Here is a 144,179-nt window from a genome sequence, read left to right on the forward strand (position 1 = left end):
CCTTTTATGCTTAGTTGTGGTTCTTTTCGGGTTTAGTCATAACTAAATCTAAAGGTTAGCCTTTTGCTCTTCTAGCACGTATTTGATTTTAATAATACTTCTGACCTTAACTATATCTTCATTAAGATTTAGATTTTTTGTTCAATAATGCCATCTTTTAAATCTGAACCATTATAGAAGGTTAATCTATAATAGAAATTCTAATTGCATGAGTTAAGTATAAGGTAACTAAAAATACATGAAAGTTCTCTACATAGCCTATATCTAACCAATTAATATAGTTTTCACATTAGATTTCGATTAAAAAATGAGACTAAATGAGGCTCAAATTACCCTTTATACTATAATGTTCGACCTAAGTACCCTTTCATTTCAAATCCTAATGTAAACCAAGCTTTGATTTATTTCAATGTAATTTCAAGCTATAAGAATGCTATCAACATATAATGATAAGATGACATATTTACTTCCAAAGCTATTTTATAGACATAATGTCCTACTTCGATCACTTTGAAGCCATTCGATAAAATCTCATTATGAAATCAAATAAATCATTGTCCAGAAGACTGTTTAAGGCCATAATTTGATATTTTCAATTTGCAAACCTTTTGTTTGCTGCCTTGTTCAATGAAACCTACAAGTCATTCCATGTAGATTTCTTCGCCCAATTCTCCATTAAGAAAAGTAGTCTTTACATCCATTTGATGTAGTTCTAGGTTTAAACTTGCCACTAACGCTAAAATTAATATAATGGATATGAACCGCATAATATGTGCGAAATTTTACTCAAAATCTATCCCTTCATGTTGAATATAGCCCCTAACAAATATGGAGCCTTGTACCTTTTGATACTACCATCATCCTTTCGCTTTACCTTAAGAATCCACTTGTTCCCAATTTCGCTTCGTCCCTTTGGAAGATCAACAGTTCTCAAACTTCATCTGATCTTATTGAAGCCATTTATTCTTCCATTGATTTTGCAAAAACTTCGATCAAGAGTGGGTGGCGCTAGGGTAGAAGGCCTGAGCAAGGAGCGGTCCTAAGGGATGGCGATAGGGATAGTAATGAACTAAATCCCACATAAAAAATGGAGAAAGAGTGACTGAGGATTATTAAGATATGTATTCAATACATGCAAATGCTTTTTAAAGCAAGTCGTGAGGCCCAAGGTGTTGGGTTTGGACCAAAAAGCACAATATCTACATGGTATTAGACCGAATTGTTACAATTGGTATCTGAGCTGACTCTCCATATATGATGTGTGGTTCAAAGATGAACCAGATGGAAGCTAGTGGGCCTATAACGACCCGGTCTAGAGTGGATGGTGCCGAGGTAGAGGGCTCGAGCAAGGATTGACCCTAAAAGATGGTTACGGGGGCAGTAATGAACCAATTCCCACATCATAAATAGAGAGAGAGTTATTAGGCCGTATTAGTAAGGTGTGTATTCAATAGATGTAGACGTGTTTTAAAGTCGTGAGGCCCAATGTGTTGGATTTGGGCCAAAGGGGATAATATGTACATGATATTGGATCAAGTTGTTACAACTTTAGTCCATTCGCCTTCTATGGGGCATGATATAGTCTCTTTGATGTTCTTTGGCTCTTCATCATCTTGTGGGGTCACTAAAGAGTCGTGCTTCGATATTGAATCGACGATGTTCACATTTTATCTTTTAGTATGATATAGTTCTGAATCCTAATAAACATATCTCATATATTTGTCATAAGTCATAATGGTCCCACTTGGACCATGTTCCATACTCCCATTAGGGTTCAGAATTACACTCCCACTAAATATAGGATCTAGATCTTTCAGACCATTTTGAGGTACTGGAACATCTTCTTGTACCTCAAAATTTGTCCCTCTCGAATGGAGATATCCGTTCATTTCTATTTCCTAATATAAAGTGAGATCATGGTAAACATTGTCAATCTTCGGGAACTCATTCTGTAAGAAGATAGTGATTTGAATTCTGTCACTTTCCCTTCATTTATTTTCACCCACTAGGACATATCTCTTTGATACAGAGTATATTATAAAGCTACTATTTTTACCTCTCAAGTCTAGCTTTTCGAACCTACTCGAGTTATCGTGAGCAAAAATGGTGCAACCCCATGGTTTAAAATAACTTAAACCAATTTTATGATATGTCCATAACTTAGATGGATTAGAATTGAAAAACTTAGAAGGCACTTGGTTAAGAACAAAAGTAAACATAAGCAAAAAATCTCCCCAATATGAGATTGGTAAATTTGCTTCAGCCATCATGGACCTAACCATTTAGAGAAGAGTTCTATTTCTCCTTTCGACAACACCTTTTCGTACATCATGGAAAGTCTTGATACTTTTTTGGTGTGGATTAAGTGCATGTTCATATACTCCCAAGTAGGGGTGTTCATCGGTCGGTTCGGTCTAAAACCCGAACCGAAATAACTAAATACAGAATAAGACCTAAAATTAACATTGAACCTAACCGAATAATATTACAAACCGAACCTAACTCAGTTCGGTTTTCGGTTATAGCATTTGTTAAATAATTTTTTTTGTTAGTTTCTTACTTTATATATTTTTTTTTGTTTCTTACTTATTTTATATGTTAATTTAAATATGAAAATGTTGATATATATGCTGATGTTTTGTACATTTAATGTGCATATACGTAGCACATACAATTAGAACATCATTAACATTGTAACTTACAGATCCTTCAATTCAATTAATTCAATAAAATTAAAATTATAACTTTATAATCCAATATATATATATATATATATATATATATATATATCAAATTAAAAGTAATTTTTTTTTATCATATTAATAATAGTTATGTTTTAATTTTAAGAAGGAACTAAACAGTTCGCTATTTAAAAATTAAAAACCTAAACTTAATTAGATAATTAATAGATAACCAATATATAATAAATTTAATTAATCTAAGTTCGATTCAGTTATTTTGTCAAAAAACCAAACTGACTGATATTATCGATATGTTTCAATATTACAAATCGAAACCGAACCTATTAGAACGAAAATCGAACCAAAAAATTGAAATTCATCGATTCGGTCGGTTATTTCAGACGGTTCGATTTTTTAGCACAACCACTCATAGCTGCTAAGTAAAGAATGGATAACAACTTAGACCTACTAGTCTTTAGTCAACTTACAACCAATATCATTAAGTTCAGTGATCATATTCACAATCTCCCTTAGATATGTTTCTTCATATTGTGATCATGACGTTTCTACTAAGTATCGAACTTGATTATTAGAGAATAAAGCTTTGTCGAAGACGCACCTCCAAGCTTGTCTTTCAAAGTGGTCCACAAATATTTTTTTCTCATGCGTATAAAAAGGCTTAGTGATGTCATGTATGATCTATCACATGAGAAAGAGAATATACAAGCTATGTAATTCTTTCTTCTAGACCACAAAGCCTTTTGGTCCCTTCTATGTTGAGGCATAGCTCCTTTCCTTTGAGTTCAACATAGTCTCCAATTGTTCAAGAGCCTTTTTTTCTCTTCTAATAAATATTGGATTTTCAAACTAATACATGCAAGTTTTCTAGCTAACTAATAGAATTTTACACTAGAATTCAAATCGAAAAAAACCCCTTAAAGGCTCTAATGTTTAACTTTCTTAATTAGATATATATGCACACTTCAACTAGATTATTGGGTAATAACTTCTCATAATTTATTACAAGAATAGGGTGCCATCATATCTGGGATGTTCGCCGCTTATCCTTCCTCGCTAATCAATCTTTAATAAAAAAAAATTATTACAAAAATATTAATCCTTGCTCATTAAGGTGCATGTGAAAATTCCTTATGTTGATTATGAGTTATTATCCCATTTTAATAACATTATTTAATAGAATTAAAATTCAAGTAAATAAATTATTTACAAATTTATTTAATAATAAATCAAATAAATATTGTTAAATGTTTATAAATTCAACACAATAATAATTTTCAATAATAAAAAAAAGATAAATAATTTATTAGTCCCCTTAATTTTACCTAACACACTGTTTAGTCCACATATTTTGAAAAACACATTATAATGTCCCTATCTTTTATCAATATTAACCATTCGGTCCTTATGTCTATTTATTTTTAGATTTTTAACTGTTATAGTTGGCATAAATAGACAGATAGAAAATAACAGAGTAACATGACCATTTCGTATAGTACTATGACTATTATGAAAACTAAGATATGTTCGGTTAGAAATCTAAAAAACATATACAAAAAAAACCAAATGGTTAATATTGATAAAATATGGACCTTGTAATGTGTTTTTGAAAATAAGGGAACTAAACAGTGTATTATGTAAAAAGGCAGGGACTAATAAATTAATTGCCCAAAAAAAATTAACTAATTAATTTCTTAATTTCTGAACTAACTGAAATGTTCATTAATTGCTACATTAAAAGAATAAATAAAAAGATGTCATTATTGATCATTAATTTTTTTTTTTGACTAATTGATCATTAATCATTTCTTTTGACTAATTAATCATTAATCATTTTTCTTACTAATTGATCACTAATTATTCTATTTTATTCCCACCATAACGTCCCATTCCCTCTATTTTCTATTCCCACCATTTCATCTTCCCTTAGAAATTTTATAATTTTAATTGAAAGATCAAATAAAGTGGTTATTAATTCAATAGAAAAAAAGATAATAAATTATAAAAGAGTAAATAAACTTGAGTTTCTCATCATCCCATTTCATCTTCCGTCAAGAAAAAAATCTCATTCCCTCCATAATATTTCCCACTATTTCACATTCCTTTTGAGATTTTGTTCTTTCAATTGCTGCAGTTTTTTTTCCCTTTCAATTTCTGAAGATAAAATGGTGGGAATAGAAAATAGTGGGAATGAGATGTTATGGTGGGAATAAAATAGAGTAATTAATGATCAATTAGTAAAAAAAACGATTAATGATTAATTAGTAAAAAAAAAGATTAATGATCAATAATGACATTCTTTTATTTATTCTTTAAATATAGTAATTAATGACAATTATTTTTCTTATCTAGCGTCCCGGGGGCGCTCGTTAGCTTTTGCCTAATACTATTAACTAATAATAATATTTTATAATCTTAAGAAACTAACTAATTAATCATTTAACTCATAATGAATTAACTAAAAATTAACTAAAAAGTTCATAACTAATATTATTAACTAATAATAACATTTTATGTTTATCGAGGCTGTTATAATAATCTCATATTATGAACTCTTTAGAAAAACAAAAATTATCGTTTGTAACATAGTGCAAATAGAAGTTTTCCATATCTTAATTGCAAGGCAACCATAAGCCTCCCACAAGTCACTATACGCACTCGTGCTGATGTTTAATCTGGTGGTATATTATCTTTTGATATTTCGGATCAAATTGAAAAATCACCAATAAGAATTTGTCTTAAAACCTACACTAGGAAAATGTCTAGACCATTAGTGGAGTCATAAACGGTCTCTCATGAGTTTTGCCCCAAATGGTAACTTTGGTATCCAAATCTCCAATTTTCCATTTTTCCCAAACTTCAAATTACAACGGTCTTCTCCCTCACGCCAGAAACGATGACGTTTTCTTTTACTGTGAGTCATCAGTACCCGATCTTATCTTCTATCATCACTCACTGTTCATCATGCTTCGTACAAGTCCTCATCATCAATTCCTGGATTACCGTTGATTGCAGTCCAATGCATCATTCTGATATCCTTATTGTTACAACCACTTTTGTTGTTTTGTCTTTTTCCTTAGCGGTAAACGTTGCACTTGTCTTCTTTATATTTGTGACAAGTTCCTCTTTTGTTTGCAATGAGAAATTAATACAGAATTGAAGCAATTCTAACTCATTCCATTATTAGTCTCACTTAAGTATCAACTTTCAAAGGCGATTATTGCCTTATGACAAAATTATCCTATGCATTTAAAGTCCCGCTTGTTTGTCGAAAAATATTTTTCTGATTTTCGGTGTTTATTTGCTTAGAAAAATAAGTTAACAGAAAATTTTAGGTTAGTTAGTGAAAATTTATTTGAAAAAAAGTGTGGAAAATATTTTACCGATCATACATATATAAATCATAGTAAATAAAAAGGGTAATCGTATTACCTCTTATAGCGCAGATTAATCACGTGTTATGCGGAGAAAGAAATCGAATCAAGATCTTGTATTAACGATCACATAACTTCTACGCCAAACTACTTCAAAAGGAGATGCGATAGATTCACAAACTAAATGCTAATATATTATGAATGTCTGTAAGTTAATTAGCATTGAAGAGTATTTATAGATGAATTAACATAATCCTAAAAGATAATATTGGATTTGCAATTTGATTAACAACCACAAAATTGGATTTCCAAATAAATTATGATTATATTATAGGTAGGGTAAGGATATTTTGGTTTTTATAAAAATATCTTAAATTTTACTCGATTCGTAATTCGATCACCTAAAAAATTTACCCAATCTATTTTAGTCACGGATGTATACTAATTCTCTGAATATAATTCCAACATTAATAAAAATCTAAACGATAAGGAAATAAGTGTTTTTTTTAATGATGATAACACTGGAGAAACTTCTTGATCGGATCCCGTCCATGTGAGGCGCCGCTGGGATCGGCCGGGGACACTCCGATGCCAAAGTCAGTAGAATATATGAAGAGTAAATCGTATTGACAAAGCTTAGAGAATGTAAAAGTAAGTGTACCTTGATAGCCTAGAAAGGTAGGCTATATATATTTGAGGAATTCGTAACCCCTAGGTAACTAGAAAGCCTCCATTAATGCTCATTTAATGGCGGTTACAAGTTACTCTTAATTTGGCGGTTTGAGACTATTAATGATTCATTTAATAATCATTTATGGCCGAGACGGCGGCCAGCCGTTATCTAGGTAAATGGAGAGATTCGCCTAAGAGATCCGCCAGCGGATCTCTTAGAGCTGATATAGGGTGATCCGCCAGGCGGCTTCCTTTGCTACGTGGCATATCTTAAGGTAATTATCCCTTTTGGTCCTCATGATAATATCCTAATATTATTAGAAGCCCCCCTAAAATGCCCTTAAAGTCCTTTAGGGCTTTTGGACTTCTGCGCGCCGTCTTATGCTTCCGCATTTAATGTGCACTCTGTCCAACGTCCTTTGATGGCCGACACGTGTAATAGCACACTGCCCTAGAAACGTTTCAAAAACCATCTTCATCTTTCAGAGTTTCTCTTTCTTCCTCATTTTCCATCTTCTCCCGTTTTCGAAGCCTTTCCTCAGAAACTTCAAAGATCCTACTCAGGCTTCTGCATTTCCATGTAAGTGCTTTTTATTTTACTCTGAATGTTTAGAAGTTCATCTTCATCCTTTGGGTCAACTTCCGAACTCTTTAATTCGACGTCTTCCCCTAAGATTGAAGTAGATTTTAGTTGGACCACATACTCTTCGGAAAATTCCCAATCTTCTGTTGGCGAGATTAATTCTGGTCCAACTGAGTTCAATAACTCGGTGCGTAACCCTTACCAGACTCGTTCCATCGGAAACCCTTCTTTCTTTTCCGGTTTTACTCCGGCCGGTGCCCGTAACCGGCTTCTAGGTTTAATGGCTTCTTCTTCTGTTCCTGTTAGAAAAAAGAATCCTCGAGCGGAGTCTACTTCGTCTCGTATGAGTGTCGCGGATTTGGCGAGTCTATCGGATCGCTTTCCGTGGATCAAAAATTATGAAACCCAACTCCCAGCTTCTCATCAACGCCCCTCCAATCCGCCGAAGGGCTTTTTTACTGTATTTTGTAGTCATATTGAGAGAGGGTTTTGCCTTCCTCTTCCCCAGATGTTGGCGAATATCCTCTCATATTTTGACATCGTCGTCAGCCAGCTACACCCCAACGGCTGGCTTGACATGGCGTTAGATTGTTATCTTGCGTCAAATTTAGGCGTAGTGTATAATGGCCGAATCTTTAGAGCCTTTCACAAACCTTCCAAGAGGAAGTCGGAGTCTTATCTTACATTCACCAAATTTGGTGTCTATTCGCCCTTTTACGACAAAATGTCCAACGTTCATAGCTGGGATGAGAGTTTCTTCTACGTGAAGATAAAGGAGGATGAACCGTTAGGTTTTCCTTCCGTCTGGAACTCTCTTCCGCTACATATGGCGGGTGACATGCGAATCTTAACACACAGTGATGAAGAGGTGGCGGATCTCATGAAGCAGATTAAGGCGGATGCATGGACGTATGCGGATGCCTTAGCCTTCATGATGAGTGACATTCCTCTGATCCGCCGAGTGGAGGATCAATTCATTTATTCAAAAATTACTCAGTTTGATCAAGGTACTTTGTATAATTCAGGAGCTTTAATTATTCTGATATCTTCTTTGGCAGGGGTGTGTCTAAGGCAAATCGTGCTCTTGCAGAGACGCGCAGGATGTTTCAAGAAGAGGAAGCCCGCAAGAAGAATCAGGCGGCTAACCCTCAACCTGATACGGGCAAACGCCCTATGGAGATGGCTGTCGATCCGCCGCTGAAGAAGAGGCGGCCCAATACTATTGGGAGTACCAAGATAATGGCGGACGCGATTAAATCCGCCAAACCTACTGAGAAAGTGGTTCAGGTAATTCGTCTCTTGATTTTGTTTCCTGCTTATCTGATTTTAAAGCGGCGTATGGTTTTTCCTGTTTGCGCAGATGGCGAAGCCTGATATCGGTGGATATTGGTCCGCCAAGTTTGGGGTTCAAGGAACTTTTGAGAATGAATCTCTTTTGAATGACCTGGACGAAGCTTTAGGACAGGTGGGAGAAGTACAAAAGGATTACGACCAAATCCCCGAATCGATCCACGTCCATAAGGGAAAGTCTGAGCTTCTTTCGGTGAGTATTAAAAGAATATGATGATTTGTTTTGCTCTCGGACTAAATCCTTTTGTTTTCCTCAGCTGTATGCCCGCTTGCGCACTTTGGAGAATGGAGTCCTTCAGAATGTGGCGAATAGGGCGACTATTGAAAAGTTAGAGAAAGAGATAGCGAATGCCAATTCCACTATTGCCACCGCCAACGCGAACCTAGCTTCCGCCACAGCTGCTTTAGTTCTCCGAGACGGGGAGATACAAAATCTGAAGGCAAAAATAGCTTCTGATGCTAAAAGCCATGAAGATGCTCTCGGGGAAGCGGAATACACGGCGGGCGAACAGGCATTCTTTTATGGAGAGATGCTTATGGCGTACTTCTCTTTAGCCCATCCTGAAATTGATTTCACAGATCCTGAGTTCGCTGTCCCCGAACCGGAAGATGTGGCAAGGTTCAAGAAGATGCCCAATGCCAAGGAGTACCTTCGCAACTATGTGCGAAAATGGATGAAGGGAACCTTGCCGGATGCCAAACCTTCTGCCATAGTTGTGATGGATGACCTCCAGGAGATACCGTCCAAAGCTGATCCTGAACAAAAAGAGGATAAGGAAGTATCTCTTGAAGGCGGATCCCTGACTGTGGAGAAGAAGGACCCTCAAGCGAGTGTCGAGGGCGAAGGAAGCACAAAAGAAGATGCTCCTATTATCATTTAGTTAGCAATTTTTGTAAAAACTTTTTCAAGTATAATTCCAAACATTGCTATGTATAAACATTATTTTACTTTTACCCTTGCGCAAGACAGTGTTTTCAATGTGAGTATGTTTAGGATTTTTGTTTGAAGTAGGTGGCCAGCCATACTTCATTGTATGAACATTTGTGAAGGTTTGAAGCTGTTCTATTCCTTCTTTAGAGGAAGTAAAGCTGCCCAGGGATTCAATTTTCTACCTATCTTTGAGGTGAAATAACCCACCCGTAGGACTTGTGAATTCCTTTTTTGAAAAGGATAAGAGAGTGTAAAGACCTTACGTCCAAGGATCGTTTTAACTCTTATTGGAGATTGGGATCCGCCCGGAGACGGATCCGCCCATAAGATTGATCCTCTTATGTGCTTTAGGATGGCGATATATTGCGAATGTGGAGAGCGTTGGGTGCCTCCCCTTCTTTTTAAGACTGGAATATTGATATTGCAGCAGTAAACTATAAAAAGAACATGAATAATAAAACCAACGATATTTATTAATGGGATGAACACCTTATTACAGCGGACAGGTCTTTATAGATGAGCCTCATCAAAACCTTTAACAAGAAAAACCCCATGGGAAAAAGCTTGTTAAAGGAAAAAGAGTACTCAAGACCGTACTTTATTTTCTAACAAAGTATTTGCGGAGATTTTGGAGATTCCACGTGCGTGGCAGCGTGTTGCCCTCCGTATCTTGTATTTTGAATGTGGCTGGTCCCACCTTCTCCACTATCTGGTATGGACCTATCCAATTGATCCCCAACTTGCCTTTGCCTTCTCGAGATTGGACTTTATCAGCCTTACGAAGCACAAGATCTCCCATCTTTAGATCCACAATCTTGGCATTTTTATCATGATAGGATGCAATCCGCTGTTTATATGCTGCCATGCGTACATAGGATTGATCCCTGCGATCCTCGACCTGATCTAGACGTTCCCTCAGTCGTTTATCATTGTCTTCTTCACAATAAAAGGCCACTCGATCACTGGGGACTCGTATTTCCACGGGGATTACGGCCTCCACTCCATGAGAAAGGGCGAACGGCGTGTCTCCCGTAGCGGTTCTTGGGGTTGTGCGATAAGCCCATAAAACACTTGTAAGCTGATCCGCCCATTTTTTATCATGTTCTCCCAACCTCTTTTTTATCCCCTTTACAATCGTCCGATTGGTTACTTCGGTCATTCCATTGGACTGAGGATAATAAACGGAGGCGAATCTGTTCATGATGCCCAATCCCTCACAAAAAGCCTTGAATTTCCCACAGTTAAACTGTGTCCCGTTGTCAGTGATGATGGTGTGTGGAATGCCATATCTTCCCACGATGTTGTTTTTGACAAACTCTACTATCTGCTCTGCTGTAATGGAGGAAACAGCCTCGGCTTCTACCCATTTGGTGAAATGGTCCACCGCTACTATTACATACTTCTTTTGCCGGCGAGTTGGAGGAAATGGTCCAACGATGTCTATTCCCCAAAGGGCGAACGGACGGCCTTCAATGATTGGCCTTTGAATGTGCTTGGTAGTGTGTGACTCATTTGCGTGAATCTGGCAACTATGACAAGATTCTACCAACCTCTGGGCATCTAACTCGGCTGAGGGCCAGTAGAACCCTGCTATCCTTGATTTCTTCAAGATCGCGGCGGATGCCTCATGTGACCCGCAAGACCCCTCATGTAGCTCTTTGAGGATCTGTTGCCCTTCTTCTGGTAGAATGCATTTCATCCAAGGATGACTAAAAGACCTTCTATAAAGACCATTATTGATCAAGGAGAAGTAAGCCGATCTCCTGACAATCTTCCTCGCCTCTTCCTTATCTTCAGGTAATGTTCCATTCAGTAGGTATTGGCGAATGACTGTCCTCCAATCATCCTCCATTGTTGTAAGTACGGATACTTCTTCAGCAGCAAATGCTGGATCCATTTTTACTTCGAAGGGACAATCTGGATCCGCCCAGTTTACTTCACTAGAAGCCATTTTGGCCAATTGATCAGCCTCTGTATTGGATTCCCTTGGTATGTGAACCAATTCCCACTTAGTTTCTTTAGCTTCAAGGTTATCCAGAATCTTTTTGACTTCTGCTACATACTTGGCCAGAACCTCGTCCTTCACCTCGTAATTCTTGATTACTTGGTTGACCATTAGTTTAGAATCGTTGTAGATCACGATCTGCTCCGGGGTGATTTCTTGGAGTAGACGTAAGCCCAGTATCAGAGCTTCGTACTCAGCAGCATTATTAGTAGCATGGAAATTTAACTTTGCGGCGTATCGCAGCCTTATATAGTGGGGACCTTTGATCACAACTCCCACACCAGCTCCATCTGCAGAAGAAGCTCCATCTGTATACATTGACCATTCTTCTAACGGAGGCTTGGGATGAGATATCCCCTCGTCAGTGAATTCATTCACGAAGTTCGCCAGGACCTGACTTTTTAAAGATGACCTGCTCTCGTATCTTACATCAAATTCACCCAAGCGAATCGCCCATTCCATCAACCTTCCCGAAGTGTCCGGCTTCTGCAATACCTTTCTCATCGGTATATGGGTTCGAACTATCACGGTATGCGCCTGAAAACTATCACGGTATATGGGTCCGTGGTCACTACAGCCAGTGCCATTTTGTCCAACTTCGAATATCTGGTTTCGGCATCTTTTAAAACTTTGCTCACGTAATAAATGGGGAATTGTTGGGCATTTTCTTCTCGCACCATGACTGTGCATACAACTTTATCCGTAACTGACACATACATGTATAGATCCTCCCCCTTCATAGGTCGACTCATCATGGGTGGCTCTGTAAGGAACCGCTTGATTCCTTCGAATGCATTTTAGCAATCTTCATTCCACTCAAACGCCTTTTGTCCCTTGATAACTTCGAAAAAAGACTGACATCTACGAGCTGAGCAAGAGATAAACCTGCCCAAGGCTATAATACGCCCATTGAGGCGTTGTACTTCTCTGATATTCCGAGGAGGTTGCATTTCTAGGACTGCTTTGACTTTGTCAGGATTTGGGCTAATTCCTCTTTCACTAATCATGAATCCTAGAAATTTGCCATATGTTGCCCCGAAAGTACATTTCTCTGGATTTAGCTTGATGTTGTGATGGCGAAGTATGTCCAGTACCTCCTTTACATCCTCTGCATGCTTTTCCGCAGTTGCGCTTTTAATGATCATATCATCTACATAGACAGAATAATTATCATTCTTACTGTTCGAGAATATCTTGTTCATCATCCTCTGATAGGTAGCACCTGCGTTCTTGAGCCCGAAGGGCATAACTTTAAAACAATAAGTAGCTTGATGTGTCACGAACGAGGTCTTGATTCTATCTGAGGGCTCCATAGGGATTTGATGATAACTTGATTTCACGTCAGTAAAGGAATACATTGCATGACCGGCAGTTCCATCTACAAGCATGTCTATGCATGGCAAAGGATAGTTATCCTTGGGGCAAGCTTTATTAAGATCTGTGAAGTCAATGCACATGCGGTAGGATCCGCCAGCTTTCTTGACTAGCACGACGTTCGCCAACCACTGAGTGTAAAATACTTCCTCAATGGCATCCGCCTTCTGGAGCTTGGCAATTTCCTCCTCTATCACTTTTTGTCTTTCTAGACCATGATTCCTCCGCTTCTGGGCCACAAGAACCGCATCTTTGTCAATGTTGAGTTTGTGGGTGATTACGTCCGGACTGATTCCAGGCAGAATTTCATCCTTCCATGCGAAGACATCTTGGGCCTCACAGAGTACCTTGGAGATTGCATCTCTGATATTGCCCTGTAGTCCTTTAGCTATCCGTACCTGCTTTTCTTCTGTCATCAGGTACATTTCGGTTTCGCCTAAGGCCATTGTGACACGTTCTTCTTCATCTTCCTCCTTAGATTGAGGGCGAATCATTAAGGAAGCCGAATATGTCTCTTGGGCCACTTTTTGACAACCTCTAACCATCACGCCCCCCTTGACCGTGGGGATGTAAAGCGTTAAATGGCGAATAGAGATAAGAGCTGTAGCTTCGGAGATGAAAGGTCGCCCGAGGATAATATTGTAGGCTAATTGTCCATCCAAGACCGAAAACTCCAAATCTCCTTGCCAAACTTGATCATCATCAGTAAGCTCGCAATTCAGAGTAACTTGGCCTTTCATCTGGATGGTATGACCTGTCACTCCCAAAATGTCCACCACAGTTGGTTCTACCTGGACAGGATCAATCTTGAGTTTGGCGAATGCTCCTCGGGTAATGACATTACATGAACTTCCTGTATCAATCATTACCCTCTTCATCTCCCAACCCTCAACCATCATAGTGACGACCAATGCGTCCGCATGGGGTGGAATTTCAGGACCTGCGTCTGAGAAAGGGCGATTTAGTGATGTCCTGTCAAGGGTGGTCGTCTTCAACTTTTTCAATGTTGGCTGATAGCCAGGCCCACCTGCTATGACGTTGATGGTACCCTTTCCTTTCTTCTTCGGGTCCTCTTTGGATTTGTCATCTTCCTTTCCTTCCGTTTGGATGAACCGATCCAACTTTCCTCTCTCAATGAGTCGCTCAATTTCTCGAGCCAACTCCCAGCAAGCACCCGTATCATGACCATTCTTCCTGTGATACTTGCAATAATTTTTAGGATTCTTTCCTTTATTGGTGTACTCCCCCCCTTTTGGCTCGGGGTATGAAATGCTTCGTTTGTGCTGGCTGTTCTCGATCCACATAAGAACTTCACTTTTAGAAGCATTGAGAGGTGTGAAGGAGGTGACAAACGTTGATTTGTTCCTAGAATCCATTCGTTTGTTTCGAGAAGAAGAATCTTGACGTTTGTCTCTGTCCCGGTCCCGAGGGCGGGACTCGCCTCTATCCTTCTTTGGCGATGATGGGGTACCTCGGCGAATATCATCAACCTCTATAAAGTCTTTACAGCGCTCCATCAACTCTGCCATGCTGGTGGGCTTTTTACGAATGAGGTCTTCTTGCAAACTTTTACAAGTAGTGTTTCTTACAAAGCACTCCACAGCTACGGAGATATCTACATCAACGATTTGTATACACAACTGGTTGAAAGTGTCTACATAATCTCGAAGTGGTTCATTCGTCTTCTGTTTTAGCTCAAAAAGCTTTCCAGATTTCACCACTGCAGGGATGCAGCCAACAAATTTTGCACAAAATTCCCTGCTTAATTGATCGAAGCTATTTATAGAGCCTGGAGGTAGGGATTGGAACCATAAATAGGCTGGACCTCCCAAAGTGGTGACAAACATCTTGCAAAGTACAGGTTCGGTGGCTCGATTGAGTCTGGCCAAGATTCTATATTTTCGAACATGAGCCTCCAGATTGTCTTTGCCTGTGTAAATTGCAAGATTAGGGATTTTAAACGCCCTTTCAGTTTCCTCTGCTTCAATCCAGGCCGCAAAAGGCGAATCTCTATTGGCGAATGGATTATGCCTAGCATTTTTCTCATTCATTTGGAGCACTAGGGCCCTTACTCTATCATCAAAATTCTCCGGATCCGCCCTGGGATGATCTCTTCGTGGCGATCTGCTTGGAGAGGAAGAAGAACTTGATTCTGACGATGAATCCGATGGCGAATGTCTGCCTCGTCCGCCTCCCCTTTTTCCTCAGTCGCCTCCCCCTCCACTTCCTCTATTTGGAGGAATTGGACCGTTTCCTCCTTGCTGGCCTTCTGGCAGAGTGTGTCCAACAGTTCCTGAAGATGGATGGGGTGGTGGTCCACCTAAATGAGACGTTTTTTCCGGTCTCTTGCTCCTTTAACGACCAGTAGATGGAGCTGATCTGCCACGGCGTGGAGATTTTGTTCGCCTCGGCGAAGGAGATCTTGCCTGCTTATCTTTGTTCTTTTTACGCTTTTTACGAATGGGCTCTTTAAATCCGCCATGGGACGAATTCGTCCGCGGGCGCCTGGGTACATTCGGCCCATCACGATTAAACCTTGGAACTTCTGATCCACCAGGAGGGACCATATTGTTCCCGTGGCTTCCTCCACCAGGAAACAGCTCCCTGATAACCGGTCGCGCTCCACCTGACGCCGTGGTAGTTACCGTAGAGTCAACGTTGTGAGCTTGAAGGAATGAAGAGTTACGAGCCCCAGGTCCCAGACCGAAGTTTAACGGAGGTAGAGATGAGACAACTGATGTAGGTACCGTACTACTATGAGGAGGAATAGTCATGAACGCCCGAAGGCGGTTTCCAATTTCAAGCCCATATCGCGCCTCGATATCTTGAGCACACATATCAAGGAAGGATGCCGTGGGCATATTTCCATCAATATTCATTGTAGGGGCGATTGTGCTTGTGCATCCAACGCTAGATGGTGTAATTATTGGCGATTCGATCCCTGAGGAGGGATTTAGTATTTCATCATTCATGATGTTTCAACGTGAACGAAAAATCCTTTATTTGGTCAAGGACTCCACCTTCACCGCACCAATTGATAACACTGGAGAAACTTCTTGATCGGATCCCGTCCCTGTGAGGCGCCGCTGGGATCGGTCGGGGACACTCGGATGCCAAAGTCAGTAGAATATATGAAGAGTAAATCGTATTGACAAAACTTAGAGAATGTAAAAGTAAGTGTACCTTGATAGCCTAGAAAGGTAGGCTATATATAGTTGAGGAATTCGTAACCCCTAGGTAACTAGAAAGCCTCCATTAATGTTCATTTAATGGCGGTTACAAGTTACTCTTAATTTGGCGGTTTGAGACTATTAATGATTCATTTAATAATCATTTATGGCCGAGACGGCGGCCAGCCGTTATCTAGGTAAATGGAGAGATTCGCCTAAGAGATCCGCCAGCGGATCTAGGGTGATCCGCCAGGCGGCTTCCTTTGCTACGTGGCATATCTTAAGGTAATTATCCCTTTTGGTCCTCATGATAATATCCTAATGTTATCAAATGATAATAACAATGTTATCCACATTTTTTTTCCAAAAAGAATGCATTTAATAAGCCTCTACCGGACAATCAATATTAAGTACAGATTGCAAGAAAGACGGAACAACATCAAAAAACATGGGACAAAAATAAGAACGAGAGGACTTCGCTAAAGAGTAAGTCACCCCGTTCGCTTGTCGTCTTGCAAAACAAACAGAATAATCGTTGTTAAGAAGAAGAGAACGACAACATGACACTAACGAACCAAACTCCGATACATCGTCAGCTTTGGAATTAATAGCATCGACCACAGATTTCCCATCTGACTCACAAACCACCTGGCTAAAACCCTCCTCCATCACCCATTTCAATACCGAAAGAAGTACCAACGCCTCACACTTATTAGAAATGATACCGAGTGTTAATTTCATGGATACTCAATTTTAATATGACTACTCAAAGGGTTTGGGAAGGCAACAAAAACTGAAAATTACTCATAACAAATATATATGTAGTTTAACGATCTCTTCGGGTATGCTTCACATGACAAATTTGATTACAAATTTAATTAATGTACTCGTGACTAAATTATATATTAGAAGTGTTTTAACTTTGGATTTGTTTGTTAAATAAAGGAAATCATCTTTAAGATCATTATATTAAAATATTTTCTTGATTTATTTATTTTTTTTTTAAAAAATTTGCGCAATGCGCTTACATTAAAGAAGAAAGAAAAATCCCCACCAGACCCGAATGTGATTCGAACCCATGACCTCCCAAGGCATAGGTAAGCTCTCAACCACTAGGCTAAGAGTTTCACCACGATTTATTTATTTATTTATAATATAGTTTTTTTATCACTGTTCAAAACGAAAACCGCCTCAACTGCCTAGGCATTCGAAACTGAGAATCCACCCCGATTTTTTCAATTAGTCCCTTTAGACGTTTTTTAGCCGCTTAGGCTCCGCCTAGACGCCACCTAATTGACGATGGAGAAAATCATTTTATATTGTGAATTTATTTTTTTCTTTATTATAATTTATTTTTTAGTTGTTTCAATGATATTGTTATTAAAATATTGATATTTGCACATTTTTAAAAATATATGTTCCAAATATATGTGTTTTTCTATACTAAATAATTTTATAATATTGTTTTTCAATAGTATAATACATATTTTAATTGAATTTATATAATAATTTGTTGATTAATAAATAAAAAATACAAAAATAAAAATCCGATTAATCCCCAACTAATTACCGATTCTCGAAGACCTGTCCACCCGACTAGCGCGTAGCGCATTTTACAACCTTGGTTTTTATATTTAAACATATAATTTTAGTTGGTGAGGGCGAGCCTTGGCGCAACGGTAAACGTTGTTGTCGTGTGACTAAGAGGTCACGGGTTCGAGTCTTAGGAGCGGCCTCTTGCTAAATAAATTGATAGGGGAAGACTTGCCCTCAGTACACCCTTGTGGTGGGACCCCTCCCCGGACCCTCGTTCAGCGAGGACGCGTAGTGCGATCGGGTCGCCCTTTTATAATTTTAGTGGGTGGAGTGAAATTAAAGTAAGTGGTACTAGAATGGAAGTAAATTAGATACCACCATTGATATTGGGTCCATTAAGCAATAAGAATAAGAAAAAGAAGATAAGATATTATATTAGTAACATTTAATCACAAGGTTGAGCAATTAGTTTAGTTGGTTGGACAGTGAACACCCACATTGCAATTTACAGTAATACCCAACACTCAACTACCTTAAATCTAAACTAGACAACTACCCGTGAACCATAACTCTTCACTTTCAAGCTATCCTCAACTCTACTCTTCCACTACTGGATAATCAACCTATTCATATGCTTCTTTTAACTACTATAATTAATTACTCTATTCATTCTAAAATATAAGTAATTCTATTAATTTTAAACTGTTTCACACAAATTAAAAAATAATATAGAATAAAATTAATGAATTTATATCGATTAATTAAAATAATTTTTCTCTCATACAATGGTTGATAAATAAATCTTGTAATTATGAAAAACACATGGACCAAGACAAAACGTTCAATACTTGGACCGGAAAACGATACTAAAAGTTCTTGAAAAGTTAGCAAGACTTATATTTTGAAAAAAAAACTCAATTGCTAAAATGACTTATATAAAGGAATGGAAGGAGTAATACATTGACCATGTTTGGTAAAGAGCGTTTTGGGATAAAAAGAGCGGTTTTGACTAATTTTAGAGGTTTGACCACTAAAACTGCTGATTGGAGTGTTTGGTGGAGAGAGGTTTGGGAGAGAGTTTTGGGATGAAAACGCTAATTTAGAAAAAGCTCTTAAAAGGAGCTTTTTCAATTAGCGTTTTGGAATATTAAAATTAATGGACTTCTTTAACCCTAATAGATAGACTCTCTCTTCTCCTGCGCCAAAATTAATGCCCTTATTCGTCTTTTTGCACAAACCGCTATTATCAATCAACTAATTTTTACCAAACAGGTCTACACAAACAGCTAGTCAAATAAGCTAATGTAATAAGCTAACAGCTAACAGCTAATGTAATCAGCTAACATCTAACAGCTAATTCCCAAACAGGGCCATTAAAAATATGCAAAAAAAGCTGATTAGATTTTTAAATGGATTAATACATCATTTGTCTCTGAACTTGTTTAAAAAGTTTGATTGGTTTCTAAAATTTTAAAGTGTCCCGATAACCCCTCAACTTGCATAAAATGTTCAGTTAACCCCATAAACTTGCACAAAATGTAATCAATTATCACTCGATTGCAAAAAAGTAAGTTAAATATGGAAGTTGTATTGTACGAGTCTTAGAAAAAGTAAAACAACCAAAATCGGGGTATATGATTCTAATTTTAGAGAAAGCAAGTTGAATAGTTGACCAAACAATAACTTTATTTTTAATCTATTTTTGAATTATGTAATAACATTCTAAAACACATTTTCTGCATTTAATTTACTTTTTTACGATCTAGTAATCAATTGATTATATTTTACGCACATTCAGAAAACTAACTGAATATTTTATATAAATTGAGGAAGTTATCGGAATACCTACCAATCAATCTTTTGGACAAATTTATAAAATGTTTTATTAACTTCTTACCTTAAATAAGAGTGAGATAATTAATTTCCTAAGTACAGGTGTCTGAATAAGTGTGCTGGAGTCAATCAATTTTTTCAACGAAATTCAAATTCATAAATCTTACGCGTATTAAGCCTATAATTAGCTTGAAATTTTAATCTCCTAATTAATTAAGGGTGTTGTTAAACCCAGCCCCATTTTTCCACCCCTAGCCCCGTGAAAAGACGAAAATACCCTTTCATAGGTTTTGGGAGGAGAAAAAGCTATTTTTTTGCTCTCCCGACACGCGGGCGTGTGACTATCACGCCTCACCGTGTGGTCGGGCGTGATAGCCCCACGCCTCACCGTGTGGTCGGGCGTGTAGCGATCACGCCCGATCACACGGTGAGGCGTGGGGCTATCACGTCCGACCACACGGTGAGGCGTGATAGTCACACGCCCGCGTGTCGGGAGAGCAAAAAAAAATAGCTAGTCCGCTATTGAATTAAATCCGTAAATACCTGTTACGTAAAAAAAAATAGTCCGTTGTTGAATTAAACCCGTAAAAAAATTAGTCCGCTAGTCCATATCTAGACGACGAGCAGGTGACGGGACGATTTCCCCCCGATAGTAGGCCGCTCCGTCTACAAAATTACACTAAATTAATCTAAAAATTTAACATATAAATTATAATCGAATTAATATCAAAATTTCATATATAAATTAAACCCCAAATTAATGTAAACATTTAACAATTTAATTAAAACGTAAATATAATTTTTTTTTTTAAAAAACATTTCAAAAACCCCTCGGACGTATGAACATCACGCCCGCACCATAGGTCGGGCGTATGAACATCACGCCCGACCTATGGTGAGGGCGTATGAATATCACGTCCGACCTATGGTGCGGGCGTGATAGCCTCACGCCCGAACCACAGGTCGGGCGTGATATTCATACGCCGGAACCGTAGGTCAGGCGCGATGTTCATACGCCCGACTGCGATTCCGCCGTTTTAAAAAAATCACCCACAGATTCAATTTTTAACTTAAATCAAAAAAACAAAAACGGTAAATCTTATTATTTTCGCTTTCTCTTTACGGTTGTTGTTACACTCCATGTTTTGGTTCACAAATTAGTCCGGATTTGATCAAAAAGTGTGTAGGGTATTTGAGAAGTTTTGTGTTTTTTCAAATTTTAGGTAAAGGGTAGTTTAGTCTTTTTACATGGCTAAGGGTGAGAATTCATGGCTGGGTTTAGTAATCCACTTAATTAACCTCAAATTATAGAGCTGTATCACTCACTCTCATGGATAATTAATGTGCAAGTACTCGTATTTCATCTGTTTTTGCTAAAAGATAAAATGAGATAAATGTTATAGAAAACGACAGATTCAGATTACGAAAGAAGTAAAATCTGGAGAAGCATGGGACAAAAGCTGCTGCAATACACGTGACCAAAGCTCCATCCTTCATTACAAAATTACAATAATTCTCAAGTAAGCACTCATTTTTCTTTTATTTCCTTTTTCCTCCCTTATTCTTCTTCTGTTCACATTTCACTCCACTTTTCTGTTCAAACAAACAGCAATCATTCATACATACCGACACAAACTCACCCTCTTCTTCTTTATAAAATCATACTCTCGCCTCTCATTATTTCCATCTCCTCCTCTTTCCATAGCTCAGAGACCAAAATCATGAAGATGAAGCTTCTCTTTCTGTGTTTTTGTTACGTGTCCATGGTGGCTATGGCTATGGCGAAGACGGAGATGAAAACTTACATAGTTCACATGTCTAAATCCGAGATGCCGCCGAGTTTCCAACACCATACTCACTGGTATGACTCGTCACTCAAATCGGTCTCTGGTTCTGCTCAAATGCTTTACACTTATGAGCATGCTATTCACGGATTTTCTGCTCGGTTAACTGAAGAAGAAGCTGAGTCACTCAAAAGCCAACCCGGAATTCTCTCCGTGTTGCCCGAGTTGAGATACGACTTACACACGACTCGTACGCCTGAGTTTCTCGGACTCGACAAAAATGCTGATATGTCCCCTCAGTCCGACTCCGGCAGCGATGTGATTATTGGCGTTTTGGATACCGGTGTTTGGCCGGAGAGTAAGAGCTTCGTCGATACCGGAATGGGACCGGTGCCGAGTAGCTGGAAAGGCCAATGCGAAACGGGAACGAACTTCACAGCGGCGAATTGTAACCGCAAATTAATCGGTGCTAGATTCTTCGCCAACGGCTACGAGGCCACATTAGGCCCTATCGACGAATCGAAGGAGTCGAAATCGCCGAGAGACGATGACGGCCATGGGACTCACACCTCAACAACCACCGGCGGATCTGTTGTGCAAGACGCGAGTCTTTTCGGTTATGCTGCCGGATCGGCGCGTGGGATGGCTCCACGCGCGAGAGTGGCTGTGTACAAGGTATGTTGGATTGGCGGTTGCTTTAGCTCTGATATTTTGGGAGCCATGGATAAAGCAATTGAAGACGGTGTAAATGTTCTTTCAATGTCTCTCGGCGGAGGTATGTCAGATTATTATAAAGATAGTGTAGCAATTGGGGCTTTTGCAGCTATGGAGAAAGGAATTCTAGTCTCTTGTTCAGCTGGAAATGCTGGACCGACGTCGTATAGCTTATCAAATGTAGCACCATGGATTACTACTGTCGGTGCCGGAACATTAGATCGTGATTTCCCTGCTTTTGTTAGTTTGGGGAATGGTCAGAATTACTCCGGAGTTTCTTTATTTAGAGGAAGTTCTTTACCGGGAAAGCTTTTACCCTTTGTTTATGCTGGTAATGCTAGTAATTCAAGTAGTGGGAATTTATGTATGATGGATTCATTGATACCGGAAAAAGTAGCCGGAAAAATCGTGTTCTGCGACCGTGGGGTTAATGCTAGAGCTCAAAAGGGAGCTGTGGTGAAAGCTGCCGGTGGATTAGGGATGGTTTTGGCTAACACTCCGGCGAACGGAGAAGAATTAGTAGCTGATGCTCATTTACTTCCAGCTACATCAGTCGGTGAAAAAAATGGGAATTTAATTAAGAATTACTTGTTTTCAGATCCAAACCCAACTGTTACAATTCTCTTTGAAGGCACCAAAGTTGGGATTCAACCATCTCCAATTGTTGCAGCATTCAGCTCAAGAGGCCCCAATTCAATCACACCAGACATCTTAAAACCAGACCTGATAGCACCTGGTGTGAACATTTTAGCCGGATGGACTGGTTCAGTTGGTCCAACGGGGCTATCAACTGATACCCGGCGCGTGGAATTCAACATCATTTCAGGCACATCAATGTCATGCCCACACGTTAGCGGCCTAGCTGCGTTACTCAAGGGCGCTCACCCAGATTGGAGTCCAGCAGCAATCAGATCAGCCCTTATGACTACATCTTATGTAGTTTATAAAACAGGGAGGAAATTACAAGACAGTGCTACTGGAAAAGAATCAACCCCATTTGATCATGGATCAGGACATGTAGACCCAGTTTCAGCTCTTAATCCAGGGCTTGTTTATGATTTAACAGCTGAAGACTACTTAGATTTCCTCTGCGCCTTGAATTACACCGCGGCGGAGATTACTAGTCTTGCTAGAAGAAGATATGCTTGTGATTCCAAGAAGAAATACAGCACAAATGATCTGAATTACCCTTCATTTGCAGTCAATTTCGATTCTATGCAATCAAATCGCGGTGCTAACGTGGTTAAACATACACGAACTCTGACTAATGTGGGTGCAGCAGGGACTTATAAGGCAGTGATTTCAGGCCAATTTCAGGGTGTGAAAATCTCAGTAGAGCCTGAAAGTTTGAGTTTCAGTCAAGCTAAGGAGAAAAAGAGCTATACTGTTACATTTATAGGCAGTTCAATGCCGGTAAATTCTAATGCTTTTGCTCGCCTGGAATGGTCTGATGGGAAACACATTGTGGGGAGTCCTATTGCTGTTAGTTGGACTTAGAATTGGGGAGAATGGGAATTAAAATAGGTGAAATTTGGGGCATTTGGGGGCTGTTTTTGCTGCCTCTCGAAGAGAGGAGAGCAATTTTAATGTTAATTAGTAGTTTTAAAGTCTGCAACTTTTGTATTGCCAGCAAGTAATGGATTGCTGGGTTAGTGTTTGATTTGTGTTCTGAGGGAGAAAACATTGAACAAACTTGTTTGTAGAAAGAACATAAGAAATGGGTGGGGATGTTGTTCTTTCTCAGTGTACAGTCTTATATGACAATTCATATATATATATATATTGCTCAATGCTGTGCTGAATGTTGGTGTGGCAACTTCGGATTGCGTGTCAAAATTGTATTATGATGTGTATATGTTTTGAATGGTTATATATATATATATATATATATATATATATATATAAATGCTAGAATAATGATAAGTATATCGATCGTGTTCGGTTAGTTTGATATATTATGTTTCGCCAGGGTTGTAATCGGGTCAAGCTATAGTCTGTTCATCCTTGTGTTATCTGATCGTGAGCAGTTCCTCTATTTGCTCACGAGCTTTGTTTGTAACTAACTTGTTAGTTTTGTTCATACTGTACTTGTGAATAGATCATTAGAGTTTCAATTTCATTTAAACTTTATTTAATACAAAATTACATAACTTTCAAATTTATAAAATAAAGTTCCACGGGTAATGTATTATTGGTCACTCAACTTTCAAGTTATCTTAAAATGGTATCAACTTCTATTTATCTCAATAAAACCATTCAACTTTTGAATTTTGTCTTAATAAAATCATTCTAGAAACTTGAAAAGCAAAAAAAATACTAGAAAAGTGACATGACTACACATCAACAATAGTCAACTTTCACTACTAATTGAAATGACATATGATTGACACTTACCTGACTTGACTGAAGTGTCAGCTAGGTGGCAGTCACATATCATCTATGTGGTAGCCGCATGTCGTTTCGATCAAGTGAAAATTGACTGGTGCTGACGTGGAATCTCATCATATTTCTAGTGATTCTTGCTCTTTAAGTTGTCAGAGTAACTTTATTGAGAGAAAATTTGTTAAGGATAAAGAGGGGCCCAAGGTCATTATACTAGAAAGAAGAAAAGGTTACCTGGTCACGTGTAAGGGAGGTGGTGCTATTTTGTCTGTAGTTAGCTAACCTATTTAATAATGCTAGAAGGAACTAGAAGATGTATCTTTATTTGTGTTAGTTGTTTTGGGGGAATATCCACCTTTTGGGGATTTCCAGGGGCCTGTCCTTGTGGGTGTTCATACCTTGTTATCAGTGAAGGTAGAGGAGACAGACACTGTAACTTGATATACCCATATTATAATATAACAAATAGTCTCTGTTTCTTAAAGTCTTCTTCTTTGGATCTGTGTTATTGTTGAGTTTCTATCATTTGGTCTGACCTGCCGGATGCCTAATACTGGCGACGACATGGATCCTGCGGTCCGGGAACGAATCGACGCTTTGGAGACTAGGGTTGCGGGAGTGGATGGAAGGTTTGCTAATGTGGAGAGGCAACTTTCTGCAATGGGAAATCAAGGTACACGCTTAACCCACAACATTACTACTCTACAAACTTCATTGGAAGAGTTGCGAGTTCAACTTATAGAATGGATGCGGCAGCCGGAGAAGCGGCCCATCGGAGAAGAAGAGTCGGCGTCAAGAGGCCGTGCCCTAAGGATTGAGAACACCGAGGTTAGTGTAGGAGATCGAGTGCAAGTGGTCCAGACTATCACCCCAGATGCAAGACGCTTCCTGGAGTTAACCGGAAGTGCTAGGGGAACTACCCCCGAAACTGGAGCTCCACCACCATTACTAGCCGGAAGACGTGTCAAGCTTCCGATGTTCGAATGCACAGACCCGAAGGGCTGGATAACACGCGCTGAGACATATTTCCGGATCAATGAGACACCAAGGGAGTTATGGATAGATAATGCTGAAATTTGTATGAGTTGCTCAGCTGTTAACTGGTTTACCATTTTGAAAGAATCCAATCTGATCTTGATGTGGGAGGAATTCAAGGTGGAACTTTTACAACGTTTCAGCCATCTAGAAGTTCAGAACCCATACGAAGAATTAGCCGGAATACAGCAAGTGGGAACAGTGGCAGAATACATTGAGCAATTTGAGTCGGTGGCCTCCGTGTTACCCCGGCAACCAGAAATGCAATATGTAGGTTACTTCGTGAAAGGATTGAACCCAGAAATCCGCTATCAAGTTCATATGCATAATCTGACCACGAGACTCGAGGCCATGAGATTGGCTAGAACTGCTGAAACTCCTCATAACAGAACTAGGGTTGGCGGCTCAAATCACAGGGGAAACAGTTGGGAGACAAAAGAGAAGGGGGTTGCCAGTCACGTGCCACTTAATTCTTGGAGAGGATTTAGCCTAGCTGGAGTCTCAACGGGCCGATACCAGCCTAAATGGGCTAGTTCAGTGGGTAAAAGCCCACCCCAATTTTCTTCTCAATCTAATCAGGGGTACCCAGCCCAGCCCAATATTAAAGGGGATAGGTCCACAGCTTCATCAGGGGCACAAAGTGCAAATGGGCGTAATAGGGGAACCAAGCATCTGACTCAACGGGAATGGGAAGATCGGAAAAAAAGGGGGCTTTGTTTCCGTTGCGGAAGTCCATACTCACCGAACCACCGCTGCACAGAGGGCAAGCTGCGTATTCTCCTTTTAGCCGATGATGAAGATGTGAATGCGGAGGGAGAAATTGTACTTGCGAAAGCTACTGAAGATGGGGACGACGGCGAAACCGCAAACCAGGGTGGTGAGTGCCAAGTTCTTGAATTGAATGTTTTCTCCAGGGCACAAGAGGTAAGACTTAAAACTTGTAAATTTAATGGGGAAATTAAAGGAATACCGGTGTCAATTCTTGTGGATAGCGGAGTGATCCACAATTTCATCTCAAAAAAATTGGTTGATGCTTTGGGAATGGATAGGGTGACAGGGAGAGATTGGCGCATACGGTTGGGAGACGGGTTTCAAGTAATAGTCAGACAATATTGCCCGAAAGTCGAGTTTACAGTGGGAAGTTTCCAATGTCAAATTAGGGCCTTAATTTTGGAAAGTGGTAGCCTGGATTTGATTTTGGGTATAGAATGGCTGCAGACACTGGGTGAAGTGTACCACGATTGGAACGCAGGGAGAATGCGTTTTAAATAGGGATAAAAAGAAGTCGAATTACAGGGAGCACGATCAGAACTTAATTGCACCCCTTCGCTGCAACTTTGGTTAGACGAAGGTGGAAAGAAAATAGTAGCGGTACGGCCGATTCAGGCGAGTTCTTTCGGTGAGCTAAAAAAGGGGCAACAACAGCAATTGCACCAACTGTTAGACTGTTTTACTGCTGTTTTTCAGGAACCTAGGGGTTTACCACCTCCGAGACGGATAACACACGACATTAATCTCATTCCGGGCAGCAATCCAGTGTGTGTGAGACCGTACAGATATCCCCATTGCCACAAAGATGAGATACAACGACAAGTAACCGATATGCTTGCACAAGGGATAATCCGTGAAAGCACAAACGCCTACTCCAGCCCCGTGCTTTTAGTTAAGAAAAAGGATAGCTCATGGAGGTTATGTGTGGATTACCGAGCTCTTAATAAGGCAACGGTACCGGATAAATACCTTATCCCTGTGGTAGACGAGCTATTGGATGAGCTTCATGGTTCGCGATACTTCTCGAAGATCGACTTGAAATCCGGATACCATCAAATTCTGATGAAGTGGGAAGATGTGGAGAAAACCGCGTTTCGGACGCACAGTGGTCATTATGAGTATTTGGTGATGCCATTTGGTTTGATGAATGCCCCGGCAACATTTCAAGCAACCATGAATGATATATTTCGGCCCATGCTACGAAAGTTCGTATTAGTTTTCTTTGATGACATATTGATTTTTAGTCCGGATTGGGACTCCCATTTGGGGCATGTTGAGGATGTTTTGCAAGTTCTATTGGAGCACCAATTTGTAGCAAACTTCAAGAAATGTCATTTCGGAGGACAATCAGTGGAATATTTGGGGCATACGGTTTCGGGAGATGGGGTGCAAATGGATGTGGCTAAAGTAGAGGCAGTTTTGGCTTGGCCGGCCCCAAAGATGGTCAAAGGAGTTCGGGGATTTCTTGGGTTAACAGGGTACTATCGGAAGTTCATTGAAGGATATGGGAAGATTGCTCAGCCACTGACGTCCCTCACCAAGAAAGATAACTTTTCATGGACAGCAGAGGCACAATCAGCGTTTGATGCTTTAAAACTCGCACTCACTTCAGCCCCAGTGCTTGCTCTTCCAAACTTTGCAGAAACGTTCGACATTGAGTGTGATACGTCCGGGAATGGTGTGGGGGCTGTCCTAATGCAAAGAGGGAGGCCAATTGCATTTTTTTAGTAAGGCGTTATCAGCCCAAAACCTTGTAAAATCAGCATATGACAAAGAAATAATGGGGTTAGCTCTTGCGAGTCAGCATTGGCGCACTTATTTGTTGGGCAGATCATTCTGTGTGTTCATAGATCAGAAAAGTCTGAAGCATTTGCTTGATCAATGGATTACTACTTGTGATCAGCAGAACTGGGTAGCTAAACTCCTTGGCTACAAGTTTGAGATTTTTTACAAACCGGGTAAACTAAACACCGCTGCGGATTCACTGTCCCGTCGGGGAGAAGGAGAATTAGTACTTTTGAACTCTTTCCCTCAATGGGAAAATGGCAGCCAGCTTCTCCAAGAGGTTGATAAGGATCCCTATTTAGCCAAGATAAAGACTGACCTGTTACTGGATCCGGAATCAATGTCCAAATTTCGGTTGAAGGACAGGGTTCTTTTGTACCGCAATAGGCTAGTCATTTCTGCCAAGTCTCCATTAATCCCATCTATTCTCCATGAATTTCACTCCTCTGCAGTTGGGGGACATTCGGGATTCTACAGGACATATCGCAGAATTGCAGCGAGTCTGTATTGGGTGGGAATGATTAAAGTGGTGCAGGATTTTGTGAAGAAGTGTGACATATGCCAACGCTATAAAGCGTCTAATCTCGCCCCAGCAAGCTTATTACAACCATTACTGTCACGACCGTGTCTAAATTTCTAGAAATTATATTTTGATATTAATATATATTATTAATTATTGGGTGTGTGAAGTTAATTTGGTGTTATAGGAAAAGTTTGGAGTTAATATGATGAGTTTATGTGTAAATTAAAAGTATAGGGTAATTTTAAAATATTATATAAAGATAAAGGATTAAATGTGATATTTGGCGAATTTGGAATATAAATCCCAAATTCATGCGTCTTCCATCATCTTCTTTCTGTTTCTTTTATTTTCTTTTCTGCTTCTTTTGTTTTCCTTTGCCACTTCGTCGTTCTTCGACCGTTTCTCCACCGTTTCTTTGATTTACGAAGATTCGACCGTCCGAATCACTCGAAAATTAAAACATAGTATCCTTATACATAGATCTAAGTCCTAGCCGAAGAGTTTTTGAGTTTCGGTAGTGTTTGGAGGGAAATGGCTTAGACAGAGTTTAGAGGCGAATTGAACGGGTTTGTGGTCTTGAATTAGTAGCCAAGGTAAGTAACTATCGACTATATTTTGAGTTTTATGTATATAGATATATTTATAATCAAAGAGGTTTCAGAAATTGATATTTAAGGATTATAGGGGTATTTTGTAAATTGGGATTTTTCACGATTTTGTTTTTTATTGTGAAATTATGGTTCAAATGAAGCTATTGACTATGTTTGTATGTGAATTTCAGATTTTACTTGATTATGTTGATTTAAGGCTTCATTTGGTTGATTTACATATATACATATATGTTTTGGGTTTCAATGTATATATATATATATATATATATATATATATATATATATATATATATATATTGAATAAAAAGAATTTGATGATTTCTTAAGAAGTGTTTTTGGATTGAGAAATCTGTTGCGGTTATTGTTGTTATTATTTTGGATTGAAGTCCAAATATGATTTTTATGAGTTGTGATATTTCGAAAGATTAAATGGTTTTGTCCATCTAGGATTGTCCGGGGTAGGAGTTGTATTTGTAAGACCATACCTAATGGCGGTATGACCAGAGTGCACGGCTGGTAGTCCTAACTGTTAGGCAAGGAACGAGATATAAATGAGATATCTCGATATTGTTCTGATTGATGTTATGATCTACACGGGTGGAATTCGAGGATGGATACAATATTATATATTTTATATGTTTTTGGTTTACTACTCGGACTATATTATGAACTTAAGTTTTGAGTATATTTTATAAGATTTGATGATTATATTATAAACTTAAGTTTTGAGTATATTTATAAGGTTTTGATTAAATCCCTTTCTAAAGGTATATATGTAGCTATGTTAAATAAAGTTGGTTTTTATGGCTGATAGTTTCTTACTGAGATTTTTGTCTCACGTTTTAAAATGTTTTAATGTTTTTAGGTGAGAAAGTACATGATAGAGAGAGAAGGTTACCGCCCGATTAGGCGAGGTTTGGAAGTTGGATGCTTATTGTCAGAATTATGGTTAGAACGTTGGTATTGCAATTGTAATATAATGATATGTGGATAAATTGGAGACTCCTAAGTATTGATTATTATCTTTCCATTTCACGCCCGATGCCGATTGAGGTCATTTAGGGTCGGGTGTGACAATTACACATTCCGGAGGTAGTATGGTCGGAGATTTCAATGGATTTTATTACGGGGCTGCCTCGTTCTAAAGGGTTCGATTCCATTCTCGTGGTGGTCGACCGCTTAAGTAAGTACTCACATTTTATTATCTTGAAACATCCATACACTGCTCGTTCTATTGCCGATATATTTGTGAGGGAAATTGTCCGCCTTCATGGCATCCCGACGGCAATCGTGAGTGATCGGGATCCGATTTTTATGAACAAATTTTGGTCGGAGCTTTTTAAACTTCAAGGGACTCAGCTGAGCTATTCCTCCGCCTATCACCCGGAGACTGACGGCCAAACTGACGTTACTAATCGCTGTGTTGAGGCATACTTACGTTGTTTCTCGGTGGAACAACCTCGCTCGTGGGTACAATGGTTACCGTGGGCAGAATTTTGGTTTAACACTACTTTTCGCGTATCATCCGGTTGACGCCATTTGAAGTAGTATATGGCAGGAAACCACCCACTCATGTTCAGTTTGTACCGGGGGAAATCCGTGTTGAATGTGTAGCACGTGAGCTAGCAGATCGCCAAGAGGTACTACGCTAGTTGCAACATAACCTGGGAAAGGCATAACAACAAATGAAAGTTCAGGCTGATAAGGGCAGACGAGACGTGAATTTTGTTGTGGGTGATTGGGTTTATCTGAAATTGAGGCCTCACAAACAACAGTCTGTAGCACGGAGGGTTAATCAGAAATTGGCAGCTCGTTTTTATGGCCCGTTTCAAATCCAATGCCGCATTGTCCCAGTTGCGTACGACTGAAACTGCCCGAAGGCGCCAAGGTCCACCCGGTCTTTCATGTTTCAATGCTGAAGTCGGCGAACCACCCAACCCAAGCTGATCCTACTTTACCAGAAGGTTTGGAGCCGCCCCAAGATGATGGGCATCAACCACAACAGGTATTAGGCACATGCCTTCATGATCAACATGGACAACATGTCACGCAATGGCTGGTTCAGTGGCACGGTAAATCGATTGATGAAGCCACATGGGAGGATGAGATCACTATGCGTTTCCAATTCCCTTCTCTGAGTCTTGAGGACAAGACTCCACTTCAAGAGGGTGGTAGTGTTAAGGATAAAGAGGGGCCCAAGGTTTTAAGGGTCTATACTAGAAAGAAGAAAAGGTTACCTGGTCACGTGTAAGGGAGGTGGTGCTATTTTGTCTGTAGTTAACTAACCTATTTAATAATGCTGGAAGGAACTAGAAGAGGTATCTTTATTTGTGTTAGTTGTTTTGGGGGAATATCCACCTTTTGGGGATTTCCAGGGGCCTGTCCCTGTGGGTGTTCATACCTTGTTATCAGTGAAGGTAGAGAAGACAAACACTGTAACTTAATATACCCATATTATAATATAACAAATAGTCTTTGTTTCTTAAAGTCTTCTTCTTTGGATCTGTGTTATTGTTGAGTTTCTATCAAAATTCGAAGTTGATTGATTTTATTAAGACACGTTGAAATTGAATGACCATTTCAAAACAATCATAAAAATTCATTGAACAATGATGCATTTAATCCAAAGTTTGACACAAAGTTATGTGCTTCTACATTTTTTTCTTTTATAAAAATATTATTATGAAAAAAATAATTGAATCGAGTTTGCTCACAAAATTATAACTAAACATGCGTTTATTCATGAACATATAACCGAGTATACTCACAAACTTTTGAATCGAGTTTTTCTATGCTCAAACTAGGCTTAGTTTGATTCATTTATAAATCGGATCGAACATGGTCGAAGAGTTCGACTAATTTACACATGTAGTTATTGTGTTAGAAATTACATAGGTAAATGAAGATTTGTTTCCTCTCTTTTATACAAAAACTCTCTTGGCCATCCAAGAAGTTGAATATCTTCAAGTAGAAGTAGAACAGAAACTATTATCATATTGGAGGGTTTGGGTGTAAAAATACATTCTACGTTAAGAGTTCGAAAGCAATTTTACATTTACTGTAATAAATAGTGTAATTATACCTTTAACTATAATTATACTCTATACAATCATGAATTTTCGTTATCTCCATTTTATTTGTCCATCATGTTATCACTTTACAAGAGGTTTCAAAATTTATTTCAAGTTCTCTCTTAACAATAATAGAGATGCGTTAAAAAAATTTAGTAATATGGTTATTGGGGGAAAGCAACTTTAGTAGTTTAACTTTAAGCCTAAGATTCAGTAGACGATATTATTTCAACGTCATTAACGGATAATGAGTTTTTTTCGGTAGCAGAAAACTCTTATTAGATGGTCAAAATGTTAAAGATAGAGGATAGCCAAAACATAAAATTACATTTGAAACAAAAACTCATTTTTCATCAACGAGACTTGAAATTGAATTGTTTCATTCTCTTCAAATTGCCAAAAAATTTGATCTTTTTTGAGAAAGGAAAAAAAATTTTTGATCTTCTTATTGAATCAATAATTAATTATATTTCATATATATTAAATTTTAATTATATTTCTCGTTAACCAGCCTTCAATAAAAAAACTTACTAAGTCCTTTAAAATACTAGAACCGTCACTGAAAGGATGGATTCGAATCCACAACCTTTCACCTTCCATTTCAAATGTATTTTGATTTTTTTTTTTGAAACTCAAATGTATTTTGATTTGATATTCAAATTTTGATATGCAGTTAATAAATATTAAATTTAAAACTAGTTTATTTAGGTCCAAAACATAACTGTAACTAACCCTAATTTCTTCATAATCTCTTCGGATGGATTCGGCGAAGCCCAACCCACGTCAATGTTATGAATAATTCATTTAATTTGATAAAATTCCACTCCAATCTCTCCAATTTCCAAACATGGTATGTAACGATATCTTTTTATATACAACTACAAATATATTCTTTTTAATCTTCACAAGTTTCATCTTAATTTTTTTTTTAATGAAAAGAGTGATGAATTAATGAGCTAAATCATGGTAAAATTGTAATAATAAATTAGAAACAGAATTCGGTAATAAATTAAAAAAAGAAGGGCAAGTGGATAACGAGAAGACTGTGCTAACATATGTGTCATCCCATTCGCTTGCCGCCGTATCCATTTGACTGAGTAAGAGTCATTTGATGTTAGAATTGATCGTATTTGAATAATTCTATCCCCAAATTCGGAATCATCCACAAAACTAGAATTTATTACATCAATCACTTGTTTAGCATCAGATTCGAAAACCACATTCCTTATTTCACCGGCTTCTAGCCATTGCATAGCATGTAATAGAGCTTCAGCCTCACATTCTTGTGTTGTCGGACAATATAACAGACTCGCACATCTCCCCATTATAAACTGTCCATTTGCATCTCGTATTGCTGCTCCCATCCCTGCACGACCATCAGCGTTAAAACATGCGGCATCAACACAACACGAGAAAAATCCTTCCGATGGCGGGTGCCAACCCATGCAACCAGCAGATGAACTATTTCTTATTATTGTATTTTCGATCTGATGTTCTCCCGTACTAGTCTGATTCCTCAAGACATTTGCTTCTGACCAATCATTAAGTACTGTGCAGGCATGAGACACTATTTGATCTGTTGTGCGAATCTCATACTGCCAAAGACAGGTATTTCTAGCCTGCCATAAACTCCAGAGGTGCATCAAAAATGTTTTCACAATTTGTTCCGGTGCTGCTCTAATCATATTATGAAACCATGCTGTCAAGTTCTCAGCCATCGCCGCCTCCGCATTGATTCGATCCAGAAGTCCCGCCTTCTGCCACACTCTTATAGCTCCTGCACATTTTCAATAAAAAGATGTCATCTATCCCCCCAAGGTTCGTTACATACCACACAACTACTACATACCTGTAACCCACGAAATTGAAGATTCACCCGCGTCGGGAGACAATTGCGTGCTAATTGCCAACCAAAATGCCGGACCTTGTGTGGAATTTCAGCATACCACAATTTTTTCCAGGCTCTGTGAACATGAAATCTCTCCGCTGCTTCCAGCGTTGTAGCCAATCGGTAAGCACTTTTCACTGTGTAACGTCCCGAAGAATGGAATTTCCATATTAACCGATCCTCATTACTCAAAGTACCAACAGACAGTTTATGAATTTCTGTTATATCTCTATGCTCAAAAATTTCCTCCAACAACTCTTCATCCAAATCCCTAGAATTATGGATAAACAAATCATTAACTTTTAAATACTCCAACCCTTCTACCATAGGGGTTCGTATATAGCCATCCTCCTCATCACGCAACCATCTCTCACTCCACACATTTATTGATTGACCGTTTCCAATTTTCCATCTGATTCTTTCTTTAATGACTAGTTGAGAACTCCAGATACTTCGCCATATAAAACTTAGTGAATGCCCCGATGAGGCCCCCATAAAATCCTCTTTTGGATAATATTTAGCTTTGAAAACTTTACTAACAAGTGAAGGTGGATTGGTAAATAACCGACATCCTTGTTTTCCCAACATAGGAAGATTAAAGGCTGTGAAATTTCGGAAACTCAATCCTCCCATCAATTTTGGAGCACATAATCTGTCCTATGTCATCCAATTCAGCCATCTCTCACCTGACTTTTTTTATCACCCCACCAAAATGAATTCAACATTCGTTGTAATTCCTCAGTCGTTGATATAGGGAGTAAGAATACACTCATGAAATAGATTAGTATGGCTCGAATAAGTGTAGCCTTACCAGCTTCTGACATTCCTTTCCCTCTTTAGCGTTGTAGCCTTTGCCATAATCTGTCTCTAAAGTGTGTAAAGATTGCTCGTTTCGTTTTACCCACCAACGATGGAAGACCGAGATACCAAACTAAGGGACATAATTGCTCAATGTCAAGAAATTTTAGTAACAAACGACTCTTACTCAATCAGATGGATCCAGAGGCAAACTAACGAATTGACCCATTCGTTTCAACACTTGCATCATATTCTTTTATTCTTTACCGAATTGCATTTCCATTGATATGTTGAACAATTGCCATACACATTAATTAATTCATTCATCCCGTTTGATTCAAAAATAAATAAATATAATATATGTTTATGTCATCGTCAAACAATTTTATTTTTAATGATGAATATCTTTTACTATTATACATAGATAAATGAACCAATATCTTTTTAAAAATGTTGACAAGTTTCCATCTTAATACCCTATATAGCAAAAATGTATCCGACACGTATTGTTAACATGAAAATATATAGACACGTGTGTATCTAATACGTGGCAAAACAATAGCTGAAAATGAGAGACAGACGTAAAATAAAAGGAGGAGAAAGTGAAGAAAACGGAGAAGAAGAAGATGGAAGAAACGAAAGAGAGAGAGAAAGAGAAGAAGAAAGATAGTAGCCTAGAAGATCTTCCGGTGGCGGTGGAGGACAGTCCTTATCTTGACTACAAAGATTTGGAAGATTACAAGTCTAAGGCTTATGGAACTCAAGGACATCTTCCGACCAAGACTGGGCGTGGTGCCGGCGCCACCGATGCTCCCACCCTTTCTGGTGCTTCTGTCGCCCGGGATGCCGATGTTGCTACTGTTGATGCTATTATCAGTCGTCCAGATCCCTTAGATAAATGACACATTTCCTATGTACTAGCCTTTAAATTTGCATAAAGTTTTAACTTATAAAATGAAGTTGTTATCATGGTGATTTAATTGTTTTTCTTTCTTGCTTTATTGTGTTTGTACCCATTCAAGTTTTTTTTCATGCTCTGTTCGGTGGTGAAAGTAGCTGAAATTTGGTGAAAGTGGATAAAATTGAAAATAGACTATTAAAAGCAGCAGTAATGGTGAAAAAGATAAAATTGATTGAAATTGAGTAATAGAAATTTCACTGAATTGTGAAGTTGGATGAAATTGATTCAACCTATAAAGATTGAAATCGATTAATAGTTCAATGCAGATTATCAATCAGTTTAATGCAGGCAGGATATTTCATTTTAAGTTATGGGTGGTGTTATTTACGCGTGTTCAAATTACTTATCAACGTAATTACTTATCAACATCTTTATTTGGATAATTTTACTCTTTTCATAAAAAAAAATTTGAATTTAAAAAATATTTAAAAATTTGAATTTAAAAAAAACTTGAAATTTGGTCAAGACGGATGTGGATCCATTCAATTAATGGGTGGGCGGATCCAACATCCAGTGGGGGTTGGATCCGTCCAGCCTATTGTGGGCGGATCCAACATTTACCGGGGGTTGGATCCGTCCAGCCAATGGGCTGGATGGGTGACCTTGAATGAACGTAGGTTTCTTATGAAATTTCTATTTCAGTTGAAGAAGACTTTTGTTAATCCGTATGTATAAGGCTCATGAATATCTTGGTCAAAGATTAGATTGGATTCAATTTGCCCTCCCTTGCACAAGGACACCCTAGTTACGCACAACGTCTTTCTCTCTCCCTCGTATCTCTTCCACCAAAAGATCGAGCAGAGACCTGTTTGTGCGAAAGCAAGAGAACCTGGGTTCATTGTTCTCTTGGGATGTGATAGTTTTAGCCTTCCATCCGTGCCAGCTAAGGAATTCCGCCTCCGTTTCTCTCTTAAAAAAAGTTTGAATGGCGAGTTAGACTGGCGATTCGCTTACCTGGCCGCTCGCTTCCAAGGCTGACACGTCGGAGTTAGCTGCTAGCACACAGACCGGATGCCTTAGTGGTGGTCGCTCGCTTCCAAGGTTGACACGCCGGAGTTGGCTGTTAGCACACAGGCCGGATGTCCTAGTGGGACTTTTTACACGCCAAAGAAACAGAAGCTAAGGCCCGGGTAAGAACGTTGGGTCTAAAGCCGGGTAAGAGACAAAACATGTTGGGTCTAAAGTCGGGTAAGATCAGATCAGTGCCCATAGGTTCGAAGATGCTCGACCAAAGGTACGGAGGTGGGGAACTCCTAGTTACCCGGAGAGGCATAGTTCTCACCTGGGCTGGGGGCTTCCTTCCCGAAGCTCAGTTCAAGACCCAGCTACGATCACACCATCTTCCCTCGCTCTTCAGCTAGAGCAAGCTTCACCCCAACTCAGTTTCGGGCTGGATGGCTGCTGGATCCGTTCGGGCTAGATGGCTGCTGGATCCGTCCAGTCCATTGGCTGGATGGGTGCTGGATCCGTCCAGCCCATTGGCTGGATGGGTACTGGATCTGTCCAAATGTAAAAATTTTCATTTTTTTGTGACGAAAAATGTAAAATTATCGCAAAAAACATAATTATTTTTATGATTTTTTTTGTCTAAAAAATGTAAATTTTAATGTTTACAACTCGTAATCATCAATTTCTGGGGTTTAGGTTGTCATACATTAATTATTTTCATAATTTCAATTATTATTTTTTGGGTTTGTAATTTTAGAGAAAGAATTTTTAGTTTTTAATTAAAATTATGAGAAGGGTAAAAATGTACAAATAGAAACGGTAACTAGTAAAAAGAGACGGTATTTAACAATTCACTAAGTTATTATTAATGGTAAAAAAACCAATTAATTCAATATAAAATATAATATTTTATTTTTTAAATTCCTTTAAAAAAAAGCTCTCTTTTTTGGAAGCTCAAAGAAAGCTCTTGATGTATATATTGTGAGTATATAAAACATATAAAATAAAATTTCAGAAACATATAGGGTATTACCACACCCAATTTATTCATCCTCGTTTTTTTACAATTTTACCCATTTCATATTTTTGAATAAAAATTGAAAATTCTCTCTCGACCAAAACTGAAATTCTAAAAGAATATTTACTTATCATTGTTTTTTTTACTTACCCATTTAATATTTTTAAATAAAAATTGAAAATTCTTTCTTGATCAAATATGAAATTCTAAAAGAAATAGATCCGAGAATTCCGAAAAGAGACAATTTCGAAGATAAGGTGAGAAATCGACCCGAAAACTACTGAAATTAACGTTATTAGATTTTGCATGGGCGAGTGACGATCTCGCATGTCCTAAGAGCAGACGGGTTATCCACCCGTTGATAAATACCAATACTTATAACATGAAAGAATTGAAATCTTAAATCAAAACACTATGTATGGATGGTATAAATTGTCTAAACAAGAATTTTTGAACAACGAATAAAACTTATAAATTTTTTATTTAATACAGTTACAGCGAATCCAAAGAAAACAACTAGAAAATTTAACATTTTTGGAATTTTTTATTTTTTCTGGAGGTGACGATCCCACCTGTCCTAAGGGCAGGCGGGTGGATGACCCGTCCACGTAAAATTAAAGTAATTTCTATTTATTAGACTTTTTAACATGTTTGAAGTGCATTTTTAACAATTTTTATGGATTTCATTTATTTTCAGGTGCCATTAAAAGATTGGGTAGATGACGGGATCGATTACAGCAGTCGTTTCATTACAGGCATAGTTTTCCAGACAATTTCCAAAACTATTGCATGGGCTAAAAACATTAATTCAACATGATTTCGGGCTTATTATTGCTTCCCACATACACGGAGGAAAACAGAAGCTTTTGAGATGTTCACGTGGTGAACAGTATAGAGGAGTTATGAAAAGTATTGAAGGAGCTTTAAGAAGGAAAAGTAGGACTAACGTGTGTGGTCGTAAATTCTAGCTTAAAGTCATAAAATTGCAAGACTTTTCCGGTTGGGGGATCCTAGTTAAGGAAGGGATAGAGGATATGCACAATCAAGCATTGACTTATCCAGAGGGATATCGACAGATAAGCGGAATGAGTCCCTCATCCAAAATAATTGTGCGTGACATGAGTTCGGTTTAAGCAAAGTCGTGTGCTATTTTGGCGGCACTTCAAGAAAAGAATCCAGTAGACAACCCAACAATAGAACATGCGTATAGTTAGGAGGATCAGTTGAGGAAGGATGAGTTTGAGGGTAGAGACGTGGTTAGTCAATTCTTCCATCTAGCATTCGAGAACAAGTATGTTCATTCGATGCTTGCTATCCAGAGACTGGCGTGTTGACGCATGTGTTTATGGCACGTCCAGATTCAGTGGAATTATTGCGGACCTACCACTGGTACATTGGCATGGATTCAACGTACAAAACTAACAAGTACAAAATTTCATTTTTCGAAATTGTTGGGATGACTCCATATAACAGCTTCAAGATAACTTATGCGATTATGAAAGATGAGATTGAGTCGAGCTATCGTTAGGTAATGGAGAGGCTGAGAAATTTGATCGGGTTTGATGTGAACCCGACGACTATTGTGACTGATCAGGAGTTGGGGTTGATGAGGCCGATTAGAGAGGTTTTTCCAGATACAACACACTTGCTATGTACTTGGCATATAAACAAGGATGGAAAAGATAAGGTCTAGAGACTAATGGGTAAAGATAAGGAATATGCCAAGGTATTCAAGAATGGAAAATGGAGAAAGATAATGAAATCCCCAACCGTAGATGAATATGAGAAAAATCTGAGCTGAATGAAGGATACGATGAGGAGGCAACCACATGTTGTCTCTTACATTGAGGAGACATGGTTAATCCACAAGAAGAAGTTCGTTGTTGCATGGACGAAGAATGTCCTACATTTTGGCAACAGAACTACCTGTAGAGTGGAGAATGAGCATGCACAATTAAAACAATGGGTTAATTTCTCCACTGGAGCCCTTGATACGGTCTGGATGAAGGTTCATAAGGAAATTGAATCGCAATTAACTACGATTAGGTATACGTTTATTCCATTTTTTCACTGTTGTTATTTAATTTGCATTTATTAATATATATTTTGACTGTTAGTACGTTTTTCTTCTTATTAGGTATTATCTTGAAGAGTCAGACACCGTAGATGAGTCTTTTACTCTGGATTTCCATTGAACTACATGATGTGTAAAGTGTTCCACCACTGTTTGAGGTTGATCAATGTTGAGTATGAGCACATGAAAGGTTTGAGCAATGAAGTGTATGAACGTTGTGGTTGTATTTTGAGAACCTCCCACCAGATCCATTGTATATGCAAGATGAGAGCAACGGTAGATTCATATACCCCGGGTGAGGGGGAGATTGGGATTAGTGCCACCCGCGAGTAATGGCGTTGACCCGAGTTGGGAAGATGAACATGAGGTTTCCGTGACTCAAATCCGTGAGATAGAACCGTCGGCTATTACCTTAGACCTTGACAAGTTGTTGGTCATCGCGAGTGGTTCTAGTGAGCTTAAGGAAGACACAGGCACCCTTGGGCGTACAGAGCGGGTAACACATGTTAGGGACCGCTCTTATTCTATGTTAGACTTGGGGTCCAAATCTTTTCAAGAAAGGGAGAATGATGCGAACATCTCAAGAACAAGACCCGAAGTGGGAGAGTGATATCTCCCTATTTTTATAGTGTTTTTAGTGTTAGTTTAGCTTGTTCTAATTTAGTTTTTGGTTATTTTTTTTATCTTAATTTAATAGTTTAGGGTTAATTTTATTATTTTATCTTTCTCATGGCATGATTAGTGTTTTCAAGAACTTTAGGGGACCATTAGAGCACTTTTGGACGAAACCAGGGACCATTAGAGCACTTTCGGCCTAACCATGGACCATTGGAGCACCAAGGACGTGTTGTCTCGGCGAGACAACACATGTCTAGCCGAGACAACCCCTGTCTCGGCGAGACGAGGCGGGGAAGGCACACCCAACGCCTTCCTTCTCTCTGAAACGCGGATGTTCGGCTCCCGGGACCCACCGAAGACATAAAAAATTGCCATTTTTACCCTTGATATATTAGGGTTTTCTCCTAAACACTATAAATAGGGAGATATCTCTTTTGTAGGGGGAAATATATTTTTAGATCAGTTTTTTTATATTTCAGAACCATTTTCCTTTTAGCTTTTATCTTTTCAATTTGTATTTCCCTTTTTCCGAAGAACAATTGACGGGTGGAGGCCGATCTTCCTTCTTGTAATCAATTTAGATAATTGGGTTTTAGATTTCTCTTCCCCCTTTTATCTTTTGCTTTTACATTTAATGAAGATGTTTGTTATCATTTACATTTACTCTATTTGCTTGATTAGTTTGTCTATGAACTAATCCTCATCCAATCTAGGATGGGGTGAGATTGGTTGTATGAATATGTATGCATAGGGACTTAGGGTTTATATGATTGCTATTGATTGATCAGTTTATGTATGTTTAATGCCTTGAGACCGACAGGAGATAGAATTTTAAATAGATATGAGTCCGACAGGAGATTATCTAGTCTGAACCTACATAAATTGACCTCGCTATGACACTAGGAGTGCGGCTTTGTGTTTGGGCTACGACTTTAGACTTAATCACCAAAGAACCTAATGTTTTGCATGACCTAGGTTATATTGTCTAACTAAGCTATTAATCGAATGCATGTAAATAGGTTATATGGGTCTTGATCACATTCATATTGCTTATTAGGGTGATTACCGTCAATAGATAGCAAGAATATAAGCCTGAACCCCCTAAATCACACATAGAAATTACCAAGGGATCCCACATTCTAGATTGTACCTATCATTATTTCACCAAACTTTACCCTGTTAATTCTTTACTTTATATTTTCAATTCATTTAGTTAATTATTCAACCCAATTTTATTCAACCCTCTAAATAATTAGTTCAACTTAATCAGATTTATCAATTTGTAACGAATAGTCCTTGTGTTCGATCTTGTGCTTAGCACAATATTACTTGTTGTGATAGGATACACTTGTCCTGTTAACTGTTATATATTTTATAAGCATCAAAGAGACCAAGGGCGATGGGTTGCCGCGAAAGAGGGACGATGCGGAGTTCAAGTATCCAAAGGGCAGGACTGAGGTGACACGTCGTGCCACTAGGTATGCCACTGCAGCTCGACGTGCAGAGCTCGTGTGAATCACATACGAAATATCGTGGAGTCCCAAAACTAGACCCATACACTGTGTGGGTTATGTGGCACGGCGTGCGGGGTGTTTGAGATGCCTTATCCGCCAAGTTGAAGTAGAGGGGACAAGGGTTGCCACACTCTTTATTACTGTTATGCCACTACCTTATTTAGTGTTTTGCCATTAACCTTATTATCATCTTTGTCACTTGCACATCCATTCTCATACCACCTTTATCTTTATCCTTTCAAGTTGTAACCCTAGTGGGGATATTGTAGTATTTTTGCACATCTTTATGGGAGGTATATAACCCTCCTTATTTGTAATGAAAATAACTTTTGATAAATTAAACATTTAGCCTCCATTGAGAGCTTGGATTTAATCCATTTTAGATTACTCATCCTTCAAGTTTGGCTCGAGAAGTTTAGATTCTTTATTGGTTTAAGATTAAAACCTTCACATCGATTTAATCTGTATCAAATTCTAATTACTAATTAATTCCTAACTAATCAATTAATGAGTTAATACTTTAAATTAAAATCCGATTTTTGAATTTATTTTAAATAATAAAATTTGGACTGGTTAAACCAGCTAACCCGTGACCGGTTCAACCGGCCAGTTGAACAAGCAAACGGGTTTGAGAGATGTGATTTTTTTAGTACATTCGTACCGGTCCAAACGGATCAATCCGGTTTTGATAACCTTGGTCAAAACATTACTTATTATGACTTGAATTTGGAACATAAAAGAAATACCTACATATGTTATATAGATGTAAAATGAATGAGAAGTCATTCTTTGCCTACCTAAGTTATAAAGGCAAAGTGTCCTTTACACAAGAAAGCAAATTAAATTAAAGATTCTATCTCAACTCTCAACATATAATCACAAGCTTTTCATGACATTACATTCAAAAAGCTTCTATCTACACAACTACTAATTAATTCTAAATATATATCATAAATCACACATCCACCCTCTCATAAATTCCTAATATTTTTAAATATATAAAATCAATATTCTCATCTCAAGAATACCCTCTGCATCAAGCAAAGTGGAGGAAAACAATTCAGAAAAAAATATGGCTTAATACGTTAATTCCATGCTTAAACTTGCCACATTTTGTCTCTGCGCACCTTAAATTTAGTTGCATTTATCACACGCTTAAACTTATTAATTTTAAAACTCTAACATTTTTATTTGCTGATATGACATGAGACATGTTTAAATAAGAGTTTAACTTTAAAATATCGTGTCAACTGTGAAATCTCCCAAATCAATAATAATCGCGTAGAAAGTTCATAATTAATAAATTTAGTAATAAGTCCAACTATAAGTTAGGGTGACAAACAATAAACCTTCATAAGTTTGCATGCCGTTTTGTTTTTCGAAAATTATTATGTTTTAGAAAATATTAGATGAGGAAAAAATGGAAAATAAAATATTTTTCGATGTCCATAGAAAACAGTAGAAAATAGTGGACGACTATTGTTTTAAAAAAATAAGAAGAGATAGATAAAGTTTCAAAATGTTTTACGCTTTTCATAATTGACTAATCTTAAATTTTGTGTTATATCTAAAAAAACAAATAAAAAAAATTAAAATATATTTATAATATTTTCTGATAAACAACGAGATTTCCATATCATAAATTAAGCCAAAAAAAATGAGGGAAAATTCGATTACCATATTGATTTTAAATGGTAATCGAATTTTCCCTGTGTATCAAAACTTGTGTAGAAGAAATGAATCTTTTCAAACCTTATAAAACTCAACAAAAGCTGTTTGGGATAGTGTTCTATATGGGTTGATCTAATTTCAAATCCCCCCAAATAATAATAATAATAAATAATAATGTGGTTGGTTAAGAGTAATTTAATCCTAACAGGTACAATTAAAGATTAAATATTGACAAGCTAATCCAATTTCATATACCATTAAAACACACAAATATTATATTCCTATATCCTCGACAAGTTACATATCAATTGATACAATAATAATAAAAATTGCTTTTTTATTTTAGGATTTCAGAGATTTAAACATGAAATGCCTTTAAACACAATAAACTAATTTGACTTTTTTTTTTTTGTTACATGCAAAACATATAATAGTTGTTTTTAATTTTTTTTTTTAATCTATACGCACACAATTTTCCTTAATAGATGATAACATGACAACACATGTGTCCTACAATTATAAAATGATTTCATGACCAATGGTAGAGTTATATTATTAATGATATCTAAAGTGACCTAATATATCAAATTAGATTTTAAATGTACATTAATTTATTGATTTTTTAAATTGATTTAAAATATACGCACATCAATTTGTCCAAAATCTCATATAGTTGAGTCACTTAAATTTTAGTAGGTGAATATATCAGTTTCAGTAAATTTAGGAATACATAAGACGTTTTGAAAGTATACCACAAATACCGTATTAGATTAAAAAAATCTGTGAGTCACTTATAATTTAATTAATTTATAAAATAAAAGTACCCTTTTGAAGTTTGTGAAGTTGATATTTTCGAATTGCTACAAATGAATTGTTTTTTTAAAATAACAAAATGAAAGTAAGTTAGGCCTTGTCTTTATAGGCTAATTAAAAGAGCCCCACTTGAGCACAACACAAAGAGAGCACCTGCACCACCCTTTAAATCGCCTCAAAAGAGAGTATTTTCTGCCAACAAATACCCGACCTTCTATTCTCTTCCAATCCAAAGAAAGAAATTTAGGAACTTCCATTCCTTTTCTTGTTTTCAAATTTACTTCTCCTTCTCTTATTTTAATATCTTCATCTTCTTCCACTTCTCACATAACTCCCCACAAATGGAAATCAGAACACTTTCCCCTCAACACAAACGATCTAAATCTACCGATTTGGAAGCCGCCGCAGCCGCCGACGTCGAAGAACAAGAAGAAGCATTATCGCTCTCCGATTTACCCGTCCATTTAAATAAAGACGAGAAATCCGAAACTCAACAAAATGAAACCCGTCAAGAAGATTTCGACTTCGAGCTCTCCGGTGCGTCTCTCTCATCAACATCAGAAATGTGTTCCGCCGATGATATTTTCTTCAAGGGCCAAATTCTCCCATTCCGATACTCCGTCAGTTCAGATAATTCAAACCGGAAAAGCATATCTTTGTCACGGTCAGAATCCGTAGAACGATTCAGCAGCAGAAGCAGTAGTAGTAGCAGAAGCAGCAGTGCAAGCTCAAAACCAATAATTCAAAATCAATTTTACACACACTCAAGCCCTAAGCCCCAAATCAGAATTCCAAGTTCCTCAATTGGGAATAACCGGAATCGGAAATCAACAACAGTTTGGGAATTTTTCAGATTAGGTTTAGTCCATACTCCGGAGATTGAATTGCAAGATCTTAAAGCTCGGAATTCCGTGAGCAGAAACAGCAGCACTAGTAGTAGTAGTAATAGTAGTAACAGAAGCAGCAGAAAACAGCAGAAATTGTTGTTAAGTGGGTGTAATTGTACAGTTAATTCGGTGAAACCAGTTCCATACATTAAAATGAAGAATGATGAAATGGAAGAAATGAAGAAGAAGAAGCATAAAAAGAAAATGGTGGAAAAGAAGGGGGGAAAAGAAGTAATGTCGAGTCATCGGACGTTTGAGTGGATAAAGGAGCTTTCAAATTCAAGCTTTATTGAAGAAGAAGAGGGACAAAGGTAGCTTGGGATCATGAACATGAACATCTGCGCATGCTTTGTAATTGTCTTTTGTTTTTCCTTTTTCTTGTCATCTCATCTGTCTTTTCTGTTTTTTTTTTATTTTATTTTATTTTATTTGCTGGGGTACTTTAATTTGAATTACTATGTAAAGCTCTGTTTTCTAGAACTACAAAGTCACTGTTCTAATTCTAGCAATTTCAGTTCACTACATCTTTTCAAAAATTAGAAACCAAACTATGTTTTGTTTAGATTAAGGATAGGATTAATACATCATTTGTCCTGAACTTGTCGGAAAAGGTTGGTTGTTTGGCGGGAGCAGTGGTAAGGCTTCGAGGAGGATTGGACAGAATTGGTCACGAGCGGTGAATGAGACTGGCGGTGAGCTTCAAATTAGCCTAAGAAATACTATATATAGGATCATCTGGAGCCGGATCTCTACCAATCTTTGTACCAGTTGTCGATATTGGTTTAGAGACTAGGAAAGTTGGACATCCGACTTTTGGAAAGTGGGCCGGATGTCTCCGTATAATGGAACTCCTAGCCCATAATACGGGTCCTTTATAAATCAAGGTTTAACCACAAAATATTAACGGGATGCTTGATGTTTTAAGAAATAAAGTTGCATAAAATGCTTACCTGACTTTAATGTTTTTCTCGACTTTAGACTGAAAATATCTCCCTTATCCCTTAACTTTTTCTTATTGTTTCAACTAAGGACACGTCAGGACTGGAACCCTGGATCGCTGCCGGAAATAAGTGAAAAATTTACTTTCCAAACCTGTGCGTAGCGTAGGGTGTGTTGATGGCCGCAGATAGTTTCGTATCCAAATGTAAATTAGAATCCTCCAAATGATATAAAATGTGAAGTAATTAATATAAAAACTCATGCTGTAGAATTGTTTTGTTATTATTAATATACCCAAATTGCAATCCCATCTCCGTGATTTTAGTGAAATTCAATCTAGAAAAGCAGGCAAAGACAATGTTATAGTTAGAATTCATGTATGAAAAAAGTTAATAATAGCACATGCATGCACTTAATTTTTAGGCCTGTATACGTTCTTAGTAGGGTGTTCATCGGTCGGTTCGATCTGAAAACCGAACCGAAATAATAAAAAACCGAATAGCTTAAAAATAAAAACCGAACCGAACTAAATAATAATAAATAACCGAACTGAACCGACCGAATTATTCCGGTTGGTTCGGTTCGGTTATTCGATTTCTTTATATTAAAAAAATTCATCAACAATTATTTTTATATATTGTTAATATTACACCGTTAATAATGTTGTTAGGTATTTATTTATATATACAACAATTTTTATTTTTATTTTTCTTTTTGGATGGAAAGAAAAAAAAGAATAGAAAGAAAAAAACATACAAATTTTATATAGAAATGAAATCAATCTTAATTCCAAATATGAATTAGTGTATAATTATATTAAATTGGTAGACAAACATTAAATAGACCAATAATATAATCAGTTACAGGCAATCGAAAAACTATCATGCTTAACAAACATTCTAATAATATAATTCTAAATCAAATATAACTTAGAACAATAAATGACATACATTAATTATATAATAAATCTAATGTCTAATTATATTTAGTTTATTTCGGTCTGTTCGGTTAATTCGGTAATTTTGATTTGAAAACCGAACCGACCGAAATGACTGAAATATTATAAAAATAAAACCGAACCTAATAGACCGAAAACCAAACTGAAAAAACCAAAATTCATCAGTTCGGTCGGTTATTTCGGTCCGGTTCGGTTTTTAAACACCCCTAGCTCCTAATCTTGTATATCAAACTTAATTATTATTTGAATTTGCTGAATTTGTTTAAAGTGACATATATATTAATCCTCTACAATACATGTGACGAAGAATATGTATACTGCAACATTATAAGGGTATGCATAATTGCATGATTCAATTATCACTGATTATTTATTCAAGTGACACTAGTACAAGGGTCAATATGTAATATTAATTGTATATTTTTAGATATAATTATGTTTCTTATTGGCGTTCCGAAAACTTTATTATGAAGTATTTAAACCCCTACTTATTCGTTATTCTGATTCCGCCATTGTTTCAATTGAAAAAAAAAGCTTAATACATCCCTAGCATCATGTAGGTGTTTAGAAAAATTAATCATCCTTTATATTTTGGAAATGTTCTATTTATCTTTGAAATTGCTTATAGGGATATATTGATTTTTTGAAAGTAATCTATTACTTATTATAGTATTTTATTTTCTGTTGAACTTTAAGGTGTACCTATTAACTTATTTAAAACTACATCTATTGCTCAATTAGGTATATTTTAAAGGATGAATAAATCATTTTAAGAAGTTGGAATAAATAAGATATTTTCAAAATATATAAGAATTTTGATTTTTCAAAACAAGTAGAGAAAAAGGAAATAGAGAAAGGGAGGCGTGATAGATGGAAATGATGGATGGTGGAGACGGCGGTGGAGGTGGTGTTCATGATTAAAGTGTGACAATTGGAGCTTTATGAAAATGTGGGGAGTGAAAATTGGCAATTCATGCAAGCCACAAAACCCAATTAATAACAAGAGAAATGTCTATCTTAGCTTTTTCATGATTTTATGATGAATTTCATATTTATGTCTCATGTGTACATGACACTATCTCTTTCACCTCTATCAAACTTCATTGCTAATATAACAATCCAACTTATATACTTATTTCTTCTCTTAATATATATATATTTTTTTTTTGTTTCCATACATCTTAATAGATATTTTTACATACACATTAAGTAAGCGGAGAGCTTCTACTGTATACCATGTATACCAAGTATAATCACTAGACCAATTAAAAGAGAGATGAATATCAATCATGAGAAATGATTGGTATGAAGAAATTAACATATATAAGTGGCACTATTTCATTATATCGGGAGTGTAGTAGAATTTTTCTGAGTACGTGTTCAACAAATTGGTCGACTAGTCCATTTGATCCGATTTTTCTTGATTCAGCTTTCTAAGCGTTTTTTCACTGCTTGTGCGGCGATTGAAACTTTTTTTCTTTATTATAATTCCTTTTGCACATTATCATATGGTTATTAATAAATTGTGTTTTTTTAATGTTTTGTTTAATTATTGTTTACACCATATTTTATTGGGGTAGGACTCGTCGATTCAAGTTCGGGACTCGGGTTATCCGGAAGGGTATTTTTGTAATTTCCATTTCCATGTAAGGCATTTTTGTTCAAGGGTATTTTTGTAATTTTCTATTGACTATAATTTTCATGTTGGAAATTATTAATTAATAAGAAAATGGTAGAAATAGGAAGTGAGAAGGTGTAAGATAAGTTTAAGGAATGTGGAAGAGAAGTTGAAGGAGGTGTAAAGAAGTTACAATGTATAGGAGAAAGTGGAAGATAAACTTTGGGTTCTTTTGTTCGACTTCCAAAAGTAAAAGTCGCACTTCTAAAGCTTATAAATAGAGGACTATGGTGGCTTTTACAATTTCAACCAATCAAGTCAAAGCTTAAATACAGACTCAAAGTCTATAAAAAACACAACAGATCCAAAGATCGTCAATTTCAGATTAGCTCAAACCAGATAGCCTTTATCTCGCTTCAATGTCAATCCAACATCGAGTTAAACACCCTTTTGCTCTTACTTTACATCAGCACGGGAATGTATTCTCAGAATTAAGTTCCGTTTAAAATATTGTAACTGTGACATATTTATGAATGCAATTTATCAATTTCCATGGTTTCTTTAACCTTTAGTTTTACAGCAAAACAAAACCAGAAAAGACATTCTCAAAATTAATTTCTAAACATTTGAGAACATGTATGAAATCTCTAACACACTTGCAAATACCGTTAAACCGACGGAAAGGTAGAAACAGTTTCTGTCACACTCGGTGGGGACAAAGTAGTCTTTTGATAGTGTTCCTTGAACACCATTAGACACTTTGTGTATATCATCCCAATCCGCTAGCACCAAAATCAATTTTCAGCAAACTGAAACAGTTTCTAACACGCTTGGTGGGACCGACATTCTTTCAACGATCAAAGTTGTTTACTTTCGAAACCAGTCTTTTTCAAGGACATGTTTTCTCAAACGTAGCAAACTGCACTTATTATTTTTTGACTCCCAGTGTGTCAATCCTTTATCATTCCAATTTCTTAGTTACCAAAACTAGTTCATAGCAAACTAGAACAACTTTTGGCACATTTAGTGAAATCTTAATAGTTTTTCACTAAAAGTAGAATTTGGTTTAATAGGTTTAATATTATTACCTCCCATAATCCAGTAGTAATAAATAGTGATAGTCAATCTACTATAGCTTTTGCAAAGACCAGAGATTTCATAGCAAGTCAAAGGATATAGAATTAAATACCATTTTCTAAGAGATTTAATTGTACGTAAGGAAGTTAGCATGAAGCATGAATCGACTCGTGACATGATTTTTGATCCTCTCATGAAACCTGTCACTAGAGATGTTTATGACAAACATGTAAGATCCCAAGGTTTTCTAGACACACTTCTTGTCATGTAATTTGAGAATATGAGTATTTAATAAAAGTCTTTTAATTTTATCAATACACAAATGTAAATATCTATTCATTGACATATTTACTATTATATAGTGATGCATGTAGGACAAAGAAGTAACTCACTTATACGAGTGTTTACTATTATGTTGTCTTGCGACGACAAAGATAAGAATGAGGTTGTTTTTTTTATCAAACGAGAGCTTACTCAGTAACCGAAGCCTTCTTACAAAGAACTATGAAAAGAATTTATTAAAGTAAAAGATGCTTATATACATTGACATATAAAGAGACTATTGGTTGATTTGTTGCGTAAAGTTCTAGAATAACTAAAAATTGTTTGTCTGATTGCTAAAAGTAGTTCTAAAAGTAAGGAAACTTTATGTTAGATGATGAGAACATCTAAACCAATGCTTTTTTTATGCTGAGTGAATGCAGGTTTAATAGTAATACCAAAAGGGAGAACCATTGATGACATGACTATTTTGCGCTTAGGGCCAATTAAGATCACAATGGTTTCGACATGGCCAATGTCGGAGAATAAAAGTCGCCACCCGGACTAGGTTTGGGAAAATATTACCGAGATTTCTTACGGAAAGCAAGTGGGTTCGAAAAATTTGGTACACTTTGGAGAAGGCTAATATCCTCTCGGGAGAGAAGATTAGGCACCTCCAAAACATTTGGTGAACCCACCGGCCTCCTACTTAATATTTTGAGCATTATCATGCTAATCGCAATATTCTTTCAGGTTTAAAATTCTTTTTAGAAAGCTTGTTTTGTTTGTATAAAAATATGAGCACTAAGGATGGAAATTCCAAATCAAATGAATTAATTGCACAAGTGAATAAACGTTAGTAAATTGAATACATCCGAGCATTCCTATGTCTTTGTCAATATTTAGTTCTCACAATAAGACCTGTGAAATTCAGATTGGAAAGGAAGAAATCAGTAAAAAAACAAAACAAGTTTCAGCATTTCTGATAGAGGTTTCTGTCACATATTTGTAAGAGAAACTTGGAATGGCCGACTTCTGGTTTCAGACGAAATTTACTGACAGACTATCCAGCAGAAGGGCCTGTTACATTATTTTCCTCAATTTTCACCCGTTTTCAACTCTGTTCATCATGGAACTCCACAATACACTTGTTAGTAATTTCTAAAAATTAAATAGAATATAAACTTGCGGAATGAATGATAAGAAATAATTAAAATAAAATTAATTGGGTTTAAATATGCTAATAATAAAAAGTATACTTATAAGGACCAAAATGAATAAGATAGAAAGTTCAAAATCAGGGACTAAAGTGAATAAAATAGAAAGTTATGAATTTAACTAGTAAAAGCTTGGCCTAACCCCTTTACAGCCCCTTAAACTTGTAACTTTTTTTCATTTAGCCACTTTAACTTTAGGTCTTCCCATTTAGCCACTTAAACTCAAGGTCTAACCCCTTTCCAGCCCTTTAAACTTGTAACTTTTTTTTCATTTAGCCACTTTAACTTTAGGTCTTCCCATTTAGCCACTTAAACTCAAATATTGTAACTCTTTTGGCCTCTTTTTCCAAATCAAAATTTAAAAAATTAGCAATTCGTCAAATGCAGTTATTAATTTATCATAACCAATTAAGTTATTAAATAACTAACCCCATAATTTGGACATCCATAAAACAATCTTCTCGGATTTGAGGGTTTTTGTGATACTTTAAGTGGTGAAATTTTACCGTTATAGTGGCTAAATGAAAAAAAGTTACAAGTTTAAGGGGCTGGGAAGGCAATAAGTGACACGTAAGTGTCATGTAGGCTTATAAGGGCTAAATGTGTCTCATTTGTTGAGTTTAAGTAGCTAGATGGGAACACTCTAAGTTTAGGTGGCTAAATGAAAAAAAGTTATAAGTTTAAGGGGCTGAGAATGGGTTAGGCCGTAAAAACTTCAATTGAATTACAATTGATTTAATTACAGAAATCAAGCATAAATACATATTTATGCTTAACCGGCTCCAATGAAAGCCAAAACACTACAAAAAAAAATTAGAAAAAAAATACTTTGTAGACATGATTTGTTTCCTCAAAAACCTTATCAAGGTTGTTGGATTTACGAAAACGACGAATGGATCACCGATTAACACTTTTAGAAGTATAAAAATTACTCGGGTAATTTTTAGTGGAGCTTTGGTGGGGTTTTCTCTAAACGTGTGATTTTGATGGTGGTTAGCCTCTTCTTCTTATAAATTTCAGCCTTTTTTTTGTGTGTGAATTTTAGCCCCTCCTTCAAAACTGATCTAATATGTTGTATTTATAGGAAAAAAAAAGGGTTTGGAGGGTTAAAATAGGAAGAAAATAGGGGAAAAGAGTTTAGGTTCGAAAATGGAGGCAAAGTGGGGCTGCCGAAGGCATTGGCCACGCGTAGGGCCCAGGCTCAGTGCAAGGGCTAGTGCCCAGGGCGCTCATCGATGGATTTTTCCGTCGGTAATTGAAACAGTTTAATTGTTTCATCCTAAAAATGTCCTTCTTGATCTTTGATTTGAGCACGACCAGTTGGAATCGTTTTAATGATACAGAAACGAAGACTAGCCAACTCTATCGAAGGTTATTGTCCGACTCTGTTTCGTTTTTCACTTGAAACTTCGATGAGCCATAACTTCCTACCGCGACGTTCAAATTGAGCGCGGCAAGTCTCGTTGGACTCGTATTAGAACCCTTGATGATGACCATAAGATTGATCTTAGACCTATAGAAAAATCAATGTTCTAGTCAAAACTCTATAATTTTTTTAAAAATGTTTATTTTATGATTTATTTTCACTTGTATTTTAAAATGCCCTTTACCGGGTTTTTTTATAGGTCTCTGAATCCAGTATCAACAGTGGCCCTGAGATGGAAATCACCAATCTCAACTTTTCCTAATATAAGACTCATCTCGTAATTGAATTATTATGGTTTATGAAAACTTATCCTTTGAACCTTAACTTATTCTAGAAGTACAATTTGGATGTGACTGTCTTAGAATGATTCTCTAATGGGCTAGATGATAATACAATTCGGAAAAGGACCGTCTAAATAAGCGAATTCAAATTATGATGAAAGGAATGAGGTTGAAGGAAACGATTATCATTTACACATTTCAAGTTTCTATGTTTCACAGTCCAGACAGTTATACTCAGATGTATAATTGTGAAAATAGAATACTATATAGATCTAAGTAAAGTTACATGGAATGTGATATGAAATATGAGATAATGACAATAATTTTTTCAATACTTTTACATCACTTGATATATCCTTAACATATGTACAAAACTCTGTTTATCGAGACGATATATATCTCTAACAAGTATATATCAATGATGTTTTCGATGGTATGTTGGTCGCACGATCTATTTACGAATATGAAAAGAGATGGAAGCACAAATATATTATGTGCGAGTGAGAGATGTAGGAATTATCCACCCCTGCTAGTTCGGGTTGATTACGGATTCAGGTTTTATCTAATTATGTTATTAGATAATTAGGAATCCTAATTGAATTAATCACATCTAATTTAGTAATTATTTAATGAGAATACTAGTCTTGTTAGAATACTATTTGACTTAGGATTAATATTCTCTAATCTTTATAGAACAAAGAAGTCTTAGGGGGTGTTTTGTTGTTGTTTTTTGACCTCTTATTTGTTTTTTCACTTTGAAAAGGAGAGTTTTAGGTTTTTGGTTAGACACTCATTGTTTGTCTTTTGTAGCCGAAAAATAGTTTTTTATAAAAGCAAAGAATCCATACTTTTTGAAAAAGTAGTCTTTTCAAACAGCAAACAATAAACCGTAACAGGAAAACAACAAACATCGGGTAAAACAAACGGGTCATTAGCCTATATAAAGGGGCTTAGGATAGACATAAAGTGATATAAGAATTAAGAGAATAAATTCTCTCTCTCTATAAATCGTTGCCTCTTTTTACAAAGAGACTTGTAATTTAGATCGTGGATTAATCATTTTTCTTCCCGAATAACTTTGGTATGGAAATAACATGGCCGGTAATACAAGTTCGTGGCTCGAGTTTTTCCATTGCCTGCTCAACGTTAATCAGCATCGGTTTAAAATATAACTCGATAACTCATGGTTGAATCCATATTATTCATTGAGTAAATATTATTCCAGTACAATTTTATTATCAATTAAGACTAATTTAAAGGCTTATTTAACAAAAATACTAATTTATATGAAAAAAATATATTTTATGTTCGGTTCGTACAAAAACATAAAAATATATGTTCAGTTTGTCGTACTTTGTACTATATAAAAAAATCTTTAATTAAAAAGAATTGCTACTACAATTTACTAAATAGATTAAGCAATCAGTCAATTATAATTGCTACTATTTATTAAATTAATTAATGACAAACATTCAATTAATGAAATATGACTTTTTTTTTCAAAAAAATAAAAATAAAGAAATATGACTTACTTGATCTGCATTTGGAATTTTATTTTATAGTTCATGTTTCTACAATTTCTTTGAAGCAATTAAGAAGCTATTTTTAAATTTTTTAAAATTCAGATAAAATGAATATCAGATTAGTAATTAAATTTAATGTTGGGATAAGGTGTAAAAATACCCAAACGTTTACAATTAAGAGCAATTTTACCTTTAACATTTAAAATGATGCAATTTTACTCATAATGTTAACAAACTAGATCAATTTCAGACATTATTATAAAACACAGATTTTTTTTCTTTATTCTGCATCAATTTCATAATTTTTATGATTTAATAATAGAATTGCAGATTAATATTTATAAATTTGGTAAAATATATGATTTTTTTTGTCCAACTCGTATAAAAGACAGTATATTTTTTAAATATTTTTCACGACTATTCATATCTGTTACTAATGAATGATAAAATGACGCACATGTAAAGTATAGATGATAAGATTCATGATTGAAAAAACAGTTTGATGAATTATTTATCGAATTGATCAAACTTGTCAATTTTAAGGATAAAATTGTTCTTGACCCCTAATATTAGACGTAAAATTACATCATTTTATACATTAAAGATAAAATTATTTCTGTTTACACATTGTTCCTTTAATGTTTAAAGCTAATTTTCTGAATTATCAGAAGCTTAACATGTACAAGTATAATTAATTGAAAAACTTAATATGTTAAATTAAAAATTCAGAGATTTTTTTTGAAAGAAAAAAGTTTAAGAGTTTAATCAATAAATAATAAAAAAATCTATTAAGGTTTGAAGTCAAATGCGAAAAACAGTCAGACACGCCAAGGAAGTTCGAGGTTCGTACGAGAAGACAAAACAGTGGATAAGTTTTTCTCCGCCACGTCGACTACGAAATATACGCGCCTGCTTAACCGTTTACTTTGAACTTTTCTTAACCTCCACCTACTTCATGACTTCCCTCTTCTCCCTTTTTTTTCTTTCCCCACCAAAATTTCTCACTGATCATTTCTTCTTCTCACACAATCTGCCATACCCATAAACCAAAGATTGTTTCTTTTAGGGTTTTTTCATTCTGAGTTTTGATTCTGGATATGTTTACAGGTCCAATTGAAAGGTGTTTTGGTGGTAGAAATGGTGGAGATGGACTCTTATGGAACATGGACTTGAAACCTTATGCTTCAGGTGATTATTCAATTGCTGTTGTACAAGCTAATTCCTCACTTGAAGATCAAGCCCAAGTCTTCGCTTCACCTTCTGCTACTTTTTTTGGTGTTTATGATGGCCATGGCGGCCCTGAAGCTTCTCGTTTCATCGCCGACAATCTTTTCCCCTTTCTCCACAGTGAGTTTGGAGTTTTCCCCCTTTTTCAAATTAGGTTTTGGAGTTCGTTTATCGTTTAATTTTCTGTTGATTGTTTTAATTTCCTTAATTCGGTGGCAGAATTTGCAATTGAGCGAGGTGGAGTATCAGCAGATGCGATTAGGAAAGCATTTGATGCAACGGAAGAGGAATTTTTTCAATTGGTAAAGCGATCATGGGAAGCTCAGCCTCGGATAGTTTCAGTAGGTTCTTGCTGCCTTTTTGGGGCAATTTCAGATGGTGTTTTGTATGTAGCAAATTTAGGGGATTCGAGAGCTGTGCTAGGAAAGAGAGCTACTCAAAGCAAGACAAAGAGTTCATCTATGGTGGCTGAACGCTTAACTACGGATCATAATGTTGGCGTTGAAGAGGTGAGGAAGGAGGTTGCTGCTCTTCATCCTGATGATGCACACGTTGTTGTATATATTCATGGTGTTTGGCGGATTAAAGGCATCATTCAGGTATTATTTTAACTGCTTCAATTACTACTAATTAATTGGTATGGCTTGAGTGCAGGGGAATTTGATATCTAGTGTATGCAGAGAGCTCGAGTGTAGGAGAATTTGATTTCTAGTGTATGCAGAGGTGCTCAGATATAGGGGGGGCTCAATTTCTAGTGTATGCAGAGCTCGAGTCTAGGGGGAGTTCGATTTCTAGTGTATGCAGAGCTCGAGTGTAGGGGGAGTTCGGTTTCTAGCCTATGCAGAGATCGAGCATAGGGGGAGTTCCATTTCTAGTGTATGCAGAGCTCGAGTGTAGGGGGAGTTTGAGTTGGTTTCTCGTGTATGCAGAGCTAGTGTGTAGGTTCGAATTCAATTTCTAGTGTATGCAAAGCTAGAGTGTAGAGTTCGAGATCTTGTGTATGCTGAGCTAGAGTGTAGGGGGAGTTCGGATTTGGTTTCTAGTGTATCCAGAGCTAGAGTGTAGGGGGAGTTCAATTCCTAGCGTATGCAGTGCTCGAGTGTGAGGGACTTCGATTTCTAGTGTATGCAAAGCTAGTGTAGAGCTCGATTTCTAGTGTATGCAGAGCTAGTATATGCAAAGCTCGAGTGTACGGGGAGTTTGAATTCAGTTTCTAGTGTATGCAGAGCTAGTATATGCAAAGCTCGAGTGTACGGGGAGTTTGAATTCGGTTTCTAGTGTATGCAGAGCTAGATTGTAGAGTTCGATTTCTACTCTATGCAGAGCTAGAGTGTGTGTAGGGGGAGTTCAAATTCAGTTTCTAGTGTATGCAGAGATAGAGTGTAGAGCAGTGTAGGGGGAATTCGATTTCTAGTGTATGCAGAGCTGGAGTGTGGGGGATTTCGATTTGTAGTGTATGCAGAGCTTGAGTGTGGGGAAGTTTGATTTCTAGTGTATGCATGCAGAGCTCGAGTGTAGGGTGAGTTCGATTTCTACTGGTTATTTTACTGGTCAATCAGAATATATGGTGTTCTTTCTTTAACTCTTCTTTTTGAAGCCTATCAGTGAACTAGTCTTGGTTCCTGCAATACTATTATTCTTCACATTTTGCGCAGGTCTAAACTCGGTTCTTCCTAACTTAGTTTGGATTTGAAACATTCGCAGTTAAAGTTAATCTTGAGTTGTTCTTATCTTGGTGCTACACATCTCTCAGTATTTGTTCTGTTCGTTATGTAAACTAAAGAATGTGATAAACCGGGCTTTACTCAACTCCTTTTCTTTGTAGGTTTCAAGATCAATTGGAGACATCTATCTAAAGAAACCTGAGTTCAACAAAGACATTTCTTTTCAACAATTCGGATTTCCTGTTCAATTGAAAAGTGCTGTGATGACAGCAGAACCATCAATATTGGTTCGAAAGTTAAAGCCACATCACGAATTCTTGATATTTGCTTCAGATGGTCTCTGGGAGCAATTGAGTGATGAAGAGGCCGTAGAAATTGTTTCGAGAAGCCCACGAGCTGTAAGTTTACAACAGACTTTCAAACTCATAATAATCCCTTTCTGCAGAATCCTTGAAATGAATTATTACTTGTGCAGGGAGTGGCAAAGAGACTAGTGAGAGCCGCTATGCGAGAGGCAGCAAGGAAAAGAGAAATGACTTACGATGACATAAAAAGAATCGAAAAAGGGGTTCGGCGACATTTTCATGATGATATTACAGTCATCGTTTTATATATCGATCATCCATCAAATGGTAAATTTAGAGAGGGAAATGTTGTGGACTCCACGAATTGTCCGGTCGATATCGATAATATAGCATGATATTTTACATGAGGAGGCAGTCAAAATTAGCATATGATATATTGTGAATAGTTCACATAAAGCAGCGTTTTATTTATAGGGAAAGGATTTAAAGAATAAGCATAGTGTATACAACATTGTAAAATTACATGCTCTTTTTTTGCACCTTTTACTGTACAAATTGCAACAAATTTTAAGATCAAATGCAAGTGAAGCTCTTCTTTGAGCTCCAAAGGAAAGATATTCGTTGAAGGTTTATAACAATTTTAAAGATCATAGTCTGTCATTTCTTGTGGCTGTCTGTGGGACTCTGAAGGTCGTTTGCTCTCTACCAAATAATGGAGATGTGGGTAACATGTGATCAGTGGGGTGTCTTTTGTCCTGTGCCGAGAATGGTATATGGGAATACTCCGACGGTCAGGTTAGTAATCGGATACGGAGAAAAAAAAGTAGAGTAATAAAGTAGAAAGAGAATGTAGTAGACCTTTCAATTGGGTGTTGGGGTTGCTCTTATAGAGTTATGAGATGTTACCGTTGGCCTATAGGCCTCGGCCCACTAAGCATTGGCTAGGTCCTTGGCGGGCTTGTGTATAAAAGCCATATTCCTTATTATATATGTTACGTTAGTAGGAGTTTTTTTATTTTTAACAAAATTAACTACTTAATCATTTTATCTATCATGTAATTGAATGAAGAACAATGCAATAATGAGATTTTTTTTAATATTTAATAAACGGGAAATTTAAAATGCCCGAGAGAATGTCTATGATACATGGATTTAATTTTGTTAGTTAAAGTTTAAATTTTTTACAAAATTATGGGTTTATCTTTCTAGCGTTAATTATTATTATTATTATTATTATTATTATTATTATTATTATTATATATATATATATATATTCTTATTAAATTTTATATAATCTTTTGATTATATATTCATATATGTTTTTATTAAGTTTTATATATTCTTTTTATTATATTATTGCAAGTGTGAAAAGAAGTGTTACTAATAAATAATATTATTGTTTATTTTATTTTTAATAAAAATAGGTAAGCAATTTTATAACTTAATAGTTTAATTTGCATAAAGATGAATATATATTTTCAGTTTACATATATGTTTGTAATTTGTGTATTATTGAGTTTTCAGTTTATTAATTATTGACCAATTAAATGGAATATATATTAAATAATTATTATTTTTAAAACGTAATAAGGAAAATTAAAAATTTATGAAATAATTAGATAGTTAACTTTTTTTGAGGGATTAAATAATTAATTTTAATGCATATTAAATATTTTTTTAGGAAATAATTTAGAAATAAATCATTGTTCATGTTGTTGCGCAAATCAGTCTTAATGAATTTCATTCCAAAGTAAGCTCTTTCAATAAAAGTTGTTGTAACGGATAAGATCAAAATCAACTTAATAAGTTGATATGTTAAAGGAAAAAGAGAGTGATATTGCTTCTGAACCATCTTCTTTGCAACTCCTCCAATATCTTCCAAACTAAAGAATGTTGCATTCTATCTCATTTCAGAAATGAAGAGTTCGAGTTCCTCCATAAGCTGAGTTAGATCACAATAATAAAGATTCTTTAAATACAACTCAGCAAGATGGAGCAATTTTCTGTGATCAACATTCTCAAATGCATTTGTAGTATCAAGATATAACATGTAAGCAATTAACTATGTATTTGATTCAAGAAAACGATTATCCAATTCTGTAGCAAGACGATCTACAACTTATCTTTTTTCAAATACAAAAAAGTCAAACATTGTTGAATATTTGTTATATCATTATATGAAAAGAATAAAAAATAAAGTACCTCCACAAAAATCTTGACAAAAAAAATGACGGTGATGAGTCCTTGGTGCAACATCAAAAAGCCTTCTAGCTCGATTTGTAATAATATCTTCCATATTGGACACTTCAATGTCATTTGCTCAACAAATTTCACTAGCTTCTTTGCATTACTGATCCCATCTATTCTTCCTATATGTTGCCAAATTCTGTTTTGTCAATCTAATCATTCGTACAACATTAACAATGTTTTGATGCTTCATTTGTAGAGATTGTGATAGTACATTTGACATTCCTAATATTTGTTTCATTAAATGAACAATGAAAAAAGATTCATAACTGTACATTCTGCTAAACAAACCCCAAACATTGCTCATACCTTATGATCTATGGAATCAATGTGTAAAACTTTAAGCACTTCTATCACTGAACTCCATATACTAAGAAGATGTGAAATTGTAGTATAGTGAGAACCCCATCTCGTATCTCTTGACTAAGCTAAAATTGTTTCTTGATGTTTCCTTTTTTCATGTAGAGATTTCTCCAATTCATAAAGACTGCACTACTTTATCATGTCGTGATTGACGAAGAGCATTTTCTCTTTAACATGAAGCTCCAATAGTGTTCACGGTCATAAATAGATAACTAAAAAAAATCACATATCATTATATTATGATCTCCAACAACAACAACCATTAACTGAAGTTGATGAGCAAACAATGACGATAATGTGTATTCTTATTTTCATTTAATATGATTGTTTTTATTCCCTGGAGCTCTACTCTCATATTAGAATCCATCGTAACCTTGATCCCTAAGCCTACAGAGACATAATCGATTCATTGCAAAGAAAACATCAATATGTCTCTTCAAAGACTGCATAAGCGTCACTAACATGTACCGCCCCAAGTAATTCTAGAACCTCACCATGTTCATTCACAAATCTTACAACCACAAACATTTGTTCTTTCGCATAACTATCATGACACTCATCAATTAAAAGAGAAAACAACTTCCCATTAAGCCCATCAGAATAACTTCTAGTGTTTCTGACGCACAAGCCTTAATAATGTCCTTTTGAATTTGATGAGAAGTCAATTAATTATTTTTCGAAACATTTAAGTTCAACATCTTATTCAATTTTTTATTTTTATTGCAATAAAATGTGAGAAGCTCAAGAAAGTTGCCTCGTTCCAATGATTCATCATATCCACGAAAAGTCAAACCTTGCTTTAAAAGTAAAGAATCACTTCTACAATTTGACACAAGTCTGATAAACAACCTCATTCGTTTCTTTTGACTTTGACAATATATAATCAATATTTAGCCTTTGATTTTGAAATCCTAGAACCCGCTCTATAGCATATTTGTATGGACTAGATATACCTCATGTATGATCCCTAAAACTTATCTAAAACTTTTTTCCAATTTTTAAAACCAATTTGTGTAAATGCTTTATTCCCTAAACCTATTTTCTCTACCAAACAAATAACAATATAAAAAATACAGTATCTTTGAATACAATGTAGTCTATCACGGAAACATATCAAACCAACTTGTTTGAAAACTCCTTTGAACTCTAGAAATATTAGGTCAAAGAAATATATGGTTTTTTGGTTGATATGGATCTTTTAATAAGTAGAGTCTCTTTTATTCATCTTGAATGATATTATTATATATAATAATTTATTTTCTATTTTCGGGATTACAAATAATACCACCATCGGATGTTTTTACACATTATCTCTTTTCATTAGGATTCAGATTATTTGATGAAGACTCAATCGTCAACTTAACTGATTCCATCCATTTGCCTTGATTTTGGTAACAGCGACACCTATAAGATTGTGTTTGTAAAAACAAATACCACAGATATCGGTCTGCAAATCGGTCAAACCACAGGATAGTTTTTTATAATTAACCCTTGAAATTATTGGGGCGGTGGTTTGAGAGCTTTTCCCTTCTCTCCATTTCTTTCTATATGATGCTTTCCGTCGTAAATAAAAAAGAGAATGAAAATGAAATATTGTTTTTAAGGATATGAATGACATTTATGTCCTTTTTATCCTATTTTTTTTAATCAAAACTTCGTCATTTTGTGAAATTTTAATTCAAAAAAATTTAAATTGCAGAAGATGGGGGTTTCTCCCCCATCTCATGCATTCGGCCATGGCTGGAGCCTCTACAGCATGTCAGTCATGGCGGCTTCTGATGGAGCCAGAAAGGAAAACTCATTTCCGGAATGAGAGTAAATATGCACTTCTTTCAAAATATTAAAATCATATTTGGTTATATATATATATATATATATATATATATATGGAAAAGTCTTCAATGGTTTTAACCCATCCAATGGAACCAAAATAAAATAACCCCTCAATAAATGCATATCATATTTCTCACTCCTCAATTAATTCTTAGACTTTCTCTCTCCATTTATCTTTACAATACACCATTTTTATAGAAAATCTCAGCCACAAGGTTGAAGATTCCGGCGCACCATTTCCAGATTCCGGCCACAAGGTTCCAGATTCCGGCCGCCGTGATGATTTTTTCGGCCACCGCGAAAAATGAATAAAAATTAAATAAATACAATAAGAAAACGTTTTCTTCATGGACATATAACAACAAGAAACTGAACAGCCACAAGGTTGATGTTTCCAGCGCAAATTTCCAGTTTTCGGCCACCGCAAAAAAATGAAAAAAAAAATTAATAAATGCAATAAGAAAATGTGCTATTAATGGACATATAAAAATAAGAAACTGAAGAGTCACTTCTACAAATACTACTTAGGAAATTGTTAGCCGTTTATATGATTTTTTTTAAAGGGATATATATATATATATAATAAATTTAGCTCTAACGTTTTAAGAAAATTGCAAATTTAGTCCTAATGTAGGAAATGATGTAAATTTAACTCTAACGTTTTCAAGCAAGATCAATTTTAGCCCTATATTACAAAATTTTTGAAAGATTGTTTTGACTGTTATTTAATTATCACTTCAGAATTTTCAAACATCAATTGTGTCTAAGATATTTATTCTTACTAGCATAATTATAAAAAAACCTAGTAAAATGCTAATAACTAAGTGTGTCACATATAAGTTAATCACAATTTTTTTATCAAGGTGTCTAAAATATTTACTGTGTTACTAAGTTAGTTACAAATAACCAATAAAAAATATACGAACCTACTTCATTTTATCGATAAACTTATTTAGAAGGCCCGATATGAGAGTTAACAGTCAAACCAATTTTTTCATTTTTTTTTAAGTATAGGGCTAAAATTAACCTTGCCTCAAAACTTTAAAGGTGCTAAACTAGATTTGATACTTATCCCTATATATTATTAAACTCTTATATTTTAATTTTAAAATTGTTTAGGGGAATATAAACTTGACTTTTTTTTTTGAAATATACACTTATTTTTTTTTTGAAAGAATGAAAGAATGATATTATTGATCCGCCCTTAGGGCATTACACAGAAACGGGGGAGGTACAGACCACCATTCCCCGTAGTTAGGCACAAAACCAACGACACGTGCTAATCCATGTGCCACATGATTCGCTGACCGAGCAACAAACACAATACTACACCTAGGCATTGTTTGTAAAATAGTTTTGCAGTCCTCCACAATACGACCGCCAACTGAGAGGGTACCCACATCTTTTAGTAGCGCATTTACCAGAAGCAGACAGTCCGACTCCAACAGCATATCCGGCCAGCCCCTACCCTTAAGCCAGGTCAGCGTTTCTCGCAAGGCGAGGGCTTCCGCCACGAAACCATCACAAGGACCCCTCAGCAGTCCATTTCGTCCGACGAGGAATCAACCCGTTTCATCCCTCACAACCATACCGAATCCAATTCTCGCTGGTAGCCTGAAGACTGCCGCATCAACATTAATTTTCACTCTGTTGGGCCCTGGGGGTTGCCAGGCTAATGTATTCCTCTGCCCCTGATTAGCAGCCTGACCCGGCAAGACAGTCTGAGCCTGCCTCCACCGGTGATAAAAGCCCAGCGCTTCATAAAAACTATTCACTACTGGTATCTCCTTTCGATTCCAAACCCAGTCATTGCGTCCCCACCAAATAGACCAGCAGGCCATAGCAGCTAATTCCAGGTCCTGGGCGCAACGCGATGACTGTAAGTGGCACCAGAACTCAATAAGGTTGTTCGCCATTGCACTTCTGTCCCCTAGCGGTGATGCGTGCCACACTTCCTTAGCCTTACCACAACCGATCAGTGCATGAAAAGTATCCTCAATGCAAGCAGCGCACCTGGGGCATTCCACTACGACTTCCACCCCACGGCCTCGCAAAGCCGACATCGTTGGTAGACACCCTGAGAGAGCCCTCCACATTAAATTATTCACTTTAGGTGGAATATGCATACCCCAGAACAACTTCCAATTCACATTGCATGCATTTGGGTGAGCATTGGCGAGAGGCCTTGTAGAGGAGTAGCCTCTTTTTGTTGGTCCCGTGTGATTAGTTCCAAGGGGGGGGGGTTAGGAACTAATATAACTTTTTTTGTTTAATTGATATGCTGACTTAATTATTTTGCAAGTTTGTCAACTCAGCTTTTGGTCAGCTTGGCCAGATATGCTATAAGACAGCTTTGGCCGAATATTGACTAAGGCTATTTTATTTGTAAGTTAGATATTGACACTCTTGGAGGTCAGCTTCTAACTCAGCACTTGAAATTACTCAGAGTCAACTTTAAACAATTTTATATGCTGAGTAAACTTCACACACAACACATGCACATATATATATTGAGAGAGAGTTTAGAGATTACTCAGTATCACTTATCCTGGTTCGGCCTCTCTGCCTACGTCCAGTCCCCAGAGTCCTCCGGGCTTTTAGAATCCAATACTGAGCTCTTTAAAGGTAGAGCACAAACCAATTACAAGGCAGTTGAATATGCAAGAGTACCTTCCTCTATTCGTCTACTCAACTCCTACTAAGTGCTACAGCCCAGCACCTAGATTTCTCTACCACTGAATGTTTACAGCCAAACACTCAGCACAACTCTCTTAATTTTACAATTGAAAAACGCTTGTTCCTTTTCAAATAAAGAACACTTTAGAAGATTCTAAGTAATCACTCTAGCATTTACACAAGGAATAGAAGATGAGTGTAAGATCTCTTTTTGTATCTAAGTGCTTTTGTATCTTTTCTCTCTTGTATTTTTCTTTTTGTAGTTCGGCAATGATCCAAGAAGTTTGATTGTCCTTATATAGGAAAATCTGTGATGGATCATTTTGAAATGATTTAGCCGTTGATGTTAAAACGGCTCTTTTAGGGGACAGATTCTGGTCAGCTTCAGACTGTTCCGGCCATTCCCTTTCTCTGCATTCCTTCAGACGTCAGGCTTGTCTTATTGCGTCTGGCTTGTCTTTTTGTGCCAGTCGTCCTTTACCAATAATCCATTGACCCATACATCTCGGAATGTGTCTTCTGCGTATTTCCAAGGATTCAATTATTGGTTCAGAAGGGCGGTAATCATTGTCTTTTAGCAAACGACTTTTTCATGCTGTCCTAAAGAATCACTCAGCTTCTACTGCGTAAATCATTGTCTTTGGCAATTCTTAGGCTAAGTATGTTTTTAGTCAGCTCAGCTTCGTAAGACACTTGTTGTTGTTGTTTCTTATGCTGAGTTGCATTTCGCTTCTCTTTGTTGGACTTTTATGTCTTAGTCTCTTGATGCTAAGATTGATTCCACTCAGCTTGATACTTTAGGCTTCTATGCTGACCTTCATTCCGCTTAGCTTGTTTTGTTCATTTCATGCTGATTTCTTCCTGTCTTTCTTTTTATATTTATCTTTATTTATATTCATACTCAACATTTAACAAACGGATTAGTACAATTAAAATAAAGCACTTAAATTTAATTGTCTCTGAATCATGGATGATTTTGTCAAATCAAAATCTTGTGGAAAGGTGTTTCAACAAACTCCCCCATTTTGATGTTGGCAAAATGCATAATTATGGAACTCAGTTTTGAAATTCCCCATGATTGATTTATTTTTCATGTTTCTGAAATTTCTCCTCAGTAAGGGTTGCATCTGTTAATTTACCTCTTAAACCTTCCAAGATTTTATTTTGAGACAAACTAAGGATGTGTGTACTGACTAGATTCAGTTCTAATTTATTTTGAGTCTAGGTCAGCTTTCAGAAATGCTTGAATACTCATTTTGATTTACTCGTTATTATGTATATTGAGTATTTGTTTGTTCAATTTGCTTATGTTAATGTGCATTGATAAGCATGGCATTTGAACAGAATAAAAAACACAGTTCATTTGAAACTTAGAATAAACCATACAAATGCAAAATGCTTGTGCCCACACAAAATAGAATCATAAAAAAGTTTCAGTAGTCTCTCTTCTTAGTCTCTTTTCTTAAGCCTTACCCTTTCCTTTCTCACTCTACAGCCTTACCCTTTCCTTTCTCTTTGCTTCCTGATGCACCTATCTTTTGTTGAGTTCCAGCTTGAGTTCTCTCCCCCGTTTTGCCAGCATCGGGTTTATAGACAAAGGTGTCATTCCGTGCAGCAGAGGATAGAACATTGGAATAGCGTTGTAATCTCTTTGTGCTTTCACTCAAGCCATCTATCACAGGAACACAATCATCTCGAACATTTCGAGGAACTGGGATGGACCCAGTGATCAGGTTGATAATACACTCATGGGACTTACTAAGCCAAGTAAGGGAGCTGGTAATCTGAGCAAAGGATTGATGATACATCTTCAATAGGGCAGAGTCATAGAAGATGCGTTGAGCATTGTCATAGCGAATGGCCTGCAGAACACCTTGTGAAAGTTTATCATTGGTGCTGGGATCAACGTCCATCTGAGCTTTGTTGACATTTAGAAGACTTACGGCTTCACTGAGTTGATCAATTGTACATTGAGAAGTGGAGGAAACGAGCTCACGTGTACAAGTGAGATCAGCAGTTAGCTTGGCAAAGCATCCCTGCAACTCAGCAGATGTGGCATACTCAGGAGCAACCGTTGTCCCAAGGTTGGGCAGTTCTGTTCTTAGTTCGGCAAAGTGGTGATCTAACTCAGCCGAAGTTGCATATCCTGGAGTAGGTGCAGAGAGATTGTTGATTTTACCTTCAAGGGAGTTCATGTGGTTTATCATCAGAAGGAATAGCTCAGTCAGTTTGGCAATGTGATCTTGCTTAGGTTGCTGTGATTGGACGGTGGTCACAACACTGATAAGATCCTTGAGTCCCTTAATTTCAGTAAGAAGTTGAGTGAGGGCAGAGATATTTGTTGACTCAGGATGAGCAGACCTAGCAGCATCAGAAGTGGTGAACTCCTGGAGAATGGATTGAGCCGTTTCTATGATTCGTCGGCCAGACTGAGTTGCACTAAGATATGCATGTTGCTCAGTGGAAGTTGGCTCAGACGCAGGAATGGAGGTGGAGCTGGATGGTGGTGGAGTTTGCTTCTTAGTTGCTTGAGTATTTGGTTCTTCATGAGTTTGAACAGGTGGATCCATAGTTTTCTCCCCATGTTGAGTGGCTTGATCTTCGAGCTCTTGCTCGGCAGGATTTGGATTCGGTGGAGTCTTGGCATGTTCCTCAGTGCGAGTAACAGAGGCTTGATTTTGCTCAGGTTCCTTGGGAAGAGACTCAACATGGTGGGAAAAATACTCGAACTGGATTTTGGAGGGATCCGTAATTTGCTCCAAAGATGGAGACTCAGCCAAGAGATCAATAAGAGGAGTCTTGACAGCTTTCTTTTTCAGTCTTTTGAGGGACTTAGGTTTTGGAGGTGAAGGGTCAGTGTGAATATTTACATCCTCAACCTCGGCTTCATCATTCAGATCCTCTCTTTGATGATCTTCTTCTTCTTGTTTAACATGTGCCTCCTGATGTTGCTCAACATTATCCGGCTCAGCATGATCTTTTTCTTCAGCATTAAGCTGAGTATCAACCTGTCTTTGTTCTTCTCCTTCATCAGCTTGCTCAACTGGAGTTTTCTCAAAATCAATCCCAATGTTCTGAGTGCAGTGAGATTTGGGTGTCACAACCCAATCAATGGGATCAGCTTCAACTATTTTCAACCCAGAATTTCTACATTTCTTCTTTAGAGGTTGTTCTGGGGATTCTTCATTTACTTCTTCGGGCTCAGCTTGCCCTTTCCTTTTCTCTGCGGACTTAGGTGTAATCTGAGGTTGGTCAGCATCGACATTCTTTCCTCTGGTCATAGCCCTCTTCTTTCTGGGCACATTTTCAATATCCTTTGCACAAGTGGCAAGTGTTTTTCTCTTCCTCTTTGCCTTAGGGGACTCAGCAGGAACTTCCTCTGGTTCAACTTCTGGCTCAGCATCTTCTGCTGCTAGCTCAGTTTCGATTTCTTGTTCAGCATCGTTTTCTTCCTCATCTTCCTCAACATCTTCACCTCCCTTTAGAGGTTGGTTGAACAATAGCCCAAATAGCAGAGCCGCGGTTATTTCTGTTCCCAAGCTTTTAGTCTCAGTGATGGTCTCAATCTTGTGATCTTCAAGGATCTTGGTGATTAGAGAACCTAGTCGAAGTTTCTTACCTCCACGTTGAAGTGCTCCCACCAAAAACACAGGCATATTGAGTGGGCAATGGGTTAGCATGTGCCATATAAAGCACTGCTCAAAGTTGGAGGCAGATGAGGTTGAGTTGAGTTTAGGGAAGATGAAGTTGGTGAATATGTAGTGCGCCATTTTCTGGTTTTGCCCCATACTGGTGCTGGGTATTTCTCCTTTGTAATTTTTGGGTTTGCAGAATCCCTTCATCTGGTCAAGCTTTTCCGTTGATACCTTTTCTTTTGTTGTTCTAAACTCGGTTCCTTTGTTAGGCAGGTTGAGTAAGGTTGCCAAGTAGGACGGAGTGATTACAATCTTGTGACCCTTAACGTGCATCTCCAGATAGTCAGCATCGTCCTTATCAACATGGAGACCGGAGTAGAATTCCCTAACCAACCGAGGATAGGTGGTTCTGGGAAGAGAGAAGAGGCATGTCCACTCGTTCTTCTTAATCCATTTACAGAATGGCTTTTCGGCGGTAATGAAGCTGGGAGAGAACCAGCGGCATTTTAGGACTTCTAGGTTTTTGACTTTCGTGTGAACTTTTACCATGGTTCTAGCCTTGGGTTTTTGTTTTGAGGAGCTTGCTGGGTCAGTTTGACGGCGTTTGCTCGGAGTTAGAGTAGATTTGGGAGTAGATCGGGGGCTTTCATCGGTGATTAATTTGCTGGAATTTTCACCGGAGTTGTTCTGAGCGTTGGACATTTTCAGAGATTTTTGTGGAAATTTTGAGAGAGACAGAGATTCTGAATACCAAAGGATTTACACGTGAGAAGTTCTGAGGAGTAATTCTTCCATTTTATATAGGTCTAAAGCGGTCCTATTTATTGAACAAGCCATTTTTCCTTGGGGCGTTCAATCGACAGAGATTCTGTCATTTAATGACATTTTCGGCGCATGGGTTGTTTCATAATTGTTTGCCTTTTCCAGGTGCCATTTATTTACACGTGTTGGCATTTAATGGTGCAAGTGGGTTTTAGCGCAGTTTTCCAAGAAAATGAACCGTTTGTGATATTGAGAGCCTAGTTCTTATCGAGGTGAATTCCTAACTCAGTATATGATAGTTGCTCGGTATATGTACCTACTCAGGGTAATCACACAACATGTATGTCAACTCAGTATGGGGTGATTTTTCTTTATTTCAAGCTCAGTAAGTAGTAGTTATTTAATTTACTCAGCATGGCATTTGCACAGCGTTCAAATTTTCACTCAACATGGCAATCACTCAACATTCACTAGAGAGTTATTGAAGGGGATTAGACATACCGATAGCTTCCCTTAGTATGTTGAATTGTTCACGTGCCAAGGGCTTGGTGAAGATATCTACGAGCTGTTCATTAGTTGGCACGTAGGTCAGCTTGATCTCATCTTTTAGTACGTGATCTCTGATGAAGTGATGCCTTATGCTGACATGCTTCATCCTGCTATGTTGGATTGGATTTTTGGACAGATCAATGGCACTCTTGTTGTCACATTTGATCTCTATTATTTCGGTCTTCACTCCATAATCCTCAAGCTATTGCTTTATCCATAGAACTTGAGCAACACAGCTTCCAGCAGCCACGTACTCAGCTTCAGTTGTAGACAGGGCTACAGATGATTGCTTCTTGTTGAACCAAGATACTAGACAGCTTCCAAGGAAATGACATCCTCCCGAAGTGCTTTTACGTTCTAGCTTATCTCGTCCATAGTCAGCATCAGTATATCCAATGAGGGTGAAGTCATTTGAGGTTGGATACCATAGACCTGCATCAATTGAGCTCTGCAAATATCTAAAGATTCTTTTTACAGCCGTTAGATGAGATTCTCTAGGGTCAGCTTGATATCTCGCACAATAACATACTGAGTATTGTATATCAGGTCTACTCGCTGTGAGATAAAGTAGGGAACCTATCATACCTCGATAGAGTTTACTATCTATTGACTTACTTTTCTCATCTTTGCATAGGATAGTATCAGTACCCATAGGGGTTGATATTGGTTTGCAGTCCATCATATTGAATTTCTTTAACATTTCCTTGGTGTACTTGGACTGGCTTATGAAGATGCCATTCTTACCTTGCTTGATTTGGAGTCCAAGGAAGAAGTTGAGTTCCCCCATCATGGACATCTCGAACTCAGTTTGCATCTGTTTGCTAAAGTCTTTGCACAAAGATTCATCAGTAGCACCAAATATTATATCATCTACATATATTTGTGCAAGTAGGGTATGTTTTCCCTTTTTCTTAATGAATAAGGTTGTGTCAGCTTTTCCCCTGACATAGTTCCTGGTTAGCAGGAAGTTGGTCAACCTCTCATACCATGCTCTTGGAGCTTGTTTTAGGCCGTACAGGGCCTTTTTAAGTTTATAAACGTGGTTTGGAAATTTTGGATCTTCAAAACCAGGAGGTTGATTAACATATACCTCTTCGTTTATGAAACCATTAAGAAATGCACTTTTGACATCCATTTGGTATAACTTAAAGTTCATGAAACTGGCATAGGCACACAATATACGTATTGCTTCTAACCTAGCAACAGGTGCAAATGTTTCCCCATAGTCAATACCCTCTTGCTGACTATACCCTTGGGCTACAAGTCGAGCTTTGTTTCTTATTACATTTCCATGCTCATATAGTTTGTTTCTAAAAACCCACTTAGTTCCTATAGGCTTTTGATTCCTAGGTTTAGGCACTAAATCCCATACCTCATTTCTGGTGAATTGATCAAGCTCTTCTTGCATGGCATTGATCCAATATTCATCATGCTCAGCATCAGCAAAGTTCTTTGGTTCATGTATTGAGACGAATGCAACATTGCTGAGGTACTTCCTAAGCTGATCTCTGGTCATCAGCTTGTTGTCAGCAGCATCAAGAATGGACTTTTCTGAATGTCCTCTTGGGATTTTTATTTCTTTGGGCAATGTTGAGTCGTTTGAAGGAGGTGTTTCTACAATCTCTACAGGAATGGACTGGTCAGCAAATATAATTTTAACTTCTTGCTTACCTTTGGTCAGCCCTTGTATTGATGATTCAGAGGCTCCATTTTGATCAGCGGAAGCTGAGCTTGGTTCATCTTCAGTGAGCTGAGTTGTCTTTCCTGCAGGGTCAGCTTCATCGAACTCAACATGAACAGACTCTTCTACAATCTGAGTTTGTTTATTATAGACTCTATATGCTTTACTGTTTGTTGAGTACCCTAAGAAGATCGCTTCGTCAGCTTTAGCATCAAATTTTGCAAGATTGTCCTTTGTATTGAGTATGAAAAATTTACACCCAAAGGCACGAAAGTAACCAATGTTGGGCTTTTGTCCTTTCCAAAGTTCATATGGGGTTTTATTAAGTATAGGTCTTACTAGAGCCCTATTTAGTATATAGCATGCTGTGTGGACAGCTTCACCCCAGAAGTACTTTGGAAGCCTATTTTCACTCAGCATGGTTCTAGCGATTTCGACAATTGTTCTGTTCTCCTTTCAACAACCCCATTCTGTTGAGGTGTTCTAGGAGCAGAGAAATTGTGGTCAATACCACTGGTTTCACAGAATTCATCAAACTGTTGGTTTTTGAATTCTCCACCGTTGTCGCTTCTGATATGAGCTACTTTTAGGTCTTTGTCAATTTCAAGCTTTCTAATAAGTGTAGTGAACATCTCAAAAGTTTCATCCTTACTACTCAGCAGGATGATCCAAGTGTACCGAGAGAAATCATCTACAATGACCAAGGAAAATTTCTTACCTCCCAAGCTGAGTGGCTGGATAGGTCCGAAAAGATCCAAGTGTAGTAATTCCAATGGTCTCTTGGTTGAGACAATATTTTTACTTTGAAATGACTTTTTGGTTTGTTTCCCTTGCTGACAAGCTTTACACAACTGATCTTTCTCAAATTTCAATTTGGGTAATCCTTCAACTAATTGCTTTCTAGCTAACTTGGCAAGAAGATCCATTCTGACATGCCCAAGTCTTCTATGCCATAGCCAGGAGTTATCCTCTTTAGACACTAAGCATATGTTTTTGGAAAACTGTTTTTCTAAATTTAGCATGTATACATTATCTACGCGAGGGGCAGTTAAAATCAATTCATTTGTGTTCCCCTCGAGTATTTGACACTTAGTATCATCGAATACAACCTTTCTGCCGCTCTTGCAAAGCTGAGCTACACTCAGTAGGTTGTATTTGAGACCTTTGACTAAGGAGACAGACTCAATAGTTGGGTTACCTCCGATAGTACCTGAGCCGACTATCTTACCCTTTGTCTCCGAAGCTTACACTTCCACCTCGTTTAAGCTCTAGTGTGATGAATTGTGTTTCATCACCTGTCATGTGCCTTGAGCATGCGCTGTCTATATACCACAGCTTTGACTTCTCTACGCATGTCAAGCTAACCTGCATTTTAAACTATTCATTTTTAGGTACCCAATTCTTTTTGGGTCCTTTCGTGTTAGTGTAAACAGGTGCAAAATCATATTTTAATTTGTGACAACATACTTTTATAGTGTGGCCTGGCTTACCACAAAAGTCACAAAATATTACCCTTTGGGGGTTGTACTGAGTGCGGTCAGCATTGTTGTGCTGAGCATGCCAGCATACCTTTGTGGAATGTCCTTTTCTTCCGCAGAAGTCACATTGGACAACTCGCTTGTTATGCCAACACACTTCTTTTGCGTGCCCCCTTTTTCCACAACATTCACATTGAGTGAACTGCTTATGTTGACTAGTACTTGCGTACTCAGTATGGGGTTTATTTCCATTTGAGCCTTTTATTTGACTCTGTAAGGTTGTAACATCCTTTCTGAGTTTCTTTGACTCAGATTGAACCTCCGTGACAAACTTATGCATTATTTGAATGTTGTTATGTAAATCTGCATTGTCTTGGAGGAGATATCTGAGGTCACTCAGCTTGACCTCTTAAATCTCGTCACACCGCCTGCTGAGTGATTTGATTTTCTTGTTACACTTTTTAGTTAGTGTTTATAAATCACTCAAGGCATTTACCATCTCATTTCTAAGCAAAACTAGGGGTGTTACCTCATTGTTGTGTACCTCCTGGTCAGTTTCATCAGAGAGGTCAGCTTGCTCAGATTGAGAGTGATCAGCATCATCGGCCATGAAGCATATGTTTGCCGTTTTATTTGCATCAGCTTCGGATGATGTTGACTCGTCACTGTCACTCCATGTTGCTACCATTGCCTTCTTGTTTCCCTTCTTATCTCTTTTTAGATTTGGGCAGCTTGACTTGATGTGCCCAGTTTGGTGGCACTCAAAACATGTGACAGACTTGGAGCTGTCCTTCTTATATTTGTCACTGGACTCAACCTTGTACCTATCACCTTTCTTGTATGGCCTTTTGCTGTTTCTGTCATTTCTTCTGAACAGTTTCTTCATCTTTCTAGTGAACATAGCCATTTCCTCATCATCAGTTGACTCAGCTTCTGTGGAGTCGGCTTTCATCACTAGTGATTTCTGTTTCTTATCTTCGGACTTTTCTTTAGCTTCAAAAATTTTCATAGAGATCTCATGGGTCAGCAGAGATCCGATCAGCTCATCATATTTGTAGGTAGTCAAGTCCTGAGCTTCTTCTACAGCTGTTTTCTTTGCTTGCCAGCTCTTAGGTAGACTTCTCAGGATTTTCTTCACCTGTTCCTCTTCAGTGAAGTTCTTTCCAAGTCTTTTGAGCTCATTTATGATGTTGGTGAACCTTGAGTTCATTTCTGAGATGTCTTCGTTTTCGTTCATCTCGAACAGCTCGTAGAGTCTCATATGCTGATTGACTTTGGACTCCTTAACCTTACTGGTGCCTTCATAGGTCACTTCAAGCTTTTTCCAAATCTCCTGTGCTGACTCACAACCTGAAATCTTATTGTATTCTGCAGCATCTAAAGCATAGTGAAGCATATTTATAGCCGAAGCATTATTTTGTAATTTTCTGAGGTCATCCTCTGTCCACTCAGCTTCGCTCTTAACAATTTTCTCATTGTTAACAGTTTTATATGGCACATGTGGACCTTGAACAATTGGAAGCCATGCACTCATGTTTGTGGCTTGAATAAAGTTTTTCATCCTATTCTTCCAGAATGTATAATTAGATCCAAAGAATAGGGGAGGTCTAGTGATTGATAATCCCTCAGGGAGTATCTGTGTTGTTTGGTTCCCTGGAAGGAAACGAGTGCTGTTCTCAGCCATTTATGGGGATCCGCTCAAGATAGTTATATCTTTGATTAGTGAGCTTTAGCTCTGATACCACTTGTTGGTCCCGTGTGATTAGTTCCAAGGGGGGGGGGGGTTAGGAACTAATATAACTTTTTTCGTTTAATTGATATGCTGACTTAATTATTTTGCAAGTTTGTCAACTCAGCTTTTGGTCAGCTTGGCCAGATATGCTATAAGACAGCTTTGGCCGGATATTGACTAAGGCTATTTTATTTGTAAGTTAGATATTGACACTCTTAGAGGTCAGCTTCTAACTCAGCACTTGAAATTACTCAGAGTCAACTTTAAACAATTTTATATGCTGAGTAAACTTCACACACAACACATGCACATATATATATTGAGAGAGAGTTTAGAGATTACTCAGTATCACTTATCCTGGTTCGGCCTCTCTGCCTACGTCCAGTCCCCAGAGTCCTCCGGGCTTTTAGAATCCAATACTGAGCTCTTTAAAGGTAGAGCACAAACCAATTACAAGGCAGTTGAATATGCAAGAGTACCTTCCTCTATTCGTCTACTCAACTCCTACTAAGTGCTACAGCCCAGCACCTAGATTTCTCTACCACTGAATGTTTACAGCCAAACACTCAGCACAACTCTCTTAATTTTACAATTGATAAACACTTGTTCCTTTTCAAATAAAGAACACTTTAGAAGATTACAAGTAATCACTCTAGCATTTACACAAGGAATAGAAGATGGGTGTAAGATCTCTTTTTGTATCTAAGTGCTTTTGTATCTTTTCTCTCTTGTATTTTTCTTTTTATAGTTCGGCAATGATCCAAGAAGTTTGATTGTCCTTATATAGGAAAATCTGTGATGGATCATTTTGAAATGATTTAGCCGTTGATGTTAAAACAGCTCTTTTAGGGGACAGATTCTGGTCAGCTTCAGACTGTTCCGGCCATTCCCTTTCTCTGCATTCCTTCAGACGTCAGGCTTGTCTTCTTGCGTCTGGCTTGTCTTTTTGTGCCAGTCGTCCTTTACCAATAATCTATTGACCCATACATCTCGGAATGTGTCTTCTGCGTATTTCCAAGGATTCAATTATTGGTTCAGAAGGGCGGTAATCATTGTCTTTTAGCAAACGACTTTTTCATGCGGTCCTGAAGAATCACTCAGCTTCTACTGCGTAAATCATTATCTTTGGCAATTCTTAGGCTAAGTATGTTTTTAGTCAGCTCAGCTTCGTAAGACACTTGTTGTTGTTGTTTCTTATGCTGAGTTGCATTTCGCTTCTCTTTGTTGGACTTTTATGTCTTAGTCTCTTAATGCTAAGATTGATTCCACTCAGCTTGATACTTTAGGCTTCTATGCTGACCTTCATTCCGCTTAGCTTGTTTTGTTCATTTCATGCTGATTTCTTCCTGTCTTTCTTTTTATATTTATCTTTATTTATATTCATACTCAACATTGAACAAACGGATTAGTACAATTAAAATAAAGCACTTAAATTTAATTGTCTCTGAATCATGGATGATTTTGTCAAATCAAAATCTTGTGGAAATATGTTTCAACACTTTTGACACTATAAGCACCCGACGTCTCCCACTTCCAATACCATGCATCAGGGTCCTGTAGTACGGTAATCGGAACACTGCGGATAAGATTTCTATCCCTCTCCGTAAAAAGGTCCCCCAAGATGTCTTCGTCCCACTGGTCCTGACCCGTCGCTCTCAGGCTAGCCATTGTAGCATCCCGTAATGGTTCAGGGGTAGTGCTTTCAATATATGGATTTGTATCCAGAAGCCACGGGGCCCCCCACACACAAGTCTATTCGCCCGAGCCAATAGATATACGCGCACCATCTCTTATCACATGTTGAGCCGCTATTATACTTCTCCACACATAGCTTGTGTTATTTCCAACTCTAGCACTCAAGAAGTCAGAGGAAGGAAAATACCGCGCTTTATAGACTCTCGCCACTAGGGAATCTGTATTAGGAAGCAACCTCCATCCTTGTTTGGCTAACAGAGATAGGTTAAACGACCGAAGCTTCCTGAACCCCATGCCCCCATACTTCTTCGGAACACAAAGCCTGTCCCAAGATTGCCAATATAAGCCCCTCTATCCCTGACCAGGCGACCCCCACCAGAAGGAATTCATCATTCTTTCCAATTCTGCGCATAACCCTTGTGGAATTAAGAAGAGACCCATCGCATAAGTTGGTAGGGCTTGAAGGACAACCTTGAGCAGTGTTTCTTTCCCTGCACGAGAGAGAAATCTATTTTTCCAGCCATTCAGCCGCTTTGAGAAAGCCTCCTCCAGGTAAATAAAGATCTGGGTTTTGTTCCGCCCAATTAAAGAAGGCAATCCAAGGTACCTGTCCGGAACCGCAATTCGTGAAATTCCCATAATAGAGCAAAGCGTTTCGCATCTTTCAGAAGAACAGTTTTTACTGAAAGAGATGGATGAATTTTCAAATTAACCTCCTGACCTGAGGCTTCACCATACAACCTTAACCCTTCCTTAAATGCTTCACACTCTCCCGATGTCGCTCTAAAGAACAGGTAGCTATCATCTGCGAAGAATAGGTGAGAGATTAGGGGTGCTCTTCTAGCAATACTATAGCCATGGATAATCCCTCTCTCCTCCATGTCTGTCAAGTATGCTGATAAGCCTTCCGCATATAACAAGAACAAATACGGGGAAATTGGGTCTCCCTGGCGGAGTCCCCTTTGTGGCCGGATAGGTCCCACTGTGTGGTTCTGGTGTATAATATGGTATCTTGCCTTCGTAACACACTGCATAACCAGAGCAATCCATTACTGAGCAAATCCTAGCTTCCTCATAATACTCTCTAAGAAGGACCATTCAACCCTGTCATACGCCTTAGCCATATCCAGCTTTAGTGATGCATATCCTGTCAAGCCCTGTGATTTCCTGTGTAACCAATGGTTAACCTCAAATGCCAACATAACATTATCAGTAATAAGCCGACCAGGGACAAAAGCACTTTGATTAGCAGAAATAATCAGGTGAAGGCATTTTTTGAGGCGATTGGCAATAGCCTTTGCAAGAATTTTATAAATGACATTGCACAGGGCAATGGGCCTCAAATCAGACACCAATTCCGGATTAGACTTCTTCGGTATCAGGATGAGATTGGTATCATGGATCGCCTCCGGAAACACACCAGAATTAAGCCACCCTAGATAGGCAGAGGTCACATCCTGGCCTACCACACCCCACTGTGATTGATAAAAACCGGGGTTAAAGCCGTCAGGCCCCGGACTTTTGTCTAGCTGCATACTTAATACCGCCTTTCGAATCTCCTCAGCACTAAACGACATGACAAGATCAGCGTTTACTTCAGGGGAAATTTTAGGGGAGACACATTCAAGTATGCGAGTAGCATCAGAGGCACTGGATGTAAAAATATCCTCAAAATAGTTAGTTAACAGCAATTCCATACCTGAACCCCACTCATACCACCGTCAAGCTTCGTCGCGCAACCTCCTGATCGTATTCGATTTCCGTCGACGCGATGCTGCGGCGTGAAAGAAACGGGTATTTAAATCCCCAGCCTATAACCAGTTCAGCCATGACCTCTGCTTCCAGTGTTGTTCTTTCTATAGTAACAGGTCCTCCAACCTCTTTCTCGCCTCCATTAATTCATCAGGGGCATTCGGCATCCGTGAGGACTTCCACCGATGGACCTCAGTGCGGCACTCGCGGATCCTTTCATTATACTGGTGCCGAAGCCGCTCGCCCTATTGCAGCAGCGAAGCACCACACCACTGAATCTTCTCTAGCAGATCGTCACATCTAACAGACCCCCAAGCATCCCTCACCTTCTCACGGCAGTCAATCTCCCCGAGCCACTTAGTTTCAAACCGAAAACGATGATTACGATCAGAGCTAGCATGCGAAACTGAAAGATATAAATCCGCGTGATCAGAGCAACACGCATCCTCAACATATAACAGTGCTTCCGGGCATGCTAACAGCCAGCCAGCGTTGGAAAAACACCAGTCCAACTTCTCTTCAATGCAACGCCCTGTCCCCCTGCTCTTTTCCCAGGTAAAACGATGCCCCCTCGATTGAACCTCCACTAAACCACAGAGCTCAATAGTTTCCCTGAACCCATGGAGCAGCGACGGTGGATGACGAAGCCCCCCAACTTTATCCGACTGTAACATCATGTCATTAAAATCACCAATGATAACCCAAGGCAAGCTACTACTTACTGCCAAAGCCCTTAGAAGCTGCCACGAATCATTCCGACGACTACGCTCTGGGAAACCATAAAAACCGGTTACTCGATACTCCGGCAAACCTGGCATTGAGACTTTGAAATCAATGAAATTAGAGGAGAAGCCCAGAAGATTTGCAATATTCGGTCGCCTCCATAAAAGAGCAAGACCACCTCCACAATTAACAGGGTCTACATAGAACAAACCAGCATAATCAAACTTTCGTCTTATTAATTCAATTTTTAGGCGATTACATTTAGTTTCCATCAGGAATATACAATCAGGCCTAAACTTGGACACTAAATCAGCTAGCATACGAACTGTCCGGGTATTGCCCATTCCCCGACAGTTCCAACTTAAACAACTCATGAGTGCGTGCGGGCCTGTTCGCCAGTGCCCGCTTGATTGGAACTATCAATTTCACCACTAACATCTTTCTGCCCATTATCTTGTCTTCTTCTTTTAACTTCATTGATAATCACTTCATCACCGCCTCCTTGCTGTGCACTCATCTCAGTTGTCTGATGTATTTTCCCAGCACCTAACTCGCCCGTAGCTGCCGGAGTATTTTCCACCACTGTCGCCGAAAGAGGGGCTGCCAGTAATAATTTTGATGGCGGGGGTAGCGAAGAACGGCGAATCTGGGCTTTCATCCAGTTCCCATACAGCCTGTCTGCTTTCCCAGGGTCCTCTAACTCAAGCAACTCCTCACAAAACTTGTCTGCATGGCCTATCTTGCCACAATAAAAACAGAAGGTAGGAAGCTTCTCATAGCGAAACTGAATCCAGGAGAAATCCCCACCCTGTTTCCCTATCTTCATCTTCTTTTTAAGGGGTTTCATAACATCTACTAGGACCCAAATTCTCATATAAGTCCTGCTGGCACCATTAAAGTTGTTCGAGTCTGCCACCACAAAACTCCCAATGAAATTCCCTATGCTTTCAGCCACCTTCACAGACATAAAACCCACAGGTAGGTCAAAGACCTGTATCCAGAACTCGGTTGCCCGAAGTGGAGCTGTAAGCGGACAAATGCCCTCCACCAAGCGTTGCACAATTAACAAGTGTTGGTCAAAAGTCCATGACCCCCCCTGCAGCACCCGGTCTCTCTCCAATGGGTGATAAAAATCAAACCGAAACCTATTAGGACTCAACTCCTCAATGAATAGCCCTTTGGCCGGCCTCCACAGTTCAGTAAAGGTATGTTTCATCATCGGGGTACGGAAGTTTCGCTCAGTAAGTAGCCTGCCAATCAAACTCCAAGCCTTCGACCTTTTCTGCACCACAACATCATCAATCGAGACTTCGAGACCGGTCTCACGCTCTTCTTCGAGCGTGACATGGTTCTGGAAAGCACTTTCTAGGCTCATGGTTAATGATAAAGGGAACACATGGGAAGGAACCAAATGGGAACAGGTAGAGAACGACAAAGTAGAAGTCTGCCGCCGCCAACAGCCGTAATCACAAGTGGAAAGAAAACCTCGTCAAAAGCGAGAAGCCCTAGCCGCACTCGTCAAACGCGAGAAGAATTAAGCCATTGCTTAAGAAAAATGGCAAAAAGCATCATTGAAATATACACTTATAGTACAACACAAAACTAATACCAAAAGAGTAGTACAATCTACAAAACAAGAACAAAAGATCCTATAGATGATGGATTCATAGCTAATAACAGCTCTTTAGGTTCTTATGTAGTTTATATTTGGATTAAATCCATATTTGGCGGCATATTTGACCTCATCTTATCTAAAATTTTATTATTTATCTAAAATTTTATTATTTGCTCCGAATAATATTATTAGATAATATTTACTTCTTAACCTATTTTTTATAGGTCACTTTTAATCAATTTTAAATGAAAAACTAATTGATTTATTAAAAAAAATTCGGCATTATACAATTTTGGACACATGACATATACATGTAACAATTAATTTATTTTTTTCATATAGATTTAATATGTGGATAAATAAGAAATTATTTTTTTTTCTTATTTTCATCTACATATTAAGTGTATATATATATATTTTTTTTATATATTTACATGTTATGTGTCAAAAGTTGTGTCATGTGACAAAAACATTAAATAAATCGATTAGTTTTCTATCAAAATGGGTTAAATGTCACCTATAAAAATACTTTAGAAGACAAATGTTATAAAAAAAATATCACAGGAGCCAAATAATAAAATTTTAGATAACCTAAATAGGTTTAAACCTTTATATTTTGTTTTTGAAATTAGTAACTAGAAAATGTTGTGGATTTCAAAAAAAAAAAATACATAACTTTAAAAATTATTCATCTCTTGAAAATAAATAAATAAATAAAACTGAAAGGTTATCTGAGAAAATAATAACTAGAACTTTGTTGTTGTTTTTTTGTTATATTACTGTTTCGATAAAAAAAATTTAGGATTAAGGTGTAAAAATACTCCTGACGTTTTGAGTCAGGAGCAATTTTACCCCTGAAATCTAAAATAGTGCATTTTACCCCTAACGTTCATAGCCAAGAGCAATTTTACTTCAAACGTTGATAATTTGGGTTAATTTCAAACACTATTATAAAGTACAAATATTTTGTTCATTATTCTGCACTAATAAAAAAAGATTTCATGCTTTTTATAATTTAATAATAGAATTGGAGATTAATATTTATAAATTCGGTGAATTTTTTGAATTTTTTTTGTCCAATTCGTACAAAATACAGTATATTTTTTTTCATATCTCAACATATATGTTTGTGATTTGTTACTGATAAAATGATGCACGTGTAACGTAGATGATAAAATTCATGACCGAGAAGACAGTTTGATGAATTATTTCTCAAATTGACCAAATTTATCAACGTTAGGGATAAAATTATACCATTTTAAACGTTAGTGGTAAAATTGCTCATGAGCCAAAACGTTAGAGATATTTTTACACCTCAATTTTTTTTTTTTTTTATCATATCGTTTCTATAATCCTCTGCACTTCATAAAATATATTTTTCTTACCTCAAATATCTTTCTTAGAAATTTTAGCATCATACCTAAATAACGTGAATATTACTATTAATGTTCACAATATAGTCATTATATATTATGCAACGTGTTTGTTCTCTATTAGTGTAGCTAGGTCACCTTATTATGCTTTCGTTTGTTTGTAAAAGTGTTTCTCTCAAAATGTAGCTAGGATACCCTTTTTTTTTTTTTGACAACAGCTAGTAGGGTACCCTTTTAGTAGACCATAAAAAAAATTCTAAATTATTAACTCGATTTATGGATACCTTGGTGCGTCGACAGATATTAGTCACTAAAAACAAACTCGTGGGTTATCAGTTTAAACTTGTGGTTTAAATAAATTTTTTATATTGTATCACAATGTCTTACATTTAATGGTCAAACGTTCAAATGATAACCTCATTTGTTAATTGATGAAATATAATACAAAATTAAATTTATGGTTATTAATGAGTAGATTTTACCGGTTTTCCAGGTTTGGTTTCAGGTTTGCTGGAGTATCGATTAACCGGTTTCTATGGGTTCCTCGAGAGATGTCGTCGTAATGAGTCGTGGCAAATGTTGAAATTACTTGCGATATCTTCTCAGTTACCTTGGTTCGCGATTGGAGATTTCAATGACATGCTTCTTCAGTCAGATAAAGTGGGGGGACTAAGACATCCTCCTTCTATGTTACGTGGTTTTCGTGAGACTATTGATCAGTGTGGGCTTGTGGAAGTTCAAACGTCGGGTCATAGATATACTTGGGAGAAGAGCAGAGGTACTGCAAGGTGTATTGAGGAAAAACTGGATTGGGGTTTTGCTACGCCTAATTGGCTCTCTCTTTTCCCTGAGGCCTCCGTTTTTCATGAAGATGCAGCTAGCTCGGACCATGCGGCTCTATTCCTTTCAGTGGCTCACGCAAGCAGCGCTCGTCATAGCCGCTTCCGCTTTGAGACGTCGTGGTTAAAAGAAGAGGGATTTCGAGAACTTGTGGGACGGTCATGGACCGAAGCATCATCCAACACGCTATTACCGAAACTTCAGATATGTGGTCAGAAACTGCGAGTTTGGGGTGATAAATTGCGACAGGAATTCCAACAAAATGTTAAAGGATGTCGGGCGGATATCAGGAGATTAAAAGGTAGACACACCCAACAGACACAGGAAGAGTTTCTAGCTGCCAGATTACGACTTGAATCGCTGCTCCTACAGCGTGAGTTGCACTGGAAACAACGTTCCCGCCAACAGTGGCTTGCAGCAGGTGATACCAATTCTAGGTATTTTCATGCATCGGCCTCTAACCGAAGAAGAAAAAACACTATACAGCGCCTCATGGATGAATCTGGGGTTTGGAGAGAATGGGATTCGGGCCTAGACTCACTGTTACTTAATTATTTCACTGAAATTTTTACAGCTAGCCCAACTGACGCCGACAGTATTCTTGACTGTGTCTCCTCAAAGATTACTACTGATATGAACATCGAGCTGCTATCTCCTTTTTGCGAAGAAGAGGTACGTATGGCTATTTTTAGTATGCATCCTGATAAAAGCCCAGGGCCTGACGGTTTTAATCCGTGTTTCTATCAGACTTATTGGGATGTGGTTGGACAGGAGGTTACATCGGCTTGTCTTGATTGTCTAAACTCTGGGAATTTCCCTTCTGAAATCCATGATACATCTATAGTGTTGATTTCGAAGAAAACTAAGCCGATGCGGGTTTCAGATTTACGGCCTATTGCATTATGCAACGTTATATATAAAATTATGGCGAAAATGATTGCTAACAGAATGAAGAATGTCCTACATTTGATTATCTCGCCTAACCAAACTGCATTTGTACCTGGGCGACTCATCACTGATAATATCATGTTGGCTTTCGAGGTTAATCACTGGATGCACAGGAAGACTCAATGAGCGATGGGATTTACTTCCCTTAAGCTTGATATGTCCAAAGCTTATGACAGAGTGGAGTGGTCTTTCCTTAGAGGTATGATGAAAAATCTTGGCTTCGCTGAGCAGTGGATCGAGTTGGTTATGAAATGTGTAACTGAAGTCCGCTACCACATTGTACAGGGGAATCATCAGATCGGTCCGATTCAGCCATAGAGGGGCCTGAGACAGGGTGACCCTATCTCTCCATATCTTTTTCTCTTGTGTGCGGAAGGCCTATCTGCATATCTGACATCACTTGAAAGCAGGGGACTTATTCATGGTTGCAAAATTGCTAGACAAGCTCAGTCTATATCTCACCTATTTTTTGCAGATGATAGCTACTTATTTTTCAGAGCCTCTGCTGCTGAGTGTGAAGCAATCAAGGAGGGATTAATGAAATATGAAAAAGCATCAGGACAAAAGATAAATTTTGAAAAATCATCCATCTCCTTTAGCAGAAACTGCTCGACAGAGAGGTGTACAACATTATCTGCTATTCTTGGAATTAATATGATATCTGTTCCGGATAAATATTTGGGGCTCCCTTCTATCATTGGCCGCAACAAAACCCAAGTCTTCGCTTATTTGGAGGAAATTTTCTCCAAAAGGCTGCATGGTTGGAAAGCAAGATTCTTGTCTAGAGCTGGGAAAGAAGTATTGTTGAAGTCAGTCCTACAGGCCTTGCCTACATATGTTATGGGCATTTTTCTGCTTCCTCAACTCTTATGCTCTGATCTTGAGAAGATGATGAACTCCTTTTAGTGGGGAACTAATGGTTCAAGCCGTCAAGGGGTACACTGACAGTCGTGGGATAGGTTATGTGTGCCGAAGAAACATGGAGGAATGGGATTCCGTAAATTGCATCAGTTTAACCTCGCTCTCCTAGCTAAACAATGCTAGCGTTTTATTCAAAGGCCTGACTCACTGGTGGCTAAAGTCTACAAAGCCAGGTACTTTCCAAAAACTGATTTCTTTCAAGCCCAGATGGGCAATAATCCAAGCTATGTTTGGCGAAGTATCCTTGCTGCGCGGCCTTTGCTACAGTCTGGTATTCGACGGGCTATTGGTTCTGGAGAGCAAACCCGGATCTGGAATATTCCTTGGTTACCTGATGAGAACCCGTATATCATAAGCGGCTACAGAGATGAACTGCGATTATCTACGGTTTCTAGCCTAAAATCTGGCGATACGGGTCAGTGGGACCCTGGTGTGGTGCATGACATTTTTGAGGATCGAGATGCCAACCTAATTATGCAAATCCCTATTCCGGTATCAGTCCAATCAGATTCGTGGTATTGGAAACTTGAAACATCTGGGCAGTATAGTGTTAAAACAGGATATTATCAGCTTATACGAAGACGGCCCCCGAATGACCCGTTACTTGGTGAGGCATCTTGGAATCGGCTGTGGAACTTATATATCCCACCTAAAATTAAAAACTTAGTGTGGAGAGCGTTAGTAGATTGCTTACCAACGACGACTGCTTTGCGAAGCAGGGGTGTTGAGATTGATAGTGCCTGCCCACGTTGCTCAATCCTTGTGGAGGATACCTTTCATGCGCTGGTTGGTTGTGTAAAAGCAAAAGAACTTTGGCATCATTCACTTCTGGGAGACCGCAGTGGAGGTTTTACTAGCTTCCGTTTATTCTGGTCTAATCTTCATGACACGGTTAACCAATGGGACCTTGAGGTGGCTGCAATGACGTGTTGGTCCGTCTGGATAAGCAGAAATGATTGGGTCTGGAACAGGGTGGAGTTACCCGCTGTCAATCGTGTCCACGAAGCCACAGTACTCCATACGGGTTGGAAGCAAGCTCAGGTAATCGCTTGCCACCCTCAAAACGCAAATATCACGCCTCCTCTTTGCTGGATCCCGCCCGAAACTAGATCTCTTAAGGTTAATGTCGACGCTGCGACATCCCTGATTCCGCAACGATTGGGCTTTAGTCTGGTGGTTCGAGATGATCGGGGAAGCTTCATTGCAGGAAGATGCGGCCCGATGAGTGGTCCAAGTGATGGATTCATGGCGAAAGCACTTGCTATGCGGGAGGCCTTAAGTTGGGTTAAAAGTATGACCTGGTCGGATGTAATAATCGAAACAGATTGCATGCTTCTAGTCCGAGAGATTCTTGCGGATTCGACAAATGCTTCAATGACAGGTCATATTATTTCTGATTGCAAATCTCTTTTACGAGATATAATGCGCAGTAGCGTAGTTTTTGTGAAACGTTCAGCGAATCACTCAGCTCATGTTTTAGCTAGAGCAGCTGTTTCTGTGTCTGGACAAGGGACGTGGTGGTCTGTACCTCCTCCCTTTCTGTGTAACACTTTAGTTGCTGATCTTCAATGATAATTATTTCATTCTTTTCAAAAAAAAAAAGAGTAGATTTTACCTCCACATAGAAAACCATAGAATTTTAACTCTGACATTTATAAAGTCTCATTAAAGAAAAATGAGGTTTTTTTTTAATGTGCAATTTTTATGTTCTAATCACCCGCCGACCTCTAGTGTTATTGCCACAATAAACGTGAAAATTCACTTTTCTATTAATGAAAAAAATACTTATCTTTCGTTAATGAAACTTGAAAATAATCATATATAGGGTGAAATTTGTAATTTATCACATACATGTGTTAACTTGAACCTTTTATACTTATTAAATTAAACTTTTGGATCAAATGATTTCTTAACAATACTTAATACAAAATAATGCCGATTTCTTCTAGAGAAGACAGAAAAAATTGTGATAAGGTACAAATTTACCGTATAGTTATTAGAGGAGCGGATTTAGCATTCACATAGAAAACAATGCAATCTTAAATCTAACGTTTAACGATTGATATAATTTCAAGGGTAAATAATTTATTAGTCCCCTAGTTTTTACCTAACACACTGTTTAGTCCCTCTATTTTGAAAAACACATTTCAATGTCCCTATCTTTTACCAATATTAACTCTGTGGAACTTTTATCTATTTTTTAGATTTTTAACCGAACATATCTTAGCTTTTAGGACAACCACGGTACAATACAAGTTGATCATGCTACTCTGTTATTTTATATATGTCTATTTATGCTAAAATATAACGGTTACAAGTCTAAAAAAATTAGACAAAAGGACTAAAGGGTTAATATTGACAAAAGCTAAGGACCTTATAATTTGTTTTTCAAAATAGGGAGACTAAACAGTGTGTTAGGTAAAAACTAGGGGACTAATTTATTTACCCTAATTTCAATCCTAATCGACGAAAAATAGTTTTTTTTAATATGTAATTTCATGTTCTGATCACGCTCGAACCTCTAACATTCTGATCACCAATAAGACTTATAAATACACTAATTGCTAAACGTTGAAACTGTCATAGATTAATACAAAGTTTATTATTGGACCTTAATTACCAGCTTAATCCTTTAGTTCAAATGATACCATGATATAGTATCAGTTTCGGAAAAAAAAGAAGCTAAAACTAAAATAAACTAAAACTTCTGATGATCATAAGTTAGCTTAAAAAATGCTAAAACTAAAATAAAACAAAAAATTTGATGATCATAAGTTGGCAAGAAAAGCCAAGAAAGTTTCATAGAATCACTGAATTTTCATAAATTAAATACCTTTCACAACCTCAATCAAGATTTAGTGATTTACTAAACCCAGCCCCAAATTTATACTTCTAGCCCCGTGAATAGACCGAAATACCCTTTGCACTAAATTTCAAAAAACCCAAAACCTCTCAAGAAGCCTATACGATTTTTGCACAAATCCGGACAAATTAGTGAACCGAATCATGGATGGTGATAGAAATCGTAAAGGAAAAGTAAAATGGTAAGATTTACCGCTTTATTTCGTTGATTTTTGCATCGAATTGAATCTGTTGGTGGTTTTTAAAAATTCGCCGGAATCGCAGTCGGGCGTATGAGAATCACGCCCGACCTGCGGTTCGGGCGTATGAGTATCACGCCCGACCAGTGGTGCGGGCGTGATAGCCACATGCCCGAACCACTGGTCGGGCGTGATGCCCTAACCACTGATCGGGCGTGATACACATACGCCCACACCACTGATAGGGCGTGATGCGCATACGCCCGACCAGTGGTTCGGGCGTGATTCCCTTACGCCCACGTTGTTTTTTTAATAAAAATTAATATTTTTTAAAATTTTAGTAATTTAGTGTAATTTTAGTTTAATTTTAGTAAACATTTAGTATAAATTTTAATATAAAAATTAATATTTTTTAAAATTTTAGTAATTTAGTGTAATTTTAGTTTAATTTTAGTAAACATTTTAGTAATTTAGTGTAATTTTAGTATAATTTAGTATAAATTGAGTATAACTTTAATATAATTTATTATAATTTTATTAATTTAGTAGTATTTTAGCATAATTTTATAAATTTAGTATAATTTACATTATTTACAATTTTATTAATTTAGTGTAATTTTTTTTTTTGTAGACGGAGCGGCCTACTAGGGGTGGGAAATCCATCCCGTCATCTGCTCGTCGTCTAGATATGGACGACGAGGATGATACACCACGTCATACGAGATTGCGTGGTATAGATATATCTGGTCGTAGGCGGAGAGGGGCTGCGACGGAGCAGGTGAGGAGGGGGCCGATTGCGGATCAGGCCGATATTCATGGATCAGAGGGGGCGACTGATTTTGATGACAGAGAGCCCGATAACGATTCTTTTCAAGACTACCTGGATGTGGCAGCCCGGGCAGTGCGACAGTCCGCAGTTGCACATGATCGCGAGGTTGAGGAGAGCGATGAGCAGCCGACCCCGGGGAGACAGCCGACCCAGCGCGTAGGAGGTCGTTTTGCAAGTACAGGTATTTTTAGTATAATTTAGTATTTTTTAGTATAAGTTTAGTATAATTTAGTATTTTTTAGTATAAGTTTAGTATTTTTTAGTATTTTTTAGTATAAGTTTAGTATAATTTAGTATTTTTTAGTATAAATTTAGTATAATTTAGTATTTTTTAGTATTTTTTTTAGTATAAGTTTAGTATAATTTAGTATTTTTTTAGTATAATTTAGTATTTTTTAGTATAATTTAGTATTTTTTAGTATAATTTTAGTATAATTTAGTATAATTTTAATATAATTTAGTATTTTTTAGGATATTTTAATATAATTTTATAATTTTCAGGGACAAACAAACGTCCCAAAGCTAGTGAGGACGAGAGCTGGGTAGTTACTGCACCGGTTGATGGTTCCGTGATTCCTAGTTTTCTAGGACATGTTGCCTCACGGATGTTGGGAGGAAAGATTCGGTCGTTTCTGACATGCTACAACAGATCAGCAACATGCCGAGATTTGTGTCAATGGTTTTCTGGTGCGTCAACCGAGGTAAGAATAATATAGTGTGTCAACATTTATTGTAATTTGTATTTTTAACTATAAACATAAAAAACATTCAGTAATTGTATAAATTGTATATGTGTCATTTTACAGCTGAGGGAGATGCTAGTGAGGACTGGTTTGTCCCACCTTCCACATGCCATGTTCAGGAACCTCGACACTCCGCTGTTGACTGCGTTCGTGGAGCGGTGGCAGCCTGATACGAACTCCTTTCACATGCCGTTCGGGGGGAGGACTATCCAGCTGCATGATGTGTGGCAGATTCTTCGGATCCCGATCGACGGTCCGATGGTGTCCGAGTCTCCCCCTACTGACTCGCTTCATGCCATGTGCATGATGATGTTTGGGGTGAGTCAGGCTGAGCTTCTGTTGCCGACTAGTCATTTATGGGCAGGTGGAGGTGTATTTGTTGGGGCTGTACAGGGGCTTCTCGCCGAGGGTAGGGATGACGCTACTCGGGCCACATCGTGGATGTGGCTTATGCTTGGATCCACTCTGTTTGTTGACAAGAGTGGAGATAGGATTAAGCCGGCCCATCTTGCTGAGGTTTACAGCGGTGTCAGCGAGGCAGCTGGACTATCATGGGGGTCTGCTACACTAGCCATGTTGTACCGGCAGCTGGGGATAGCGAGCAGAGGAGACTATTCAGGTATATGCGGATGTTTGACCCTACTGCAGGCATGGATATATGAGTATTTTCCGGTTTTTCGGCCGCATAGAGGAGCTCACTTGATCCCAGCTGACCATGCTCGTGCACTGAGATGGGAGGTCGGGGTACCAGGCAAGACGACCACCCGACTAGATACCATACGCGGGCAGCTGGACCGTATGACGGCGGCAGAGGTATTTTAATAAATTTTAGAATTAATTTAAGTATTATTTATAGTATATTATTATTTTTTATTGAGTATTACTTTTTTTTTAGGTTACGTGGTTGCCTTATGGTCCTGTCGCCGATGATGATCGAATTCGAGTGTCCTACGCCGGTTGGATACGGTGTAGAGACATCGTCGAGCCGTATATGCCCTATCGAGCGTTGCGACAGGTCGGATATACTCAGCCTATCCCAGCTGAGCGTATTAGACCTGATAAAGAAGTACGACCATGGAAGTCGTTATCGTACAGGCTCACGCATTCCTTAGTCACAGTTGAGGACACCTGGCGGAGATTTCCATCGGCTCGGGGCATTGATCGGAGGAGATGCCGACCAGTTGGATACGATCCCACTGTCTGTGATCCTGCTTATATGGATTGGTATAGGCGATATTCGCATCCCCATCTCCTTCATGCACCACATGCTGGACCGGTACAGCATGTTCGCGCCAACAGCGAATTTGTAAGTTCATTATTATTTAATATTAGTTTATATGTGTTTAATTTTTAATATTTATTTATTACTTTTTTTTTTGCAGTGGGTTAGCTGGTTGTGGCGTGTCACCCAACTATCGGCTACCCACCGATCGGACGAGGATGTTCCACGCATTAAGAGGGAGATGGATGAGTTTATGGATGCGTGGCGTCGGGCGAGCTGATTTTTTGTTGTAGACATTCATACATTTAAACACTTTTTGTTGTAGATATTAAATTTACTCTTTTACGTTTATAAATGTTTATGTTTATTAATGTTTATTTTAATTTTTATGTTTTTAAATTTTATTTGTTAAGTACATTTATGTAGTTACGGGCTTAACGGACTATTTACGGGTTTAACGGCCTATTTACGGGATACAGAAGATATTTTTTTGCTCTCTCGACACACGGGCGTGTGTCTACCACGCCTCACCGTGTGGTCGGGCGTGACAGCCCCACGCCACACCGTGTGGTCGGACGTGATAGTCCCACGTCCGACCACACGGTGAGGCGTGATGTTCATACGCCCCACCATGAGGTGAGGCGTGATGTTCATACGCCCGCGTGTCGAGACAGCAAAAAAAAATAGCTTTTTCCACCCCAAAACCCATGAAAGGGTAATTTCGTCCTTTCACGGGGCTAGGGGTGGGAAATTGGGACTGGGTTTAACAACACCCTTTTATCTGAGTTTTTTTAGTATAGTACAATTCAGCCACATTAATAGTACAATTCTAATACCAAGTACACAAAATTAACCAAAAGAATAGTACAATCCATAAGAACATGATAATATTCATACATCATAATATTTCTTTAGAGTGCTTCTCTTTTATATTTTATCTTTTTACCTCATCTATATCTATGAAAGCAGTATTATAATTATGTGATAAAAAGTGAGATTTTACTCTAATGTTTTTGGTGAAGTATATATTTGCCTTAATGTATAAAATGGTTTAAATTTAACTCTAACGTTTCCAAACAAGATCAATTTTAACACTACGTTTTCAAAAATTTGAAAAGATAGGTTGTCTGTTATTTAACTGTCATATTAGACCTTCCAAACATTAATTATATCTAAGATATTTAAAGTGTTAAAACACAGTTACAAAAAAACATATTAAAAATGCAAACAACTAAGTCTGTCACATATAAATTAATCACGATTTTTTTTCAAAGTGTTTAAAATGTTTATTGTGTTACTAATATAGTTACAAATAACCAATCAAAATTGTACGAAAGTATTGACAAATTTAGTTAAAAGATCTGATGTGACAATTAAATAACAAACAAACCAACTTTTTAGACTTTTGATGAAGTAGAACTAAAATTGATCGTACCTATATTACAGGGTAAATTTTATATGTTAATATTAAATCTACACTTTTTATAAAATATTAGGATCTTTCCCTATAATTATTAAAACATTATAGATCTTTTATTTTATTGCATAACAATTTACTACCTTATATTTACTTGTATGAATTTTGTAATTTCTTTTTAATATTTCATCCATTTTCACACTTCATCTAATTCTCAAAAATAATACTAATTTTTATCAAAAAAAAAAAAATAATACTAATAAATCTTATTTTTGAGTCTTACCTGATTTAAGTTGAAGTTGTTGGATTTAATGGTTCCTTGAAATCATATAAGGCCCTGTTCTTTATCACTTAATTGTTATTTCAGTAACAATCAGTTCAGTTCAATTCAATTCAGTTCAGTTCAGCATCCAGTTTCAGCATTCAGTTTCAGTATTCAGTAATTTATCATTATTTATTATATTATCATTATTTATATATAATTTATTATAATTATTATTATTATTTATCTATAATTTATCATTATTTATTATTATTATTATTTATAGTTTATCATTATCTATAAATTAGATAAAAGTCAAGAAATGATAGTTTATTAAAGTATATATGGTTTAATAAAAAAAATAAAACTAAAGTATGCATCCATATTTAAAAATTAGGAATTGCATCAATATTATGAATTATTTCTCAAATTTATCCAATTTATCAATATTATGGATAAAATTCCACCATTTTAGACGTTAGGGGTAAAATTACTTCTGACCCAAAACGTTATTTTTGCACTTTAACCCTTAATTAAAATAAAAAGTTAAGAGTTTGTATTCATATGAAGATTTATATTTAATTCATAGACTTTAAATTATATATAAATTTGTGTTTGTATGTAATTTGTATTTTTAATTTAAATTAGACTTATTTTTATTTAATTTCATAGGCTTTTATCGAGCCAAGATTTTATCATCCCGGGCTTTTATTTGATATTTAATTTAGTTTTATCTTTAATAATATATTTATTTATTATTAATATTATTAAATTTATTAGAACCATTATTATTATTATAAGTTCATTAATGTCCAATATTATCATGAAAATTATTTTAAAGTCTAATATCATCATTATTGTTAAGTTCGGTTAAGTTCGGTAGCATTCAGTTAAGTTCAGTAGCATTCAGTTAAATTCAGTATTCAGTAGTATTCAGTTAAATTCAGTTCAGTATTCAGCAGTATTCAGTTCAGTTCAGTTCAATTCAGTTTAGTTCAGTTCAATTCAGTTCAATTCAATTCAATTCAGTTCTGTTTTTTTCAGCGATAAAGAACAGAGCCTAAGATCCTCACAAATTAAGTGGTCAAAATTGAAATCCCGACAACTCTATTTGTTAATGAAATTTTAACACTATATATATATGAGTCTTAAGACTTCCCTATTAAATTGTTTGGTGGGGATGCATTGGAGATAATAAAAAAAATAAGTTATTTGTGAGTTTTACCTCTTAGCTTAAACCTATGTTGCACAAAAACTCTTCTTTAATGGCATTTCTGCATTTCATATCCGTTTATATTTTCTTAGAAATAACGTATTCGAGTGTCTGTTTCCATCTCTATACTAATTTCTATTTTATCACTATATATAAAAATCATTTAATCTTAAATAAACCAGCAAAAACAAATTTTGCGCATTCAAATTTAACTATAAATGGAATTACGAGGATTGAAGTAAATTTTGAATTTCTTGACCTAGGAAGTTATAATACAATGAAAAAGAAACATATCATTTAATCCAAAATTTGAAGTTAATAGGTAAGACTCGATACTCTTTTCACACAAAGAGACAAAAGATAGCCAAAAGATAACATATGATATATACCCAAAGAGAACCAAGAATGTGAACTTCAAAACTATTTTGCAAACATACAGTAGATTTAATTATGGATAAGTATCTAATTTAGCACTAACCTTTTAAGAAAAGTGCAGATCTACGAAATGGTGTAAATTTAATCTTAAAGTTTTCAAACAAGATTAAGATTAAGTTTAGCCACACGTTATCGAAAATTTGAAAATAATGATTTGAAAACTTGATCTTGCTTGGAAATATTAAGACTATATTTATACAATTTCATAAATTAAAGTTAAATCTACACTTCGGACTAAATTTAGTCTTTCTCCCTTTAATCATTTACCCATTAATCTATTGTTTTAAAGGATTTATATGTGGTCTTGTCAAAGTCTCCAGACAAAATTTTTTTGCTATATTAAGGCACTGCTAACATAAAAATGCAAACCAGAAAAGACAAAAGAAAAAACATACAACTCGGTGACTCTTGGAAGGGCTTGAGGGATAAGTTACCATCTCTATGAAGAAATTATAAAATTAAATAAAATCAAATTAGCAAACAAAATAGTAATCTTTAAATGAATAATTTCCATCATTTCTTCCGCAAGACATCTAAGTATAGGGACATTAGACATAGCATGGCAGAATATTGAACTCTTTCACTCATGTCAAACTCTTTCACTCACAGTTGATGACAAGCAGCACTACTACTAGTATTCACCTATTTCCAAGACATTCATGGGAAACTTCAATTTTGATTTTATATGAACTTTGATATTTTCTTTTACCAATGCAACTACTTCTCGGTTCATCTTATCATGCATCTCATAGCCATAAAACAATATAAATGTATTCATGTTCTCATGAAATATATATAGAGAGGCTTAACACATTATTTTGTCCCCTGAACTTGTCCTAAAAGCTTGGTTGGTTCCCTGAATTTTCAAAGTGTCTCGATAGCCTCTAAACTTGCATAAAATAATCAATCGGTTGTAAAAAAGTAAGTTCAACGCAGAAGATGTGTTGCACGCATCTTAAAAAAGTAAAACGATCAAGGTCAGGATATGCGATTCTAATATTAGAGGAAAAAAAAAATTTATAATTGAACAAGTAAGAACTTCCTTTTCAATATGTTTTAATCTATTTTGTAAATTATGTAATAACATTCTAAGGCACGTACAACATATAATCCGCATTTAACTTACTTTTTTACAACCGAGTGATTAATTGATTACATTTTATGTAAGTTCAGTGAGCTAACTGAACATTTTATGCAAGTTCAGGGACCAATCAAGCTTTTTGGACTATTTCAGAGGGCAAATGATGTATTAAGCATATATATATATATAATTATATATATATACACTAAGAGATACAATCATATTATCATTTTGAGCATAATGTTGGTTATTGTCAAAATAACAATAAAATTGCTCTTGAATCATACATACTTGTTTACTCAACAGATCCAATTGCCAAAAGTATTTTTTCTCATTTTTTCAAATTATTATTATATTTTTTTTCTACACAGTACTATTTATTACCTCTTATAGTTAAGGTCTGATACGAGAATGCCCCACCAATTAATGAGGTTGTCAGGATTTGAATCCCTGACCGTTTGGTCTCTGATACCATGTTATGGAACTATTCGAACCAAAAGTTTAAACTTATAGTTAAAAGTCAAATTCATATCAATATCTGATAATTAAGAAGCACAAATTGATGATATTTTTTTGAAAGCAAAATTGATGGTATTAATATATTGCTTAGCTGTATTGCTCCGGAAGAATTTTTCCTTAAAAATTGTATATAACACATTACCATTCCATCATATTACTAAACCATGATGGAAATATTCAAACATTTGACCTCTTTGTTTAAAAGTTATGATATCATCTGTACTAACCGTTGATATAAAAAAACAATTAACTGATAAAGAAAACCTGGAGATTATTTATTATCTTGATATTTTATACCTCTTATTGTAGCAAAGAATCATTAATTTAACCTAAAAGATGATAGGTCAATCATCCAAGATAAAGATTATTAACATCTCAAACAAAAACTTGACTGCTTAATTTGGTTGGAAACTCGAGTTATCTGACAGAGAGGTTGCTGACTAAACCTCAAACAAAATTATCTCCATGAAGAGACATGTAGTTAGGAGGTACAAAGGGACGCTAACTGGGGCTGAAGCCCTGACTGCCCTCGAAATTTGGTTCAAAATAATTTTCGAGACCCCTGTCACAAGGAGGGGAAGAGGGGCTTTTGTAGGGATGAAAATTACCAAGTGTGTCATGTTCGTGTCATGCCAATTATTGTGTTATATCAAATTGTCAACCTTAACTCAACTCAAAAAAGAATTACGTTATAATCGTTTTAACCGAATCGGATCAGTGTCAATTTCGTGTTGTGTTTTGAGGTCATATGAAATTTTACAATATATTGCTAATGGTGACATTTAAAAATATAGAAAGATATAGTAATACTTCTAATATTTTATGTCGTTTCTTGATTAGCAAGTTAATCATGCCCATCTAAAAGTCTGCTAATATATTATGTTTGGTTCGTGTAATGTGTTTACAAGCCACATATACTAATATGGAAGGTTCGAGTCATGTTTATAAGTAATAATTGTAATTTTATTACCTTAATTAATTAAATTGACATGCAAAAACCTGAGAGGATATGATAATAATTTTAAATATTCGTATTATATTGTGTTATTTTCGAGTTAACATATCAACCCTAATTCAACCAAAAAATTTGCGTGTTAGTTTTTTGTCAACTAAAAAATGAGCTAGACACACTAAAATTATATATCAATTCCGTGCTGGATGTAATTTTGTCGTCCTTAGACTGCTTTCACTAGAATGTAAATGATATAGTTTGAAAATAAAAAAATATATTAAATGAATCCTTGAAGGAGGCAGGAGGAAATTTCTATAAATAGATTGCAGAAATTGTTTTGAGTTAGAGAACCAGAGTAAAGAAAAATGGGAATAGTGGGAGAGGCACACAATGTTAGGATTTTGGGGTCAGGAGAACAAGTGATAATTCTGTCTCATGCCTTTGGTACTGATCAATCAATATGGAGATATATGGTTCCATATTTGCTTCAAAATTACAGAGTTGTTTTGTATGATAATATGGGTGCTGGTACCACTAATCCAGAATATTATGATTTTGAAAGATATTCAAGTATGGAAGGTTTTGTTTATGATTTGCTTGCTATCTTAGAAGAATTAGAGGTGAAGTCTTGTGTTTTTGTTGGTCACTCCATCAAAAGCATGGTTGGTGCTCTTGCTTCTATTTCCCGGCCGGATCTTATCTCTAAACTTATCACTCTTTGTGCTACTCCTAGGTAACATTTATCTAACCTTTTACTTCCTTTTATGTTTATGTTCGTTTAATAAAATTCAAATATCCATCACCTAAAATAAGAAAAATCTCAACACAGTTATAAATTGTTGGGTATATGGATTGTCTTGGGAAGAATTTAGAGTTGGCACTTTGCAGAAACTTATCCAAATCTGGAGATATATCAAATGACTCTGTGATTAAAGGTCTGTGCTTTGTGCCTGGCAAAGAAAGTAGTAGTTTCCCTTGTATTTTATCACACGTATCAAGGTTGGGTTAAGAATTAGTTTATAAAAGTTGTAAGACAATTTATAAAGTTATATGATTTTTTTGTAAACTATTTTCAATCTTCAGTCCGGGTTTTACAAACCCAAACAGTCTAAAAAGTGCAGAAAGTCTGAAAAAAATTAAATAAAAACATTTCGGTCCCGTACTATAAGTCAGGGACAAATACCTTTCTTTATGTAATACATGACATTTCCTCTTAATAATTATGTGTCAGTTTGATAATCAAGAGACAACCCTAGACAAATACATACTTTCTTTGTTTATTAGCATTTTTATACTGTAATATTATATATATGAAAATTTGTTCCCATGTCTATTCTTCTTTTGAATGAAAATATATTGATTATGGGCTCACTTGTGTTTAATAACAGTGTTGTTTTCTTCTTATTATTATTCTTCAAAAAAGAAAAAAATAATAATCATGATAACAGGTTTATATGTTCTCTTATTTAGAGAAGTGTTAATTTTAATATTTGTGCAGGAGTTTTTTTTTTCAGATTTTCTGCAATTTTTAGGCTGTCTAAGTTTGTAAAATCCGGACTTTTGACTATCCTAAAATTGAAAATAGTTTACAAAAAGATCATGATTTTGTAAATTATTTTAACAACTACCATAAGTAATCCTTAACTTTATTAAGGTTTGAGTTAAATCATAATATCAGATCTTTGTTTAAAAGATATGATTTTATGATTGAACTCAAAACTTAAATTTCATAGATAAGGTTATAAGAATATTATAACTAACAATTATTTTTTATGTGCATATATTTTGATGCTGGCATCAACTCTCCTTGGTAGGTTGGAGATGCTCTTAGAGATGATAAATACTAGGGTAAATAATTTATTAGTCCCCTAGTTTTTATCTAACACATTGTTTAGTTCGCTATTTTGAAAAACACATTTTAAGGTCCATATCTTTTGCCAACATTAACCATGTGGTCATTTTTTCTATTTTTTCAGATTTTTAATCGAACATATCTTAGCTTTTAGGAAAACCACAGTACAATACAAGTTGACCAAGTTACTCTGTTATTTTATATATCTGTTTATTCTAAAATATAACCGTTACAAGTCTAAAATAACTAGACAAAATGACCAAAGGGTTAATATTGGCAAAAGCTAGAAACCTTATAATGTGTTTTTCAAAATAGGGGATTAAACAGTATATTAGATAAAAAGTAAGGGACTAATAAATTATTTACCCTGAAGAATATTAAGTTAATGGTTAAAGATACTCCTAACATACAGTATTTGGGCAGGTTAAATTATAGGGTTAATATTTTTGATTGTATAATTTTAGGCACCTGTTTTTAACTTAACCAAATTTTAACATTTTTGAAGTGAATATATACCCACAAATTGAAATTCATTAGTAATTTTTTATGTTTTCAGATTGATTTTTTTTAAAAGGATAAAAATGACAAGGTTAAAACTCCATCTTAATTAGTAAATGTAAGGGGTATTCATGTAACAGGAACCACTAACCAGTTAGAATGTGTATTTTAATGGAATTAAGCAGGGTAAAAATGACAAGGTTAAAATTGCAACTTAATTAGAAAATGTAAAGCATATTCTTGTAAAAGTAACCACTAACCAGTTAGAATGTGTATTTTGATGGAATTAAGCATTTTAATAAATGATAAGGTTAAAATTGCATCTTAATTTGAAAAACATATAACAGTAACCACTAACCAGTTACAATGTGTATTTTCGTGGAATTAAGCAGGGTATTGAATGACAAAGATTACAATGGAGGATTCGAGAAAGAAGACCTAGAAGATATGTTTGAAGGAATGCGTTCGAACTATAGAGCATGGTGCTCAGGGTATGCTCCATTGATAGTAGGTGGAGACATGAAATCAGAGGCAGTTCAAGAATTCTCACGAACCCTATTCAATATAAGACCTGACATAGCCTTGAGTTATGCCCAAGTTGTGTTCTCAAGCGACCTGAGACATATTCTACCTATGGTCAAAGTCCCTTGGCATATTTTGCAAAGCTCAAACGACCCTAATGTTCCCCCTATGGTTTGTGAATATCTGAATCAAAATTCTGGCGGACCATCCGTTATTGAACTCATGCCTACAAGTGGTCACTTGCCTCAACTATCCTCTCCTGGTATTGTTGTCCCTCTCATTCTCAAGCATATAGCACTTGATATCACTCAACCTAAATGATGCATTCCTACTTTTCTCTACTCAAGTTGTTTTTTCTACTTGTATGGTTAGACTTGATGTATTTCTTCTTTCTTTTTGTCCAGTAAGTACTGTTAAGGTATCAGACTCAGAACAATATATGTATCAAATCCTTTTATGTTGAATTATCTTTATATATGTACTATTTGGTGATTTGTTTATTATATTGCATAATTAAGGGACAAAAAATTGATTTAGTACCATACTTCCGAGGTAATACATTATACATACTACTGTTGTAGCTGTGAATTTTCCAGATCTTAAAAATATTGAGTTTGTCACAATTTTATTGAGAATAAACCAAGCTAAGCAATTTCACACCCACAAGTGAATGAAATGCATAATTGAGCAAACAACCAATTTCAGAAACCAAACAAGCAGTGCAACAAGAAAACATTAATGTAAAAACAGCAGCATAGTAGCAAAAATATTATTGCATATTATCAAACCCAAGTTATGATTACCTCATAGTAGCAAGGTAAAGCCAAGTTCCTCCCCAGACAAGTTCATCTTTATAGCCAGATGACATGAGTTATAAAACCTTGTTGCTTCTCCTCCACCAGATGAAACTGGCCTTGAATACCTCATGTCTTCAGGTCTTTGCCAGCAACTTATATCATTTTTTCTCCCCTTCTGTCCCATTACCAGGACTTCCAACCTTCAAATTCAAACACAAGATGGATTCACAGAACAGAATGAATGAGGTTTAATATATAATTGCACACGTACACTTGCCGCGTTTTGTCGTTTGGCATCCTCGACTTATAGTTCGACCCATCAGACACTTAAAATTGTCAATTTATTTGCTGGTAGATCCAAGTATAAGTTCAGATGCCAAACGGAAACACGTAACAAGTTAATTTGAACTAATTCAACGGTAAAAATGCGAAGTTTGAGGACTAAAAAGAAAGCTGGAGTCATGGTTCCATTTAAGAATCAACTATATTTAAGGAAGAGTTTATGATTACTCCTTATCTTACAATGCAAAAACAGCTCCTAAATCACCCCCCACAAGGAAAGCTGGAGTTGGGGAAGGTGTCACAGGTTTCCAATTTCAAGAGTAAAAGAACAAAAGTATTAAGAATTATCAACATTAACACAAAAGGGATCAGTTCTTTATATTTACCAAGAACAAAAAATTTAGAATTATACAACTTAGTACAGAATATGTACCTAAAAGGTTAGATTAGGAACACTACCACATTAAATCTTGAATAAAGAGTGCACGTGGGAGCATAAGTCCATTTCCAATCATAGCAAGCAACATTGAGACAGCTGATAAACCAAAACATTAATGTAAAAACATACTACAGTACATATATAGGCTGGCTTGTGTAGGAGTTGTAATGAAGTGTATATCAACTGCACATCAAAGGTCTGTATCAGAAAAACAAGATAGTAGCAAAAACATACTACATAGTAGTAATGCTATTTTAGGAAATGCAGCAAGATAATGTCATAGTAGAGAAGATGTTGATCTACAATATGTGGTAAGTGAACATTGCTAATTAAATGATACGGATATGGTAGAATGATAGTAGGCCAGAAATTATCAAACCCTAACAGGTATGAATTTTATCTTCTGTTTCAGTTTATAGATATGCATTTTATCTTCTGTTTCGGTATTTCTAGTGACAGTAACCATGCCAGCTTACTTGAACCTTATTGCTTCAGATTGATTTTGACAAATTAATGGTTCAAGAATTATTAGTGCATACTTTTAGACAATGCAAATTCATGTGTAGTAACTCTAGTCTCTTGTATTTATGTAATAAAAAACAAGTTGTTATTTCTCAATATTTAGGTAACTTCAGGGATCATTTTCCACATAATATAGGCATGTTTATTTCGAAGGATAAATGACTGTATAATATTATGTTATTATTAAAAACAAGCTAATATTTTTATATAATTATATATCAAGTGAACAATGATGAATTCAAGAAAATAAGAAAAAGAAAACTATTGAAAACGGATAAACAATGGAACAACTGATTATATGAAGAGAAAAGAAAAGTAACACATTAGAAGAAATGTATATTTTCAACAAATACGAGAGAAAAAGTAACACATTATAATTCATACCGGTAAATCAAGAAATTATGTTTTTAACAAGAAATATCTCAACCTACAAATACAAAAACCAACTAATTAGATTGATAATATAATACTAATAACTTCTTCATGTCCTTATCTTTGGCATTAAAGAAAATCCCAAATAATTTCCTTTTTTCTTAGGTAAAAAATTTCACAATCAAATAGAGAAAATGATAAGAATTTCCAGCAAAACAAACACCTATTGTTTTTCAAAGAACTTTTTTTCCTTTTGCTTTTACATGTTTTTTTCTCTTTCTAGTTATTGTTGTAGGTATTTTCGTCTAAAAATAACAAAAAGGAAAGCTACCAAATTGAGCCTAAAAAAGAAAAATAACACTAATTTACTGGCCTTATTCTACAAAATCTTTAAACAAGAGAATTCAAATTGAATGGAAAGAAGAAAGAACTCATGCAAATTATGCTTTTTATTCTACAGTCATGACCCAACCTGCTTTGCACAACAAGATAGGAAAAGCAAACGACATAACTGTCTACAATTGAAATAAGTATTTCATTATACAAGAAAAAAGTATCCAAAACTCGAACTTGATATCTTTAGTTAACCAATCAAACTCATTCCACTTTAAATCATAACTATATTGATTCATATCTAGAAGTTGTCATTCATCACTACACAATGATCAACAATTGGCAAAATATCCAGCAAGAATTGTTGTATGATTGATGATAGCAAAAGAATTTGGTGATTAATTTATGATACAACACAATGGTATAACGTATCATATGCCCTTTTGTTTCGTAAACGATTGTAAGCTTGTCGACATTTATCAAAGAATATTTTTCTAAAGTAAGATATCAAAATATAACTATAAATGAGTACAGTTTGTACCTGCAGCATTCCACGGTGTTACAAAATTGTGTTAGACTTCATTTTATTCCGTTGACCTCGTACTCATGGTTTTTCTCTTATTGACGTTCAAGTATCTTTTTCTTAACCGAATAGCCTTGGGAGTCACCTGTGGGTAAAAACAATATCAGGCATGCTAGAATACATCCAATCTAAAAAATGCAAACTTTTTGGAATGCATTGTATTTTTAGTTTATAGGAGAGGCAGCCGATAGAATGTGATCGATGCATAAAATTCTATACCAAGAAATAAGATCTATGCGAAAATGAAAGGTTCCGTACAAAGACTGGAACATATGTATCGGAAATGTTCCATACATTTTGAAATATATTTTTTGAGCGAAACTTACCTCAATAAGTTCATCAGAAGCTACATATCCAATAGCTTCAAGGTTCATCTGCAAAAATATAGATTCAAATGTAAGTTTACATTTGCAATTCATATTCCTAACATTTATTCATCTAATTGCAATGTCAGTTCATCCGAAGCTACATATCCAATAGCTTCTTTAGAGTTGTTTCTCAGCAGTCTTGTGTAAAAGGCTGCCTGTGTTTCAAGATTCTCATTTATTCATCGAATTGTATTTATAAAAGGCTGCCTCCATTTGCAATTCATACTACTCACATTCGAAATAGCTATTAGCTCCTATTCTGGAAGTGAAAAACTTGCTATTTTAATTGAAACCTGCTCATAATTCAGACCCAGGCCTACCCAACAATGGAACCTGTGACTGACTAATTGGAAGGCGTTCTCCATTTGCAACACGGATTTTTCATTCTACAAGATCTTGACTAACAATCATCTATGTCACTGGAAGCTCAACCTCCAAAAGAGGAAAAAGAAATTACTCCGCATTAGGATATTGTTAAAATTTCAGATTACAGAACAAGAGCATAGAAAGCACATGAAGGCGTGTATTCATCTCCATAGAATAAAATTGGCCTGAGAGACTGTCAACTATAAATTCAACAGTTGAAGCATTGCAGTAACCAACTGCCTTTTGATAAGCATGAGGGGCTAAAAATTAGTAACTGTTATTAATGAAGTCAAAATATTTGAACAAAAATCATGTCAAAATAACATCACTAATATCAGGTAACACTCTAATAGCAAGTTAATGAAGAAAAAAAATTCATGTATAGTATCTTTTGAACCTAAGGTAATCACAAACAATTCAATGAGAGTTAATAATAATCATATCAACTGGAAGTAGAATGAAGTTTCTGCTTGAATACAACTAAGAGTTAAAAGTAAAAACACTTTCAAATTTGTTATGAATCCTTGAGCAAATGCATTACTTGGTCAAATGCTTAAATTATCAAATGGAGCAGAATATGGTAAAAACCATTCTAATGGATAAGGTATATTCAATAGAAAATGTTCCCCATTTCTTGGGCACCTTGCAGACGCGTGAATTTAGTAGGATTGGACTATCAATAAATCACTGGCACCAGAAAGTTAAAACAATAAGAAATCATAGCTATTGTGATCAATTTATAATTTCAGACTGACCCCTAGGTGATGAACAGTTGGCTATTAATCATTGTAAAATGCACAAGATTGAGTTAAACTAGTACAGTTCAACTTTCAAACTTACTGGCATCTTGACATTCATTTAATTATAAAAATATCAGCTAATCTAATCCCTTTATACCTAATCTCTCACAGATGCTTAATCTCGTCTTGCCAGAGGGACGTGTAACAACTATAATCGCATTCTGTAGCTCTATGCAGTAGAAGATGATGTTTCTTTCAAAGTTTCACAGATAGGAACGAAAGTCACTCGATTCAAAGTGATCGGTTCGGGGATGCTTCTGATTCTGATGCAGTCTTTAAGATTGAGTAAAGCTCTCAGATAGATTAAGAAAGTTTGGCACATAGATCGACTACGATAGAAAGGCATACCTGGGAGATTCTTTCATCACAAAGAAAGTAAAGTTAAGAAAGAATGCGGCTCAGCCAACAGATTCGGGTTAGACGGCATATCCAGGGCACAGCGCAGAGGATGCTCCGGTATTGTCAAAATCTGAAACATAAAATTAAGATGAAAAAACTACAATGAGACCATATAAAAAGCAAAGAGGAAGATATTGAACATTTCCAGTCTCCATAATTTGAATGCAACATACCTGAGTTAATTATACGTATTGATTATGAACCAATAAGGTCTACCACAATAAGCGATCCCAATCTTCAATACGACTGCAGCTGAGACAAACCCAATTTTCAACAATAGCGATACCAACCAATGGCAACATCAATAGAGAACGAAGACGAGCAATTTGCTGGCTGGGTTTTTTTTTCTGAAAAGGCTGGCTGGGTTCTAAACATGACAGTTCGGCAGCGAGAAACATAAGAAAAAAAAAAAAGGGGAAAGTTCAAATCAAACCCCCACGTGGTTTCGCACTTTTAATAATGCTATTAAAACTATCTTTAACGATTTGAAAATGAAAATTTTCAAGAATTAAAGTTGTTAAATGTCATATTTTCTATGGAACTACATTTTCAATTTTAGAAAATCATCTTTTTTAGAACTTTCTCTCTCTAAACATTAACTTTCTCTCTCTTTACCAAACATCATCTAAATAATCTCGAAATAAAAAAGTTGAAGAATTAAAGTTGCTTAGAATATTAGTAGTTCTTAAAATATGTCATTTTTGAAGTTGTTAAGGGTGATTTTAATAGTATCAATCGAAAAAGTCCTTATTTTGCTAAAGTTGAAAACATCAGTCCTCATTTGGATAAAAAGTAAACCACAGTCTTTTATCTGAAAATTAGTGAAACCACAGGGGTTTTATTTGAACTTTATCCAAAAAAAATGCAAAAATAACCGTATTTGCGGCTAATAGTAATTTTAGTATTTATTGTTGTAAGTTGGGTCTAATAATGTCTGAAATTGATCCAAATTGATAATATTATGGATAAAATTGTTCTTTGCTATTAACGTTAGAGATGAACTTGTATCATTGTAGACGTTATGTGTAAACATTTCTCATAGTTATAAATATTAGGAGTATTTTGTGTACCTTATAAAAAAATACAAATAAACCTTCGGTTATGTGGTTTTGTCAATTTGTAAAATTAGACCGTATATTTTAAATAATTTGTAAAATAAATCTTTTTAATTGCTTCAGATAAGTGGCGGAGCAGGGAATTTAGACTTGGGGGCCTAATTTTAGTCATGTGGTTGAGGGTAAATTTTCAAAGTCCAATCTGTCAGGGTTGCACAAAAAAACCTCCAATGCGTTAAAACACCCTCGTTTGGTGTATGCTAAAATTTTAAAAGTGTCCAATATGTAAAAAGTAAACATGTTTTTGTTCAATGCTAGTTTCTAAAAAATTATAACATTTTACATTTTTTTGGTAAGAATAACATTTTACATTTTTTTATTTTTAGTTTTAATTTTTTTTTATACTTTTCATAAATTAAAATTTAATTTAAAAATTAAGTTATCTGAATTTTAAAAATAAGAGATTAATTTTTTTAATGAAAAGACATAATAAAAATGAGTTCAAAAGTGTTATCAAAATAAAGACCCCATTTAAATTAATTAATAATGTAATATATTTCTATAATTATTGAAAAATAAATTTAAAATAAATAAAAACTTTCTAAAATAAAATGAGGTTGGATGGAGTTAAACCTAGAGCCTCTTTTTTTTTTATGGAATGATTAAGTAATAAAATTGCAAGTGCAACATGAGACCAGTAAGGAATAAAACATCACATACATATAGGCTAAGTTTAATACATAGTCCACTGAAGCAAGAAAATGACTACTAAAAGCAAACAAAAAAAACAGTCATTAAAGGTACATCAAATATAAGCAATATTTGAACCACATATTGATCGTAACTCCAAATTCGCCGCAAAGCAACTGTAATCCAATCTTCAACATTTGAACCATTCTGAACCTTTGGATCTAAGTCCTTTCTTTTGCAACTATGTAGATCAAGTGATCTACGGATAAGATCTACTGTTTCTGCCCTTGCTAAAACATAAAAGGTTACAAAGACAAAGATTTTAGCCAACAGATGCAGTTCAAAACGGATTCAGAGATTCGATAAAATATATAGGATCCAACTATAAAATTGACACAAACAAAAGAAAAACAACAACAAAAGCGAGAAAAATAAAAAACGGTGGGAGGAGGAAGAAGGAAGACAAGCTTCCTCCTTCCTCCTCAACTAGGCAGCAACAAAGAGGAAGAGAGACAAGAGGAAAGGAGGGTCGACCGTTTGGTGGGGTGGGGGGCAGAAGAAGAAGAAGACTGGGGTGAGTGGGTGGGAGGCGACGGGTGAAGAAAAGAGAAGAGGAGAAGACCTAGAATTCTAAAAAGAAGGGAGACCTTCTCTCTCTTTCCTACGTTTCTATTCATGCTTATTTCTATTTAAACCTAGAGCCTTTTAAATAGAAACATGTATATTTAATCATCACATGCACCTTTAAACATTAAAATAATACTACATAGAGTCTATATACACTAATATTAGTGGGGTTATAAAGGGAAAATGACCGGTATTCAATGGTGGAGCTAGTGGCCGGGGGCTCAGGCCCCTAGGACCCTAAGTTGGCTCTGCCTCTGCTTCAGATCACAAACTTTTAGAATAAATAGTTGCAATACCATTTTTCGAAGGAATGACTAAACTATAAAAATCACAAATATATGAAATGATAATGTACGGTATATGAATTAGTTAAGTGTAAAATAAAATTCAAATATGTTTTTCTATGCAATTTTTTCTTTTATTTTCCCTATTAAGCCCTTATCATTAAATTTGTTATCTAATAGGCACTCTTTTAACATCTACATCTGTGTGGAGCACAAAAGCCACCCATATATATATGGATTGTTTTTCAATGGGTATTACCCATCCATAGGTACCTAGAAAAAGGTGTATATTAATTAGATATTTTTTTTTCAATTAATTTAATTTATTACCCCACTATTTTTTTCTAATGCCTTTTCTCTCTCATAATAAAAAATTTCTTGAAAATAAAAAATATGGATTTTGAAAGTTAGTGCTTTAAAAGCATATTACAATTACAAGAAGATAAATAGATATTGGGACTGGTATTATTGATTCGAAATATATGTGTATGTTGTTTTCATTTTTTTTTTATGGAATATGTTGTTTTTATTTTTACTGTATTCTTTGAATTTTAACCATTAAATATTTATGATTATGTTATTTTCCAATCACGTAATTAACTACCATTTCAAACATTAAGCTAAATAACACATAAATTTTTTTATATGTAAGAAAGCCCAAACAATGCTAAACTATTGTATTTCTCTTTATTGTTTTTCGGTCCGGCTAATCTATGCCATAAGGCATAGGATATGACATAATTAATATAGTTTTTTTTTCAAAAGATGTTTAGTTTTTCTAGGTAATCATATGCAATTAATAAAACATAATTAACTCACTCATTAGAACTTTAATAAAAAAAACTCATGCATATATGGGTAATTAATTTATTAGTCCCTATATTTTGATAAAAACACACTGTTTAGTCCATGTGTTTTAAAAAACACATAGTAAGGTCCCTAACTTTTTTCTCGATGATCTTAACGTTTTTCTTGGTGAACTGTTTAGTCCCTATCGTTTTCTAAACGGTAAAAAAATTTAACAAACAGACGAAAAGACTAAACAGTTCATCGAGAAAAATGTTAGGAACCTTACCGTGTGTTTTTGAAAATACGAGGACTAACTCACTCATTAGAACTTTAATAAAAAAACTCATGCATATATGGGTAATTAATTTATTAGTCCATATATTTTGATAAAAACACACTATTTAGTCACTGTGTTTTAAAAAACACATTGTTTAGTACATGTGTTTTAAAAAACACACAGTAAGGTCCCTAACCTTTTTCTCGATGACCTTAACGTTTTTCTTGGTGAACTGTTTAGTCCCTATCATTTTCTAAACGGTAAAAAAAATTAACAAACAGACGAAAAGACTAAACAATTCATCGAGAAAAAGGTTAGGAACCTTACCGTGTGTTTTTGAAAATACGAGGACTAACTCACTCATTAGAACTTTAATAAAAAAAAACTCATGCATATATGGGTAATTAATTTATTAGTCCTTATATTTTGACAAAAACACACTATTTAGTCAATGTGTTTTAAAAAACACATTGTTTTTTCCATGTGTTTTAAGGTCCCTAACCTTTTTCTCGACGACCTTAATGTTTTTCTTGCTGAACTGTTTAGTCCCTATCGTTTTCTAAACGGTAAAAAAATTTAACAAACAGACGGAAAGACAGTTCATCGAGAAAAATGTTAGGAATCTTACCGTGTGTTTTTAAAAATACGGGGACAAAACAGTATGTTTTTCAAAATATTAGGACTAATAATTAATTACCCTACATATTTGATGGAATTTTGGAGGTTTACCGTGAAAAAAAAAATTAATACCTAAAAATAACCTAATTAATACTCTAGGATCTTACTTTTTCTTTTTTTCAGCATAATTAATACATAAACCTGTGCCTTATGGCACAGGTTAGATTAAGCGTTTAATTATATATAGGGATAAGGAATAAAATGCACCTAATATTAGCAACCAAGATAAATTTTATTTCTAATATTAAGAATCAAAATCAATTTGGTCTCTAGCATAAACAAGTTGAATCAATTTCAAACATTATTAAAATACATAAATATTATGTTTATGTGTTCCATACTAATTACAAGTAAGTTCTAAAAAAGATTCTACATTTTTTTAATTTTAGAATATATTTAGATACGAAATATTTTAAAATTTGACGAAAGATTTGGCTTTTTATTTTTTTTGTCCAATAAGCAAAAGATATATATATTTTTTAATGGCTCATTATTTGCCTTCTAAATTTGTCCAAAATAGTTAATTGGCTCCCTGAACTTTCAAAGTATCCTGATAGCCCTCTTAATTTATATAAAATGTTCGGTTAGCCCCTTGAAATGGTGCAAAACATAATCAATTGATCACTCGATTGCAAAAAAAAGTAAGTTAAATGCAGAAAATGTCACTACACCATATATGGTCTGTTGCAACGTAAACTACATGTGTTGCATGAATTGTGTTTCACTTTTTATGTTTTTTTGGATCTTTTGCAACATAATTTATAAAATGTTGCAAAAGACATGTCATATTTCACATAATCTGATATTTTAGAACACTAATCATGAAATGTTGCAAGAGATGTGTCAAAATTGAAACACTTTTTGTATAAATCATTTTCTAATAAATTTAAAAGGACACTATTTTGTATCTCTCGTATTTTTTTAAACTAGTAGAAAATAAAAATGGGTAAATTACACTATTGGCTACTAAACTTTACCAATTTCACAGTATCACCACTGAACTTTAAAATGTAACATAAAAGCCACTGAATTTTACATTTTTTATTACACATGTGGCAACTAAACTTTAACTAATTCTTCAAAATAACCATTAACAACCATAAAATGAAAATATTCAAGAATTCAAGTTGTTCAGAAAGACATTTACCATGAAACTATATTTTTATTTTCTAAAATCACTATTTTTAGAGCCATCTCTCTCCTAAGTCTAGTTTCTCTCTCCTAACCAAAAAATACCTAAATGGCTTCAAAATAAATAGTCTCAGGGATTAAAGTTGCTTAGAGTGTCATTAATTCTTGAAATATTTTATTTACAGATCGCACTACAAAAAAAATGGAGTTTTAATGTGCGTCAAAAATACATTCATTAAAAATATGTTCTCAATAGATTTAATGTGTGGAAATATACGACACTATTATTATTAACTAACATTTTTTTTTCTCAATTCAGTAGAAGTTTCATTCATTATTTGTTACTTTTCAAGATTTTTTTACCGTCCTTCCCTGCCCTCAAAATTTTCCCCAAATTTTTAAGGGTCAGAGATTTAGGCTTCCCTCCAATTTTTCACTTTAGGCCACATGGTTGTCCATTGCTTGACCTAATCTAGACATTCACACCTTCTCCGACCCACCACCTCCCCTACAACGGTTTCTGCTATTCACCACCATAAGCAGCCAGTCCACTTCATTGTTGATATCTTCCCAATTTCTCTCCATCCTGCTCTTTTGTTTCTCCTCTGCCTCTTTAGATTAGAGCACCATAATGGAAGGAAGAATCTCCAACCTTGCGTGGACCATTCCAGCACTCTAACCTAGACCCATTTCCCATTTCCATCTGCAATAGTTTGGTTCGAGTTGGAGGTTCCATTCATGTTCGAGTGGGAGGTGTTTCGTTCGTGCTCTGAGTGGGAGGTGTTTGGTTCGTGTTTCCATTGTAACAACAGAGGCAACAGAAAAGAGGTAATATGGGTTTTGATCGTGTTTCAATTAATTTGGGTTTTGCCGATTATTCCTTCGTTTAAAGGATTTGGTTTCGTTTGTGTTTATATGCTTGCTGATTTTGGGTTTAGTTTGATTATTGGCTTGGTTATTGGTTTGATTTTGGGTTTTTACAATTTGGGTTTCTTTTGAACGATTAATTGGTCCGTAAAGGATTTTGGGTTTCTGCTGATTTGTGTAGTTATGTTTCTATCTGTTTGTTCAAGGATTTTGGGTTTGTCTCTATTAATTTCTTATGATTCCTAAAGTCTAATGAACAATAAAAGATTACCTTTTTTGAGCCCATATGGTTGAAGCCTCTTTGTTTTACAGGAGTCTGATGTAAACTTTCTTGCATTTTAACTTGTCTATACAACTGCAATTGTTGAAGTCAATAGATGGTCTAGATGTCGAATGGTGCAAAGAAGTCAAGGGAAACATATATGAGATGGTTATTGAGGGGTTCCGGCTCTTAAGCAGATGGACTGCACGCATATGGGAGCAATTGGTAAATTTTGTAGAGACATGCATCGTTACATCATATCAACAATCTACTCAAGCTATGAAAAACCATATTTCTCAAAATATAGTTTAATAAGTTTTGGCATTTTTCTTTAAAAGTTTAAACATAGTCCGTTTAGATTAAAATATCATAGTCACCTCAATCTTGATAGTTCTTTCTTATTAGTCTCAGTTTATTCTTGTTTCAGGAGCCAACCAATTCACCATCAGAAAGCAATTTAATCTAGCTAAAAAATCCAAAGATATTAATTTAGAATTATAAGGATGGATGCAGCTGGGGACTCTATAGTTAGAGTTCAAAATCTTGCACAAGTAAGTATATCAGAGATCCCTTCCCAATATATCCAACCACCTGAAGATCGACCCAGCATGAAGAAAAATAGTACCAAAAATGTTCCGGTAGTTGATGTATTTGGTTTCAAAGCAGATTACAGGAATTAAGTTAGGGAGACAATCGGGGAAGCCTGCAGGGAATGGGGTGCATTCCAAGTGATCAACCATTTGGTGCCCATCGAGTTGATGGACCAAATGAGAAATGCTGGGTTAACCTTTTTTAATGATTGCCCCCTCCAAGAAAAGCTCAAGTATGCTTGTGATCCCACATCGGTTGCCTCCGAAGGATATGGTAGTAAGATGTTGGTTAACAACGGAGGCACGTTGGATTGGAGGGACTACTTTGATCACCACACTCTGCCTCTTTCTCGTCGTAATTGTTCTCACTGGCCTCAGTTTCCTCCTAACTACAGGTTTTTGCAACCCTTCCATTTTCCCACTATTCTCTCTCTACACACACTTGCTAATTCACTATGTTCTGCCTTCCACAAATTGACTTGAGTTAACAATTACTTAAGTTACCTGTACTTCCAATGGTAGGGAAGTCGTATGCAAGTATAGTGATGAAATGAAGGTGCTCAGAGGCTGTTGGGTATCATTTCTGAGAGTCTAGGACTGTCATCGTCTTGCATAGAGGATGTGGTTGGAGACTTCTATCAGAACATTACTGTCAGCTGTTACCCACCCTGTCCCTGGCCTGACCTTACACTAGGTGTCCAATCCCATTCCGGTATGGGTGTAATCACACTATTGATTCAAGACCATGTTGAGGGTCTTGAGGTCTACAAAGACTCCGAGTGGTTCACTGTGCATCCTTTGTCGGAAGCTATTGTTGTTATTTTGGCTGACCAAACTGAGGTAATGCTTCTTTCAGAGCTTGTTGTCATTATCTCCATCATCATGTAAATTGTCATTTTAAGGAGAAACATCTCTCTGGCGAAATCAATAATTTATGTTAGTGTAAACCATGTTTTCATCAATTTTGACAGGGGTCATTTCCATTTTGTGTTAGTTTCCTTGAACTTTTTATTTCATCACTTATTTTCTATTCTCATGTAGTGCTTATTTCATGATAAACATTAGAAATTTTAAGTTGGTTTTGGGTGTTGCGCTGACTTGAAACTGGGGCCAAGTTTTTGTTCATTTTTTTTCTCTCAGAATCAGAAATGGAATTCTGAACCATATTAATTCCAATCATTTTGTTTGAAGAAACATATTATATTTGGTTGAACATTATATCTTATAAATTTGGTATTGGTTGCAGATTATAACCAATGGTCAGTACAAGAGTGCCATACATCGAGCCATAACTAATTCGGATATGGATTACACAATATAGTTCAACTATTAAACTTAAATCTACTTATCAATATAATTCAGCTATCACATCTTATGTGACTACTCACTACTCATTATTATGATGTTATATTTAATCACAAACATTCTTAATCACACTTCATTCTCTAGTTTCAATTTGTGCATATAATGTATTAGTGAATTAATAGCTCTAATTTTATAATTGTTTCTCTGATCCTGATTTTTTATCAACAGAATACCTATGAGATTATAGTATATATATGTTGTTTCTGAAATTGGGAGGTTTTCAGTCTCAGGCCTTTCAATTCTTCTGTCGAGGTAAGTCTTGATCTCCTCCTTCTGTAATGGTTATTCCCATACTCGTTAAAAAGCATGAAGTTTTCAACATTTAATTCAATATTATGTAATTCTTTATTAGAGCTTAATCTTATCCCCAAATTCATAACTGGCTTAAATTATATGCATTGAATGAACTTATGGTTTCAAAACTTAATCCTATCCCTAAATCTTTTAGAAAACTTTAATGCTATAATAATTGCACACTTAGTTATTATTTATGTTAGGGGTAAATAATTTATTGGGATAAGGTATCAAAATAGGCCTAAGGTTTTTAGAGAAGTACCAATTTAGGCTCAACGTTCAAAATAGCACCAATATAGGCTTAACGTTTATAACATAATATCAATTTAGGCTTAACGTTTACAATATAGCATCAATTTAAGTCTCACGTACAAAATAGCACCAAGATAGGCTTAACGTTTACAAAATAATACGAATTTAAGCTTAACGTTTATACAATTTAAGCTAAATTCCATTGCTCATGTAAATGTTAAACTTAAATTCGTATTATTTTGTAAACGTTAAGCCTATATTGGTGTTATTTTGTACGTGAGGCCTAAATTGATGCTATATTGTAAACGTTAAGCCTAAATTGATATTATGTTGCAAACGTTAAGCCTATATTGGTGCTATTTTGAACGTTGAGCCTAAATTGGTACTTCCTCAGAAACCTTAGGCCTATTTTGATACCTTATCCCTAATTTATTAGTCCATTCCTTTTTAACGTTTACTAGACGGTGCAATTTCAAACTCAATTTGCACATGAAAAAAACACATTTGCGTTAATAAGGCTTTAAATTGCAGCGTTTGATAAACGTATCAAGACCACATGTGGATTTACTTTAGTTCATTCTGCTTCTTTTTTTTAGATTTTCATTTGGAGATTGTTTATTGAATTCTCTACTTGTGTAAAATTACTACCCTAATTTTACTATATAGTTATCTGAAATTCAATTGAACAGGTTTATGTTTCCTTCACTTCTTAGATAATTTCTATTGAACATGTTTATGTGTTTTAGTGTTACTATGGCAATGACATTTTGTTTTTTTATTCTATGCTAACCTTTTGCAAAGCCAAACAAGTCAAAACCATCAAAAGTTAAACTCTTTGTTGCAACCCGTAAATGCAAAGAGGGATGTAAATACAAGACGCCATCAAAAGTTAAACTCTTTGCTGCATTTTCTACAAATTGTTACTTGACAAATTATGTATCTAGATCGTGTTTTTTTTTATAGTCCACAACTGAAGACATTTGTTCAACTAGAGCAAAAAAATGAGAGTGTTGTGCATCTTATTTGTGTCGCCACATCACATGGTTCCTCTTGGCTTGTGGGTAGGCGTGCAATACCTAAGAAATTGAAGAAATAGCGAATTGAAAATGTTTTTGATGCATATATAAATGAATTAACAAAGATGCAAAAAAGCTAATTGCAGGGAGAAATGGAGGAGAAAGTGATCCAACTTGAAGGCGTAATAGAGAGAAAATGAAACAACAAATGGACAAAAAAGTGAGGAAGAGCTTGAGGATATCTATGGTGGCATTTCAAAAAGTGAAAATGTGAATGCCACTATTTTTTAAAGGAGTTTGAAGGATATGTTTCATTACGAACGTATAACTTTATTATACTTTTTTATTATGTGTTTTGGATCATAGGAGACTGTTAAATTTCATTGTTACATATGGACCTATTGTGAATTTGTAATTGCAATTTAAGGATATTTTTTATGCTATTATTTAAATTGAAAAATTGCTTTTAATTTTTTTTAGTGTTGTATATGTTTATGTTGCATACATGAAGGTGTTATATTAAAAAACTATTAAATTGTAAGAAAAAAAAGTGTTGCTATTAATATAATAGGTTCAATAAAAAAAAGTGTGTAAATGGTAAACGAAAGAGTTGCTTGAAATAATAAAAATGTTAAATTAAAAAGTGTTGCATTCTATACAAAAAAATAGTTGCATCTAAAAACACAATGTTGCATATAAACGTGTTGCAAGAAAGTTTAGAAGTGTTGCCTTTAATTTTCTTCGAAAATAGTGTTATCTAATCTGTGGTTTAGGCAACAATTTCTTTTCAGTTGCCACAGGGTAGGAAAGTGTTGCAACAAACAAGTGTAGCAATACTTTTATTGATGTTGCTACTAGTATGAAAAAATGTTGCTAAACACATCTTTGGCAACGCGCGAAAAAGCAACACTATTTTTGGACGAAAAGTGTTGCCTTAGCATTTTTAGCAACACAATAATGACTTTAGCCAACACTTGTTCGGTGTTGCAACAGACCATCTATGGTGTAGTGTGTATTACACGCATCTTATAATGTTATTACATAATTCAAAAATGGATTAAAAATGAATGGGTAAATAACTATAAGGTCCTTATGTTTTTACTTAACACATTAGTAAGTCCATCATATTACTATAAGATCCTTAAGTTTTATCTTAATCAATTCTTTAGTTTTTTCATTTGTTTTTGTAAATGAAAGTCCAAAATTACCCTAGTTATATACATAAAAAAAAGTTATCGTTTAGAAGTAACCCAAGATCACAAGTATTCTTTAGTTCTTTCATTTGTTTTTTCTATTATTTTCACGTGTATACATATATTTGCGATCTGTTACTCGCATTTTTTCTTATATATTGTGTCTTAACCTTCTAGCTACCATGAAGTCTTTTGGATCTCAAATTACGACAATTGAGCCCTCGTCGATAGCCTCAAAACTCCGACGTGTATACATGCACACTCCAACTACCTTGTACACAATGTTGGTACCAGTTGTTACAGTATTTCTGAATGATTGATCCTTGATCAGAGTTCCGATCACCTGAAATCACAATAACCGTCAGAAAAGGGGTCGGAGCCCGTGATGTAAAGTAATGTGACCTATAAATATTAGAAGTAGCCCAAGATCACAAGTATCTGATTTCTTACTCCTTTGATTTCATTCATTTAGTTTTGATATTCTCTATAATATCACCGACTTTAGTATCGGAGAGGGTTCGCCCCCTTTTTTGACGGTTATTGTGATTTCAGGTGATCGGAACTCTGATCAAGGATCGATCATTCAGAAATACGGTAACAACTGGTATCAACATTGTGCAAAAGGTAGTTGGAGTGTGCATGTATACACGTCGGAGTTTTGAGGCTATCGACGAGGGCTCAATTGTCGGAATTTGAGATCAAAAGACTTCAAGGTAGCTAGAAGGTTGAGACACAATATATAAGAAAAAAATGCGAGTAACAGATCTCAAATATATGTATGCACGTGAAAATAATAGAAAAAAATTAAAAAAGGCTTAATATATCATTTGCCCTTTGAACTTGTCCAAAGTAGTTGATTGACCCATGAACTTTCAAATTCTTCCGATAGCCCCCTCAACTTGCATAAAATGTTCAGTTAACCCCCTGAACTTGCCCAAAATATAATCGATTGATCAATCGATTGCAAAAAAAAAAAAAGTTAAATGTGTAAAATGTATTGCATGCGTCTTAAAAAACGTAAAACGATCAAGATTAGGGTATGCGGTTCTAATATTAGAGAAAACAAGTTTTATCGTTAAGCAAGTAATAATTTTATTTTTAATCTATTTTTGAATTATGTAATAACATTATAAGATGTGTGTAATACATTTTCTGTATTTAACTTACTTTTTCGCAACCGAGTGATCAATTGATTATGTTTTGCCGAATTTCAAGAGGCTAACCGAACATTTTATACAAATTAAGGGGGCTAACAGGACACTTTGAAAGTTCATGAGGCCAATCAACTATTTTGGACAAGTTTAGGAGGCAAATGATGTATTAATTAAACCATTAAAAAATATTTATTATCTTTTGCTTATTGGATAAAAAAATAAAAAGCCAATTTTTTCGTCAAATTTTAAAATATTTCGTATCTAAATATATTCTAAAATTAGAAAAAATGTAGAATCTTTTTTTATAACCTACTTGCAACTAGTGCAGAATATATGAATATAAAATTGATTTTGACTCTTAATATTAGAAATAAAATTTATCTTGGTTGCTAATATTAGGTGCATTTTATTCCTTATCCCTATATATAATTAGATAAATTAAAAAATTAAATTTAGGATAAAAAACAATACAATAAAGGGAAATACAATAGTTTAGCATTGTTTGGGTTTTCTTATATATAAAATTCTTTATGTGTTATTTGGCTTAATGTTTGAAATAGTAGTTAATTACGTGATTGGAAAATAACATAATCATAAATATTTAATGGTTACAATTCAAAGAACACAGTAAAAATGAAAACAACATATTCCATAAAAAAAATGAAAATAACATACACATATTTCGAATCAATAATACTAGTCTGAATATCTATCTTATCTTTCTTGTAAAATTAATTTCAATATGCTTTAAAATAAACACTAACTTTTAAAATTCATGTTTTTCATTTTCAAGTAAAAATTTATTATGAGAGAGAAAATGAATTATAGTAATAAAATAGTTGGATAATAAAGTGTATTAATTGAAAAAGAATATCTACTTATTTTTTTACATTTTTCTAGGTACCCATGGATGGGTAATACCCATTAAGAGTGAACCTATGGAAGAGTTTTCAATGGTGAGTCTCCATCCATGGAGACTAATATATTTTAATTAAATGACCTGCTATAACAGGTTACCAATAGGTTATCAGGTTAACTAAAGACTAATTTCTCTCTCTATAATAAATGATTGTCTATATTTTTCAAAAATATCTCTCTCCATAATAAATCCAATAATGAATCCATATTGGTACATAAAATCGTCCATGAATTTGGTCCAAAATCTTAGATTCGAATTGTAATGTGATAGGCGGTGAGAACTGAAGAGAGAGGGATGAAAAATAAACAGAATTGATTTAATGATTTTACTTATGTGTTCAACTTTTATCACTTTTTTTTTTTTTGAATATAACGGAAGATTTATTGATCAGCAATGAGAGAGTTACAAATGCACATTGGGGGTTCAGATAGCCAAACCCGATTATTATCTGCAGATGCAACTGCACGAGCCAAAGAATGAGCAACAGAATTAGCTGTTCTATGAATAAAACAAATAGACGAGTTAGGGATTTCCTTCAAAAGGGATTTGCAATCTTCAATAATGTAGTCAAGGGCCGAATTGCAGCTAGTTTCTCGCTGGATGGCATACACTAGCAATTGAGAATCCGATTCTACCTTTATATTTTGTTGACCCGTATCTTTCAGCCAACTCAAAGCTTCACAGCACGACATGGCTTCAACTAGAAAGGGGTCGAGACGACAACTTATCGGCCCGTTACCGGCAGCCTGGAAAGCACCCGTACTGTCCCTAAGAATAAAACCGAAGCCTGCACTATTCCGCTCTGGGAATACTGCACCATCAACGTTCAGTTTTAACCAGCCGACCTGCGGTTTACACCAAGTTTGTCTCCTAAGCGGGTTTGCTGCAACTGAAGAATTAATACGGATCTGTGCCGCTTTCCAACGAGTAAGATATTGTGAATCTGTAGCAAAAATAATCGAAGGAGAAGAATGCAGCCCCTTCCAGACCAGGCTATTCCGGTTCAGCCATATGAACCAACAGCAACATGCTATCAGCTCAATCAGATGGGGAAAATTTAAGAAAACTTTCTTCTAGAAATTACAAAAATCGGAACAGGTATCTATCAGATGATGCACAGGTGAAAGGTTCCATACCTCTCGAGCATGTCGACATGAGACTAAGGCGTGGAAGGCATCTTCCTCTCCTTGTAGGCACATTGGACAAAGAGTACTAACCTGCACCCTACGAGCTGCCAGCGCTGTCAAAGTCGGGAAACTAGAAGACATGACCCTCCAGATCAGATTTTTAATTTTTGGCGGGGTTTTGATGGACCAGATTGCCTTCCAATCATTACTTTCCATAGGTGAAGAGCTGTTACCCTGTAGTTGTGAGACGCGGAGCCGGCCATATGCATTTTTTACAGTAAACGTACCTCGCACACCCCAATACCATTCCCAAGAATCCGGAACAGTGCGGATACTGAGAGGGATACTTAATATGAGATTCACGTCTCGCTCAACAAAAATACCACGGATCAGATTTGTATCCCAGCCTCCTGTCTCATCCCGAAGACTATCCACCATACTGCTTTCCAAATTCGGGATAACACAGCTCTCTATAAAAGGATTATCTGGATCAGGAAGCCACGGTTCATCCCATATGTGAATCTGATCCCTTGTTCCAACAACCCGTCTAGCTCCCGAAGACAGTAAATTTTATGCCGCATGAATACTTTTCCAAATGAAGCTGGGTCTGGCTCCTAGTTCAGCCTCAAGGAATGAGCAATTGGGAAAATACTTAGCTTTATATACTTGGGATACCAATGAGTCTGGCTTTGTCAATAGCCGCCATCCCTGTTTTGCCAACAATGCTAAGTTAAAGAGATGTAGTTTGCGAAAGCCCAGCCCTCCTTCACTCTTCGAAACACATAATTTATCCCACGACTTCCAGTGAAGCCCTTTCTCCATCGGCCCTGATGAACCCCACCAGAAAGAGTTCATCATTCGCTCTAAGTCCGCACAAAGTAATAGAGGTAATTGAAATAAGCCCATTGCATATGAGGGAAGAGCTTGGATTATTGATTTCAACAAAACTTCCTTACCGGCACGCGACAATAGTTTTGACTTCCAGCTTGTTATTCTTGCTCTAACCTTGTCAGCAATATATTGAAAGACTTGAGTTTTGCTTCTTCCCACAAGTGAAGGAAGACCCAAGTATTTGTTTGTAGTTGATACCCTAGAAATCCCAAAAGTTGAGCATATAGCTGTCTGTAAATCAGCATTACAGTTTCTACTGAAGGAGATGGAAGACTTCAAGTAGTTGATCTTTTGTCCTGAGGCTGCCTCATACTGAAGTAAAATTTGCTGTATCTGAAAGCTCTCATCCATAGTAGCTCTGAAGAAGAGATAGCTGTCATCAGCAAAAAAGAGATGAGAGATAGGTGGGGCTGACCTTGCTATTTTGCAACCATGTACTAGGTTCTGTGCTTCTGCTATTGTTAATGATGCGGAGAGACCCTCGGCACATATCAGAAAGAGATATGGAGAGATGGGATCCCCCTGTCTAAGTCCTCGTTGAGGGAAAATCGGGCCCAATATGTGATTGTCATTAATAATGTTGTATCTGGCTTTAGTCACACACTGCATAACAAGGGAAATCCACTTTTCTTCAAAACCCAATTTTTGCATCATCAATTTCAGAAACTCCCATTCGACGCGGTCGTAAGCCTTTGCCATGTCAAGTTTTAGAGATGCATAACATTGGCGCCCTCTGACTTTGTGGTGTAAATGGTGGTTCACTTCATATGCTAGCATCACATTATCAGTTATCAACCTTCCCGGGATAAAAGCACTTTGAGCCGGAGATATAATCAAGTCTAGTACCCCTTTAAGCCTATTAGCCACAACCTTTGCTAACACCTTGTATATCACATTACACAGTGCAATAGGCCTGAGATCGGATACTCTTTCAGGGACTGTTTTCTTCGGTATCAGTACAATATTTGTATTGTGAATGCTATCTGGAAAAATCCCCTCATTCAACCATAGGATGCACGATTTTACCACATCAGGCCCTACTAAACCCCAATAGTGTTGGTAGAAGCACGGGTTAAACCCATCCGGCCCCGGACTTTTGTCTGGGTGCATAGAGAAGACCGCTTTTTTAACCTCCTCCTCAGTGTAAGGTTGAAGCAAAGTAGCATTGATTTCAGGAGTAATTTTTTGATGAACATTATTCAGAATAGGCTCTGAGACACAGCCAGAAGATGAAAAAATGTTAGAGAAATAATCAGTAATTACTGTTGACAAACCTGACTGCCAGTCAACCCAAGCACCTGAATCATCACGCAACCTCGTGATTTTATTCTTTTTTCTTCTGGTGCTAGCAGTGGAGTGAAAGTATTTGGAGTTCAAATCCCCTGCCTGTAACCATAGAGCTTTGCTCCTTTGTTTCCAGTACTCTTCTTGTTGTAACAATAACTGATCCAATTTTTCTCTAGCAGCCTGAAATGCTTTACACGAGAGCTCATCTGTTCTGTTCTTTAAACGGTTTACATCCCTTCGGCATTGTCGAACCTGAAAACTGAACTGATTTCTGATTTTAGTACCCCATTCGAACAAGATGTCACTGCAATTTTTCTGTTTATATAACAGCTCACAACCACTAAACTGCTGCCAGGCCTCACGCACTTGACTGTCACAATCCGCTTCTCTGATCCATGAATTCTCAAACCGGAACAGACGTCTAGAAGTTGTAGCCGATATCGAAGGTACCAAGATAAGAGCCGAGTGATCGCTGGTATGGGCATCCTCATTGCTTACAGATGCTGAATTAAAGATTGAAAACCAGCCAACATTCGCCAGGACGCGATCCAATTTTTCTTCGATGCAGTTGGCTCCCCCATGACCTCTCTCCCATGTGTAAGGATATCCGGACATTTGAACTTCTGACAGACCACATTCTGCAATTGCTTCGCCAAAGCCCCTTAACAGAGCTGGTGGATGTCTATTCCCTCCACGCTTCTCAGCCTGAGACAGAAGATCATTTAAGTCACCAATGACAACCCAAGGAAGCATATTATTTGAACCAAGGTCCTTCAACATTTGCCAAGATTCAAGACGACGAGCCCTTTCCGGATAGCCATAGAAACCGGTTAATCGATACTCCGGCAAACCTAGTAATGTCACCTTAAAATCAATGAAGTTGGAAGAGTAGCGAAGCAGCTGAACTGAGTTAGCGGTTTTCCATAACAAAGCTAGTCCTCCACCATGGTTTATAGGCTCCACAAAGAACAAACCTGTATATGCAAGTTTCTTTTTTAAACTCTCAATCTTCTGACGGCTACACTTTACCTCCATTAGAAAAATAAATTCGGGATGTGAGTTAGAAACGAGTTCTAAAAGCTGGCGAACTATCCGGGCATTCTCGATTCCCCGACAATTCAAAGAGAGGGTGCTCATGTGTTCTTGCAGGCCGGATCACCACGGCCCGCTTCTGGTTCTGTTATGGTAGAATCTCCCTTTTCTTTCATAAGTTGTGAATCACAATCCATTTCCTGACTGCTTACATCCTTTGCCATTCTCTTTCTCTTAGGATCAATGAGGACAAATACATCATCTTCCGAGCCCTTTCCAGTATTACCCATCTGTGCTTCCTCATTCCCCTGAATGTTCTCCTTACCACCTGACTCCAAAATACTCTTTCCACCAGCGCTAAAACCCGGGGGGGTCATTGAGACAATCTTCAGAATACACCCAATTGGCTTTTCCAATTTTGATCCTTGGCTAGGGCCGGATTTATCAACATTAATCGCCTGTGGCAGCAGCTGTAGGGGTCTGTGTAGTAGAAACTTTGATTGGGGTTGGCTTAAGGAGCGTCTGGTAGGAGCCCGTAGCCAAGAGCCATAAGCTCTCTCCACTTTTCCTGGGTCTGTCACTTGTAATAAAGCCTCACAAAATTTGTCAGCATGCCCAATGTGGCCACACACGAAATAAAAGGTTGGTAACCTCTCATATTTGAAGCTTACCCAGAAGGTTGAACCACTAGGCACACTTATTTGCATCTTTCTTTTTAGGGGCTTAGTCACGTTGATTGAAACACGAATACGTAGATAGGACCTGGCAACACCAGTGAAATTGTTTGGGTCAGCTTCCACATACAATCCCACAAAATTCCCGATACTAGCAGCTACTTTTTCTGACATAAACCCAACCGGTAGATCATACACTTGCAACCAGAAATCAACATGAGATAAGCAGACATCCATAGGATTCTGCCCTTCCTCCAGGCTCTTTAGAATTAATAGCTGCTGTTCAAAGGTCCATGGCCCTCCCTGCACCACTCTATCCCTTTCCCAAGGGTGGTAAAATTCGAACCGGAACAAATTTGGACCCAAATCCTCAACAAAAAGTCCTTTTGACGGACTCCAAACATCAGCAAGCGTGGATTTCATATAGGAGCTTTTAATAGGGCGGGTTGAGAGAAAGGAACCTACCAGACACCACGAGTTAGGTCGCCGCTGCGATTCGACTACATCCGGTTGAATGATCAGACCTGAGTTTGCTTCCTCTTCTAGCGTAATTGCGGCGCTTCTGTCTGTTAATTCTTCCATGAGCAAAATTGTATCAAGATGGAAGATGGGGTATAGGTTTAAGGAAAAGAATGGGGGAATCGGTGGAAGTAGAGCAAGAATTGTGTTGGTTGTTTATGGCGACGGCGGCGGCGAAGGATTTTGGGAAGGGTTTCTCGTCAAAAGCGAGGTATTCTAATATTCTAAACCACTTAACTTTTATCACTTTAAAATCATGGACTCGAAAGTATAAATATATTTCATTCATTTGTTTATCTTTCTTTAGTTTTTTTTTCAGTACACTTCTAATTATTATTTTTACTTTTTTTCAACTTTTGTTATTGATAGAACTTCAATTAAATTAGTTAATAGCTTTTGAACAATGAGCATACAGGGAAAACAAATTAAAATAACTTTTTTATATAGAAAAAGCTTTAAATCGTTATTCAAAATTTTTCTACTTACAAAGAGCCCTCCGAACATTCTATCCTAGCTCCGCCATTAGGTCCGAACATATCATATTGCACCAATTTTAAATAGAAAAAATAAATTAATTAATTTGGATGAAAGATTCAATTCTTCCAAAAAAAAATGTTAGTGAATAATATAGTTATATTTTGTATATAATAAACTCTATAAAAATAATTAAGATGTTCATAATATTAATGTCTCCATCCATTTACCTATATAAATAGAAATGATAAATATTTAAATGAAATATGAATAAAAATTATAATAACTAAAAAAAATAAAGATTATAATGTATATAAAATTTATTGGGAAAAGTACAAAAAAAAAAATGCTTGTGGTTTGAACTATTTACAAACACAGGCTTGTGGTTTAAAACTTTACAAATAAAGGTACATGGTATTAGCTGTTAACAAAAAAAATGTTTTTCCTCTTTTCTGTTACATCTCACGGTGAAAGACAAGGGGTATTTTTGTATTATTAAAAAATTTATTTTATACGGCATTCTTATTCCTATGTTTAATGTAAAAGAATTCAATTTGTTAGAACCCTATTCCCCAAATCGATTTCATGCAGTTCTTCTTCCAACCTATTTCGAGATTGATTCCTATTTCTTTCCAACGTATTTCAAAATCAATTTCAGTTTCGTCCCAACCTCCATCTTCACACCGATTTCAGTTTTTTCCCAACCCCCATCCCCATTTCAATTACCGTTTCTTCCCAATCTATTTCCTAAATCCATCTCAGTTTCTTCCCAACGATATCTCTAGATCGATTTCAATTAGGTGGAAAAAAGGAAGTCGTGGAGAAAGCAAGATGGAAATGGACATGGACATGGAGCTGAAAAAAATCAAAATTGTCTTTGGAAAGAACTGAAATCGGGTTTCAGAGACAAATTGAAGAAAATGAAGAACTGAAATTTTGTTGTTTTGAAGTTTGCTAGAAAGTGTTGGAAATGAAGTTTTACTTGTTTGCAACAAATAGTTGAATGTTAAGAAATTTGCCAACTTGTAATTTATCATTTTTTTTTTTTTTTGCTTTAACAATGCAAGTTTGCATTAGATTTGTTGTTTGTTTCATAAATTGTTGTACTTTGTCCAACTCTTTCATTTCCAGGAGGCTATAATTTGAGACATTAAGAAGAGATTGTTGAGAAAATATGCTTATTGTTGGACAAATGCTAAGAATTATTTGTTGTTGAGAAAAGATGCTTGTTAGTGGACAAATGCTAACTTATTTGAGAAGAGAATATTCTTAATGTTGAGAAAATTCAATTGCTACTGCTGCTTCTTTTTTGTCAAACTGAATTCTTCTCTATTGCAACCTACTTGTTTGCTACTTGTCACTGATGGTTTATATAAATTTCTAATTGGTGCCTATAAATTTGTTCTCACTAATGGTTTAGCATAAATTTGGGAATAGATGATAACTAAAAAGCACCATTTTGGAACAAAGTCAATAGATCAAAAAAATGGTTTATGCAGGAACTAATCCATTTGAACTCATATCAGAGAAACAGAGTAGCAAGCAAAAATTGCAGAGGTCCAATTTATAAAATTCAACAGATCTCCTCAGTTGAATGATTTTAAGTCGTAAATTTTTCATTATTCTTTCTACAGTTGAGGCATAGTAAATCAGTGAGAAACAAAATGTAAGAAAAATGCTTTAAAAACCATTTCATAGACAATACAAAGCATATCAGTGACAATTTAATGCAGACACAGAAAAAATTGTTCATTTATCTACTTAATTAATGTCAAAAGAGAAGCTAATATCTAGTTTCATAAGCTTATCTTAGCCATCTCTTAGTTTATGTTACTGTACAAAATAATGTGTGTTGCCATATGTGTAGCAAAATAGGTGTGCTGCTGCCTTGTCTTGCGTAAACTAAAACTGCTCAATCATTGACATTGTCCGGAGGAATTAAAATGGAGTCCTCAAAAACTAAAAAGTTCAGCACAACTTTATATCTTAGGTGACTTTTTTTTATTGAAGTGCTCTAAAACTTATTTCACCAGTACTCAAATATTCTAAAACATGTTCACCTGCAACATCACCATATTGAATCCGAAAGTATTCACAAGTGTGTCAGAATGATAAATCTCATTCTTATTTTCTCCAATCAAACGTATAAGGGAAAATCAAGGCACAAAAGCAGAAAATTGAAAGATCTTTTGGGTACAAAAACCAAAATGAGTACAAAGCACATCATTCTCTTGTTCAATGCACAAAATAGGACAACACCACTCTTTAACCCAAAATTATTACACAAGTTCTATAATGTGTTTGCCAAAACAGATGATCACAAAATGCAGATTTTCACATTATTTCAGCAACTCTTTGGTGGTTCAAGCCTTTCATCGTCTTCGTCTTTCCTTGTTGTTCATCTTCAATAATTCTAATTAATTCAACAACCCTTTTGCATATGCATTCTGAAAACAGGAAAAGAAAAATCTAATCAGTACTATGCTCTTAGTATTAAAATTAAACTTTAACATACAACTTCACCTTATCAGTTGGTTATGAAGTATTTGGTTGTGAAGATGAAGCCTCAGACAATATTATTGGTCTTGATGTTGGTGGTGGCTGTGAAAAAGAGTTATTTGGCACTCTTCTTGGTCTACCACGTCTCTTAGATAGAGATGGCTAGTTATACCAATGTTTAGATAAGTAGACAAGTAATTTTGAAATAATTAATAATCAATTGTACTAAAAGACTAGAGTAAATACCTGCTCAACATTTAATGTTGCAGATGGTTGTGATGCTAGTTGTGGTGGTTGTGCAATAGCAATGTTTCTAGGCCTACCACTTCTCTTAGGTGGAGATGACTATAAATAATAATGTTTAGATAATTTAACGTGTGACATAGTAAGTTTTAAATAATTAATTACAGTAAAAGATCAAAATAAATACCTGGCCAACATTCCCTAATAACTTGTTCTTTTCTTTCCTAATTCTCCTTTGCCAAGTTGTTTCACCGGTTACACTTGCAGTGCATCGTCTTGAATTATGGCCTTCTTTCTTGCAGTTTCCACACAGAACAGTTCCTCCAGCTCGTGTCACTTTAAATGGATTTCTGGGCTCATCCGCTCTTCTAGTTCTTTTCTTCTTTGGTCTGCCAGCTGGCTTTTTCACTATCCATGGGTGTATATCAGGTAGTTCTGTTTTCTCCCACTCTTCTTTACTTGGTATAGGATGCATAATGTGCTTGTATACTCTTAAGTACACAGACTTAAAGAAATATTCATGCACATATTGTTCTGGTTTTTCTCTATTTGTGTAAATAGCAGCTATTGCATGCTTACAAGGGACACCACTTATATCCCACATCCTACAACTACATGACCTCTCCTTTAGATCAACTACACTTGTCGTGTCACCACAATCAACTGAGTATTGTAAATCACCAGTAGCAGTACAAAAACAATTCCTAGCATATAACTTAAGTTTCTCAAGTTTTTCTTGATATGCCGGACAAATATCACCCTTATACTTTTTCATTCCCTCATAGTTCACATGATTCCTTTTCATCATTTTTTTCCTAACGTACTCAAACATACTCAAAACAGGCTTATCTCTAGCTTTATTGATGCAAGAATTGAAAGACTCACTCATATTATTCTGAATTGCATCACTTTTAGTGTGAGTGGAGAAATTGCACCTGGCCCAGGTGATAAGTGTCTATTTCAGCGATAAAATACCCACTTATTATGCTTATTTGTTAGCTGGTTTGATTGTTATCACGGCTTTTATTGCTTGTTTTGTGTATTATGCCTCTATAGGGACTTATTATGAAGAAAGGAGCTTAATTGAGGCTATTTGGAGCTAATTTGGTTAAAGATAAAATCTAGAACTATTTTAAAGACCTGAAGACGAAACTGGGAGTTAGTCTTGCGCAAGACTAAGAAGCAGACGGGCAGAAATCTTTCCAGATATATCAAGTGCGAATCTGTTCAATTCCATCATGTTTTCAGATGTCTATTAAAGAGTTTTAAGCCTACAAATCAGGAAGGAAGAAGTCAAGTAGTATTAGGAAGTTAGAATATTTATTTTTTATAATTAGCTAGTATTTATCTCCTAATTAGGGTTGGAGAACTCCTATAAATAGGAGATGATCTACCTCTAATGAGAGTTCAGTTTTAAATTCCGTTTTTAGTTTTTAGTTTTTAGGTTTAGCTTTTATTTTTATTTTGTTCTCTCTTTCAGAAGATAGAAACGTTATTCTCCATGGCTATTCATGGCTAAACTTCTACATTCGGTTAAGGGTTAATTCAAAGGAGGTTTTCTTCATTATTGTGAGGCCGTTGTGCTTTAATTCTTATCTTACCGCTTATTTGTTCATTGCATTTTAGGGATTTATTCTCAATTGATTATTCATTCTTCGAATGATAACTGCAGGTCATTTTTTGAATTGGATTGTCATACGGCTGAATTGGTAAAGTTAGAGTTTTACCTAAACGAACCAATCATAGTAGCAATCGATAATATAAATCAAGTTAGTTTTGTATTTGAAAGAATAGATTCAGATTTGACAACCTGAGATTGTCTTTCATGTGACATTAATACAAAAGTAATTTGGTTTATTTGAGTCGAATGAACAAATAACTTAGTTTCTGAATCGTCTACGCTGAGTGTCGGTTGGCTAAGATCGGGTTCTTCTAATTCATAAGGCTGTCAATAGATTGAATCTTGACCGCTGAGGCTAGATTATTTATTGATTAGGAACTAGTTATTTGTCGTGCTTGACTAGTTTAATATTAAGGAAGAATACTCCAAACTGATCTGGTATGTGTATAAGAGTCTATTTTATCTGTCAATGATCAAGACTTGATAACTTGCTGGATCCGATTTGATGATCTCCGCCATAGTTACCTGCAAAACAGAGCCGGAGACAGGATCTCCGGGAAAACTCTCCGGCGATCAAGTCAGTTTTTGTAGGAGGGTTGGTAAATTGACAATAGTATTGTGGGAAAAAATGTGAACGTACCTCCCCCCTTATTCTTAAGGCCTTTTATAGGTGTTTTTTGGGTAACCGCCGAGGGCGGTTACTCCTTAGTGGGCCACGTTCTGAGGGCGGTTACCCCTTTTTAGACCATGTCCCTTTCGTGGCTTTCATGGCAACGAACGTGGTTCTGAGCGGGAGTCTTGACGCTCCGTTTAGGAATTCGGGGCGGTTTACTCGCTGCGCCCGCTTCCTTCATTCGGGTCCCATCCAATCTCAGCCCATGGGGCTTTAATATGGGCTGGGCTTGCGAAATGAATATAACCCGGTTTAGCCTCACGGGTTATCACATGCCTCCCCTTTAGTTTGATACAAGAGCCCTTTAGGGTCTGTTCATAGGGGACGCTTCGTTTTCGCTTGTCTATTCAAAATTCAAAAACTTGTGAATTTTTCCTCTTTCGTTATATCTTTTCCGGCGTTGACCTCTTATTTCCGTCATTTCTCTGTGTTGTCTTTCCCATGTAAGTTTTCCTCTTCATAATTTGTACCTCGTTCGGCCTTTTACTTCTGTTTATTTCTTTTCCTCAACATGTCAAACCCCGACCTTGACTTCGCACCGTTTGATGAGAGCTACGTCCACGAGGTTTCTCATGAAGTTGATGAGATGGTTGATGAAGTTTCAACCAGTTCTCATGGGTCTGATTCCCACCTCGCTGACTTCCTCCACCTGGCGAATACAACCGACGAGGGTCTAGGTTTTGACCCTAAGAAGTTGATTCCGCCACCTGTCCCAACCCCCCGTTTGTTACCAAAGAGGGACAGGTCGGGAAGCCTAGTTTGTCGCGAGACCATTGAGGATTTGCGGGTGCAATATCCTTGGCTCCAAGGTCTCGAGACCATCATTCCCGGGGAGGATAGAGGACCTGGCGATTACCCAAAGGGGTATTTCACCATTTTCGTCGCCCAGATTATCTGCGGCTTCACTTATCCACTGGCGGATGAGATTGCTTCCATCCTTGGCGGTTACAGAATCGCACCCGGGCAGTTATATCCAAATGGATGGGCCGACTTGACCCTGGATAAATTTCTGGCGGATTGTTTGGAGGTTCCTTTCTCGCTTAAAATTTTCTCCAAGCTTCATCATTTCAAGAGTTCGGCGGGGTACTTCACTTTCATCCGCCAGAGCGGATACTATGGTTTTGACGAGAAACTGAACAAGATCCGCGAGTGGGATCGCTCTTACTTTTTTATCAAGTTTAATGAGGGAAATCCGAACTTCCTTCGCCATTGGGGCCGGCCCAATGTGAAGAGTTTGAACTTCGGTTATCCCAGCGAGGAAGAATCCGCCGTCATCAAGTTCCTGAAGAGTACCCCTCCTTTTGTATGGACATATGATCACGCCTTCCATATGCTAAGGAGACGAGTAGCGATTGCCTACCGCGAGGGGGATCGCGTGGTCTATATCCCTTATCGCGTTTTTGTACAAGGTACTTTTTATTTCCAAGTTGATGATTTCTTTTAACCCTTTGCAGGGGTGATCCTTTATCTCAAATCGCTGCAGATCGGGAGGCTAAAGCCTTAGCGAGAAGGAAGAAGCGGATGGCGGAAACCGCTTTCGTTGTAGGGATGGATTCTTCTGGAGGAACGATTCTTTCCATTGAGGCGGCTTCTCCTGTAAGGGCCTCCATTTCATAAGGTCCCGCTTCTGCCTCCGAGGATCTTCCTTTGACGAGGAAGCGGAAGATAAGTGCGGATACAGAGTCTTCTTGTTCTAAAAAGAAGAACACTTCTGTGTCCCTTACTGTTGGCGGCGCACCTGTATCCGCCTCGTCTAAAGGAAAGAGCAGTACCCCCATTCACGAGGTATCTTGATCTGCTCCCTCTCGTATTGCTACTTTTTCCTCATGAGCTATCTGCCGTTCTCTTGATACTTTTCTTTATGCTTTTGCAGCCAATCCCCGATATTAGCGGATGGTGGACTAGGACTTTCGGTCTGGCCGTGAACTTCTCTTGCAAGGATATTGTATCTTCCATATGCAATGTCCTCGGGCGACTTCCCTCTGCCTCCCGTGTGCGCGAGCAAGTACCGCTCCCTGCTGCTGTGGAAGGGATCGAGAAGCGTTCTGTAGAGGTATATTATTGCTTTGTCCTTCGCTTTCAAATATCTTGTGTTCATTGTAACCGCATATTTCTATTCGCCCATTTTTATTTGTGAGACGTGTTATATGCAGATTATCAATTTCGCTGAGGGCATTCTCCAAAGGGATGCAGAGCGAGCCAGGGAGTTGGAAAGTCTTGGTACGGAATTGGCGACTCAGAAGTCGCTTTATGATGATGTCCAAGGGAAGGTGAAGGTCCTAGAGGGCACCTGTCAGAAGGCCATGGGCGAGAAGGAGGAGGCCCTTAAATCCCTTCAGGCCAAGTCCGATGAACTGCAAAAAGCCCTCGACGACCTAGCTGCTTTCAAGGAGGCCCAAAAGAAGAGGGTTGAGGAGATTTTGGCTGAAGATGGCGCCCGCATCTACTGGTATGGGGAGCGGATTCATGCGGCTTATGAGCACGGGCATCAGGGTCTAGTACTTAACCGCCCCAAAGTTCCCATCCCCGAAAAGGATTTAACTGGGGAGTGGGATAAGCTGGAAGCCGAGGATGCTGATATGGATGAGGTACTCTTCTTAGATTGGAAGAGTCTTCAGGATCCTCCGATTAGCTGCGAGATCCCTATTCAGCCCGCGGAAGGAGAGGCACCCCAAGCCGTTTCTCAACCTGTGCAAGAGGTACCTCTCACCGAAGAGGTTACTGAAGCGGTTACCGATTCAAGGGTTGAGGATTTAATTGAAGTAGATCCTCCTACCGGAGGAGATGAGGGAGTCGCCGCAGTCCAGGAGGGCATTAGGGGCGAAGGAGAGGAAGCTGTAGCATAGCTTAACTTATATTTGGACTTTTGTATGTGAAAACCATGTAACAAACCGCTCTGATATATATATTTTCTTTCGGTTGTTGCTTTTCATATGTGTGTGATTGTCACTTTTTTGCCCTTTATATGTGCCCTTTGTCCTTTTGCCGACTCCATATTTGTGTTTCTTCATAGCTAGGGTGGCCAGACCCTTTTTGCAATTTTGAGTACTCGTTTATTCGCTTAATTTTATGCCTTAACTTATAATTCTTCTTTCGAAAATAATCATAAGTTTTGATCATAAGGTTTTGCGAGTGATGCGTAATCATGCATCCGCCTTTCTTTAACAGGCAACACATTTATGTGTTTTTGATTTTAACCCTAAGGTTTTTTGCGAGTGATGCGTAATCATGCATCCGCCTTTCTTTAACATGCAACACATTTATGTGTTTTTGATTTTAACCCTAAGGTTTTTTGCGAGTGATGCGTAATCATGCATCTGCCTTTCTTTAACAGGCAACACATTTATGTGTTTTTAAGAACAATCCGCATTCGGGCGTAACATATTGAATAAATGTAATAATTGAATCCCTTTATTGATAAAGAGAAAAGGTTTATTACATAGGTACACCAACTGTGTGGGATCAAAGCCTCATTAAAACCTTTTATCAGAAAACCCAATGGGAAAAACTCATAAAAGGAAAAAGAGTACTCGTCATTTCCTCGAACTACTCGGCCTTTTTATATAGGCGTAGATTCTCTAGATTCCAGGTGCGCGGGAGCTTCTTTCCGCTCATTTCTTCTATTTCAAAAGTGGCTGGTCCCAGCTTCTTGGATACTTTGTATGGTCCGATCCAGTTGACGCCCAGCTTGCCTTTGCCATCTCTGGATTGTATTTTATCCGCTTTTTTCAAGACCAAGTCGTTCTCGTTGATTATTACTTTTCGCACTCTTCTGTCATGATATTTCTTGATTCTATTGCGGTATACTGCCATTCGCATGTAAGCTTTTTCTCTTCGTTCCTCCACAGAATCCAAAGCATCTCTAATGTTGATAGGATTTTGTGTGTCGCAATAATAAATTATCCGATCTGTGGGTGACTTGATTTCAACAGGTAGGACTGCTTCGGCTCCATAAACTAGCGAGAAAGGTGTTTCGCCTGTTGCTGCCTTTACAGAGGTTCTGTATCCCCACAACATATGGGGTATCTCATCCGCCCAACCTGTTTTTTTGTCTCCTAGCCGCTTCTTGATGCCTTGAATCATGGCCCTGTTGGTAACCTCTGTCATACCATTCGATTGGGGATGGTTTACGGAAGAAAAATGATTTTTGATCCCCATGCTTTCGCAGTATGCTTTGAACTTGGCACAGTTGAACTGGGTGCCATTGTCGGTTATAAGCTTTTGCGGGATTCCAAATCGCATGATAATGTTCTCTCGTAAGAACTCGATCATTCGCTCAGGTGTTTGTGCGGTTACTGCCTCTGCTTCTACCCATTTGCTGAAGTGGTCAACTGCGACTATCAAGTACTTCCTTTTCTTTGTCGTTTCTGGGAATGGACCCACTATATCGATTCCCCATGTTGCGAATGGCCACGCCGTCATTATAGCGATTTGTTCAGCTCCGGGAACATGCTTTTCATTCGCATGTATTTGACAATTGTGACATTCCGCAACCATCTTCTGGGAATCTTCCACCACCTTGGGCCAGTAGTATCCCATCAGTTTGGCCTTTCTTGCCAACGCCGCCGAAGCTTCGTGCGCGCCACAAATTCCTTCATGTAATTCTCGCAGCACGTAGTCTCCTTCGTTGCGACTAATGCATTTCAACCATGGACATGTGTACGATTTCCGATACAAAGTTCCATCCTGAATTGAGTATCGAGCAGACTGCCCAGTTAGCTTTCTGGCTAAGCTCTTATCAACCGGTAAATCTCCCTGCTCCAGATATTGGCGAATGGGCATCCGCCAATCCTCATCGTCTTCCAGTTCTTCGATGACCATAATCTGATCGACCTCGAATGCTGGTGCCGATTTTATTTCCAAATTGCATGCCTTTTGACTCCATGGTTCTCTGCTTGCCGCTGCTTTTGCCAATTCGTCAGCCTTTGCATTTTGGCCTCGCGGAACATGCACCATCTCCCAAACGACTCCCTTGTGCGTTAACTCTTGTGTCAATCTGCCGACTACCTGATGGTATTTTACTAGCTCCTCCTGTTTCACCAGATAATTTTTTGTGATCTGGTTTATCATGAGTTTGGAATCGCTGTAGATTACCACTCTTTCTGGGGTGAGTTCATTGAGCAACTTCAATCCGCATATCATTGCTTCATACTCTGCGGCATTATTGGTAGTTTTGAAAGTTAATTTTGCTGCATAGCACAGGCGAATAACCTTCGGGCCCTTGATGACGACTCCCAGCCCAGCTCCATCTGTAGATAATGCCCCATCTGTGTACATGCTCCACTCTTCTTTTTGTGCCTTTGGACATTCATCGTCATCCCTGGTGAATTCGTTCACGAAATCGGTGAGTACTTGGCTCTTTAGCGCTGGTCTCCCTTCATAGCGAATATCGAATTCTCCCAGGCGAATTGACCATTCCATCAACCGGCCGGATGTGTCAGGTTTCTGTAATATCTTTCGCATTGGGATGCCAGTTCTCACAATGATAGTATGCGCCTGAAAGTATGGTTTCAATCTAGCCGCCGTGGTTATCACTGCGAGGGCCATTTTGTCCAACTTCGAATACCGGAGTTCTGCATCCTTCAGGACTTTGCTCACGTAGTACACTGGATATTGTTGCCCTTCTTCTTCTCGCACCATCACAGTGCATATCGCCATATTGGTGACGGATATGTAGAGAAATAAATCTTCTCCATCCTCCGGCCTACTCATTAAGGGCGGATAACACAGTAATCGCTTTATCCCCTCGAATGCTTCTTGACAATCCGGCGTCCATTCAAAGGACTTGGATTTTTTGATGGCATTGTAGAAAGGTAGACATCTCCTAGCTGAGCATGATATGAATCGCCCTAATGCCACCAACCGCCCATTTAGTCTCTGTACTTCTCTTATGCTCCTCGGCGTTTTCATCTCCATTACTGCTTTAACCTTCTCGGGATTCGCCTCAACTCCCTTACCGCTAACAATGAAACCCAGGAACTTTCCCGCTCTTGCCCCGAATGTGCATTTCTCTGGGTTCAATTTGAGGCCATATTTGATTAGCACTTCCAGGATTTCTTTGATATCCTGCGGGTGGTCTTGCATTTTCTTGCTTTTGATGATCATGTCATCAACGTAGATCGAGAAGTTCTCGCCGGATTTGTCTGAAAATATCTTGTTCATCATCCTCTGGTACGTTGCTCCCGCGTTTTTCAATCCAAAGGGCATCACCTTGAAGCAATAAGTCGCCTGGTGAGTTATGAACGATGTTTTGATTTCATCCGCCTTCTCCATGGGTATCTGATGGTAACTGGATTTCACGTCGGTGAATGATAAAGCTTCATATCCTGCAGTTCCATCTACCAATATATCAATGTTAGGAAGTGGATACATATCCTTCGGACATGCCTTGTTCAGATCTTTAAAGTCGACGCACATTCTGTACGTTCCATTTGGTTTTTTGACTAGCACCACATTGGCTAACCACTCCGGATAGGTGACTTCTCGAATTGCATCTGACTTTAGCAAATCCGCCACTGCTTTTTCAATCGCCTTTTGCCGCTCAGGAGCATGTCCTCTCTTTTTCTATCGCACTGGGGTTGCACCTTTGTCTACATTCAAACGATGGGTTGCTACGTCTGGACTTATTCCTTTCAGTATTTCATTTGGGGCGGCAAATGCCGACTCACATTGGAGCAGCACCTCGGCAATGGCTTTCTTCGTTTCTTCGGGGAGGCTCGTCGCTATTCGCACATTTTTGTCGCTTGAGATGGCGAATAGTTCCGTTTCTCCTAATGCTTCCGCTGGCAACTTCTCTTCGACTTTATCCTCTTCGTCTGGCTTTGGTTCGAGTGACAATGTATAGGCCTATTGAGATACAAGTTGATCACCTTCAACTATGACTTGCCCTTGGTGTGTTGGCAAATGTAATGTTAAATGCTTCATTGAGATGAGCGACTCCGTTTCTGACAAGAATGGGCATCCCAGAATTATGTTGTAGGCCAATGGGAGATCAACAATTGCGAATTCTAAATCACCTCGCCATTTTAGCTTTTTATCGCCCATTTCTGCCTCCAACACCACCTGTCCACTTGTTTGAGAGGATTGACCCCCAAAACCTGTTACATCCATGAATGTATGTTCCACTCGCTCGTCATTAATTCCCAACTTGTTGAATGCAGTCCGAGTAATAACATTACAAGAACTGCCAGTATCAATAAGGACCCGCTTGACGTCCCATCCTTCTACAGCCATTGTAATCACCAAAGCATCCGCATGCGGCTCCGTGATTCGCGCGAATGAGTAATTGAGGGCATCCCCCCTATGAGTGTTGCTTTTTCGCTGTTCACGGCGAGCTCTTTTTGTTGGAGGCTCATAGATCCCGCCGGCTATCACGTTTATCACTCCTTTTTTCTGCTTCTTTTCGGGCCTTGGCTCTTCTTCACGTGGTAACGTTGCTTTCTCGTCACTAGTCTCCTTTCGTACAAACTGATTCAGCTTGCCCCTTTCGATCAGCCTTTCAATCTCCTTCTTCAATTCATAGCAATCGTTCGTGTCGTGGCCATTCAATCTGTGGAACCTGCAATATTTGTTAGGATGTCGCCCCAAACTGGTTCGACCTTTTACCTCGGGGAACCGCACATCCTTCTTCAGGGGGCTCTTTTCGATCCAAAGTAACACCTCCTGGCGAGTCGTGTTTAATGGTGTCTGATATCCGCCACTTTGAAAGGGGCGATCGCCTCTTCGAGCAAAATTACTTTTGGACTGGGTCTGGCGCCGATTGTCCGAAGTGGATCTAGCGGCATCTCTTTCTCGCCGGGTTTGAGCCCTATGTTCCCTGTTGACATCATCCACTTCCATGAATTCCTTTGCTATCTTCATGAGCTCGGCTACAGTGCGTGGTTTGTTACGGATGATTTCTTCCCGCATGCTCCAATCTGTGGTTCCATCCGCCATGATGTTGCGAATACTCACGATATCTGGGTTCTGCAATCGCACCAGGATATCGTTAAAGGCGACAACAAATTCCCTTAGGGAATTATAGTTTCTCTGTTTGATCTCCTTCAGCTGCCTATCTGTCACATCTGCCGCTTTACAGCCCACGAACTTCGCACAGAAATCCCGACTATATTGTTGCCAATTGTGAATAGATTCTGCCGGTAAAGATCGAAACCAATCAGATGCCGCACCGCCCAAAGTTGTCGAGAATAACCTGCAAATTATGCTTTCACTCGCTCCTGCAACATCCATTAGTTCTCTGTAGTTCCTGACATGAGCCTCAGGATCAGAATTTGGATCCCCATAGTATTTAGGTATCGCGGGCGCTTTGATTCTGTGATCTGGAATGAATTCCCGCAACGAAGGGGCAAAAGGTGAATCGCTCTGGACCTCTGCTCTCGGCCTAGGCGAGTACCCCATTCGCTCCATCATGCTTCGTAATTGATCTTCTAAGTCAATATCGGGTATTCGCCGGACTTCTTCCATCCGCTGCTGGTGAATTCTGGGTGGCATCCACCCGCCCATCGGTGTTGAGACGTGTGCCTGTTGGGGGACCAACCGCTGTCCCGTTATAGGATCAAAGTTCCATGTGTGCTCTCGCCCAGGAGTCATCAACTCCGAATGTCTGTGAGGAAAAGGTTCCACTTGCTGTAGCGGAAGAGTGCCTTGCACTCCTGACAACGGTTGGGATGGCTGCCAGGTCGGATGTATCATCGTAATGAGATCTGGGTGTGAGTAGTTGATCGGGTGGCTGTGTGGGTTTGTGCGACTACTCTGGCCCACTTGATTTGGCGCCTGAGATGGCTGCGGGAGGGCCGATATGACAGGGATAGTCGGTGATTGTGTTGAGATAACCACAGGTTCTTGAGGAGCAGCCGCCACGGCGGTATTGTGTTCGGCTAGGGCAGTTAGTAAATTAATCATTCGATCTCCAGCCGCCTCGCTCATGTTCGAAGCCAAGACTTGTCCTGCCATCCGCACGAAATCACTATTGGACATTTCCATCTCAGTTTGCACTTGGACTTCCAATAAGGGACTCAATTGTCCCGAAGGACCCGATGAGCTAGGCACCACTGGCTGTGTACTTGCAGGTTGCGAATTCGCAATCCGTGGTCCCCTGGAGTTCATACTGGTTGATCTAGTGGTAACGCCGGTCGGTCGTGATGGTTCTAACATGTTCTTCGTGTACCTTTAACCAAGTGTTGGTAAAAAAGGTCCACGTTCACCGCACCAATGATAACTTGCTGGATCCGATTTGATGATCTCCGCCGTAGTTACCTGCAAAACAGAGCCGGAGACAGGATCTCCGGGAAAACTCTCCGACGATCAAGTCAGTTTTTGTAGGAGGGTTGGTAAATTGACAATAGTATTGTGGGAAAAAATGTGAACGTACCTCCCCCCTTATTCTTAAGGCCTTTTATAGGTGTTTTTTGGGTAACCGCCGAGGGCGGTTACTCCTTAGTGGGCCACGTTCTGAGGGCGGTTACCCCTTTTTAGGCCATGTCCCTTTCGTGGCTTTCATGGCAACGAACGTGGTTCTGAGCGGGAGTCTTGACGCTCCGTTTAGGAATTCGGGGCGGTTTACTCGCTGCGCCCGCTTCCTTCATTCGGGTCCCGTCCAATCTCAGCCCATGGGGCTTTAATATGGGCTGGGCTTGCGAAATGAATATAACCTGGTTTAGCCTCGCGGGTTATCAAGACTAATTGAATTCCTTGCCTGAGAACCCCTTAACTGAAATCTTCTTTATTTATTATATTCAACTTCAATTTTGATTTTGTTATTTCTGTTAACTTAGTTCATCAATCTACTCAAAACCCCCCATTTTATTTTATTTGTCTTTTTGGTTATTAATTTAGTTAAATCAGTACTAATCCCTTGGGTTCGACCTTTGCTTACCCTTTTTACAAATCCATATTTCGGTCAAGTAAAGTTATAATTATTTTTGGTGGATTTAACACCCGTCAAATTTTGGCGCCGTTGCCGGGGATTAGTTTAACTTTCTTTAATTTTATTAATAATCAGGTTTGTATTTTTTTGTTCCTTTGAGTGTATTTTCATAATTATGGATCATGTGCTTCAACTCATCCATGAGTACCGCTGGAATTCTGATCCGTACTATTCTCCATGTCCCAATTTCTTTTGGAACCAATCAAGTTCAGATAATTATCAATCATATTCTATTAATTCGTCAACCTCTGGTATGTCCCTTGATGAAATTATTTTGAATTTATCCACTTCAATTTTAGTTCATGATTATGCCTTAGAGGAGGATGAAATAATAGAAAATGATAAGGTAGTTAATGCTAAAAATTACATAGTTGTCAATGAGTTAGATTATTCAAAGGATTTTTATGTTTTGGGTACAAGTAATTCAATCATAAATTCAGAGAAATTTTTTCCAATTGACTCATCTAAGGCTAATGAAAATTTGGATATTTAAGAGGGTATAATTTTATATCCAATTGAATTTCATTGTGTTTTTCAGGTTGGCTTGATTGATTTCACTATGCAGCAAAGGAGTAACCCGGACAATCTTGAAAATATTTTTGGTTATATTGGGATGGAAAGGAGGATGAACGATTAGGAATTGGATAATGTAAAATCACAGACGTCTGGCCAAAGACGTTAAATAGAGGCGCTTCTGGGAGGCAGCCCATTGTTTAGCTTTGATAGAGCTAAACTGTTACTCTTTAGATTTAAATTCTTGCATTAAATTTTTATTTTGATTATTCTTGTACTGTCTTCTTCTTTCTTAATGGGTTTGTTTCTCTTTTATTTATTTGTTCCAGGAACTTCATGGATAGCAAGTGCTTAAATATGGACAGATATGGGCTCAAGTACTTTAAGTACCCTTTAACTTCATTCTACCACCATCATTGAGGAAGAGACGTTAGCCACCAAACAATGATCAAAATCTACAATCCACTAGTTCCTTATGTAGACGATCCTCCACCAGAATTAAGTGATAACATCGCTAATTGCAGCCAAGACAAATGACTCCACTACATCATCGAATGGCTATTCACAATAGGGCAGTACCCCTTTCTCTTTCATTTATTTTTTTTTTTTGCCCTTTATCCTATAATCATGTTTTATTCCGCATTGAGGACAATACGAGAATTAAGTGTGAGGTGTTTGGGGGTCTCTAATCCAATTAGTAGTGATGATTTGCTTTTTTTTGCTATGATTTTCATGCTGGTATGTTTGGGATTAAATTTCTGAATTTGCTGCAGAAATTTTCTGAGTTAATTGATGCAAATTTTCTGAGTTAATTGATGCAAATTTGCTGCTGAAATTTTGGGTGAATTATCTATTTTTGCTGCTGGTATATTTGAGATTAAATTTGTGAATCTGCTGCTTAAATTTCCTTAGTTTGCTGCTAAAATTTTCCAAGTTTATTGATGCAATCTCTGGTTTTTGGCACTGATTCACTGCTGTAAATTTATGAATTTGCTGCTGCAAAATTAGGCATAATTTTATCAGAAAATATGCTCGAGTCTAGTGTGAGGTGTCCACTTCTTGCTTCGTCCCTAAAACTACCAATGCTAGCTCTCTGTTTTGCGCTCAATTGAAACTAGGTTGCTGACTTAGTACTGAAATCCTTAAGTTTTGTATTGAGTAAGGTTATTGATTTCAAAGGGTCAGGATTGCATAATTGCCTTAAAGATGCATATGAACTACTTGATTAATCTCCCTTTACATGGAAAGATGTTTTAAATGAAGCAACACCACTTGTATCCCTATTTTTGGAAAGACTTTGAGCCTAAATGCAAGAACAAAATACATTATACTTTGTTCTATTTTTCTGAGTGTTGTCCAATTTTAGTTTGAAATTCTAGAACTTGTCATGTTATGCATTTCGAGACCACATCTGATGAATTTGAGCATTAAAAATGATAAGGGCAGTAGGTTTTTTTTCTTAGCCATTTCAAATAAATTCGAACCCTTAGTCTTGCTCAAGACTAACAAAAATAACAGTATCCAGCCCTTAGTTCAGCCACATTTGAGCCTTTTCCCCATTCTTGACACAACCCTTGTTTGAGTCCTTTGGTCAGGGACATTTTAGCCTTGAGAGTCTGTATATTCTTTGAGTTTATTCAATGTTTAGTTGCTGCTTTGAGCAATATCCGTGTTCAAAATAACCACAAGTTCATCAAAGTATAAGGATTCAATTGAATAGTTCTTTAGTTATAGTATATGTGGGTGTGCTTCAAAAAAATGTCTAAATAGACATTAGTCTGCAAAATAGCAGCTTTCTCGTTCTAGTTCAAAGGTTTTCTATATTAAAAAAAAAATCAGAAAAAAAAGCCTCAGAAAAAAAGAAGAAAAAAAGTCAGAGGCATAAAAAAAAGAAGAAAAATAAAAAGAAAAAGAAACAAAGAAAAATTTCTTGTTAGTTTTTTCATTTGAGTCTGATTATAGTTGTTTAAGTTCATCTTGAACATTCATTCTGAAGTTTGAGAATTGTAAGTCGTTTGTAAATAATTGAGCCTTGATTTCCATTTGGCCATTTTCAGAGTAGAATGTACATTTTTACTACTCTCGGTTTCCCTTTCTTCCTCCTTTCCTTTCCAAACCTTACCCCTAGCCTATATTACACCCTGTTTTAAGTCCCTTGGATTTATTGACTTGAACTCATACTAAGTGGTGGAGATTTGATATATTGGCAAGCTTATGGTAATTTCATTCTAGGTTGTGAATTGAGCGATTTCTTGAAAAATTAATCATAGCCTAAAACACTTGAGTGCAATGAGTGAACTCCGTGAGGGTGTTGCCGAAATTTGATTCATCTATCATGCACATGGTTAAAAGCTTTTTTTACTGAGATTTTTCAACTAGTTACATTGTGTGTTTAAACATGAATAATTTCTTGACTTGGAGGATTAACGGCTGATAATCTTTGCATTATGAGGGGAGATCGGGAAAGTTTAGTAAACACGAAATCATTAGAGCTAAGAACTGTTGACATGATCTGGTATGCTTGAGGACAAGCATTGGGAAAGTGTGAGGTGTTTGATAAGTGTCTATTTCAGCGATAAAATACCCACTTATTATGCTTATTTGTTAGCTGGTTTGATTGTTATCACGGCTTTTATTGCTTGTTTTGTGTATTATGCCTCTACAGGGACTTATTATGAAGAAAGGAGCTTAATTGAGGCTATTTGGAGCTAATTTGGTTAAAGATAAAATCTAGAACTATTTTAAAGACCTAAAGACGAAACTGGGAGTTAGTCTTGCGCAAGACTAAGAAGCAGACGAGCAGAAATCTTTCCAGATATATCAAGTGCGAATCTGTTCAATTCCATCACGTTTTCAGATGTCTATTAAAGAGTTTTAAGCCTACAAATCAGGAAGGAAGAAGTCAAGTAGTATTAGGAAGTTAGAATATTTATTTTTTATAATTAGCTAGTATTTATCTCCTAATTAGGGTTGGAGAACTCCTATAAATAGGAGATGATCTACCTCTAATGAGAGTTCAGTTTTAAATTCCGTTTTTAGTTTTTAGGTTTAGCTTTTATTTTTATTTTGTTCTCTCTTTCAGAAGAGAGAAACGTTATTCTCCATGCTATTCATAGCTAAACTTCTACATTCGGTTAAGGGTTAATTCAAAGGAGGTTTTTTTCATTATTGTGAGGCCGTTGTGCTTTAATTCTTATCTTACCGCTTATTTGTTCATTGCATTTTAGGGATTTATTCTCAATTGATTATTCATTCTTCGAATGATAATTGCAGGTCATTTTTTGAATTGGATTGTCATACGGCTGAATTGGTAAAGTTAGAGTTTTACCTAAACGAACCAATCATAGTAGCAATCGATAATATAAATCAAGTTAGTTTTGTATTTGAAAGAATAGATTCAGATTTGACAACCTGAGATTGTCTTTCATGTGACATTAATACAAAAGTAATTGGGTTTATTTGAGTCGAATGAACAAATAACTTAGTTTCTGAATCGTCTACGCTGAGTGTCGGTTGGCTAAGATCGGGTTCTTCTAATTCATAAGGCTGTCAATAGATTGAATCTTGACCGCTGAGGCTAGATTATTTATTGATTAGGAACTAGTTATTTGCCGTGCTTGACTAGTTTAATATTAAGGAAGAATACTCCAAACTGATCTGGTATGTGTATAAGAGTCTATTTTATCTGTCAATGATCAAGACTAATTGAATTCCTTGCCTGAGAACCCCTTAACTGAAATCTTCTTTATTTATTATATTCAACTTCAATTTTGATTTTGTTATTTCTGTTAACTTAGTTCATCAATCTACTCAAAACCCCCCATTTTATTTTATTTGTCTTTTTGGTTATTAATTTAGTTAAATCAGTACTAATCCCTTGGGTTCGACCTTTGCTTACCCTTTTTACAAATCCATATTTCGGTCAAGTAAAGTTATAATTATTTTTGGTGGATTCGACACCTGTCACCAGGTCATTGGATCATGATCCATCACCCATTTCCATGCTCCCTCATCGAACTGCTTTAGCTTTTCCATATGGTGTTCCCATAATTTAATTGTTCCAGCTTTAGCAGCCTCCCATAATAGTTTTTTGTACTCAAGTCCTTTAAAATGGAGCTTCATATTTTCATACATATGCTTCACACAGAATCAATGCTCAACTCCCGACATTAAGGTATTCATTGCTTCAACTAAACCCTGCAAATATTAAAAAAAATTATAATCATTCTTTCCTATAATTACATGAGCTAATCAAAAAAATAAAAAGTGTACTTAAGGTTACCTTTTGTTGGTCAGACATAAATACCCATTTCGTGTCAGATGGACTTCCAAAATCTTCAAATAGCATTTCCAAAAACCATTCCCATGAAGCTTTGCACTCAATATCTACACAACCCAGTGTTAATGGAAACATGTTTTCATTTCCATCTCTTGCCACAGCACTTAAAAGTTGCCCTCCCATTAGTGATTTCAGAAAGCAACCGTCCAACCCAATGATTGGCCTTAAACCAGAAAAGTAGCCTTGTTTTTGAGCTGTTAACCTTACATACATGTACTGAAAAACGACTATCTCCTTAGGAATCCTTGATATTTGACCTTTTTCTACATGTTGTTCGTCAAACTGCAACTCAGTTTTAATTTTTATCATGCTTCCTGGATTTCTTTTCTTGATGGTCTCAGCATAATCATATAGTCGTCT

At 36.8% G+C, this 144,179-nt stretch overlaps 3 protein-coding genes, 1 long non-coding RNA gene and 1 pseudogene across 9 annotated transcripts; 4 read left to right on the forward strand and 1 right to left on the reverse strand.

Moving 5' to 3' along the window:
• The first annotated feature begins 21,103 nt into the window (after positions 1-21,103).
• LOC136229013 (subtilisin-like protease SBT1.7) lies at positions 21,104-23,861 on the forward strand. Its single transcript, XM_066017551.1, has one exon. The coding sequence runs from the start codon at positions 21,249-21,251 to the stop codon at positions 23,520-23,522; it is 2,274 nt and encodes a 757-aa protein (XP_065873623.1). The 5' UTR covers positions 21,104-21,248; the 3' UTR covers positions 23,523-23,861.
• A 31,772-nt stretch (positions 23,862-55,633) lies between these two features.
• Positions 55,634-58,504, forward strand: LOC136229327 (probable protein phosphatase 2C 78). Its single transcript, XM_066018040.1, has 4 exons — positions 55,634-56,040; positions 56,140-56,519; positions 57,746-57,982; positions 58,060-58,504. Exons 1-4 carry the CDS (start codon positions 55,791-55,793, stop codon positions 58,282-58,284), a joined length of 1,092 nt encoding a protein of 363 aa, XP_065874112.1. The 5' UTR covers positions 55,634-55,790; the 3' UTR covers positions 58,285-58,504.
• Positions 58,505-94,408: 35,904 nt separating this feature from the next.
• On the reverse strand, positions 94,409-104,931 carry LOC136228691 (uncharacterized). 6 transcript variants are annotated; one of them, XR_010688812.1, is made up of 7 exons: positions 104,733-104,931; positions 104,509-104,629; positions 102,953-103,000; positions 102,585-102,711; positions 100,837-100,912; positions 100,102-100,295; positions 94,409-95,439 (listed from the first exon to the last, which is right to left on the reverse strand). It is a non-coding gene; the product is annotated as an uncharacterized lncRNA (long non-coding RNA). The 6 variants fall into 6 exon arrangements; XR_010688814.1 differs by lacking the exon at positions 94,409-95,439 and adding an exon at positions 100,618-100,657 and having other exon boundaries at positions 99,887-100,295; positions 100,811-100,912; XR_010688809.1 differs by lacking the exon at positions 94,409-95,439 and having other exon boundaries at positions 99,887-100,295.
• Positions 96,578-99,833, forward strand: LOC136228690 (probable esterase KAI2). The gene is made up of 2 exons (XM_066017142.1): positions 96,578-97,159; positions 99,169-99,833. Exons 1-2 carry the CDS (start codon positions 96,792-96,794, stop codon positions 99,617-99,619), a joined length of 819 nt encoding a protein of 272 aa, XP_065873214.1. The 5' UTR covers positions 96,578-96,791; the 3' UTR covers positions 99,620-99,833.
• Positions 104,932-110,556: 5,625 nt separating the features above from the next.
• On the forward strand, positions 110,557-113,854 carry LOC136228960 (jasmonate-induced oxygenase 2-like; annotated as a pseudogene).
• Positions 113,855-144,179: the final 30,325 nt, after the last annotated feature.

Source organism: Euphorbia lathyris, chromosome 5 (genome assembly GCF_963576675.1).
Source record: "Euphorbia lathyris chromosome 5, ddEupLath1.1, whole genome shotgun sequence".
Taxonomy (NCBI): domain Eukaryota; kingdom Viridiplantae; phylum Streptophyta; class Magnoliopsida; order Malpighiales; family Euphorbiaceae; genus Euphorbia; species Euphorbia lathyris.

Coding starts and splice junctions, on each gene's coding strand:
- LOC136229013 (XM_066017551.1), top strand. CDS start 21,249: ATGAAGATGAAGCTTCTCTTTCTGTGTTTTTGTTACGTGTCCATGGTG.
- LOC136229327 (XM_066018040.1), top strand. CDS start 55,791: ATGTTTACAGGTCCAATTGAAAGGTGTTTTGGTGGTAGAAATGGTGGA. Junction 56,041..56,139: donor TCTTTTCCCCTTTCTCCACA/GTGAGTTTGGAG, acceptor ATTCGGTGGCAG/AATTTGCAATTGAGCGAGGT. Junction 57,983..58,059: donor TTTCGAGAAGCCCACGAGCT/GTAAGTTTACAA, acceptor TTACTTGTGCAG/GGAGTGGCAAAGAGACTAGT.
- LOC136228690 (XM_066017142.1), top strand. CDS start 96,792: ATGGGAATAGTGGGAGAGGCACACAATGTTAGGATTTTGGGGTCAGGA. Junction 97,160..99,168: donor ACTCTTTGTGCTACTCCTAG/GTAACATTTATC, acceptor GGAATTAAGCAG/GGTATTGAATGACAAAGATT.